This window comes from Orcinus orca, chromosome X (genome assembly GCF_937001465.1).
Source record: "Orcinus orca chromosome X, mOrcOrc1.1, whole genome shotgun sequence".
Classification (NCBI taxonomy): domain Eukaryota; kingdom Metazoa; phylum Chordata; class Mammalia; order Artiodactyla; family Delphinidae; genus Orcinus; species Orcinus orca.
Window position 1 is genome coordinate 72672097 of NC_064580.1, and position 144179 is coordinate 72816275.

Genomic DNA, 144179 nt, shown 5'->3' on the forward strand with positions numbered 1-144179 from the left:
CTTTGCCTCTTGCAGGGAACACAGAAGATGATAGAGATATCATGAGCTCAGAAATACTCACCAGTAGCATGAAGTTTCAGCCACATATTGTTGCTCCCCAATCCTGAGGTCCAACCCCAGGAGGAAGAGTCCCATAAGCTAGTTTGAAAACCAGTGGGATTTACAGGAGGGATGTAAGAAACTGAGACTCCATTCATGAAGAACATGCACACGTGCTTGCTTACTCCTGGGAAAAAGGCACAGGAAGAAGGTAGAAACTTCCCGGGACTTTGGCCAGTTACACATGATCACCCCTGCATAGGACTGTCCCAGCCCCTCTTACTCAGGCACAGCTCCCCACTAAGGAAGAGACTGCAATTGCAGAGGATGGTGTACACACGGTGGGGAAAGAGCTGGCTTGAACCCAGCCCTGCATTTGAATAGGGCAAGAGTGGCCTTTGCTGGTATTCACAAGGGAGGTGGATTGGGAGGTGTCTGAAGCTTTATCTAGCATGTTGGTACTGTCCCAGAATGCACTGCATTCTGCACTGGGTGCCTAATCCAGCACCCCTTGCATCAGTGTTGCTCCCCATAGAGGTAAATGTGCTAATACCAAGAGGGGAGAGAGCATACACTTAAAAGGAATGGAACCAACTCAGACCCAACACTGGTCTTTTGCTCTAGAACTTTGAATACAACTCAAGCCTGCTAGGATGGTGATGGCCACATAGCATAGGAGAAGACACAGCTCACATCTGACTCTGGCTTTAGCCCCTCCATCTGCAGCCTCATCTCCCACCTAGGTAATAGCTGCCAGCACACTCTGGGGGAAGACATGACTCACACTCACTTCAGATCCATCTATCCCACCAAAGTCACTGGGCAAATACAGACTGCATAAGGATGCTCCAACAGAAAGACACCCCTTCAAGACCGGAATAGGTAACTGTTACACCTAATTTCATAGATACAGAGAAAATTAAACAAAAGGAAAAAAACATGGGATTTGTTTCAAACAAAAGAACAAGAAAAATCTCTTGAAAAAACATCTAATGAAACAGAGATAAATAATTTACCAGATAAAGGGTTCCAAGCATTAGTAATAAGAATACTAACTGAACCAGGAAAAACAAAAAAGATGAACACAGTGGAAGTTGTAACAAGAAACTAAAAAATATAAAAAGAACCAGTAAGAGATAAAGAATCAAATAACTGAAATGAAAAACACACTAGAAGGAATTAACAGCAAACTAGGTGATACAGGGGAATGCATAAGTGATCTGGAAGATAGAATAATGGATATCACCCAATAGGAACAGCCAAAAGAAAAACAAAATGACTAAATTAGGACAGTTTGAGGGACCTCTGGGACAAAATCAAGCATACCAACATCTGCATTATAGGGATCCCAGAAGGAGAAGGGAGAGAATGTGGTCAAAAGTGGATGAAATTATGGATGAAAACTTCCCAGAGCTAAAGAAACAAACAAATTTCCAGGTACAGAAAGCACAGAGATTTCCAAAGGAGATGAACCTAAAAAGACATACTCCAAGACAAATCATAATTAAAACAGCAAAGTTAAAGATAAATAGAGAATTTTAAAGTCATCAGGAGAAAAAACATATATTCACATACAAGGTAACCCCATAAAGCTATCAGTTGATTTTTCTGCAAAACCTTTGCATACCAAGAGGGAGTGACATGAAATATTTAAAGTGCTTAAAGGGAAAAAAAAACTTTACAATGTAAAATACTCTACCTAGTAAAGTTATCATGAAGAATTGAAGAAGAGATAAAGAACTTCTCAGAGAAGCAAAAACTAAAAGATTCAACAAAGCTAAACTGACCCTACAAGAAGTGTTACTATGACTTCTCTAAGTGGAAAAGAAAAGGATATAAGAAGAAGGAAGAATGTATGGGAAAGGAAAGAATCTCACTAGTAATGACAAATATATTGTAATGGCTGTAGATCAAGCACTTAAATAAATTATTATGAAGACTAAAAAAAATAAACTGTAAAATCAACTATAACTACAATAAACAGTAAAGAGATAAACATGAAGATGTAAAATATAAGATCAAAAACATAAAACACGCAGGGGATAAAAAAGGTGGATCTTCAGAATGTGTTTGAACATGAATGACTGTCAGTTTAAAAAAGTAGATATAGTTATAGCTCAACATATATGAACTTCATGATAAACACAAATCAAAATTCTGTAATAGATACACAAAAACTAGACAGAAAGGAACACAGCATACTAGTAAAGAAAATCATCAAACCACAAAGGAAGAAACTAAAAGAAAAAGAAAAGAACAAAGAAGAACTACAAAAACAACCAGATAACAATTAACAAAAAGGCAATAAGTATATACCTGTCAATAATTACTTTATATATCAATGGACTAAATACTCCAACCAAATAACATAGGGTGGGTGATTGGATTAAAAAAAAAAGATCTGTCTATATGCTGCTTACAAAATACATATTTCAGACCTAAAGACACACAGAGACTAAATGTGAAATGGAAATGACCAGAGACTGGGGTTAGCAATATTCATATCAGATGAAATAGACTTTAAAACAAAGTCTATAACAAAAGACCAAGAAGGGCATTATATAGTGATAAAATTATCAATACAAAGAGAAGATATTACACTTGTTAACATATGTGCACCCAATACAGGCTTTAAGTATATAAAACCTATATTAACAGGGAGAGGCAGAAATTAACAATATTACAGTAATAGTAGGGGACTTCAACACCCCACCTACATCACTGGACAGATAATCAGACAGAATATTAATAAGGAAACAGTGGCCATAAGTGACACCATAGATCAGTTGGACTTAATAGATATCTACAGGATATTCCATCCAAAAACAGCAGAATACACATTCTTTTCAAGTGCACATGGAACATTCTCCAGGATAGATCACATGCTAGGCCACAAAACAGATCTCAACAAATTTAGGAGAACAGAAATTATATCAAGCATTTTTTTCTGACCACAAGGGTATGAAATTAGGAATCAATTACAGGAAGAAAAATGGGAAAAGCAGAATCATGTGGACACTAAACAACATGCTACTAAAAAACTAATGGTTCAATGAAGAAATCGATGAGGAAATCCGAAAATACCTCCAGACAAATGGAAATGTAAAGCCAACACACCAAAACCTATGTGATAACAACAAAAACAGTTATAAAATAATAGTTTATAGTGATACAGGCCTTCTTCAAGAAACTAAAAAAATCTCAAATAAACAACCTAACCTACCATCAAAAGAAAGTGGAAAAAGAGAAAACAAAGCCCATAGTCAGCAGAAGGAAGGAAATAATAAAATTCATAAAGAAAATAAATAAAATATATAGAGAAAATGGAAACAATTAAACCAAAAACTGATTTTTTGAAAACATAAACAAATTTGATAAACAAATTTATCCAGGCTCATCAAACAGAAGAGAAGACTTAAACAAAATAATAAATAAAGAGGAGAAATAACAACTGTTACCACAGAGAAACAAAAAGTTATAAGAGAATGTTATGAACAGTTATATGACAACAAATTGGACAAACTAGAAGAAATGGACAAATGTCAAGTAACATACAACCTGACAAGATTGAATAAGGAAGAAAGACAATCTGAACAGACTGATCACTAGTAGTGAAATTGATTTTGTAATACAAAAATACTCCCAGGAAACAAAAGTCAAGGACCAGACAGCTTCACAGGGGAATACTAACAAACATATAAAGAACTAATACCTATCTTCTCAAACTATTCCAAATAATTGAAGAGAAAGGAACACTACCAAACTTATTTTATGAAGTCATCACTGGTCTGATACCAAACAAGAAAAAAAAGACATTACAAAAAAGAAAATTACAGGCCAGTATCTCTGATGAATATAGATGCAAAAATCCTCAACAAAACTTTACCAAACCAAATTCAACAATATATCAAAAGGATCATACACAATAATCAAGTAGAATTTACTTCAAGGATACCAGGATGGTTCACTATCCACAAATCAATCAAGATGATATGTCACATTATGAAAAGGAAGGCTAAATATCACATGTTCATCTCAATAGATTCAGAAAATCATTTGATAAAATTCAACACCTGTTCATAATAAAAACTCTAATCAGTGTTGATATCGAGGGACCATATCTCAACATAATAAAGTTCAAATATGACAAATCCACAGCTAACATCATACTCAACTGTGAAGAGCTGAAAGCATTTCCTTTAAGAACAGGAGCAAGACAGGGATGTCCACTCTTGCCACTTCTATTTAACATAGTGTTGGAAATCCTAGCCATAGCAATCAGACAAGAAAAAAAATAATAAAATGTATCCAAATTGGAAGGGAAGAAGTAAAACTGTTACCATTTGCAGATGACATAATACTATATAGAGAGAACCTTGACATCTCCATGAAAAACTATTAGATCTAATAAATGAATTCAGTAAAGTTGAAGGATACAATATTAATATACAGAAATATGTTGCTGTTCTATACAATTATAATTCATTATCAGAGTGAAAGAATGAAAATAATCTCATTTAAAATTGAATCAGAAAGAAAAAAATATCTAGGAATAAGCTTAACTAAGGATGTGAAAGACCTATACTCTGGAAACTATAAAATATTGATGAAAGTAATTGGAAATGATACAGCAAAATGAAAAAATATACTATGTTCATAGATTAGAAGAATTATTATTGTTGAAATATCCATATCACCCAGATAAATCTATAGATTTAATGTAATCCCTACCAAAATGCTCATGATTTTTTTACAAAATTGGAACAAATAATCCTAAAATTTTTTGGAACCACAAAATATCCCAAATAGCCAAAGTAATCTTGAGAAATAAAGAATAAAGCTAGAGGTATCATGCCCACTGACTTCAGACTATACAACAAATTTATAGTAATCTAAACAACATGGTACTGGCACAAAAACAGATACATAGGTCAATGGAACAGAATTGAGAACCCAGAAATAAACCCACGCACTTATGGTCAATGGATCTATGACAAAGTAAATGAGAAGATACAATAGAAAAAAGAGCTTCTTCAATAAGTGGACCTGGGGAAACTGGATAGCTACATATAAGAGAATGAAAGTAGAATATTTTCTCACACCATATACTATATATTTTATATATATATAATTAAAGACCTAAATGTAAGATTGGAAACAATAAAACTCCTAGAGAAAACATAGGCAGACATTCTTTGACATAAATTGCAGCAATATTATTTTGGATCTGTCTCCTAAGGCAAAGGAAAGAAAAGGCAAACATAAATAAATTAGACCTTACTGAACTGAAAAGCTTTTGCACAGCAAGGGAAACCATTGATAGAATGAGACAACAACCTAAAGAATGGGAAAAAATATTACTAAGTGATATGTCCAATATGGTTTTTAATATCCAAAATATACAAGCAACTCATCAACTCAATATAAAAGAAAATACCCAATTAAAAAATGAACAGAAGTCTTGAATAGACTTTTTTCCCAAAAAGGACACACAGATGGCCAACAGGCAAATGAAAAATGCTCAATGTCACTAATCAATAGAGAAATGCATATCAAAACCACAATGAGATATCACATCACACCTGTCAGAATGGTTGTCATCAAAAAGATCACAAATAAAAATTGCTGACAAGAATGTGGAGAAAAGGGAAGCCTTGTACACTATCAGTCATAAAGTAAATTGGTGTAGCCACTGTGGACAATAGTATAGAGGTTCCTCAAAAAACAAAACTACACATGATCCAGCAATTCCACTCCTTGCTATATATTCAAAGAAAACTAATACACTAATTAGAGAAGATAAGTATACCTTGATGTTTATAGCAGCATTATATACAATTGCTAACATATGGATGCAACTTAAGTGTTTTTCAACAGATGAATGCTTAAAGAAGAAGTGATCTACATATACAATGGAATATTATTCAGCCTTAAAAAATGATTTTTTTTTCATGTGTAACAAGATGAGTGGACATGGAGGATACAATGCTTAGTGAAATTACTTAGATATAGAAAGCCAAACACCATATGTTGTAACTTATATGTGAAATCTAAAAAATAAAATAAAAGAATATAACAAAATAGAAACAGGCTCATAAATATAGAGGTCAAATTCTATAGTTTGATAGAGTTTGATATAGATCAAACTCTATATCAAACAGGCTTATAAATATAGAGATCAAACACTCTATATAGTGTTTGATCAAACTAGTGTTTACCATTTGGGGGAAAGAAAGAAGAGGGATAAGATAGAGATAGGGGATTATGAGGTACAAACTATTATGTATAAAATAAATAAGCTAGAAGGATATTTTGTATAGCACGGGGAATGTATCCAATATTTTATAAGAACATTAAATGGAGTACAATTTATAAAAATATTGAATCACTATGTTGTACAGCCAAAATTAATATGATTGTAAATCAACTATACTTCAATAAAAATTAATTACCTAATAATAAAATATCTTTTCAGTAAGTCTGATGTCTGTGCTTCCTCAGCAATTGTTTTTGCCAATTTATTTTCTTCCTTTGAGTGGGTCACGTTTTCCTGTTTCTTTGTTTGCCTTGTGCTTTTTATTGGGCATCTGAAAAATGAACACTTCCAGGATTGTTATATCAGCTTTGTGCAAGGACAGTTCTCTGATTATTAGCTACATATTATTTAAGCTTTGAGATTAATCTGTTGTGAAGACTTAAGTTTATTTTGTGTCTTTTCTGAACATGTGTTGCCTGAATCTGTGTGTGTTTCTGCATGCCTGAGAGTGGCTCTTGCAATTCCCCTATATACATGGCTGTTTTTGTATTTCTTAATTTCCCAGAGTCTCACCCCAGCTTTTCCTCGGGAGCATAGAAGCTCTATTGTTTGTCTCTACTAATAATCTTTTGGCACAGTCCTCTGTAAGTCTTTACACCCCTTAAAGATTGTATTAGCAGTGCCCACTTGCTTTCTGCCACTTTTCACAACCCAAAATCTAAGTTATACCACTTTCATCCCCTGATCTCTTCTTTAGTCAATACAGAGACTAGTTTTTCAAGCAGTCCCCAAGATTAGGGAGAACTTTGAAAAATAAGGTATGCTCTGATCCCTCATGTTTGAGGGAGTGAATGAATTTGGGACTGTGTTGCTACCTTCTCCAGACCAAGACCACGCTACATCAGTGAGGTATGAGGCAAAGGTAAAATAAAATTTCCTCCAATTTCCTACAGTTTTGAATGTGGCTATTTCTTAATTAGACATTCACTTGATTATTCTAGACTTTAACTGTTTTCCAGAACTCCTATTAAATTAGTTTAGCTAGTCTTTAGTATTTTTTTAATGTTTCCATGTGGCAATAAAGGCCTGGGTGTTCCTAGTCTGACATTTCTCTGATGTCCTACATAAAAAAAAAAATTTTCCTTCTACCCTTATGTTAGGAACCATTAAGAATTTTAGGGATTACTTAAAAACTTCATGCCAGTTTTCATCAAAAAATAAGACTAAATTTTTCAAACTAATATTTTCTACAAGAAACTGGTGAATGTCTGTTATAGCTTTTTCCAGAAGAAATTAATTTTTGTACCAGACAGACCAGGGTTTGTGTCTTGGTACTGTCTCTTGCTAGACATATATTTGCTTCTTATCTTACCTGTCTCTCTATGCTTCCCTTTACTTATTAGTAAATTGATATTATTATAATACTGCAATTCTCACTTCATAGGATGTATGGAGGAATTAATTTAGATAATATATTTATAATGCTTAGCACACATCCTGATACATAATACATTCATAAATAATCGCTAATACTTTTTTTTTTTTTTGCAGTACGCAGACCTCTCACTGTTGTGGCCTCTCCCATTGTGGAGCACAAGCTCCAGACACGCAGGCTCAGCGACCATGGCCCATGAGCCCAGCCACTCCGTGGCATGTGGGATCTTCCTGGATCAGGGCACGGTCCCCTCCGTTGGCAGGCAGACTGTCAACCCCTGCACCACCAGGGAAGCTCCACTAATATTTTTTAAAAATTAGTTTATGTTTGACACTGACCCATCTATTACCATCCCTTTTTTCAGAGAAAGAAAATATATGGGTCTAATCAAATTGCACAACTTCAGAATAGATTTTAGACTATAGATTTTTCATTGGAATCATTTTCACAATAACATGACTATAATAAAATTAGGTCAATAGTTCAATCTTCAACAGTGTTAACAACAATTGCATCCTAGCATACTTTCTTTTTAATATTTACCTTAATAACCTTGTACAGATAACAGGTTGTATTTTCTGTACTAGAAGCAGTCTTAGGTATATTTGAAACTGTTGATCAGTTAATAGAAAGATCAACCTATCATAAATGATTATTTTATACTTGGTTTGTGTTCACCCAAAATTTTTGTAATCAATCTTAACTACATTCAACATGTCAAAACATTTAACTACATGGAGGTGTATTTTGAAATTGTTTCATTTCAGTCTGCTCATAGAAACCCTCTCATTTTTTAATGAAATACACTTGCAAGAATCTTCCCTTTAGAGAATATTTGCTCGCCTCTTGAAAATCTAATTGAAAGTATTTTTCACCGTTCTAATATCCTATACATGTGTCTTAACTGGCTATATAATTTAAAATAATGTAATTTAATGTTTCCTTTTTGCTGTGGATTCTTGGAGGCTGACATACTGCCAAATTCAGTTTTGAAATGAATAAATTAGCTCATCTTACGTCAGAGGAAGAGAGTGGAGCCTTGCTAAAGATATATATTATTAGTTTAGTAATAACTAATAACAACAGGCCAGCCACACTATTATGTCTAATATTTTTAAATTAGGACTTACCTTAGAATTTATTTTTATTCACTCATTGGTCTTTTTGTACTACGTGTTCTGCCTTCTATTTTTAAGGATTATTTTTCCTTCTCTCACTAGTTCACTTATGTAAATGAGATTATATCCACAGAAACTTTCAGAAGCAGAGATTTATTGTAGAACTTTGGAATTATGAGAATCTGGCTAAAATCAACATTGCTAAATCCAGTTCTAACTCCCAAAGGGAAAAAGTCTAGTAAAAAGTCAATGATAGGAGAAACAAGGCACTTTTTATAACTAGCTATATTCATTCTGGACCAATAAGATATTATCACTGATGAACTGGGAAGAGTTTTGACCAATGCACATTCTTGAGTATGTAAAACAATCCCATGGGCATCATGAGAGGAAAAATACTAGTGGAAAACTAAGGCAGTAGAAAAGGTTTTATGTTTCTCTTTACTTTTTACGCTGAATAAAAATAAACTCTGAACTATTAGCTACACATTCATGTTTAAAACGGGATTCTTTAGAAATGTGAACCCCATCTCCCATTTTCCCAAAATCTATTAACTACAGTTTTTTCAAATTATGAATGGAAGATACTCATTTCAATTATTTCACTTAAATAGAAGAGAAAACATTTTATTTTTCCATTTTCTCAAGATATGCAAATGTTGTTTGTCTAAATTTATGAATGAGAATCTTCATGAAAAGGACATTTTGAATACTTATTATTTGAAGGTTATGAGTAAGCATAACCCCTTCTTTGTGAACACAAGGCAATGTTTTTTTGAAATTACACATTGGGAATAATCTCTAAGACACAGTTTCACAATATTTTGCATTCATTTAAAAGTGAAGTATATTTTATTTGTCTCCTTGCCAACATTTTGAAGTCTCCTTCCCAGGGTCCTGTCCTCTTTTATGAACCCCTTAGGACTGCTTTTATGCTTCTCAAATGAAAGATTCTACTCCCTTGAACACATGAAATTGTCAGAATTGGACTCTTTCCCAGAATGAAGGAGACTGTTGGAGGGAGAAATTAAATTGAACTGTATCCACTCCATCCTGAGCTGCATTCATTCCTATCATCAGTATATTTTTAAATGCTTAACAAGGACAATATTTTCAGTACTAAAATTGAATTACTAAACCAAATATCATAACTTCCAACAATAAAAATATCATTCTTTCTTTTTAACAATCTTTCTTTCCTAGTGACACACCTTCTTCCAATAATTTGCAGGTGAATGCTAAGTGTTCCATATTATAATTAGGGGACAAAATAAACTAGAACTATAACTAAAATCCTACCTTTATTTATTTACCCCATTGGTCGTATTATTAATAACAACAAAAATATCTATAGCCATTTCCTTATGTATAGTTTTCCTGTAATTTCAGAGAATACTCAGATCAAGGACCAAACATATTAAGGAAAATTTGTATTTATATTTTTCAGAATGTGACTTGATGGTGAGGTTTTGTTGATTTTGCACAAGTATTAGTTGCTTCTGTGATCTGCAGCACAACCCCAGTAATACATACAAAGTGTTGCTATTTAGAATAAACGAATTTGCATTTCAGTTTCTGATCTCCAGCAGCAAGTGTTAGACTGCCCTCTGCAGTTCTCAGAGCCAGGTCACATTTGCTTAGTTTGAAACAAGTGGAAACACTAAACAATTTATTTGAAAAATCAAATGTAAACTGGGTACTGAGAAATTATCTTTTACTACACATTTTTAGCTTTGTTTCTCACCAAAATTCCCCACACACAATTGAAGCTCCTTGGTACCCTGAATGTTCCCAGCACTTTCTGTTGTCTGTTCATTGTACTACTGCCTGAGGTGTTTCCTTGCTGACTGACCCAGACCTTGGCCCAATCCAGCCTCCATGAACACATGGCAAATTTTTCCTGTCTGGGTGTGCATGTGTCCAAATTTCCCTTTTTTCATAAGGACACCAATCATTGTATTAGGGCCCACCATAATCCAGAATGACCTCATCTTAACTTGATTACACCTGTAAAGACACTATTTCCAAATAAGGTCAAGTTCACAAGTACCAAATGGTAGGTCTTGAATATATCCTTATAGGGGACACAAGTCAACTGACAACACTGGGTGCTGGGTTGCCTTCTCTACTTAAGGGATAGCTCCTATAATTAACCCTTCTTCTGTATCCTCATTTTTTCTTTTTATTACCAGTTTTATGGAGACAATTAACATATAACATTGTGTAAGTTTAAGGTGTACAATTTGATGATTTGTTGCACATTTATATTGCAAAATGATTACCACTGTAAGGTTACTTAACACCTACATCACACAGTATAATCACTGTTTCTTTTTTGTGGTGAGAATATTTCAGGTCTACTCTCTTAACAACTTTTAAGTATATGATATGGTACTGTTAACTACTGTCTATTAGACCCTCAGAACTTATTCATCTTATGATTGGAAGTTTGTACCTTATGACTGACACCTCCACATTTCCCCCACACTGCAGCCCCTGGCAACTACCATTCTACTATCTGTTTCTATGATTTCAAATTCTTTTATATGTCACAAATAAGTGAATCATATAGTATTTATCTTTCTCTGTGTAACTTATTCCACTTAGTATAATACCCTTAAATTTCATCAGTCTGGTCACAAATGGCAGGATTTACTTTTTACCATGGCTGAATTACATCCTATGGTATATCACACTTTCAATGTCCATTCATTTGTAGACAGACATTTATGTTGCTTCAATATATTGGCTATTGTAAAAATGCTTCAATTAACATAGGAGTGCAGATGTCTCTCTTTTTAATATATATTTATTTATTTGTTTTTATTTTTGGCTGTGCTTGGTCTTTGTTGCTTTGCACGGGCTTTCTCTAGTTGCAGCAAGCGGGGGATACTCTTCATTGCAGTGCATGGGTTTCTAATTGCAGTGGCTTTTATTGTTGTGGAGCACAGGCTCTAGGCACATGAGCTTCAGATGGTGTGGCACACAGGCTGTAGAGTGCAGGCTCAGTAGCTGTGACGCACAGGTTTATTTGCTCCGTGGCATGTGGGATCTTCCTGGGCCAGGGATTGGACCTGTGTCCCCTGCATTAACAGGCAGATTCTTAACCACTACGCCACCAGGGAAGCCCTCTCTTTTTTAAATATTTTAATTTTATTGGTGTATAGTTGAGTTACAATATTGTGTTAGTCTCAGCTGTACAGCAAAATGATTCAGTTATATATATATATATATATATATATACATACATACATATATTCATTCTTTTTTAGATTATTTTCTCAAATAGGTTACCACAAAATAGAGAGTACAGTTCCCTGTGCTATACAGTAGGTTCCTGTTGGTTGTCTATTTTATAAATAGTAGTGTGTGTATGTTCATCCAAAGTTCCTGATTTTTCCCTCCCTCACAATGTTTCTGTTTTGGTAGCAAGTTGGTTTTAGATTTCTGTAAGTCTGTTTCTGTTTTGTAAATAAGTTCATTTGTATATTTTTTAAAATTCGGTTCCACATTTGAGTGATATTATATGATATTTGTCTTTGTCTAACTTACTTCATTTAGTAAGATAATCGGTCAATTGATGTGGCTGCAAATGGCATTATTTCATTCTTTTTTACATCCAAGTAATGTTCCATTGTACATATCTACCATGTCTTCTTTATCAATTCCTCTGTCGATAGACATTTAGGTTGCTTCCATATCCTGGCTATTGCAAATAGTGCGGCAATGAACATTGGGGTGCATGTATCCTTTCAGACTATGTTTGTTTCTGGATATATGCCCAGGAGTGGGATTGCTGGATGATGTGGTTGTTCTATTTAAGTTTTATAAGGAACCTCCATACTGTTCTCCATAGTGGTTGTACCAATTTATATTCCCACCAACAACAATGTAGGAGTGATCCCTTTTCTCCATACCCTCTCCAGCATTTATTTTTTGTAGACATTTTGTTGATGGCCATTCTGACCAGCGTAAGGGGATATCTCATTGAAGTTTTGGTTTGTATTTCTCTGATACTTAGTGATGTTGAGCATGTTTTCATGTTCCTGATGGTCATCTGTATGGCCTCTTTGAAGAAATGTTTATTTATATCTTCTGCTCATTTTTTGATTGTATTTTTTGTTTTTTTATTATTAAGCCTTATGGGTTGTTTGTATATTTTGGAGATTAATCCCTTGTTGGTTGCTTCATCTTTTTGTTTTGTTGATGGTTTCCTTTGCTGTGCAGAAGATTTTAAGTTTAATTAAGTCCCATTTGTTTATTTTTGGTTTTATTTTAATTGTTCTAATAGGTGGATCAAAAGAGATATTACTATGATTTATGTAAAAGAACGTTCTGATTATGTTTTCCTGTAAGAATGTTTTACTGTCCAGCCTTACATATAGGTCCTTGATCCATTTCAAGATTTTTTTCTTTTTCCGTTTCTTTTTTTTTTCTGGATAGAGTTAGAAAATATTCTGATTTCATTCTTTTATGTATAGCTGTCAGGTTTTCCCAGCACCACTTATTGAAGAGACTGTCTTATCTCCATTGTATATTCTTGTCTCCCTTGTCATAGATTAATTCACAATAGGTTAGTGAGTTTATTTCTGTGTTTTCTATCCTATTCCATTGATCTATATTTCTGTTTTTGTGCCAGTACCATACTGTTTTGATTACTGTAGCTTTAAAACTTCCAACAAATAGAAGTCTAAGACTGATGACTTCTTCGCTGATGAATTCTATCAAACATTTAGAGAAAAGATAACAACTATCCTTCTGAAACTCTTCTGAAAAATTTCAGAGGAAAGAACACTCTCAAGCTCATTCTATGAGTCAACCATCACTTTGATAGCAAAAGGAGACCAAAAAAAAAGGAGGATGGGGACCTTCAAAATGGCAGAGGAGTAAGACATGGAGATCACCTTCCTCCCCACCAACACATCAAAAATACATCTACATGTGGAACAACACCTACAGAATACCTACTGAATGCTGGCAGAAGACCTCAGACTTCCCAAATAGCAAGAAAATCCCCACAAGCCTGGGTAAGGCAAAGCAAAAACAAAAATCAGAGACAAAAGAATAGGGATGGGACCAGCACCTCTGGGAGGGAGTTGGGAAGGAGGAAAAGTTTCCACACACTAGGATGGACCTTCACTGGCAGAGATGGGGGTAGGTGGGAGGGGGAAACTTTGGAGCCATGGAGGAAAGCATAGCAACAGGGGTACAGAGGGCAAAGGGGAGAGATTCCTGCACAGAGGATTGGTGCCCACCAGCATTCACAAACCCTAGAGGCTTGTCTGCTCACCCACCAGGACAGGTGGGGCTGGGAGCTGAAGCTTGGGCTTTGGAAGTCAGATCTCAGGGAGAGGACTGGGGTTGGCTGCATGAACACAGCCTGAAGGGGGCTAGGTCACCACAGCTAGCAGGGAGGGTGTCGGGGAAAAGTCTGGAACTGCCTAAGACGCAAGAGACCATTGTTTTGGGGTGCACAAGGAGCTGGGATTCCTTCCCTGTCTGCCCACAGAAGGCAGAGCATCATAAGTGAACTCCAGAGACAGGCACACAATGTGACTATCAGCTCAGACCCCAGAGACTGGTATGAAATGCTAACGCTGCAGCTGCAGCCACCAAGAATCCTGTGTGCAAGCACAGGTCACTATCCACAAACCCCCTGGGGAGCCTGTGTAGCACACCACTGCCAGGGCCCCATGATCCAGTGACAAGTTCCCCAGGACAACATATGGTGCACCTCAGGCTGTTGCAAGAACACGCCAGCTTCTGCTGCCACAAACTTGCCCTGCATTCCAATTATAACTACAGTACCGCTCCGTCCACAAGGCCTGAATAAGAAAGATCCCCCTAATCAGCCGCTGTTTAACCCCTTCCTATCTGGGAGGGAACAGAGGCCTGAGGGCGACATACACACAGAGGTGGGGCCAAAACCAAAGCTGAACTCCAGGAGATGTTCCAAAAAAGAAGAGAAAGGGAAATTTCTCCATGCAGTCTCAGGGGCAGCAGAATAAATCTCCACAGTCAACTTGAGGTACCCTGCATCTGTGGAATAACTGAATAGAACAATGATCATCCCAAACTGAGGTGGTGGACCTTGGAAGCAACGGTAGACTTGGGGTTTGCTGTCTGAGACTGATTTGTTTCTGATTGATATGTTTAAATTAGTATAGTTTTAGCACTTGCTATCATTGCTGGATTGTTTACTGCTTTTGTTGTTATTTTTTTTATTGTTTGTTTTTAATTAATTTTTTTTCTCCCTTTTCTTCTGAGCCATGTAGCTGACAGGGTCATGGTGCTACAGTCTGGTGTCAGGTCTGAGCTTCTGAGATGAGAGAGGCAAGTTCAGGACATTGGATCACTAGAGAACTCCCACCCCACAAAATATCAAACAGCAAGAGGTCTCCCAGAGATCTCTGTCTGAATGCTAAGACCCAGCTCCACCCAAAGGCCAGAAAGCTCCAGTACTGGATGCCCCATACCAAAAAATGAGCAAGACAGGAACACAACACCACCCATTAGGAGAGGCTGTCTAAAGTAATACTAAGTTCACAGACACAAATAAACACACCAGCAGATGTGGCCATGCCCACCAGAAAGACAGGATACAGCCTCACCCACCAGAACACAGGCACCATTCCCCTCCACTAGGAAGTCTACACAAACCACTGAAACAACATCACCCACAGGGGGCAGACACCAAAAACAACAGGTACTATGAACCTGCAGCCTGTGGAAAGGAGACCACATACACAGTAGGTTAAAATGAGAAGACAGAGATATATGCAGCAGATGAAGGAACAAGGTAAAATCCCACCAGATAAAAAATGAAGAAGAAATAGGTAGTCTACTGGGAAAAAAATTCAGTGTAATGAGAGTAAAGACGATCAAACATCTTGGAAATAGAATGGAGAAAATACAAGACATGTTAACAAGGACCTGGAAGAAATAAAGAGCAGACAAACAATGATGAACAACACAATAAATGAAATTAAAAATTCTTGAGAAGGGATCAATAGCAGAATAACTGAGACAGAAGAATGGATAAGTAACCTGGAAGGTAAAATAGTGGGAATAACTACCACAGACCAGAATAAAGAGAAAAGAATGAAAAAATTTGAGAACAGTCTCAGATAACTCTGGGACAACTTTAAATGCAACAACATTCGAATTATAAGGGTCCCAAAAGAAGAAGAGAAAAGCCCTGAGAAAATATTAGAAGAGATTATAGATGAAAACTTCCCTAACAAGGGAAAGGAAATAGTCAATCCAGTCGAGGAAGCACAGTGAGTTCCATACAGGATAAATCCAAGGAGTAACATGCCAAGACACAAATTAATCAAACTATCAAAAATTAAATTCAAAGAAAAAACATGAAGAGCAGCAAGGGAAAGGCAACGAATAACATACAAGGGAATCCCCATAAGGTTAAGAGCTGATCTTTCAGCAGAAACTCTGCAATCCAGAAGGAAGTGGCAGGACATATTTAAAGTGATGAAAGGGAGAAAACCTACAATCAAGGTTACTCTACCCAGGATGATTTCATTCAGATTTGATGGAGAAATTGAAACCTTTAAAGAAAACAAAAGTTCAAAGAATTCAGCACCACAAAAGGACATTACAACAAATGCAAAGTGAACTTTTCTAGGCAGGAAACAGAAAAGAAGGAAAAGACCTACAAAAAAAAAAAACCCAAAACAAGAAAATGGTAATAGGAACATACATATTGATAATAACCTTAAATGCGAATGGATTAACTGCTCCAACCAAAAGATATAGACTGGCAGAATGGATAAAAAAACAAGAACCACATATATGGTGTCTACAAGAGACACATTTCAGACCTAGGGACACATATAGACTGAAAGTGAGGGGATGGAAAAAGATATTCCATGCAAAGGGAAATCAAAAGAGAGCTGGAGTAGCAATTCTCATATCAGAAAAAATAGACTTAAAAAAGAAGACTATTCCAAGAGACAAAGAAGGACACTACATAATGATCAAGGGATCAATGCAAGAAGAAGATATAACAATTGTAAATATATATGCACCCAATAAAGAGCACCTCCATACATATGACCAATGGTAACAGCCAAAAAGGGGAAATTGACAGTAACACAATAATAGAAGGGGAGGTTAACACCCCACATTCACCAATGGACAGATCATCCAAAATGAAAATAAATAAGGAAACACAAGTTTAAATGATGCATTAAACAAGATGGACTTAACTGATTTTTATAAGACATTCAATCCAAAAACAGCAGAATTCACTTCCTTCTCAAGAGCTCATGGAACATTCTCCAGGATAGATCATCTCTTAGGTCATAAATCAAGCCTGAGTAAATGTAAGAAAATTAAATCATATCAAGTAACTATTCTGAGCACAACGCCATGTGACTAGATATCAATTACAGGAAAAAAATGTAAAAAATACAAACATATTTAGGCGAACAATATGTTACTGAATATCCAAGAGGTCACTGGAGAAATCAAAGAGGAAATTGGAAAACACCTAGAAAAAAAAGACAATCAAAACACGATGACCCAAAACCTGTGGGATGCAGAAAAAGCAGTTCTAAGAGGGAAGTTTATCTGTAAAATCTTCCCGCATGAAACAAGAAAAAACTTCAAACAACCTAAACTTACATGTAAAGCAATTAGAGAAAGAAGAACAAAAAAACCCCAAAGTTAGTGGAAGGAATAAAATCATACATAACAGATCAGAAATAAATCAAAAAGAAACGAAGGAAAGAATTGAAAAAAACACTTAAATCAGGTTCTTTGAGAAGATTAAAAATTTTGATAAATGATTAGCCAGACTCATCAAGATAAAAAAGGAGAAGACTCAAATCAACAGGATTAGAAATGAAAAAGGACAAGTAACAAATGACACTGTAGAAATACAAAGCATCAAGAGAGATTACTACAAACATTTATATGACGTTAACTTGGACAAAATGGAAGCAATGGACAAACTCTTCGAAAAGCACAACCAACTAAGACTGAATCAGGAAGAAATAGAAAATATAAACAGGCCAATCACAAGCACTGAAGTTGAAACTGTGATTAAAAATCTTCCAATAGGGCTTCCCTGGTGGCGCAGTGGTTGAGAGTCCGCCTGCCGATGCAGGGGACAAGGGTTCCTGCCCCGGCCCGGGAAGATCCCACATGCCGCGGAGCGGCTAGGCCCGTGAGCCATGGCCGCTGAGCCTGCGCGTCCGGAACCTGTGCTCCACAACAGGAGAGGCCACAGCAGTGAGAGGCCTGCGTACCACAAAAAAAAAAAAAAAAAAAAAATCTTCCAATAAACAAAAGCCCAGGACTAGACGGCTTCACAGGTGAATTCTATCAAATATTTAGAGAAGACCTAATGCCTATCCTTCTCAAACTCTACCTAAATATAGCAGAGGGAGGAACACTCACAAACTCATTCTACGAGGCCACTATCACCCTGATAGCAAAACCAGACAAATATGAAATAAAGAAAGAAAATTACAGGCCAACACCACTGATGAACATAGATGCAAAATTCCTCAATAAAATATGAGCAAACAGAATCCAACAGCACATTTAAAGGATCATACACCATGATCAAGTGGGATTTATCCCAGGAATGCAAGGATTCTTCAATATAAGCAAATCAATCAATGTGATACACTATATTAAAACATTGACAAATAAAACCATGTGATGATCTCAATAGATGCAGACAAACATTTGCTAAAATTCAACACCTATTTATCATAAAAACCCTCCAGAAAGTAGGCATAGAGGGAACTTATCTCAACATAATAAAGACCATATATGACAAACTCACAGCCAACATTGTCCTCAATGATGAAAAAATGAAACCATTTCCACTAAGAACAGGAACAAGACAAGGTTGCCCACTCTCACAACTATAATTCAACATTGTTTAGGAAGCTTTAGCCACAGCAATCAGAGAAGAAAAAGAAATAAAAGGAATCCAAATATGAAAAGAAGTAAAACTGTCACTGTGTGCAGAAGACATGATATTCTACATTAGCAATCCTAAAGATGCTACCAGAAAATTACTAGAGGTAATCAATGAATTTGGTAAAGTAGCAGGATACAAAATTAAGGCACAGAAATTTCTTGCATTCCTATACACTAATGATGAAAAATCTGAAACAAAATTTAAGGAAACACTACCATGTACCACTGCAACAAAAAGAATAAAATACCTAGGAATAAAACTACCTAAGGAGACAAAAGAACTATATGTAGAAAACTATGAAACACTGAAGAAAGACATTACAGATGATACAAACTGATGGAGAGATATACCATGTTCTTGGATTGCAAGAATCAACATTGTGAAAATGACTATACTATACAAAGTAATTGACAGATTCAATGCAATCCCTATCAAACTACCACTGGCATTTTTCACAGAACTAGAAGAAAAAAGTTCACAATTTGTATGGAAACACAAAAGACCCTGAATTGCCAAAGCAATCTTGAGAAAGAAAAACGGAGCTGGAGGAATCAGACTCCCTGAATTCAGACTATACTACAAAGCTACAGTAATGAAGACACTATGGTACTGACACAAAAAGAGAAATATCATGAATGGAACAGGACAGAAAGCCCAGAGATAAACCCATGCACATATGGTCACCTTACTTTTGATAAAGGAGTCAAGAATAACAATGGAGAAAAGACAGCCTTTTCAATAAGTAGTGCTGGGAAAACTAGACAGCTACATGTAAAAGAATGAAATTAGAGCACTCCCTAACTCCATACACAAAAATAAACTCAAAATGGATTAAAATCTAAATATAAGGACAGACACGAAAAAAATCTTACAAGAAAACAGGCAGAAAACTCTATGACAATAGTGACAGCAAGATCCTTTTTGATCCATCTCCTAGAGAAATGGAAATAAAAACAAAAATAAACAAATTGGACCTAATGAAACTTCAAAGTTTTTACAGCAAAATATACCATAAACAAGACAAAAAGACAACCCTCAGAATGGGCGACAATATTTGCAAACGATGCAACTGACAAAGGATTAATATCCAAAATATACAAACAACACATGCAGCTCAATATCAATAAAACAAACAACCTAATCCAAAACTAGGCAGAAGACCTAAATAGAGATTTCTTCATAGAAGATATACAGATTGCCAACAAACACATGAAAGGATGCTCAACATAACTAATCATTAGAGAAATGCAAATCAAAAATACAATGAAGTATCACCTCACAACTGTTGGAATGGCCATCATCAAAAATCTACAAAAAATAAATGCTTGAGTGGGTGTGGAGAAAAGGGAACCCTCTTGCACTGCTGGTGGGAATGTAAATTGATACAGCCACTATGGAGAACAGTATGGAGGGTCCTTAAGAAACAAAAATGGAACTACCATATGAGCCAGCAACCCCACTACTGGGCATATACCCTGAGAAAACTATAATTCAAAAAGTCATGTCCCACAATGTTCACTGCAGCTCTATTTACAATAGCCAGGACATGGAAGCAACCTAAGTGTCCATCAACAGATGAATGGATAAAGAAGATGTGGCACATACATACAATGGAATATTACTCAGCCATAAACGAAATTGAGTTATTTTTAGTGAGGTGGATGGACCTAGATTCTGTCCTACAGAGTGAAGTAAGTCAGAAAGTGAAAAAAAAGTATTGTATGCTAACACATATATATGGAATCTAAAAAAAAAAGTTCATGAAGAACCTAGGGTTAGGACAGGAATAAAGAAGCAGACTTACTAGAGAATGGACTTGAAGACACAGGGAATGAGAAGCATAAGCTGGGACAAAGTTAGAGACTGACATGGATGTATATACACTACCAAATGTAAAATAAATAGCTAGTGGGCAGGAGTCACATAGCACAGGAGATCTTCTTGGTGTTTGTGCCCACCTAGAGGGGTGGGATAGGGATGGTGGGAGTGATGGAGACTCAAGAGGGAAGATATATGGGGATATATGTATATGTACAACTGAGTCACTTTGTTATAAAGCAGAAGCTAACACACCATTGTAAAGCAATTATACTCCAATAAAGATGTTTAAAAAAATGCCTACAAACAAATGACAATGAAAACAGGATGACACTAAACCTGTTGAATGGAGCAAAAGCAGTTCTAACAGGGATGTTTACAGCAATAAAATCTTACCACAAAAAACAAGCAAACTCTCAAATAAACAGCCTAACCTTTCACCTAAAGCAATGAGAGAAAAAACAAATATTAAATATCCAAAAGGTAGAAGAAGAAAAGTAATCATAAAGGTCATATCAGAAATAAATGAAAAAGAAATGAAGGAAATAATTGCAAAGACCAATAAAACTAAAAGATTTCAGAAGGTAAACAAAGCTCATAAACCATTAGCCAGACTCATCAAGAAAAAAAGGGAGAAGGCTCAAATCAACAGAATTAGAAATGAAAAAGAAGTAATATCTGACACTGCAGAAATACAAAGGATCATAGAAATTACTACAAGCAACTATATGCCAATGAAATGGACAACCTAGAAGGAAAGGACAAAGTCTTAGAAAAGCACAACCTTCTGGGACTGAACCAGGATGAAATAGAAAATATGAACAGACCAATCACAATCACTGAAATTGAAAATGTGATTAAAAATCTGCAACAAACGAAAGCTCAGGACCAGACGGCTTCACAGGCAAATTCTATCAAACATTTAGAGAAGAGCTAACACCTATCCTTCTCAAATTTATCCAAGGTAAAGCAGAGGGAGGAACATTCCCAAACTCATTCTACATGGCCACCATCACCCTGATACTAAAACCACCAAAGATGTCACAAAAAAATAAACCTACAGGACAATATCACTGATGAATGTAGATGCAAAAATCCTTAACAAAATACTAGCAAACAAAATCCAACAGCACATAAAAAGGAACATACACCATGATCAAGTGGGGTTTATCCCAGGAATGCAAGGATCCTTCGGTATATGCAAATCAATCAATGTGATACACGATATTAAAAAATTGAAGGATAAAAACCATAAGATCACCTCAGTAGATGCAGACAAAGCTTTCAACAAAATTAAACAACAATTTATAATAAAAATTCTCAAGAAAGTAGGCACAGAGGGAACCTACCTCAACAAAATAAACGCCATATATGAAAAACACACAGCCTACATCTTGGTCAATGGTGAAAATTTGAAACAATTTCCTCTAACATCAGGAACAAGACAATGTTGCCCACTTTCTCCACTATTATTTAACATAGTTTTGAAGTTTTAGCCAAAGCAATCAGAGAAGAAAAACAAATAAAACAGATCCAAATCCGAGAAGAAGAAATAAAACTTTCACTGTCTGTGGATGACATGATACTATACATAAAGAATCCTAAAGATGCTACCAGAAAACTACAAGAACTAATCAATGAATTTGGTAAAGTAGAAGGATACAAAATTAATGCACAGAAATCTGTTGCATTCCTATACACTAATGATGAAAAATCTGAAAGAGAAATTAAGGAAACACTTCCATTTACCTTTGCAAAAAATAAAATACAAAGGAATAAACCTATCTAAGGAGACAAAAAACTTTATGCAGAAAGTTATGACAATTATGGTGAAAGAAGCTAAAGATAATACAATCAGATGGAGAGATATACCATGTTTTTGAATTAGAAGAATCAACATTGTGAAAATGACTCTACTACCCAAAGCAATCTACAGATTCAATGCAATCCCTAACAAACTACCACTGACATTTTTCACAGAACTAGAACAAAAAATTTCACAATTTATATGGAAACACAAAACACCCTGAATAGCCAAAGCAATCTTGAGAACTAAAAATGGAGCTGCAGGAATCAGGCTCCCTGACTTCAGACTATACTACATAGCTACAGTAATCAAGACAGTGTTGTACTGGTACAAAAACAGAAATACAGATAAATGAAACAGGATAGAAAGCCCAGATATAAACCCACGCACCTATGGTCACCTTATCTTTGATAAAGGAGGCAAGAATATACAATGGAGATAAGACAGCCTCTTCAATAAGTGGTGCTGGGAAAACTGGACAGGTGCATGTAAGAGTATTAAATTAGAACACTCCCTAACACCATACAAAAAAATAAACTCAAAATGGATTAAAGACCTAAATGTAATAACAGACACTATAAAATTCTTAGAGGAAAACGTAGGCAGAACACTCTATGACATAAATCACAGCAAGATTCTTTTTGACCCACCTCCTAGAGAAATGGAAATAAAAACAAAAATAAACAAATGGGACCTAATGAATCTTCAAAGCTTTTGCACTGCAAGGGAAACCATAAACAAGACCAAAAGACAACCCTCAGAATGGGAGAAAAAAATTGCAAAAGAAGCAAGTGACAAAATATTAATATCCGAAATATACAAGCAGATCATGCAGCTCAATATCAAAACAACGAAAAACCCAATCCAGAAATGGGCAGAAGACCTAAAGAGACATTTCTCCAATGAAGATATACAAATTGCCAACAAACACATGAAAGGATGCTCAGCCTCATTAATCATTAGGGAAAAAGTAATCACAATTACAATGAGGTATCACCTCGCACTGGTCAGAATGGCCATCATCATAATATCTACAAATATTAAATGCTGGAGAGGGTGTGGAGAAAAGGGAATCCTTTTGCACTGATGGTGGGAATGTAAATTGATACAGCCACTATCGTGATCAGTATAGAGCTTCCTTAGAAAACTAAAAATAGAAAAACCATATGACCCAGCTATCCCACTACTGGGTGTATACCCTGAGAAAACCATAATTCAGAAAGCCTCATGTACCACAATGTTCATTGCAGCTCTATTTACAATAGCCAGGACGTGGAAGCATCTTAAGTGTCCATTGACAGATGAATGGATAAAGAAAATGTGGCACATATATACAGTGGAATATTACTGAGACATAGAATGAAACAAAATTGAGGTTTTTGTTCTGAGGTGGATGGATCTTGGGTCTGTCAAACAGAGTGAGGTATTTCAGAAAGAGTAAAACAAATAAGTATGCTAACATTATACATATATATATATATATGGAATTTAAAAAATTGTTTCTGATGAACCTAGGGGCAGGACAGGAATAAAGACAGAAGTAGAGAATGGATTTGAGGACATCGGGAGTGGGAAGTGTAAGCTGGGATGAAGTGAGAGTGTAGCATTTACATATATACACTACCAAATGTAAAATAGATAGCTTGTGGGAAGAAGCTACATAGCACAGGGAGATCAGCTTGGTGCTTTGTGACCACCTAGAGGGGTGGGAAAGGGAGGGTAGGAGGGGATGTAAGAGACAGAGGATATGGGGATATATGTATACATATAGCTGATTCACTTTTTTATACAACAGAAACTAACACAACATTGTAAAGCAATTATACTCCATTAAAGATGTTAAAAAAATTTAAGGCTGATTTAGAATATTTCTCGCCATGTTAAAAGAATTTATAGAAATGATAATTCTTAAAATGATGAGCAACTTTTTTCACTTCAGTGGATTATATAATTTTCATTGAGGACAAGATTTTGTTCTATAAATTTAAGTGCTAAGTAAATAGTATACCCTAAACTCCAAAAGAAACAAAAAAAAAAACAAGATGCAAATGTAGAGAATGGACTTGAGGACATGGGGAGGGGGAAGGGTAACCTGGGACGAAGTGAGAGAGTAGCATTGACATATAAACACTACCAAATGTAAAATAGATAGCTAGTTGGAAGTAGCTGCATAGTCCAGGGAGATCAACTTGGTGTTTTGCAACCACATAGAGGGGTGGGACAGGGAGTTTGGGAGGGAGATGTAAGAGGGAGGGTATATGGAGATATATGTATAGATTTTCACTGATTCACTTTGTTATACAGCAGAAACTAACACAACATTGTAAAGCAATTATACTCCAATAAAAATGTTAAAGAAAAAGAAAATCCCATGCCAGTAGCACTGATGAATACAGATGCTAAAATACTCAACAAGATACTAGAAAGCCAAGTCCAGCAATACATTAAAAGTATCATACACCATGATCAATTGGGATTCATCCCAGGGATGCAAGTGTTCTTCAATATCTGCAAATCAATCAGTGTGATATACCACATTAACAAACTGAAGAATAAAATCTATCTAAAATCAGCTCAATAGATGCAGTAATAGTTTTTGACAAAATTCAGCATCCATTTGTGATAAAAAGCTCTTACCAATGCTGGAATAGAGGGAACATATCTCAATATAATAATGGCCATATATGTCAAACCCACAGTTAACATCATTCTCAATGATGAAAAGCTGAAATCATTCCCTCTACGATCAGGAACAAAGCAAGGATGTCCATTGTCACCACTTTTATTCACTGTAGTTTTGGAAGTCCTAACCATGGCAATCAGAGAAGAAAAAGAAATAAAATGAATCCAAATTGGAATAGAAGAAGGAAAACTGTCACTGTTTGCAGATGATATGATACTATATATAGAAAATTCTAAAGATGCTACCAGAAAACAACTAGACTCATCAGTGAATTCAGTAAAGTTGCAGGATAAAAATTTAATGCACAGAAATCTCTTGCATTCCTATACACTAACAACAAACTATCAGAAAGAAAAATGATAGAAACAATCCCATTTCCTGTCTCATCAAAAAGAATAACATACCTAGGAATAAACTGAAGTAAGGAGACAAAAGTCCTCTACCCTGAAAACTGTAAGACATTGATGAAAGTAACTGGAGATGACACAAAGTTATCAGAGATGGCAAAATTAGAGTGGAACAACCAATATTGTCAAAATAACTATATTACCCAAGTCAATTACATATTCAATGCAATTCCTCTCAATTACCAATGGCATTTTTCATAGGACTAGAGCCAATATCTCTTTGATAGAATGATTTCATTTCCTTTGGATATATATCCAGAATTGGGATTGTGGAATCATATCGTAGTTCTGTTTTTAACTTTAGAAAAACCTCCATCCTGTTGTCCATAGTGGATGTACCAATTTATATTTGCACCAAGGGAACACAAGGGTTCCCTTCTTTCATAGTCTTGCTAAAACTTGTTGTATTTTCCCTTTTAGGTAAGAGCCATCCTAACAGGTCTGAGGTGATATCTCATTCTGGTTTTGATATGGATTTCCCTGATGATTATAGATGTCAAGCACTTTTTCTTGTGCCTGTTGACATTTTGTAGGTTGTCTTTGGAAAAGTGTCTATTTTATTCATTTTCACATTTTAACATTAGGTTTTTTTTTTTTTTTTTTTTTTTTTTTGCTATTGAGTTGAATGAGATCCTATTTTATTTGGGATATTAACCCCTTATCAGACAGATGGTTTGCAAATATTTTATCCCATTCCCTAGGCTGCCCTTATATTTTGATGATTGTTTCTTTTCTGTACAGAAGTTTTTCAGTCTGATATAGTTCCCCTTGTTTATTTTTGTTATTGGTGATGGTGGCACGTTTGGTGTAACTTTCATATAACTGTTTGTTACTTGTACCTATCCTTTGAAAATATATCTTAAGGTCTTTACCCATTTTAAATCAGGATTCTACTTTACTATTGAGTTGTATGAGTTCCTTAAATATTTTGGATGTTAGTTCCTAACCAAATAATTGGTTTGCAAATTTTCTCCCATTCCATTTACTGCTTTTTCATTCTATTGAATGTTTCTTTGCTGTGCAGAACTTGTTATGTGAAGTAGTCCCACATGTTTATATTTTCTTTTGTTGCCTCTGCTTTTGATGTCATACCCAAAAATCAATGTAAGAGTATATCAAGGAGCTTTTCCCCTATGTTTTCTTCTAGGAGTTGTACAGTTTCAGTTCTTATGTTCAGGTCTAATCTATTTCAAGTGTTGTGTAAGATAGGGATCCACATTTATACTTTTGTGTGTGGATATCCAGTTTTCTCTTATGGAAGTGATTATCCTTTCCCTATTTTGTGTTCTTGGTGTTCTTGGGATTAGTGAACCAAATATTCATGGGTTTATTTGTGGATTCTTAATTTTATTAATTTGCTCTATGTTTTTGTTTTTATGCTAGTACCATACTGTTTTGAATAGTATAGCTCTGTAGATTAATTTGCAATCAGGAAGTCTGATGTCCCTAGATTTATTCTTCTTTCTCAGGAATAATTTGGCTATTCATAGTCTTTTGTGGTTCCATACAAATTTTAGAATTGTGTTTTCAATTTCTGTGAAAAATGACATTGGTATTTTGCTCAGGATTGCATTTAATCTATATAATTGGCTGTTGGAAGTACAGATATTTTAACAATATTAATTCTTATGATCCATAAACATGGGATATCTTTCCATCTGTTTGTATCATCTTCATATTCTTTCCTCAAAATCTTAGAGTGTACAGGTATTTAACTTCCTTGCTTAAATATATTCATAAGTATTTTATTATTTTTATTCTTTTGTGAATGAGATTTTCTTTCTTTTTTCTTTCTTTGTTTCTTTGTTTGATTGTTTCTTTCTTTCTTTCTTTCTTTCTTTTTCTTTCTTTTCAGACATTTTTTGGTGTGCAGAAACACAATTGATTTTTGTGTGTTGACTTTGTATCTTGCAAGTTTACTGAATTCACTGATTAGTTCTAACAGTTTTTGGTGGAGAGTTTAGGATTTGCTACATATAAGGTTATATCATCTGCAAAAAAAATAATTTTACATCCTCCTTTCTATTTATATGCATTTTTTACTTCCTATCTTACCTAATTGCTCTGGCCAGAGCTTCCAGTACTACGTTTCTAATCATACAGGAAAATCTTTCAACATTTCACCATTGAGTATAATGTAAGCTGTGGGCTTGTCATAGACGGCCTTTACTACTTTGAGATATATTTTTTCTATAGTCAACTTGTCCAGAGTTTTTATCATGAAAGAATATTGTATTTTGACAGAAGATTTTTATGCATCTATTGAGATAATAATTAATTTTTTCCTTCATTCTTCTAATGTGTATCACATTTACTGATTTGCATATGTTGAGGCATTCTTGCATCCCAGGGATGAATCTCACTTGATCATGGTATATAATCCTTTTAGTGTGCAATAATTTAGTTTGCTAATATTTTGTTGAATGTTTTGCCATAACATTCATCAGGGATATTGGCCAGAATTTTCTTTCCTTACAGTGTCCTTTTATGGCTTTGGTATCAGGGTAATGCTGACTTCTTAAAATGAGATTGTTAATGTTATCTCCTCTTTGACTTTTGGGAATTGTTTGAGAAAGATTAACATTAGTTCTCCTTTAAGTGTTTGGTAGAATTCACTAGGGAAGCCAAATGATACTGGATATTTCTTTATTGGGAGATTTTAAATTACTGAAGCAATCTCCTTACATATTATTGGTCAGTTCAGATTTTTTATTTTTTCATGAATCAATCTTGGTCAGTTGTAAGTTTCCAGGAGTTTATCCTATTCTTCTAGGTTTTACAATTTTTTGACATATAATTGTTCATAGTAACCTTTTATGGTCTTGTATTTCTGTAATAATGTTTGTAATGTCTCCTTTTTCATTTATAATTTTATTTATTTGAGTCTTTCCTCTTTTTTCTCAGTTAGTCTAGGTAAAAGTTTGTCAATTAAAAAAAAACAGGTCTTAGTTTTATTGATATTTTCTATTGTTTTTCTGGTCTTTATTTTATTTATTTCTATTCTTTTTCTTATAGTTCCTTCCTTTAAACTTGGGCTTAGTTTGTTTTTATTTTTCTAGTTCCTTGAGATGTAAAGTTAGATTGTTTACTTGAAATATCTCTTTTTCTTAATGTAGTTGTTTATTGTGATAAAACTTCTTTGTCCTGCTTTTGCAGCATCCTATTTTTTGCTATGTTGTTTCCATTTTCATTTTATTAATATATTTTTGGATTTCCCTTTGGACATCTTCTTTGACACATTGGTTGTTCAGGAGTGTGTTTAATTGCCATATATTTTTGAATTTTTCCATATATCTGTGAATTTTTCCCTTTTTTTTCCTGTTTTAGGTTTCTAGTTTCATACCACTATGGTTGGAAAAGATACTTGGTATAACTTCAATCTTGTAAATTTCGCTAGTACCATTTTGTGGCCTAACACATAATCTATCTTGAAGAAGGATCCATGTGAACTTGAGAAGAATGTCTATTATGCTGCTATTGGATGAAATTATTTGTATATGTTTTTCAGGACTGTTTGGTCTAAAGTATAATTCAAATCCAATGTTCTCCTATTGATTTTCTGTCTGGATCATCTTTGCATTGTTGAAAATGGAATATTGATTTTCCCTACTTTTATTATACTTTTCTCTATTTCTCCCTTTGATCTGTTAGTATGTGCCTACTATATATAATTACTCTGATGTTGAGTGTACATATACTTATGATTTTTATATCCTTTTGATTAATTGAATCCTTTATTATTATATAATGATCTTCTATGTTTCTCATTACAGCTATTTTTTTCTGATATAAATATTTTTATCCCTATTTTCTTTTGATGTACATTTGTATGGAATATCTCTTTCCATCCTTTCATTTTCATCCTAAAAGTGTCCTTGAATCTGAAGTGAGTGTCTTACAGGAGTGCATAGTTGGGTCTCATTTTTATCCATTTAGCCAATCTGTGCCTCTCAACTTGAGAATTTAATCAATTTATATTTAAAGTAATTATTAATAGGTATTGCTGTGTTGTTAATTGATTTTTGGCTCTGTTGTAGTTCCTTTTTTCCTTTATTTCTCTCTTGCTATCCTCCTTTGTGAATGATGATTTTCCATAGTTGTATATTTTGATTGTTTTCTCTTTATCTTTTGTGTATCTACTATAAGTTTTTGTTTTGATTTTTGTTTTGGTTTGCTTTTTCTTCCAGTTTTATTGAGATATAATTGATGTACAGCACTGCATAAGTTTAAAGTGTACAACATGATTTGACATACATATGTCATGAAATGATTGCCATTATAAGTTTAGTGAATATCCATCATCTCATGTAGATTTAAACTAAAAAAAATATTTTTTCCTTGTGATAAGGACTCTTAAGATTTACTATCTTAACAACTTATATATATATATAGCGTTCAGCAGTGTTAATTATACTAATCCTGTGTACATTACATCCTTATTTATCTTATAACTGCAAGTTTATTTATAGTACACTGTATAAAGTTATTTATAAATTTGACCACTTTGTTTTGTAATTACCCAGAGGTTTACTTGAAACTTTATAAATACAACATTCTTTTTTAAATGTGTAAGTTAATTTTGATCACATACTAAAACTCTACCCACTTATTCCCTTTTGTATACTTATGATGTTGCAATTTGCCACTTTTTAGTTGTGTATCTGTTAACAAATTACTGTATCTGTAGATATTTTTCATAACTGTTGTCCCTTAACCTTTAAATTAGAGTTAAGTGGTTAACATGTCCTCTTATTATGATATTAAAATATTTTGAATCTGACTATATTCTTACATTTATAAGTGTGTTGTATACTTTCATATATGTCTTCATGTTACTAGTTAGTATCCTTTTGTTTCAGCTTGAATGACTTTTCTCAGCATTTTTAAAATTTATATATTAGGCTTAGGTGTACAACATAATGATTTGACATTTTTATATATTGCAAATGATCATCACAATAAGTCTAGTTAACAACCATCATCATACTTAGTTACAGATTTTTTTCTTGTAATATGAATTTTCAAGATTTACTGTCTTGGTAACTTTCAAATATACAATACGGTATTATTAACAGTGGTCACCATGCTGTATATTACACACCCATGATTTATTTATTTTATAACTGGAAGTTTATATTTTTTTAATCCTTTTACTGATTTAGCCCAGCTGAATGCTCCGTCTATGGCTAACCCAACCTGTTTCTGCATCTATGAGCTTGGTTGTTTTGTTTTGTTTAATTTTACATGTAAGTGAGATCATATGGAATTTGTCTTTCTCTGGCTGACTTATTTAACTTAGCATAATGCCTATAAGGTCCATTCAGATCTAACTATGTTGTTGTGAATGACAAAATTTCGTTTTTATAGATGAATAATATTTCAGTATATATATGCATATGCATACATAATTTTCTTTATCCACCCATCCATCAGTGGACATTCACACTGTTTCCATTATAGTTGCTACTGTCAATGATGCTGCAATGAACATGAGGGCACACATATCTTTTCAAGTTAACTTTTTCATTTCTTTACATAAACACACAGAAATGGAATTGCTGGGTCATATTGTAATTCTGTATTTAATTTTGTGAGGAACTGTTTTCCATAGTGAAAGCACCAATTTACTTTCCTACCAACAGCTCACAAATGTTCCCTTTTCTCCACATCCCTCCAAACCTTTGTATCTCTTGTCTTTTTGATGATAGCCACTCTAACAGATGTAAAGTGATATCTCATTGTGGTTCCAATTTACATTGCCCTATGATTATTGATGCTGAACATCTTTTTATGTACCTGTTGGACATCTATGTTTTCTTTAAAAAAATGTCTATTCTGATCCTCTGCCCATATTTTAATAGAATTGTTTTGTTTTTATCTGTTGAGATTTATGACTGACATATATTTTGGATATTAACCACTTATCAAATATAGGATTTACAAATATTTTCTCCCATTCTGGTTTTTTTTAATCTTAATTGGAGTATAATTGCTTTACAATGGTGTGTTAGTTTCTGTTTATAACAGAATGAATCAGTTATACATATACATATGTTCCCATATCTCTTCCCTCTTGTGTCTCCCTCCCTCCCACACTCCCTATACCACCCACCTAGTTGGTCACAAACCACCGAGCTGATCTCCCTGTGCTATGCAGCTGCTTCCCACTAGCAATTTATTTTACGTTTGGTAGTGTATATAGGTCCATGCCACTCTCTCACTTTGTCACAGCTTACCTTCCCCCTCCCCATATCCTCAAGTCCATTCTCTAGTAGGTCTGTGTCTTTATTCCTGTCTTAACTGTAGGTTCTTCATGACATTTTTTTCCCTTAAATTCCATATATATGTGTTAGCATACGGTATTTGTCTTTCTCTTTCTGACTTACTTCATTCTGTATGACAGACTGTAGGTCCATCCACCTCACTACAAATAACTCAATTTCATTTCTTTTTATGGCTGAGTAATATTCCATTGTATATATGTGCTACGTCTTCTTTATTCATTCATCCAATGATGGACACTTAGGTTGCATCCATCTCCTGGCTATTGTAAATAGAGCTGCAATGAACATTTCGGTATATGACCCTTTTTTTTTTTTTAGTGGTACGTGGGCCTCTCACTGTTGTCACCTCTTCCGTTGCAGAGCACAGGCTCCAGATGCACAGGCTCAGTGACCATGGCCCACCTGCTATGCGGCATGTGGGAACTTCCCGGACCGAGGCACAAACCCATGTCCCCTGCATCAGCAGGTGGACTCAACCACTGTGCCACCAGGGAAGCCCACATGACTCTTTTTGAATTATGGTTTTCTCAGTGTATATGACCAGAAGTGGGATTCCTGGGTTGTATGGTCATTCTACTTGTAGTTTTTTAAGGAAGTTCCATACTGTTCTCCACAGTGGCTGTATCAATTTATATTCCAACCAGCAGTGCAAGAGTGTTCCCTTTTCTACACACCCTCTCCAGCATTTATTGTTTCTAGACTTTTTAAGGATGGCCATTCTGACAGGTGTGAGATAATATCTCATTGTAATTTTGATTTGCATTTCTCTAATGATTAATGATGTTGAGCATGCTTTCATGTGTTTGCTGGCAATCTGTATATCTTCTTTGGAGAAATGTCTATTGAGGTATTCTGCCCATTTTTGGATTGGGTTGTTTGTTTTTTTGTTATTGAGCTGCATGAGCTGCTTGTAAATTTTGGAGGTTAATCCTTTGTCAGTTGCTTCATTTGCACATATTTTATCCCATTCTGAGGGTTGTCTTTTTGTCTTGTTTATGGTTTCCTTTGCTGTGCAAAAGCTTTTAAGTTTCATTAGGTCCCATTTGTTTATTTTGTTTTTATTTCCATTTCTCAAGGAGGTGGGTCAAAAAGGATCTTGCTGTGATTTATGTCATAGTGTGTTCTGCCTATGTATTCTTCTAAGAGTTTGATAGTTTCTGGCCTTACATTTAGGTCTTTAATCCATTTTCAGTTTATTTGTGTGTATGGAGTTAGGAAGTGTTCTAAGCTCATACTTTTACATGTGCTTGTCCAGTTTTCCCAGCACCACTTATTGAAGAGGCTTTCTTTTCTACATCGTATATTCTTGCCTCCCTTATCAAAGATAAGTTGGCCATATGTGCATGGGTTTTTCTCTGGGATTTGTATCCTGTTCTGTTGATCTATATTTCTCATTTTTGCCAGTACCACACTGTCTTCATTACTGTAGCTTTGTAGTATAGTTTGAAGTCAAGAAGCCTAATTACTCTAGCTCTATTTTTCTTTCTCAAGATTGTTTGGCTATTTGGGGTCTTATGTGTTTCATAAAATTTGTGAAATTTTATTTTCTAGTTTTTTGAAAAATGCCAGTGGTAGTTTGCTAGGGATTGCATTGAATCTGTAGATTGCTTTGGGTAGTAGAGTCATTTTCACAATGTTGATTCTTCCAATCCAAGAACATGGTATATCTCTCCATGTATTTGTATCATCTTTATTTTCTTCCATCAGCGTCTCAGAATTTGCTACATACAGGTCTTTTGTGTCCTTAGGTAGGTTTATTCCTAGATATTTTATTCCTTATGTTGCAATGGTAAATGGTAGTGTTTTATTAATTTCAATTTCAGATTTTTCATCATTAGTGTATAGGAATGCCAGAGATTTCTGTGCATTAATTTTGTATCCTGCTACTTTACCAAATTCATTGATTAGCTGTAGTAGTTTTCTGGTAGCATCTTTAGGATTCTCTATGTATAATATCACGTCATCTGCAAACTGTTACAGCATTACTTCTTTTAATTTTGGATGCTTTATTTCTTTTTCTTCTCTGATTACTGTGGCTAAAACTTCCAAAACTATGTTGAATAAGAGTGATGAGAGTGGGCAACCTTGACTTGTTCCTGATCTTAGTGGAAATTCTTTCTGTTTTTCACCATTGAGGACGATATTTGCTGTCGGTTTGTCATATATGGCCTTTATTACGTTGAGGAATGTTCCTTCTATGCTTACTTTCTGCAGGGTTATTATCATAAAAGGGTGTTGAAGTTTTCCAGGTGCTTTCTCTGCATCTATTGAGATGATCATATGGTTTTTCTCCCTCAATTTGTTAATATGGTGTTTCACATTGATTGATTTGCATATATTGAAGAATCCTTACCTTCCTGGAATAAACTCCACTTGATCATGGTGTATGATCCTTTTAATGTGCTGTTGGATTCTGTTTGCTAGTATTTTGTTGAGGATTTTTGCATCTATGTTCATCAGTGGTATTAGCCCATAGTTTTATTTCTTTGTGACATCCTTGTCTGGTTTTGGTATCAGGGTGATGGTGGTCACGTAGAATGAGTTTGGGAGTGTTCCTCCCTCTGCTATATTTTGGAAGAGTTTGAGAAAGATAGGTGTTAGCTGTTCTCTAAACGTTTGATAGATTTGGCCTGTGAAACCGTCGGGTCCTCGGCTTCTGTTTATTAGAAAATTTTTAATCAGAGTCTAAATTTCAGTGCTTGTGATTTTTCTGTTCATATTTTCTGTTTCTTCCAGATTCTGCCTTGGCACATTGTGCATTTCTAAGAATTTGTACATTTCTTCCATATTGTCCATTGTATTGGCATAGAGTTGCTTGCAGTAATCTCTCATGATCCTTTGTATTTCCGCAGTGTCAGTTGTTACTTCTCCTTTTTCTTTTCTAATTCTATTGATTTGAGTCTTCTCCCTTCTTTTCTTGATGCATCTGGTTAAGGGTTTATCAATTTGTTTATCTTCTCAAAAACCAGCTGTTCGTTTTATTGATATTTGCTATCATTTCCTTCATTTCTTTTTCTTTTATATCTGATCTGATCTTTATGATTTCTTTCCGTTTGCTAAACATGTTTTTTTTTGTTATTCTTTTTCTAATTGCTTTATGGTCAAGATTAGGTTCTTTATTTGAGCTGATTCCTGTTTCTTAAGGTAGGATTGTATTGCTATAAACTTCCTTCCTAGAACTGCTTTTGCTATCTCCCATAGGTTTTAGGTCGTCGTGTCTCCATTGTCATTTGATTCTAGGTATTTTTTGATTTCCTCTCTCATTTCTTCAGTGATCACTTCATTATTAAGTAGTGTATTCTTTAGTCTCCATGTGTTTGTATTTTTTACAGATCTTTTCCTGTAATTAATATGTAGTGTCATAGCATTGTGGTCGGAAAAGATACTTGATATGATTTCAATTTTCTTAAATTTACCAAGGCTTGATTTGTGACCCATGATATGATCTATCCTGGAGAATGTTCCATGAGCACTTGAGAAAAATGTGTATTCTGTTGTTTTTGGATGGAATGTCCTATAAGTATCAATTAAGTCCATCTTGTTTAATGTATCATTTAAAGCTTGTGTTTACTTATTTATTTTCATGTTGGATGATCTGTCCATTGGTGAAAGTGGGGTGTTAAAGTCCCCTTCTATGAATGTGTTACTGTCAATTTCCCCTTTTATGGCTGTTAGTATTTGCATTATGCATTGAAGTGCTCCTATGTTGGGTACATAAATATTTACAATTGTTATATCTTCTTCCTGGATTGATCCCTTCATCATTATGTAGTGTCCTTCTTTGTCTCTTATAATAGTCTTTAGTGTAACGTCTATTTTTTCTGACATAAGAATAGCTACTTCATCTTTCCTTTGATTTCTATTTTCATGGAATAACTTTTTCCATCGCTCACTTTCAGTCTGTATGTTTCCCTAGGTATGAAGTGGGTTTCTTGTAGACCACATATATATGGGTACTTTTTTTTTATCCATTCAGCCAGTCTGTGTGTTTTGTTGGGAACATTTAATCCATTTACATTTAAGATAATTATCTATATGTATGTTCCTATTCCCATTTTCTTAATTGTTTTGGGTTTGTTATTGTAAGTCTTTTCCTTCTTTTCTCTTTCTTGCCTAGAGAAGTTCCTTTAGCATTTGTTGTAAAGCTAGCTTGGTGGTGCTGAACTCTCTCAGCTTTTCCTTGTCTTTAAAGTTTTAATTTCTCCATCAAATCTGAATGAGATCCTTGCTGGGTAGAGTAATCTTGGTTGTAGGTTTTTCTCCTTCTTCACTTTAAATATGTCCTGCAACTCCCTTCTGGCTTGCAGAGTTTCTGCTGAAATATCATCTCTTAATGTAATGGGATTTCCTTGTGTATTATTTGTCATTTTTCCCTTGCTGCTTATAATATTTTATATTTAATTTTTGACAGTTTGATTACTATGTGTCTTGTTGTGTTTCTCCTTGGACTTATCCTGTATGGGACTCTCTGTGTTTCCTGAACATGATTAAATATTTCCTTTCCCATATTAGGGAAGTATTCATCTACAATCTCTTCAAATATTTTCTCAGTCCCTTTCATTTTCTCTTCTTCTTCTGGGACTACTATAATTCGAATGTTGGTGTGTTCAGTGTTGTCCCAGAGGTCTCTGAGACAGTCCTCAGTTCTTTTTATTCTTTTTTCTTTATTCTGTTCTGCAGTAGTTATTTCCACTATTATATCTTCCAGGTCATTTATCCATTCTTCTGCCTCAGTTTTTCTGCTATTGATCTCTTCTAGCGTATTTTTAGTTTCATTTATTGTGTTTTTCATTGCTGCTGTTTCCTCTTTAGTTCTTCTAGGTCCTTGTTAAATGTTTCTTGCATTTTCTCTATTCTATTTCCAAGATGTTGTATCATCTTTACTATCATTATTCTGAATTCTTTTTCAGGTAGATGCCTATTTCCTCTTTATTTGTTAGTCCTGGTGTGTTTTTTCCTTGCTCCTTTATCTGCTGTGTGTTTGTCTGCCTTCTCATTTTGCTTATCTAACTGTGTTTGGGGTCTCCTTTTTGCAGTCTGCAGGTTCGTAGTTCCCATTGTTTTGGTGTCTGTCTCCAGTGACTAAAGTTGGTTCAGTCAGTTGTGTAGGCTTCCTGGTGGAGGGGACTAGTGCCTGTTTCCTGATGGATGAGGCTGGATCTTGTCTTTCTTGTTGGTAGTTCCACGTCTGGTTTTGGGGTGTCTGTGGCCTTATTTTGATTTTAGGTATCCTCTTTGCTAATGAGTGGGGTTGTGTTCCTGTCTTGCTAGTTGTTTGGCATAGGGTGTCCAGCACTGTTGCTTGTTGCTTGTTGCGTGAAGCTGGGTCTCGGTGTTGAGATGGAGATCTGTGGGACATTTTCACCATTTGATATTACATGGAGCTGGGTGGTCTCTTGTGGACCAGTGTCCTGAGCTTCACTCCCCCACCTCAAAGGTATAGTATTGACTCCTGGGTGGACCATTAAAAGCCTTTCATCCACATGGCTCAGAATAAAAGGGAGAAAAATTAGAAAGAAAGAAAGAAAGAAAGAAAGAAAGAAAGAAAGAAAGAAAAGAAAGAAAGAAAGAAAGAAAGAGGATAAAATAAAATAAAGATAAAATAAGATAAATTAATAAAATAAAAAAGAATTATTAAGAAAAAAATAATTTTTAAAGTAAAAAAAAAAAATAGTATCGGACCGACCAAACCCCAGGACAAATGGTGAAAGCAAAGCTATACAGACAAAATTTCACACAGAAGCATACACAAGCACAATTCCAAAAAGAAGAAAATGGGAAAAAGTAATATATTTTGCAAAGTCCACCTCCTTAATTTTGCATGATTCTTTGTCTATTCAGGTATTCCGCAGATGCAGGATACATCAAGTTGATTGTGGAGATTTAATCCTCTGCTCCTGAGGTTGCTGGAAGAAATTTTCCTTTGTCTTCTTTTTTCACACAGCTCTCAGTGTTCAGCTTTGGATTTGACCCCACCTCTGCCTGTAGGTCGCCTGAGGGTGTCTGTTCTTCGTTCAGACAGGACGGGGTTAAAGGAGCCACTGATTTGGCGGTCTGGCTCACCCATGCTGGGGGACAGAGGTGTACGGGATGAACCTTCGGTGGCAGAGCCTGGTGTGACATTGCACCAGCCTGAGGCACACTGTACATTCTCCCAGGGAAGTTGTCCCTGGGTCATGGGACTCTGGCAGTGGTGGACTGCACAGACTCCCGGGAGGGAGGTGCGCATAGTGACCTGTGATCGCACACAGGCTTCTTGGTGGCGGCAGCAGCAGCCTTAGTGTCTCATGCCCATCTCTGGGGTCCACTCTGATAGCCGCAGCTAGCGCCCATCTATGGAGCTCCTTTACGCAGTGCTCTTAATCCCCTCTCTTTGAGCACCAAGAAACAAAGAGGGAAGAAAAAGTCTCTTGCCTCTTCAGCAGGTCCAGACTTTTTCCCGGACTCCCTCCCGGCTAGCCATGGTACACTAACCCCTTCAGGCTGTTTTCACGCTGCCATTCCTCTCCCTGCGATCTGACTGAATCCCGAGCCTCAGCTCCCAGCAACCGCCTGCCCTGGTGTTTGAGTACACAAGCCTCTCGTTCTGGTGAGTGACGTTCAGCACGGACCCTCTGTGCAGGACTCTCTCAGCTTTGCCTTCAGCACCCCTGTTGCTGTGGTCTCCTCCACGGCTCCAAAGCTTCCCCCCTCTGCCAACTGCAGTCTTTGCCTACCTCTCCCATTCTGTTGATTTACCTTTTCATTTTGTTGATGCTTTCCTTTTCGGTGCAGATGGATTTTAGTTTGATGTAGTCCCAGTTGCTAATTTTTGTGTTTGGTGTCAAATCCAAAAATCATTGCCAATATGGATGTGAAGGAGCTTACCACTGATGTTTTCTTCTAGGATACTTTTTTAAGGTTTCAGGTCTTATGTTCAAAGCTTCAATCCTTTTTTAGTTAGTTTTTGTGTAAGGTGTAAGATAGTGGTCCAATTTCATTCTTTTGCAGGTGGCTATCCATTTCTCCCATCACCATTTATTGAAGAGACTGCCTTGTCCCCATCATGTACTGTTGGCTCCTTTGTTGTAAATTAATTGATCCAATATGGATGGATTTATTTCCAGGGTCTCTATTATCTTGCATTGACCTATGTGTCTCTTTTTATTCCAATACCATACTATTTTGATTACTCTAATTTGAAATCAAGGATTGTGGTACCTCCAGCTTTGTCCTTCTTTCTCATGAGTGCTCTGACTATGTGAGGTGTTTTAAGGTTTTATAAAATAGCTCCTTTCAGCATTCCTTGTGAGGCAAATATAGTGGTGATGAACTCCCATGGCTTTTCTTTGGGGAAGTCTTTATCTCATATCTGAAGGAAAACTTTGGTGGGCAAAGTGTCCTTGATTGGCAGGGTTTTTTTCTTTCAGCATTTCACTATAACACCCCACTTTCTCCTGACCTGCAACGTTTTTGTTGAGAAATCCACTTATAGACTTATGGTAATTCCCTTGTATAAGACAACTCTTTTTTCTCATGCTGCCTTTGAAATTTTACCTTTGTCTTTGATATTAGACATTTTTATTATAGTGTGTCTTGGAGAATATTGTTTTGGATTGAAATTATATTGTGACCTCTTAGCTTCATGAACTCAGATGTCCAAATTACTCCCCACTTTGAGAAGTTCTCAGTCCCTTTTCCTTAAATAATCTTTTTGTCCCTTTATCCTTTCTTCTTCTTCTGGGATTCCACTAATATGTAGATTTTTCTCTTAAAGTAAGCCATAGGCTTTATTCATTCTTTTTCACTCTTTTGTTGTTGTTGTTTTTCCTTTGTCTCTATAACTTCAAATGGTCTGTCATTGTGCTCACTAATTCTTTCTTCTGATGTTACAGGCTGCTATTTAATCTCTTTGTTAAACTCTTCAGCTCAATCATTATACTCTTCGGTTCTAAGTTTATTTTTTTTGTTTTCTATCTTTCTGTTGGACTTCTACTTGTATTCTTCTACTGTTTTTATAATTTTGTCAAAGTGTTTTTCTGTGTTCTCTTATAGGTGCTTGAACCTCTTTAGAATAATTATTTTGAATTATTTGTTGCACAACACCTGTAGTTCCATTTCTTTGGAGTCAGTTACTGGATGTTTACTTTGGTTCGTGGTGGTGTCATGTTTTTCTTGGATACTTTGTGACCCCAGTGGCTTTGTGTAGGTATCTGCATATTTGAAGCAGCAATCACGTCTTCCAGACTTTATGGACAGACTTCAGTAGGAAAGAAGTTGATGGAGGTATGCTGGAGCACCCTATGACCACATGTCTAGTAGTAAATGGAGCCAAGTGTAGGGACATATGGTGGCTATAGGTCTGGGAGGCAACATAATGTCTCATCTGCAAGGCCACTGGAGTCCATAACATTTCCAACTGTGTGGGTCTTAACAAGTTCTATAGGGTTCTCTAATGGTGCCTAGGGCTGTTGGTGTCCTCAGCGTCACCTCCTGGTCCAATGGCAAGGCACCATGCATGCAGCATTGGTGGCTGAGACCAGTGGTGTTCAGATTCACAGCTGTGTGTGTGTCATGGCTTTGTTAAAATAATATTTGTTCAGTAGAGCACAGAATGTTGAACAGTGAGCCATGGTTCAACAATAGCCTACAAAAAAATGGAAATAGAGAAATTTGTTACTCACAGGTCCTGGTGGAAATACATAGCATACCTTGTTGGACTACATAAGAAGGTCAAGGCAGAATGTAGACAGAGAAATATGGGACCTGGGTCTCATATGTTTATTAAGTTCCATAGGTGGAGTACATTGTGGTTTCCCAGCTAGGCTGAGATGGTCAATAAAAGCCAAAAGAGAGGAGTTTGATAAGCTCCATAGGGGTCCTATTTAAGAAGCGTATAAGGCATACAGGCCCTAGGAAGCAGGGAAGACTGTTGATCACAAGGGCTTTTGGGGAAGTCATATCAGAAACTTAAATTTGCTTGTGATTCTGTGGTTGCTATCTAGGGAATGCATTTGCATGAGGGAGTTATTGTGAGTCTAAAGTGAACAGTTGGGGGCGATCTCTGTTGGTGCACCCAGTGGTATTGGCCAGTGACAGGAGATAGGCCAAATCCAGGCCCAGAAGCCGCTGGTAAGTATCTTGGCTGTCAGCATGCACTTCCATAGTTATAGGGTCTCACCACTGGCATAGCACATGGCAGTAGAGGCTGATGATGAGAGGTAGGACAGCAGCATGTATGTGCACAGCTGGAGGGTTTATCCCCAAGTGAACTCTTATTTGTAGGGGTCAGTCGAGGGTGGACTAGGCTGGTGATTTGCACTCATGCATCTTCAGATGCTGCCTGCATGGATCATGTGCTCCAGAAGGGGTGAAAGGGAAAGGGAGTGGGAAGGGTCTCAGGATGCTGGTGTCTGTGGTAAGGAGTAGTTCTTGAATAAAAACAAACAAACAAACAAAACAATAAAATCTGCAGTGGATCCATGGTGGCTGTGCTGGTCTTTGCTTACTTCAGTGGTGACAATTGCTGGAGTCTTCTGCAGAACAAGCCATCTGGAACCATGCTTGCTCCCACTGCACAGCTACTACTAGTAGTCTCTGCTATTCTTCCTTGTTCATATATGTCCTTGTAAGTCACAGATTTGCCATTCTTCGGGGAGGTGAAACCAAAGTGGGTCCTTCGTGCTGTGCTCTAAAAGGTGAGCAAAGCTAGACACTCACCCCACTCTCCTTTTCTCAGTGAGGGTAATTCTTTCTACCTGAGGAGTTCCCCCTAGCTGCTGAGACATGCTGGCCGGGGAGATGAAATGATGCAGGCAAAATTAAGCCATTCCATCTTCCCCTTTTGTGCATTTATTCTCAGATTTTTTTTGTTCCACTGTGATGCTGAAGTTTCTTAAGTGGACACCTGTGCTCTCACAGAGCTGGTTTTGTTCATGAATAGCTGTCTAATTGTTGATCTTTCAGTGGAGTAGAGGCTGAGGTCTTCTACTTTGCCATCTTGGTGACATCACACTTTTTAATACTGACCTGCACTCATTCTAGTCTGCTTTTTATTCTTTATATGTTAAGTGTCTGTCTCATTCCACTAAACCATAAACCCCTAGATGGAAGAGTTAATGAAACATTCCTTTCTGTAGGTTATATAGTGCCTTACATAATAGGGATTCAATAAATATACATTGAATTCAATTAAGTCAATGATTAGATAGGGAGACTGGGTGGGTTTTCTTATCAATGTTATTTAAACAAGAGTCTCTGTTTCTTTTGTGTAATCTAGTGTGATACATAAATATGTGGTTTCAATTATTTTATTATGGTCTCTATATTATTTTTCCCCAAAACACATTCTTTCCAATTTGAAGCCAACAAAGTGATCAGAGTTGTTATGAAATTCTTCCTGCTAGTGGTTAAATTCATAAGGTTACGTTCCTTACATTCCTTTCTTAATGGAGATTATTTTTAAATTGATATGTTAACAGTATTCTTCAGAGTGTGGTATCAACGTCCCATTACCAAGAATTATTTATAATCATTACTTTTCAGAATGAAAGAAACCACAAAAGATAACTTCATTCTGAATTCTTCCCTCAAGGACACAAGGTTTTATTATCTCAATTTTAAAGAAAAGACAATTAAGGCCTGGAGATGTTAAGTTACTTCAGATCATACTGCTGGTCAGTAGCAGATTCAGTTGCAGAATTCTCAATCAAAATTTCTTTCCCTAATAACACTTTACCTCCCTCTTGGGACAACAGAAAATCACTATTAAAATTTGTTTCAGTGCACTAAATGATAGTGTTGGTCTGATGGAGCAATTGAGGTGCATTAAGTGATACAATGGTTTGCTAGAAGAAAGAGCTACTTAAGGTTAAAGTATACTTGCTAAAAAAAAACTAACATATAATACTCACCAGAGAGTTAAATTCTGAAAAGGAAACCTAGTTTTTAGCTTTATATGATTTTATTATAAAAATATGAAATGTAAAATGTTTTTCAACTCTCATCTTATGGATGGTAAATATGTATAAATTTCAATCATTTATTCAACATTCAACATACAGGTATATATCCTGTACAAGATATAAAATTGTGGAAGGCAGTTTGAGGAGATGTGACCAAGAGGACTCACCATCATATGCACATGAGACTAGACTACTTTAAAGGTCATTTTTAACTCTGACACCCTGTGAACTTATGCATGTATAAACTCCCTTCTGCTTTTGTGCTGTGTTTTTTCTTTCTTTTTTTGATCTCTCCCAATACGGCTTGCTCAAATCAGGTTACTGCATTTGCCAGCTTAACAAGCTCTAGACTTTTCATACACTTTTTAAAAGACCGGAGGTATAGTTGACTTATAATACTGTGTTAGTTTCAAGTATATAGCAAAGTAACTCAGCTATATATTTTTCAGATTGTATTCCATTATAGGTTATTACAAGGTACTTAACGTAATTCCCTGTCCTATACAGTAAATTCTTGTTGTTTATCTATTTTATGTATAGTAGTTTGTATCTGTTAATCCCATACTGCTAATTTGTACCACCTTCCCTCTCCCTCCCCTTTGGTAACCATAAGTTTGTTTTCTATGTCTGTGAGTTTGTTTCTATTTTGTATATAGATTCATTTGTATTATTCTTTAGATTTCACATATAAGTGATATCATATAGTATTTGTCATTGTCTGAATTACATCATTAAATATAATATTCTCTAGGCCCATCCATATTGCTGCAAAGGCAATATTTTATTCGTTTCATGGATGAGTAATATATATATATATATATATATATATATATATATATATATGCCTCACATCTTCTTAAGCCAGTCGTCTGTTGATGGGCACTTGGGTTGTTTCCATGTTTTGGTTATTGTAAGTAGTGCAGCTGTGAACATTGGGATGCACATATATTTTTGAATAAGAGTTTTCCTTCTTCTGAGATATATGCCCAGGAGTGTGATAGCTGGATCATATTGTAGCTCTATTTTTAGTTTCTTAAGGAACCTCCATACTGTTCTCCATAATGGCTGTACCAATTTACATTCCCACCAACAGTGTAGGAGGGAATCTTTTCCTCCACACTCTTTCTAGCATTTATTGTTTGTAGACTTTTTGATGATAGCCATTCTGAATGGTGTGAGGTGATAACTCATTTTGGTTTTGATTTGCATTTCTCTAATAATTAGCAGTGCTGAACATCTTTTTATGTGCCTGTTGGCCATCTGTATATTTTCTTTGGAGAAATGTCTATTTAGGCCTTCTGCCCAATTTTGGTTGGGTGTTTGTTCTTTCAATATTGAGTTGTATGAGCTGTTTGTATATTTGGATATTAACCCCTTGCTGGTCACATCATTTGTAAATATTTTCTCCCATTGTATAGGTATCATTTCATTTTGTTTATAGTTTGCATTGATGTACAAAGGCTTTTAAGATTGATTAAGCCCCATTGATTTATTTTTATCTTTTATTTCTTTTGCCTTGGGAGACTGACATAAGAAAATATTGATATAATTAATGTCAGAGAACGTTTTGCCTATGTTCTCTTCTAGGAGGTTTTTTTTTTTTTTCGGTACGCAGGCCTCTCACTGTTGTGGCCTCTCCCATTGCAGAGCACAGGCTCCAGACATGCAGGCCGCAGGCTCCGTAGCCATGGCTCACAGGCCCAGCCGCTCCGCGACATGTGGGATCTTCCCAGACCGGGGCACGAAGCTGTGTCCCCTGCATCGGCAGGCGGACTCTCAACCACTGTGCCACCAGGGAAGCCTTCTTCTAGGAGTTTTATGGTGTCATGTCTTATATTTAAGTCTTTAAACCATTTTGAGTTTATTTTTGTATATGGTGTGAGAGATTGTTCTAATTTCATTAATTTACATGTAGCTATCCAGCTCTCACAACACCACTTGTTGAAGAGTCTCTCTTTTCTCCATTGTATATTCTTGCCTCCATTGCAGTAGATCAATTGAATGTAGTAGTGTGGGTTTATTTCTTGTCTCTCTATTCTGTTCTATTGATCTATATGTCTGTTTTTCTGTCAATACCACATTGTTTTGATTACTATAGCTTTGTAGTATATTCAGAAGTCTGGAAGAGTTATGACTCCAGCTTTGTTTTTGTTTTGTTTTGCTTCTCCCCCTTCCGGATTGCTTTGGCAATTCTTGGTACTTTGTTGTTCCATATAAATTTTAGGATTATTTGTTCTAGTTCTGTGAAAAATTTCCTGGGCATTTTGATGGGATTGCAATGAACCTGTGTTTGCTTTGGGTAGTATGGCCATTTTAACAACATTAATTCTTCCAACCCAAGAGCATGTGATACCTTTTTCATATTTTTGAGGTGATTTTAACTGTGTTTTTTTTTTTACATTCTGGTATTTCATTATTCGTGTAAAAAAATGCCACAGACATGTATATCATGTGTCCTGCTACCTTACTTAATTCATTTATTCATTCTAATAGTTTTTGTTTGGAGGTTTTAGGGCTCTCTATACAGAGTATCATGTCCTCTACAAACACAACTTTTAACTCTTTCCTTCAAATTTGGATACATTTTATTTCTTTTTCCTTTCTGATTGCTTTGGCTAGGACATCCAATGCTATGTTGAATAGAAGTCGTGAGAGTTGGCCTCCTTGTCTTGTTCCTGAATTTAGTGGGAAGGCTTTGGCTTTTCACCACTATTTATTATTTGTGGGTTTGTTGCAAATGACTTTTATTATGTTGAGATATGTTCCCTCTATACCCACATTGGTGAGACTTTTTATCATGAATGCATGTTTAATTTTGTCAAATGCTTTTTCTGTGTCCATTGAGATGATCATGTGGTTTTTGTTTTTCTTTTCATTAATGTGATGTATCACATTGATTAATTTGCATATATTGAACCATTCTTGCAAATCCAGAATGAATCTGACTTGATCATGGATCATGGAGTATTATCCTTTTTATGTATTGTTGGATTCACTTTGCTAATACTTTGTTGAGGAATTTTGGATCTATAGTCATCAAAGAATGACCTGTACTTTTCTTTTTTTGCAGTCTCTTTGTCTGGTTTTGTTATCAGCATGGTTGTGGCTTCATAAAATGAATATTGAATTTTCTCCTCTTTAATTTTTCAGAATAATTTAAGAAGGATGGGTATAAGTTCTTCTTTGCATGTTTGCTATACTTCTCCAGTGAAGCTCTCTGGTACTGTACTTTTGTTTGCAGGGAGTTATATTATTATTAGTATTATTACAGATTCTGTTTCACTCCTGGTGATTGATCTATTTAAATTATCTCTTTCTTCTTGACTCAGTTTTTGCAAGCTGTGTATTTCTTCAAACTTGTCCATTTCTTCTAGGTTATCCAATTTTTTGGCATATAACTGTTCATGGTATTCTCTTATGATATATTTTTTTACTTACGTAGTATCAGTTTTTATTTCTCCTTTTTCATTTTCTATTTTCTTTATTTGGGTCTTCTCTCTTTTCTTCTTGGTGAGCTTGTTAGAGGTTTGCTGATTTTGTTTATCTTTTCAAAAACCAGCTCTTGGTTTTATTGATAATTTTTATTATCTTTTATCTCTGCTTGATGTATTTTCTCTCTGAGCTTCATTATTTCATTCCTTCTGCTGACTTTTTGTTTTGTTTTTTTTCTGTTTATTTTAGATAGTAGGTCAGGTTGTTTATTTGTTTTTTTGTTTCTTGAGGAAGACCTTATTGCTATGAACTTCCATCTTAGAACCGATTTTGCTTTATCCCATGGATTTTGTTAGGTTGTGTTTTTACTTTCATTTTTCTTTAGGTATTTTCTGATTTCTTGTTTGATCTCAACTTTGACCCATTGATTTTTCAATAGCACATTGTCTAGTCTCCATGTGTTTGTTTTTTTCCCATTTTTTCTATCTGTGCTTGATTTCTAATTTCATTCTGTTGTGGTCAGAAAAGATGATTGGAATAATTTCTATCCTCTTAAATTTGTTGAGGCTTGTTTTGTGACCTAGTGTGTGGTCTATCCTAGAGAACATTCCATGCATGCTTGAAAAGAATGTGTACTCTGTTTTTGGGAGGGGACATAGTGTCCTGTAGACATCAATTAAGTCCAACTGGTCTATTGTTCCATTTAGGACCTCTGTTGCCTTACTGATTTTCTGTCCAGGTGATCTGCCCTTTGATTTCAGTAGGGTTTTAAAGTCTCCTAATTCTATTGTATTATTGTCCATTTCTCCCTTTATATCTGTTAATACTTGTTTTATATACTTAGGAGCGCCTCTATTGAGTGCACATATATTAATGAGGGTAATATCCTCTTCTTATATTGATCCCTTTTTCATTACATAATGTCTTTCTTTGTGTTTCTTTCTAGCCTTTGTTTTCAAGTCTATTTTGTGTGATATGAGTTTTTCTACCTCCACTTTCTGGTCATTTCCATTTGCATGAAATATCTTTCTCCATCCCCTCACTTTCAGTCTGTGTATGTCTTTCACCCTGAAGTGAGTCTAATGTAGGTAGCATATTATAGATTCTTGTTTTTTTTTAATCTAACATGCCATCCTATGTCTTTTGATGAGAACATCTAGTCCATTGAGAATTTGTAATTTTCTTGTCCTATTTTTATCTTCATGTTTATCGTTTTACTGTTAATTGCAGTTGTAATCACTTTTAAAATCTTTTTACTATTTTTAAATCTATATACTTGTTTATTTAGGTGACCTTCAATCCTTTTATAAATTTCTTACTGTGATTTTCCCTTTTCTATAGATTGTTGCTTCTTTTATATTTAGGGAAAACCCTTCAATATTTATTTCTGGGTAGCTTTAGTATTGTTGTATTCTTTTAGTTTTTGCTTGTTTAAGAAATTCTTTATCTCTCCTTTTATTCTAAATTATAATATTGCTGGGTAGAGTATCCTAGGGTGCAGTTTTTCTCTCTCAGGACTTTGAATATATCATGGCATTTCCTTCTGACCTGAGAAGTTACTGCCAGTAAATCAGCTGATATACCTTATGGGGACCCTTGTAAGTGACAGTTTTCTCTTGCTGTCTTTAGAATCTTCTCTTTATAAAGATTTGCCTTTTGTATTATGATGTGTCTTGGTGTGTGTCTGTTTGAATTATTCTTGTTTGGGACCCTCTGTCCTTCCTGTAGGTGGATATCTGTTTCCTTCTTTAGTTTGGGGAAATTTTCAGCCATAATTCATTAAGAGGCATTCTTGATCTCCTTCTCTCTATATTCTACTTCTGGAATCCCTTTTATGAATAAGTTGGCACACTTTATATTACCCCACAGATTTCCAATGTTGCTTTAATTTTTTTTTGTTTTTTTGTCTTTCTGTCTGCTGTTCTGGTTGGGTGATTTCCATTATTCTATCAACTTATCACTTAATTCTTATTCTGTGCTGTTTAGCCTGCTGTTTGTTGTTTCTAGATTGGTTTTTATCTCGGAAATTGAGTGTCTATTTTTGATTGGTCCATCATAATAGTTTCTAGTTTCTTGTTAAAGTGATCTGCATTTCTATTGAGAAATTTTCTTAATTTCTGTGGCATTTTTATTACCTCCTTTTTGAACTCAGGTTTTAGTAGATTGTTGAGGTCTGTTTCATCATTTGTTTTTCAGGGGATTTCTCTTTTTCATTTAATTGTGAATAATTCCTCTGTCTTTTTTCATTTTACTTAACTCTCTGTCTCTATGAATTTAGGTGAAATAGTTACCATTTACAATGGAGAAAACACAGTCTCCTCAGTAAATGAAGAGAATAAATCGTGGTTGGAAAACTGGACAGCTACATTTAAAAGAATGAAATTAGAACAATCACTAACAACATGCACAAAAATAAACTCACAATGAATTAAACACCTAAATGTAAGACAGGATACTATAAAAGTCATAGAGGAAAACTTAGGCAGAACACTCTTTGACATTAGTCACAGCAAGATTTTTGTGATCCACCTCCTTAGAATAATGAAAATAAAAAGAAAAATAAGCAAATGGAATTTAATTAAACTCAAAAGCTTCTGCACAGCAAAGAAAACCATAAACAACATGAGAACCCACAGAATGGGAAAAAATATTTGCAATTGATGTGACTGATAAGGGATTAATTTCCAAATTTACAAACACCTCATGTAGTTCAATATCAAAAAAACAAACAACCCAATCAAAAATGGACAAAAGACCTAAATAGACATTACTACAAAAAGACATACAGGGAGAGAAGATGGCGGAAGTGTAAGATGTGGCGATCACCTTCCTCCACACAGATACATCAGAAATACATATACATGTCGAACTGTTCCTATAGAACAGACACTGAATGCTGGCAGAAGACCTCAGACCTCCCAATAGGCAAGAAACTCCCCACATACCAGGGTGGGGCAAAAGAAAAAAGAAAAAACAGAGACAAAGGAATAGGGGCAGGATCTGCATCAGTGTGAGGGAGCTGTGAAGGAGGAAAGGTTTCCACACACTATGAAGCCACTTCGTGGCGGAGACTGTGGGTGGCAGAAAGGGGAAGCTTTGGAGCCATGAGGAGTGTGCAGCAACAGGGGTGCAGAGGGTACAGCAGAGAGATTCCTGCACAGACGAGTGGTGCCGACCAGCACTCACCAGTCCAAGAGGCTTTTCTGCTCTCCTTCCAGGAATGGTGGGGGCTGGGAGCTAAGGCTCGGGCTTTGGATGGATCACAGGGAGAGGACTCAGGTTGGTGGCATGAACACAGCCTGAACGGGGCCAGTGCACCACGGCTAGCAAGTAGGGAGTCTGGGAAAATATCTGGACCTGCCAAAGAGTCAAGAGACTTTTTCTTCCCTCTTTGTTTCCTGGTGCGTGAAGAGAGGGGATTAAGAGCACTTGCACTGCTGGTGGGAAGGTGAATTCGTTCAGCCACTATGGAGAACAGTATGGAGGTTCCTTAAGAAACTACAAATAGAATGACCATATGACCCAGCAATCCCACTACTGGGCATATACCCTGAGAAAACTATAATTCAAAAAGAGTCATGTACAAAATTGTTCACTGCAGCTCTATTAACAATAGCCAGGAGATGGAAGCAACCTAAGAGTCCATCAACAGATGAATGGATAAAGAAGATGTGGCTCATATATATAATGGAATATTATTCAGCCATATCAAGAAACGAAATTGAATTATTTGTAGTGAGGTGGATGGACCTAGAGTCTATCATACAGAGTGAAGTAAGTCAGAAAGAGAAAAACAAATACTGAATGCTAACACATATATATGGAATCTATGAAAAAAAATTTCATGAAGAACTTATGGGTAACACAGGAATAAAGACACAGACTGACTAGAGAATGGACTTGAGGATATGGGGAGGGGGAATGGTAAGCTGTGACAAAGTGAGAGAGAGGCATGGACATATATACACTACCAAATGTAAAATAGATAGCTAGTGGGAAGGAGCTGCATAGCAAAGGGAGATCACCTCGGTGCTTTGTGACCACTTGGAGAGGTGAGATAGGGAGGGTGGGAGGGAGGGTGACACAAGAGGCTTTGATATGGGAGCGTGTGTGTATGTGTGGCTGATTCACTTTGTTGTAGAGAGGAAACTAACACACCATTGTGGAGCAATTATACTCCAATAAAGATGTACAAAAAAAAGTTCATGATGAAATGAAAATATTATTCTCAATATAATTTGTTTTCTCTTAGGCTAAATTTATAAAATTTTCTGTGTTTACCTTTAAAAAAATAAAAGAGTGCTGCTTAAAGGAGCTCCAGAGAGGGGCGTGAGCTGCGGTTACAAGCGTGGACCCCAGAGACGGGTATGAGACGCTAAGGCTGCTGCTGCAGCCACCAAGAAGCCTGTGTGCGAACACAGGTCACTATCCACACCTCCTCTCCCGGGAGCCTGTGCAGCCTGCCACTGACAGGGTTTCAGGATCCAGGCACAAATTCCCCGGGAGAGTGCACAGTGTGCATCAGGCTGGTGCAACGTCACGCCGGCCTCTGCCGCCACAGGCTCATCCCACATCCGTACCTCTCCCTACCCCCAGTCCTGATAAGCCAGAGCCAGCAAATCAGCTGCTCCTTTAACCCCGTCCTGTCTGAGCAAAGAACAGAAGCCCTCCAGTGACCTACACACAGAGGTGGGGCCAAATCCAAAGCTTAAATGTGGGAGCTGTGTGAACAAAGAATACAAAAGGAAATTTCTCCCAGCAGCCTCAGAAGTAGTGGATTAAAGCTCCACAATCAACTTGATGTACCCTGCATCTATGGAATACTTGAATAGACAAAGAACCACCCCAAATTGAGGAGGTGGACCTTGGTAGCAATATATATTATTTTAACCCCTTTTCCTCTTTTCTTGAGTGTGTATGTGTATGCTTCTGTGTGAGATTTTGTCTGTATAGCTTTGCTTACACCATTTGTCCTAGGGTTTTGTTCAGCCGTTTTTTTTTTCTTTTTTTGTTTCTACTTAAAAAAACTTTTTCTTAATAATAATTTTTTTATTTTAATAACTCTATTTTCTTTTATCTGTTATTTTATTTTATCCTCTGTCATTTTTTCTTTCTACTTTTTCTCCCTTTTATTCTGAGCTGTGTGGATGAAAGCTCTTGGTGCTCCAGACAGGCATCAGGGCTATGCCTCTGAGGTGGGAGATCCATCTTCAGGACACTGGCCCACAAGAGACCTACCAGCTCCAAGTAACACCAAATGGTGAAAATCTCCCAGAGATCTCCATCTCAACACCAAGACCCAGCTTCACTCAACAACCAGCAGGCTACAGTGCTGGACACTCTATGCCAAACAACTAGCTAGGCAGGAACACAGCCCCATAAATTAGCAGAGAGGCTGCCTAAAATTATAATAAGGCAACAGACACCCCAAAACACACCACCAGACATGGACCTGCCCACCAGAAAGACAAGATCCAGCCTCAGCCACTACAAAACAGGCCCCAGTCCCCTCCACCAGGAAGCCTACACAACTCATTGAACCATCCTTAGCCACTGGGAAGAGACACCAAAAACAACGGGTACTGCGAACCTGCAGCCTGCAAAAAGGAGATGCCAAACACAGTAAGATAAACAAAATGAGAAGACAGAAAAACACAGCAGATGAAGGAGCAAGGTAAAACCACACCAGGCCTAAGAAATGAAGAGGAAATAGGCAGTCTACATGAAAAAGAATTCAGAATAATGATAGTAAAGATTATCCAAAATCTTGGAAATAGAATAGAGAAAATGCAAGAAACATTTAACAAAGACCTAGAAGAACTAAAGAGGAAAGAAGCAATGATTAACAACACAATAAATGAAATTAAAAATACTCTAGAAGGGATCAATAGTAGAATAACTGAGGCAGAAGAATGGATAAGTGACGTGGAAGATAAAATATTAGAAATAACTATTGAAGAGCCGAATAAATGAACAGATCATCCAAGATGAAAATAAATAAGGAAACACAAGCTTTAAATGATACATTAAATAAGATGGACTTAATTAATATTTATAGGACAATCCACCCCAAAACAACAAAATACACATTTACCTCAAGAGCTCATGGAATATTCTCCAGGATAGATCATATCTTCAGTCACAAATCAAGCCTTGGTAAATTTAAGAAAATTGAAATCATATCAAGTACCTTTTACGACCACAACGCTATGAGACTAGATATCAATTACAGGAAACAATCTGTAAAAAATACAAACACATGGAGGCTAAACAATTCACCAATTAATAACGAAGTGATCACTTAAGAAATCAAAGGGGAAATCAAAAAATACCTAGAAAGAAATGACAATGGAGACACGATGACTCAAAACCTATGGGATGCAGCAAAAGCAGTTCTAAGAGAGAAGTTATAGCAATACAATCCTACCTTAATAAACAGGAAACAACTCGAATAAACAACCTAAACTTGCAACTAAACCAATTAGAGAAAGAAGAACAAAAAATCCCAAAGTTAGCAGAGGGAAAGAAATAAAGATGAGATCAGAAATAAATGAAAAAGAAATGAAGGAAACGATAGCAAAGATCAATAAAACTAAAAGCTGGTTCTTTGAGAAGATAAACAAAATTGATTAACTATTAGCAAGACTCATCAAGAAAACAAGGGAAAAGACCCAAAACAAGAGAAGTAGAAATGAAAAAGGAGAAGTAACAACTGACACTGGAGAAATGAAAAGGATAATGAGAGATTACTACAAGCAACTATATGCAAATAAAATGGGCAACTTGGAAGGAATGGACAAATTCATAGAAATGAACAACATTCTGAGATTGAAACAGGAAGAAATTATAAAATATGAACAGAACAACCAGAAGCATTGAAACTGAAAATGTGATTAAAAATCTTCCAAACAACAAAAGCCCAGGACCACATGGCTTTACAGGTGAATTATATCAAACATTTAGAGAAGAGCTAACACCTATTCTTCTCAAACTCTTCCAAAGTATAGCAGATGGAAGAACACTCCCCAACTCATTCTACAAGGCCACCATCACCCTGACACCAAAACCAGACAAGGATGTCACAAAGAAAGAAAACTACAGGCCAATATCACTGATGAACATAGATGCAAAATTCTTCAACAAAATACTAGCAACAGAATCCAACAGCACATTAAAAGTATCGTACACCATGATGAAGTGGGGTTTATTCCAGGAATGCAAGGATTCTTCTATATATGCAAATCAATCAATGTGATACACCATATTAACAAATTGAAGGAGAAAAAACATATGAACATCACAATAGATGCAGAGAAAGCTTTCGACAAAATTGAACACCCATTTATGATAAAAACCCTGCAGAAAGTTGGCATAGAGGGAACTTTCCTCAACATAATAAAGGACATATATAACAAACCCACACCAACATCATCCTCAATGGTGAAAAACTGAAACCGTTTCCCCCACGATCAGGAGCAAGACAAGTTTGCCCACTCTCACCACTCATTCAACATAATTTTGGGAGTTTTAGCCACAGCAATCAGAGAAGAAATAGAAATAAAAGGAATCCAAATCGGAAAAGAAGAGGTAAAGCTGTCGCTGTTTACATGACATGATTCTATACATAGAGAATCCTAAAGATGCTACCAGAAAACTGCTAGAGCTCATCAATGAATTTGGTAAAGTAGCAGGATACAAAATTATTGCACAGAAATCTCTGGCATTCCCATACACTAATGATGAAAAATCTGAAAGTGAAATTAAGAAAACACTCCCATTTACCGTTGCAACAAAAACAATAAAATATCTAGGAGTAAACATACCTAAGGAGAATAAAGACCTGTATGCAGACAATTATAAGACATTGATGAAAGAAATTAAAAATGATACAAATAGTTGGAGAGATATACCATGTTCTTGGATTGGAAGAATCAACAGTTTGAAAATGACTGTACTACCCAAAGCAATCTAGAGATTCAATGCAGTTGCTATCAAACTCCCACTGGCATTTTTCACAGAACTAGAACAAAAAAATTCACAATATGTATGGAAATACAGAAGACCCCGAATAGCCAAAGCAATCATGAAAACTAAAAATGGAGCTTGAAAAATCAGGCTTCCTGACTTCAGACTATACTTCAAAGCTACAGTAATCAAGACAGTATGGTACTGGCACAAAAACAGAAATATTGATAATGGGACAGGATAGAAATCCCAGAGATATACTTATGCACATATGGTCACCTTATCTTTGATAAAGTAGTCAAGAATATACAGTGGAGAAAGGACAGCCTTTTCAATAAGTGGTGCTGGGAAAACTGGACAGATCCATGTAAAAGTATGAAATTAGAACACTCCCTAACACCAAACACAAAAATAAGCACAAAATAGATTAAAAACCTGAATGTAAGGCCAGACACTATCAAACTCGTAGAGGAAAACAGGCAGAATACTCTATGAGATAAATCACAGCAAGGTAGTTTTTGACCCACCTCCTTGAGAAATGGAAATAAAAACAAAAATAAACAACTGGGACCTAAAGAAACTGAAAAGCTTTTGTAGAGCTAAGGAAACCATAAACAAGACCAGAAGACAACCTTCAGAATGGGAGAAAACATTTGCAAATGAAGCAACTGACAAAGGATTAATCTCTAAAGTTTACAAGCAGCTCATGCAGCTCAATATCAGAAAAACAAACAACCCAATCAAAAATGGGCAGATGACCTAAATAGACATTTTCTTCAAAGAAGATATACGGATTGCCAGCAAACACATGAAAGAATGTTCAACATCATTAATCATTAGAGAAATGCAAATCAAATCTACAATGAGATATCATCTCACACCAGACAGAATGGCCATCGTCAAAAAATCTAGAAACAATAAATGCTGGACAGGGTGTGGAGAAAAGGGAACCCTCTTGCACTATTCGTGGGAATGTAAATTGATACAGCCACTATGGAGAACAGTATGGAGGTTCCTTAAGAAACTAAAAGTAGAACTACCATACGACCCAGCAATCCCACTACTGGGCATATACCCTGGGAAAACCATAATTTAAAAAGGGTCATGTACCAAAATGTTCATTTCAGCTCTATTTATAATAGCCAGGATATTGAAGAAACCTAAGTGTCCATCATTGGATGAATGGATAAAGAAGATGTGGGACATATATACAATGGAATATTACTCAGCCATAAACGAAATTGAGTTATTTGTAGTGAAGTGGATGGACCTAGAGTCTGTCGTACAGAGTGAAGTAAGTCAGAAAGAGAAAAACAAATACAGTATGCTAACACATATATATGGAATCTAAGGATAAAATATAATTCATGAAGAACCTATGTGTAAGACGGGAATAAAGACACAGACCTACTGGAGAATGGACTTGTGGATATGGGGAGGGGGAAGCGTAAGCTGTGACAATGTGGGAGAATGGCATGGACATATATACACTACCGAACGTAAAATAGGTAGCTAGTGGGAAGCAGCTGCATAGCACAGGGAGATCAGCTCAGTGCTTTGTGACCACCTAGAGCGGTTGGATAGGGAGGGTGGGAGGGAGGGAGATGCAAGAGGGAAGAGATATGGTAACATATGTATATGTATAACTGATTTGCTTTGTTATAAAGCAGAAAATAACACACCATTGTAAAGCAATTATACTCCAATAAAGATGTTAAAAAAATTTAAAAAGACATACAGATGGCCAACAGGCACATGAAAATATGCTGAGAATTGCTTATTATTGGAGAAATGCAAATCAAAACTACAATTAGATATCATCTCACACCAGTCCGAAGGGCCATCAACAAATAGTCTACAAACAGTAAAACCTGGAGAGGGTGTGGATAAAATGGAACCCTTCTACACTGTGGCAGGAATGTAATTGATATAGCCACTATGAAGAACTATATGGAAGTTTCTTGAAAAAACTAAAAATAGAACTACCATATGATCCAGCAATTTTGGGCATATATCTGGAGAAAACCTCAGTTCAAAAGGATACATTCACCCTAATGTTCACTCTTGCAATAGTCAAGACATGGAAGCAAACTAAATGCCCATTGAGAGATGAATGATAAAGAAGATGTCGTACATATATACAATGGAATATTTCTCCACCATTGAAAAGAATGAAATAATGCCATTTGCAGCAACATGGATGGACCTACAGATTATTATACCTAGTGAAGTAAGTCAGACAAACACAAATATCATATGATGTCACTCATAGGTGGAATCTAATTTTTAAAAATTATATAACTGAACTTATTTACAAAACAGAAACAGACTGACAGACATAGAAAACAAACTTATGGTTACAGGGGGGTAAGGGCTGGGGGTAGAAATAAATTGTGAGTTTGGGTTTGACATTTACACACTGTATTATATTTGAAATAGGTAACCAACAAGGACCTACCATATAGCACAAGAAACTCTGTTTAATATTCTGTAATAACCTAAATGGGAAAAGAATTTGAAAAAGAATATATATATATACATATATATATATAAAACTGAATCACTTCACTGTACACCAGAAACTAACACAACACTGTAAATCAACTATAGTCCAATATAAAATAAAAATTAAAACAGGAGATAGTTACCTATTATGGTCTTGAAAGAGTGTTTTTATGTGTGAGCATCCCTATGTAGACTGTGTTTGCCCTATTCTTTTGGTGGGAGGGCTGGTTTTGATATAAACTCCATTCACGTCTTTCCCCAGGATATGCTAGCAGCTTGGTAATAGGTGTAGCTGGTGATGGAGGAGCTGGAGCCTGTACCAGATTGAGTGCAAGGATGTGGTGTGGAGTAGGCTAGGGCTGGGTGTTGGGCATTGTGGCTGCAGGAATTAAGGTGGCTGTGTTGTCTCTTGAGGTCTGGACTGCCTCTGTGACAGACTTCACCCAGGACTTATCTGCCCCAGATCTAGCACTAAGCTGTGAGTGGAGTGGGAAGAGCCTGGGCTCTCTCACTGGGAAACAAAGTGCTGTGTACTCTAGCCCAGTACTTATCTGCCAGAGATTCAGTACTTAGCCACTGTGCATTTTTGTCACACCACCCAGTGTTTGCACTGACAGTTGCCACAGTGGCTTTACTTGTAGCACTGTGCATGCACTGACAATGGGCTCTGCAGCTTCACCCAGATCACACCCTAGGCCCTTCAGGCTGTTTCTGCACAGCTGGATTGAGTCCTCCCCCAGTACCTGTCTACACTAGATTCAGCCCTTAGCCTCTGAGCATTCTTGTTATGCCACTCCGTGGGTGTGCTGACAATGTTCTCCACTGGCTCCACCCAGATCACAACCCAGGCTCCTGGTCTGTCTGTGTAACTAAACAGAATCTTTGCCCTGATCTCACAAAAGCTGTAGTGTGGGCTGAGCAGGACGTGGTGTTCATCTCTTTGGATTGGGAAGTGTAACAAGGCAGCAGCCACCAGTGCAAGGTTCTAGGCCCTTATTGTTAGCAAGCCAGCATGCATGCACTCCTCATGAGTAGAGTCTAGGATTCTCCAGCCATCCTATCTGTCTCAGCAGACTCCCCAGCAGGCAAGGGTTCTTGTCTCCTCCCTGCAGGGTCCCAGGACTGGGATCCCTAGATTGTGCGTCAACCTACTGACTCCCCAGTTTGAGGGGGCCACCTGTGTATATTTTCTTATCCTTACAGATCCCTCCCAGGGGCCCAGGTCCTGACCTGATGTCTTTTTGTCCCATCCTACCCTGTTAAGCGGAGATCATTCTTGCAGCTTTCACAGTATAGGAGTGATTCTTCCAGTTTCCACTTAGTTTTCTGTGAGAATTGTTCCATATGAAGATGTATCTTTTGATGTGTTTGTTTGGGGGAAGTGAGCTCCACATTTTCCTACTCCACCATCTTAAGCCCTCTCCTCCATACACTTCTGATTATTTGGATTTTACATTTATCTAACTTATGCAGTTAAGTCCAGAGTTATGGTATACCAGATCCATGCTGTTTTATAATACTGACTCTAATGTACCACCTGTCAAGAAGTTCAAACTCAATTAAATGGCATAAAATATATAAATACATAATTACAATGTAAGGATACATGTTAAATATCACTTAAAGGATACAAGCTGAATGTTAATGTTGTTCAGAGAATATGGATGATGTTTTAGAAGTAAGGATCACAAAAGTGATACTTTACCTGGTCTTTAAGAAAAAATGAGAAGGAGCATTCTGGCCACAGGTGTGGTGATAGAAAAATGTAATATGTCCTTTAGGAAATTACTAAAGAAAACATGTGGAAGAAAAGAGAGAAGTCTGGGAAAGGTAGATTTAGGCCCTATATGGATTTTTTTTTAATGACAGGGAAGAAATTTAGACTGAATTCAGTAGGAGATGGGAACCAAGTAAAGACTTTTGAAGTCGAGGCTGTATTGTACGAAGAATATTTTGTTGCTGTTAAGGACAGATTGTAGAAGAGGAGACCATTTCATGAAATTTGGAGTCTAATGCAGTGATCCACAGGAGGGGGAATTAATTCCTAATCTAAGATGATGGCATTATAAATGAAAAGTAAGGAATGTACTTAATGGATACAGACTAATTCCACAAGTAATTTACTAATTTTAAGAATGTTGCCTTAGTACTTGTGGGAAGTATGAAAGAAAAATGTATCCTTCCTGAAAAGTAAAAAGGAATTTTGAGCACTTGAATGCCTATAGGGAATTCTTGAATGGTAAGTGGAAGAGAAAGAGTTATTAGAAGTGACCATTACCTGTGGTGTTTCAGAAAGACTCCCAACTAAAAATAGTTCCCCATTTCAACCATAATATTTTTGGTTCTATAATTAGAGATTGATCTCTTGAAGTTAAATCTTGTCATATTCATGTTTCCTTTGAAAATAAATTTGAAAAACATCATACATTTTTTTCTAATGCCTTAGTAAATATGAGTTTATCAGATGCTTTCTCCCTGCTTGAAGAGACAAGTCAGATTGATAAAAGTGACAGCTAACATTTATTGAATATTTTCTATGTTCCATTTACTGTGCTTAATATATTACACACATATTCTTATGTAATTCTCATAACAGCTCTGTGAGAGAGATTCTATTATATCTACATTTTACAGATGAGAAAACTGATGTACATAGGAATGAAGTAGCTTGCCCAAGTTACTTCAGATAGTAAATGGCAAAAAAGTGAGAGAGTGGCATAGACATATATATATACTACCAAATGTAAAACCGATAGCTAGTGGGAAGCAGCCTCATAGCACAGGGAGATCAGCTCTGTGCGTTGTGACCACCTAGAGGGGTTGGATAAGGAGGGTGGGAGGGAGGGAGATGCAAGAGGGAAGAGATACGGGAATATATGTATATGTATAACTGATTCAGTTTGTTATAAAGCAGAAAATAACACACCACTGTAAAGCAATTATGCTCCAATAAAGATGTTAAGAAAATCAATATTTTAAACAAGGGCTTTTGGACACAAAAGGTACACTGCTAAAAACCTCGTTATACTGGGCAATACAGTTCCAGATAGAATGGTTGCTGGAGGGTAATGGAGGGTAGCACAAATGGAGAAAAATGTTGTCGAGTGACTTTGAAAACCAAATTATGAACTTGAAAAGTTGACCAATGGCCCAGAAAGATATTACTGAGAATTGGGAGTACTCACATGTCAGGGGAAAGCTGGAGGTATCTGTTTCCCTATTTACCCTATATTACTGGAATCTTTATTTACTCTAGCATGGATGGGGTTCTAGGTTAGTCCATAGTCAAACAAAATTTCTGCTGATAGGGAGAATAATGCCCTTCCAAAGATGTGTACTTCTTAATTCTTTTTAAAAAATAATTTAATATACAAAAGAGATGAGGTGGATGACAGATGAGTCTGCCATACAGAGTGAAGTAAGTCAGAAAGAGAAAAACAAATACCATATGCTAACACATATATATGGAATCTAAAAAAAAAAGAAAAATGGTTCTGATGAACCTAGGGGCAGGACAGGAATAAAGATGCAGACACAGAGAATGGACTTGAGGACATGGGGAGGGGTAGGGTAAGCTGGGACAAAGTGAGAGAGTAACAGTGACATATATACACTACAAAATGTAAAATAGATAGCTAGTGGGAAGCAGCTGCATAGCACAGGGAGATCAACTCGGTGCTTTATGACCACCTAGAGGGGTGGGATAGGGAGGGTGGGAGGGAGGCAAAAGAGGGAGGGTATATGGGAATATATGTATATGTATAACTGATTCACTTTGTTATAAAGCAGAAACTAACACACCATTGTAAAGCAATTTTACTCCAATAAAGATGTTAAAAATTAAAAATAAAATAAGCAAATATTTGTTGAAAAAATAAATAAATGTACCCTTAGTGTAATGTGACTCAAAATGACACTACCTTTGTGTTCTTTATTTCCCGAACCTGTAACCCAGTCTAATCATGAAGAAAATAAACAAATTCAAATAGAAGGACAATTTTCAATATACCTCAAAATTATCAAGGTCATTAAAAACAAGGGATGTCTGAGAAACTGTTACAGTCAGGAGGCACCTATGAAGACACGACAACTAAATGTTGTTTAGTATATTTTATGGGATCGTGGAACAGAAAAAGGACACTAGTGGAAAAACCAGTGGAATTTGAACAAAGTGTGTGTAGTTCATAGTAATACACTGACATCAGTTCTTTAGTGGTGACAAAGGTATCATAGTTGTATGTAAAGTGTCACCTTTGCTGTACCCTAGCCAGTGGTTGAAAAGTTCCTTCTTAAACCTTCCAAGCCACAAATTGAGGGAGCCTGTTCCAGCTTTGGTCAGCTCTGAAGATTAGATTACTCACTTTTCATTCCCAGTCATTCATTCAATTAGGACTGGTTGCACACCTTAAGACCTCCTGCTAGACATAAAGGTACATCAGTAAAGAAAATAAATGTGGCTTCTGTCCCCCAGGGGTGAATAGGAAGTGCATGCCTTCAATAAGAAGACATCAATTTCCTTGCAGTATTTACCCAGTGATCCTAGTTCTACATGTCTTTGTGCCACAAAGTATATAGAGAATCTCTCTTGCTCAAAAAAATCTTCAAATTTAGGATGGCAAGGACCATGCTTCCTCCGAATTTGCTCCAGACAAAATGCTGTCTCTTCCCTTCAGTATTTTCTCAAATATACAGTCTTGGTTCTCCTCTAAATCCTGTTTGTCTTCCAGGTTTTTCATATTCTTCCTGGGGTATGGAGTTCAGAATAATTTTAACCACTACTATGTACCTAGTCTGCTAGTTGTGTGACATACTTTCACAAACTGTTTATTTTTGATAACCTCCAAAGCTGATATTGTTACCTCATGTTACTGATGAGAAACTGGTACCTAGTTTAAGGACATTAATTCATTTACAAATGAATTTATTGAGGAACTACTTTGTACCAGACCCTCTTCAAAGTGATGGGGATAAAACAGTGAATAAAGCAGATTAAGTCTCAAAATAAAATCTACAAACAATAAATGCTGGAGAGGGTGTGGAGAAAAGGGAACCCTCTTGCACTGTTGGTGGGAATGTAATTTGATCCAGCCACAGTGGAGAACACTATGGAGGGTCCTTAAACAACTAAAATTAGAACTACCTTATGACCCAGCAATCCCACTACTGGGCATATACCCAGAGAAAACCATAATTCAAAAAGAGTCATGTACCACAATGTTCTTTGCAGCTCTATTTACAATAACCAGGACATGGAAGCAACCTAAGTGTCCACTGACAGATGAATAGATAAAGATGTGGCACATATATACAATGGAATATTACTCAGCCATAAAAAGAAACGATATTGAGTTATCTGTAGTGAGGTGGATGGACCTAGAGTCTGTCATAAAGAGTGAAGTTAAGTCAGAAAGAGAAAAACAAATACCATATGCTAACATAAATATACGGAATCTAAAAAAAAATGGTTCTGATGAACCTAGGGGCAGGACAGCAATAAAGACGCAGACATAGTGAATGGACTTGAGGACATGGGGAGCGGGAAGTATAAGCTGGGATGAAGTGAGAGAGTAGCAATGACGTATATACACTACCAAATGTAAAATACATACCTAGTGGGAAGCAGCTGCATAGCACAGGGAGATCAGCTCGATGCTTTGTGACCACCTAGAGGGGTGGAATAGGGAGGGTGGGAGGGAGATGCAAGAGAGAGGGTATATGAGGATATATGTATACATATAGCTGATTCACTTTGTTATACAGCAGAAACTAACACACCATTGTAAAGCAATTTTACTCCAATAAAGGTGTTAAAAAAAGGATAAACAAAAACATAGTGTATGATAGCCAGCCGCTATTTGTGGCCCAGTTGAGCTCCATGACTATAAATTTACAATGGTATCATCCGTCTACTTTTGTACATTCTAATTCTTGAAACCTTTGAATATGTCACCTTACATGTCAAAAGGAAAGGGGGATTTTGAAGATGCAATTAAAGACCCTGAGCTATAAAGAGTTTATTCTGGATTTAATCTAATTACATAAATCCTTAAAAGCTGAAAATCTTCCACAGTTTTAGTCACTCAGAAGGAGATGTGACTATGGAAGAATGTTCAGAGACGTGCAAAATTTCTGGCTCTGAAAATGGAGGAAGGAGGCAGAAGCCGAATAATATGGGCAGCTTCTAAAAGCTGAAAAAGACAAGGAAGCACTCTCTACTACAAACTCTGGAAAATTATTTTAGCCCAGTAAGATTTTGTACTTCTTACCTGCTGAACTGTAGGGTAATAAATTTGTGTTGTTTTAAGCTACTGGGTCTCTGGTAATTTTTTTACAGAAGCAATAGAAAACGAATACATTACTCAAAGAGCTGAGTATTATTATCAGATGAGTAGGTTGGAATAATTTGTGCATTGTTTTAAAAATAATTTATTTAAATTAAATTCATATAACAAAATTATTATCTTAAAGTGAACAATTCAGTAGCACTTATTACATTCACAGTGTTTTACAACCACCCCTCTATCAATTCAGAAGTATTTCCATCACTCCAAAGTAAAACTGCTTATCCATTAAGTATTTTTCCCCTACTCCCCACATCCCCTATGGCTTGGGAATCTCCAATTTGTATTCTGCCTCTGGATATTTTATATAAATGAAATAAAACAGTATGTGATTATCTGTGCCTGGTTTCTTTCACTTAGCATAATGCTTTGAGCTTCGTCCACATTGTAGCATTTATCAGTGTTTAATTTTATGACCGAAAAATATTTCATATATATATATATATATATATATATATATATACATACATATATATATGTGTGTGTGTGTATATATATATATATATATATATATATACCACAATTTGTTATCCATTTATCTATTGATGGATATTTGGGTTATTTCCCCTTGTTGACTCTTCTGGGCTATTCTGAACAGTACTTCTATGAGTATGCATGTATATGCATTTGTTTGAGTACCTGTCGTTAATTCCTTTAGGTATATACCTAGAAATGGAATGTGGAATCATGTGGTAATGCCACGTTGAAATTTTTGAAGAACTGCCACAATGTTTGCAACACTTTTAATTGTTTTGCATTCCTACCTGCAAAGTACAAAGATTCCAATTTCACCACATCATTTCCAACACTTTTTATTTTCTGGGTTTTAACAATTGTTATAGCCATCTTATTGGGTGTGAAGTAGTAATTCATTGTAGTTTTGATTTGCTAATGACTAATGATGTTGAACATTGTTTCATGTTTCAGTGGCCATTTGCATATCTTCTTTGGAGAGATATTATTCAAGTTCTTTGCCCTTTTTTAAGTTGGGTTGCTTGTCTTTTTAATGTTGAGTTGTAACTGTTCTCTATATATTCTGGATACTAGATCCTTATCAGATTTACAAATATTTTCTCCCATTCTGTGGCTTGCCTTTTCACTCCATTGTTACCGTCCTTTGATCCACAACAATTTTTTTTGATGATGTCCAATTTTTTTCCTTCTGGTGCTTCTGCTTTTGATGTCATGAAAAAATAATTGCCAATCAAAAGTCAAGAAGATTTATACCTATTATCTTCTAAGAGTTTTACAGTGATACCTCTCATATTTAGGACATTAGTGTGTTTATGAACTTTTTGGGCAGCTCAATATTTTGGGTCCTTTTTTTAAAACATTTTGTGAGGTAGCAGTCTGACTTTATTCTTTTGCATGCAGATATCCTGTTGTACTAGCAGCATTTGTTAAAGAGGCTATTCATTCATTGAATAGTCTTGGCATCCTTGCCTACAATCAATTGGACATAAATGTATGGGTTTATTTCTGAACTTTAACTTCTATTTCATTGGTATATATGCCTATCCTTTGCCAGTAACATACTGTTTTGATTACTGTAGCTTTGTAGTAAGTTTTGAAGTCAGTAAGTGTGAATCCTCTAACTTTGTTCTTGTTTTTCAAGATGTTTTTGACTATTTGAGTCCCCTAGCAATTCCATATGATTTGATGATCAGCTTTTCTTCCAAAAAATGCCACTGGAATATTAGCGGATTGCATTGAGTCTGTAGGTTTCTTTGGGGAGTATTAACATTGTAACAATATTAAGTTTTCCCATTCATGAACACAGGATGCTTTTTCTATTTATTTAGGTTTTCTATAATACTTTCAGCAATGTTTCAGAGTTTTTGGTGCACAATTTTTCATTTTCTTTGTTAAGTTTATTCCTCAGTATTTTTGAGGCTATTGTAATTGAAATTGTTTTCTTAATTTCCATTTTACCTGTTTCATTGCTGATATGTTGAAGCACAAGTGATTTTTGTGTGTTGAGCCTGTAACATACAACTTGGCTATTTTTTTAAATTAATTCTAGTAGATTTTTGTATATTCTTTGATATTTTCAATACTATGTCATTTATAAATAGTTTTGCTCTTTCTTTCCAATTTGGATGACTTTTATTTCTTTCTTGCCTAATTGCTCTGGCTAGAACTTCAAGCACTATGTTAAACAGAAGTGTCAAAAGTGGTCATGATTGTCTTTTCTTCTGATTATAGAGGTAAGGCTTTAAGGTTTTAAGATATTAGCTTTTAAGAATTTTCATATATGGCTTTTATTATGTAGGTAGTTTCCTTCTATTTCTCCTTTTTGTGTGTTTGTCTCATAAAATGTGTTTAGTTTTCTTAAATACTGTGGCCATCAATTGAGACAACTTGTTTCTTTTTTTTCCAGTTGCTCTGTTAATGTAGTGTATTACAATGATTACTTCTTTATCTTGAAACATCCTTGCATTCCAGAAATAAATCCACTTGGTTATGGTGGATAATCTTTTCCATATACTGTTTTAATTCTGTTTGGGAGTATATTGTTGAGGATATTTGCATCAATATTTATAAGGGATACTGGCCTTTATAGTCTTTTCCTGTAGTGTTTTTGCCTGGCTTTGGTATCACAGCAATGCTGGCCTCATCAGATATGTTTGGAAGTATCCTCTCCTCTGTAATTCTTTGGAATAGTTTGAAAATAATTGGTATTAATTATTCTTTAAATGATAGAATTCACCAGGGAAGGCATTTGCTCTTAACTTTTCTTATAGGGAGATTTCTGAATGCTGATTCAATCTCCTTACTGTTCAGGTTTTCTATTTCTTCATGATTCAGTGTTGGCAGGTTATGTGTTTTTAAGACTTTGTCCATTTCATCTAGGTTATACAACTTGTAGGGTTTAATTGTTCATAGCACTCTCTAATAATCCTTTTTATTTATATAAAATTGGTAGTTATGTCCCCATTTTCACTTCTGATTTTATTTATTTGAGTCTTCTCTTGTTTTCCCTAGTCAATCTAGCTAAAGGTTTGTCAATGTTGTTGACGTTTTTGGAAAACCAACTTTTGATTTTCTTAATTTTCTCAATTGTTTCTCTATTATCTATTTTATTTATCTCTATTGAAATATTTATTAGTTCCCTTCTTCTGCCAGCTGTGAGTTGAGTTTGTTCTTTTTGGTTCCTTAAGTTGGAATATTAGGTTTTTGTTGTGAACTCTTTTTTTATATAATATAAGAATTTACAGCTATACATTTCCCTCTTAGCACTGCTTTTTTTTTTTTTTTTTAACATCTTTATTGGGGTATAATTGCTTTACAATGGTGTGTTAGTTTCTGCTTTATAACAAAGTGAATCAGTCATACATAAACATATGTTCCCATATGTCTTCCCTGTTGCGTCTCCCTCCCTCCCACCCTCCCCATCCCACCCCTCCAGGCTGTCACAAAGCACCGAGCCAATATCCCTGTGCCATGCGGCTGCTTCCCACTAGCTATCTACCTTACTGCGTTTGTTAGTGTGTATATGCCCATGACTCTCTCTCGCCCTGTCACAGCTCACCCTTCCCCCTCCCCATAACCTCAAGTCCGTTCTCTAAGAGGTCTGCGTCTTTATTCCTGCTTTACCCCTAGGCTCTTCATGACATTTTTTTCTTAAATTCCATATATATGTGTTAGCATACGGTATTTGTCTTTTTCTTTCTGACTTACTTCACTCTGTATGACAGACTCTAGGTCTATCCACCTCATTACAAATAGCTCAATTTCGTTTCTTTTTATGGCTGAGTAATATTCCATTGTATATATGTGCCACATCTTCTTTATCCATTCATCCGATGACGGGCACTTAGGTTGTTTCCATCTCTGGGCTATTTTAAATAGAGCTGCAATGAACATTTTGGTACATGACTCTTTTTGAATTTTGGTTTTCTCAGGGTATATGCCCAGTAGTGGGATTGCTGGGTCATATGGTAGTTCTATTTGTAGTTTTTTAAGGAACCTCCATACTGTTCTCCATAGTGGCTGAACCAATTCACATTCCCACCAGCAGTTAGCACTGCTTTTGCAGTGCTAAATTATCTCATAAGTTTTGCTATGTTGATTTTTCATTTTCATTTATTTCAAAATATTTTCTAATTAACCTTATGATTTCTTCCTTGACTCATTGATTATGAGTGTGTTGTTTAATTTCCACATATATATAATTTTTCAGGTTACCTTTTACTATTGATTTCTAGTCTCATTCCATTATAATCAGAAAAGGGTATATATTGTCTTATTCAACTCAGGCCATAGCAGAGTACCATAAATTTGATGGCTCATAAACAACAGAAATTTGTTTCTCACACTTGTGAAGACTGAAATTCTAAGAGTAAGTTGCTTGCAGATTTGGTGTCTGGTGAGATCCCACTTCCTGGCTAAGGACTAACAACTTCTTACTGTGCCCTCACAAAGCAGAAGGGGGTGAGAGAAACTTCTGTGGTCTCTTTTATAAGAGTACTAATCCCATTCATGAGGGCTCAACCCTTATGACTTAATTACCTCCCAAACCACCTCAGTGTTAGTATAATGTGTCTTAGAGAAGGTCTTTTTGCATTGAGATAATAGATTGATCTATGATTTGTGAACTTGAATATCCAAGTCTTTCCACAGGTTTGGGAAGTTCTCACCTGTTTTTTTAAATAGATATTTTTTTTGCTCTTTTCTCCTACCCTTCTCCTTTTGATATTCCAATTATTCTAATATTTGTTCTTTTGATGGAATAGTATATCACACAGGCTTTCTTTGCTCTTTTCATATGGTTTTGCTTTTTGCTGAGTTATTTCAAAATTTCTATCCTCTAACTCAATTATTTAATTTTCTATTTGCTCTACACTACTGCAGATGCTCTCTACTGCATTTTTCACTTTGTTCATTGAGTTCTTCAACTCCAGATTTTCTGTTTGTTTCTTTTTCATTTCAATCTCCTTTACTATTTTATTTCTATTTCATTGGTAAAACTGTCATTTTTATCACATATAATTAGAGATTTTCTTGAATTGTCTTTTGGAATTTTTTTATAACTCATTGAGTTTCTTCAAAACAGCTATCTTTAATTCATTATCAGCTAGATCAAAAAATTCCATGCCTTGGAGCTCAGTTATTGGGAAATGAATATTTTCTTTTTGTGATGGCATGTTTCCTTGATTTCTCATGTTTCCTGTGGTTTTGCATTGCTGCTTTCATATTTGAAGTAGCAGACACTTTCTTAAATATTTGCTAGTTGCCTTCAGATGGCAAACTCTGTCCATTGTTGATATTACCTACAGGATTTTCTTGGTCTTTGTATGGGTACACGACTCCACTCTTCTTTCTCCCTCTTGTGGCAGAATTCTTAAGCTTTTATGTCTTCTCTTGTCCTTACAAATCACCAGACTTCCTACTAAAAGCCTCTTTTTTCTTTCCTAAAAAGTTGCATTATAACTCAATTTCGCATTTTTCTCCCCTGCTCATAGACTGTGCCCTGTTTTCTGAGAACACTCCCTGTCTACCCTAGATCTCTCATGCTGCTGCACATAGAGGCATGAACAAGGAAGCAGCCACAGCATGGGAAGAGGTATGGCTTAACACTCAAGGCATGAGAGGTGTCCACAGATCTGATAAGGAGATCCCTGTTTGTGGTATTCCCCGGGCATGTGGGTAGACTTACTGCTGAGTGCAATCCCTTAATTCCCTTGGAAATTTTTATCTGTTCTTTTCTTAATCTCTTCCCTCACCCCAGTCACAGAGGTCTCAACTTAGTACTCTAGGTGCTGAAGAACAGAGATAGGATTTTTTCAGCCACATCTTGCACAGCTGAGGTAGTGAGACACTCACTCACCAATCTCCTTTTTCCTCATAGGAGAGGGTGCTCTAGCTAGATAGACCATCCTGATGCAATATCCTTGGGAGTGGGGGGCAGTGCTAGAATAGTTTCTCTTATTTTCCTCTCCACTGTGACAAAACTTATATTTGGAGGAAGTCCAATCGTGTGTGGGAATCTCCCCTCAAGAAGTTTAGATGGCTGAAATTTTTCTCTGGTGTGTGGATATATGTTCAGATCAGCAGTCTCCAGATTTTGTTTTCCCCAAATAAGAAGGGTCTGTGCAGGTTTATTGATCTGCTGTTTATGCAGCCTACACCAAGTTATTTCTGCCTATTAACAGATACACAGGTAATTGAGACTCCTCCTGGTTCCCTTGGCATGTGTTACTAGATCCCACAACACCCACAAAAGCACTTTTGTCTGTGGATGAATGTCTAATTTGTTGCTTAAAATATTAGGGATAAAAAAGAGGAATATTTTATGCCAGCATGATGCTGATATCATTTCAGCTACTTTAAAATATCTTAATTTCCCTAATATATTCTACTTCTTCTCTGGTTCTTAGATTTTCTGTGTTATTCCTCTGCCTGTCATCGCTTTCCCCCAGTCATTCATGGGTCTGTTGTCCCCCAGTAGTTTTCACAAACTGCAGTGCCTTACATTGCCTCCTGCAATTTCCAACATAAGATTGAAACTATGCTGTTATTCCTGTTTGAGCTCAAAGTGAGGTAATACAGAAATCAGCTTGCTGCTAACAAGCAAGTCAGGATGCTGCAAACAAGTTCATTCACTTCTTTCATCCTGAGGCAGGGAACAAGGAATTGGGCCACTTCTTCCCAACTGTGCCATGCTTTTCTGGGGAGGAGGTGAAGCAAGAGTGAATAAAAACACCCTGAAATTTCCTACCATTTTGCGTGTGGCTTTTTTCTTGGTTGGATTTTACTTGGTTGCTGCTTATCCATGATTGGTTTCCAGATCATCCCCAAAGCTATTTGAGTCAGTCTGTAGTTGTTTACTTGAGTTTACATGGGGGAAAAGGGGCATGGGTTTTCCTGGTCCACAACCTTGCTGACTGCATACTGATCACTCTTTTTTTCCCAGCTTTGTTGAGGTATTATTGACAAATAAAAATTGTATATATTTAAGGAGCACAGTGTGATTATTTAATATAGGTAATTATGGTGAATGATTACAACCATCAAGTTAACACATCCATCACCTCACATAGTTGCCATACTTTTGAGAATACTTAAGATATTATCTTTCACCAAATATCAAGTCAATAATACAGTATTATTAATTATAGCTACCATGCTGTACATTATATCCCAGAATGTATTCATCTTATAACTGAAAGTTTGTACACTTTCAACAATATCTCCCTATTTTCCCCACCTCCTATCCCCTGACAACCATCGTTCTACTCACTTCCTCTATGAGTTTGACTTTTTAATATTTTATATTAAAATGATATTATACAGTATTTGTCTGACATTTCCCTTATCATAATGTCCATCAGTTTTATCTATGTTATAGCAAAAGGCAATGTTTCTGTCTTTTTTATGGCTGAATAATATTCCATTGTATATATAAACCATATTTTCTTTATCCATTCATCTGTCAGTGGACACTTAAGCTGTTTCCATATCTTGGTTATTGTGAATAATTCTACAATGAATATGGGGATGCAGATATCTCTTTGAGATACTGATTCATTTCCTTTAGGTATATACCCATAATGGGATTTCTGGATCATATGATAGTACTATTTTTAATTTTTGAGGAACCTGTATACTGCTTTTAATAATGTTAATTAATTAATATATCATCTTCTCACATATTTACCTTTTTTTATGAGTACAGCTGAAATCTATTACCTGAGCATATTACCAGTGTTCAATATAGTATTATTAAGTATAGTTATCATATGGGTACATTAGATCCCCAAACTTATTCATCCTACATAATTGAAATTGTGTACCTGTTGACCAACATCTCCCCATTTCCCTCACCTCCTGGCCCCTGATGGCCACCTCTATATTCTCTGTTTCTATGAGCTTGCCTTGTTTTTTTTAAAATTTAGATTTCATATATAGGTATTTGTCTTCCTCTATCTGGTTATTACACTTAGGGTAATATCCTCTATTTCCATCCTTGTTGTCACAAATGTCAGGAATTCCTTCCTTCTCATAGCTGAATAATATATATATATATATATCTCACATCATCATTATCCATTCATCCACTCATTGATGGACACTGAAATTGTTTCCATCTTTCCTCCTGTGAAAATGCTTCAATATACATGGGAGTGCAGATATCATTTTGAGATACTGATCCTGTTTACTTTAGATATATGCCCAGAAGTGGGACTGCTGGATTATGTGGCACTTGTATTTTTCATTTTTTGAGGAAGCTCCATACTGTTTTCCGTAATGACTGCACCAATTTACATTCCCACCAACAGTGTAAAAATGTTCCTTATTTTGCATGTCCTCACCAACACTTGCTATCTTTTTTTTTAATAATAGCCATTTTAACAGGTGTGAGGTGGTCTTTCATTGTGGTTTTGATTGGCATTTTTCTGATAATTAGTGATGTTGAATACTTTTTCATATATCTATTAGCAATTTGTATGCCTTTTTTAAAAAATATTTATTCATGTTCTTTGCCTATTTTTAAATTAGGTTGTTATTTTCTTGCCATTGAGTTGTTTGTGTTTTTAATATGTTTTGAATACTAATCACTTAGATTATGGTTTGCAAAAATTTTCTCCCATTCCATAGGTTGTCTCTTTACTCTGTTGATAGTTTCCTTAGATGTGCCAAAGCTTATTAATGTGAAAAATTGCTTTGAATTTTAATAGGGATTGCATTGAATCTGGAGATCACTTTGGGTAGTATGGATCTTTTAACAATAATAATTCTTCCAGTATATCAACAGGAGATATCTCTCAATTTATTTGTGTCCTGTTCAGTTTCTTTCATTGGGATCTTATGGTTTTCAGTGTACAAATCTTTTACCCTCTTCGTTAAATTCATTTCTAAGTACTTTTCGTTGCTATTGTAAATGGGATTGTTTTCTTAAATTCTTTTTCAGATAGCTCATTGTTAGTGCATAGAAATGCAACTGATTTTTGTATGTTGGTTTTGAATCCTGCATCTTAACTAAATTTCTTCATTAATTCTCAGTTTTATTGTGGAGTCTTTTGGGTTTTCTATATATAATATAATGTCATCTGCAAACAGAAACTGTTTTATTTCCTTCTTCCTGATTTGAATGCCTTTTATTCTTGCCTCATTGCTCTGACTAGGACTTCCAGTACTATGTTGAATAGGAGTGGCAACAGTGTCCTTGTCTTGTTTGTGAAAAATTTTCAGCTTTTCATCCATCGAGTTTGATGTTACCTGTGGTTTTGTCATATATGGCCTTTATTATGTTGAGGTACATATCTGTTGAGAGTTTTTATTATGTAAGTGTGTTGAATTGTTTCAAATGCTTCTTTTGAGATTATCATATGATTTTTCCTTCATTCTCTTAACATAGTGTGTCACATTCTTTGATTTGTGTGTGTTGGATCATCCTTGCATCCCAGGGATAAATACCATTTGATCATGTTGAATATCTTTTTAATATGCTGTTGAATTTGGTTGGTTAACATTTTGTTGAGGATTTTTGTATCTAGATTCGTCAAAGGTATTGTCCTGTAATTTTCTTTATTTTATAGTGTTATTGTCTGGCTTTGGTATCATGGTGATACTGAACCCATAAAAAGGATTAAAAGTGTTTCCTCCACTTTAATTTATTTGAAGAGCTTGTGAAAGCTTGTTATTAATACTTCTTTAAACATTTGGAAGATTTTACCAATGAAGCCATTTGGTTCTGGGTTTATTTGTTGGGAGGTTTTTGATTAGTGACTCAATCTTCTGACATATTGGTCAATACATATCATTTGTTCTTTTTTCCAGTTCAATGAGGTGTGAAGTTATGTTGCTTGTTTGAGGTATTTCTTTTTTCTTTTGTAGGGATTTCTTGCCTCTAAGAACTAATTCTGCTGCATCCTATACGTTTTAGTATGTTGTGTTTCCATTTTCATTCATCTCAATCTATTTTTTTAATTTCCCTTTGCATTTTTTGACCTATTTATTGTTCAGAGTTATATTGTTTTATTTCCACGTATTTAAAATTGTCTAAGTTATTTACTGCTATTGATTTCTAATTTCAGACCATTATGGTCAGAAAACATATATGACATAATTTCAATATTCTTAAATTTTTTATAAATTATTTTGTGAACTTACACGTTATTTATCCTGGAGACAGTTTCACGTCTTTGAGAAGAATGTTTATTCGGGTGCAATTGAATTGAACTGAATTAGGATCATGTTGCCAATAATATTGTTCAAGTCCACTATGTCCTTATTGATTTTCTGTCTGGATGTTGTAAGTGGGGTATTGAAGTTCTCTATTATTATTGTATTGCATGGTTTTTTTCTCCCTTTTGTTCTGTTAGTATTTACTTGATATATTTAGGTGCTCTGATATTGGGTGCATATGTATTTAGAATTGTAATATACTCAATAATTGACTCTTTTATCACTATATAATGACCTTATTTGTCTCATTACTGTTTTTGACTTAAAGTCTGTTCTGTCTGATACAAGCATAGACACCTCTGCTATCATTTGCTTACTATTTGAGTGGAATATCCTTTTCTATTCCTTCACTTTAAGCTTAAGCATGTCCTTAAAGCTAAAGAGAGTCTTATGTAGGCAGCATATTGTTAGATCTTGTTGATTTATCCATTCAGACACTATGTCTTTTGATTGGAGACTTTAATCCATTTACATTTAAATTAGTTATCAATAGGTAAGGATTTGCTCTTGATATTTTGTTCATTGTTTTCTGACTGTTTTGTAGGAGTTTTTTGTTGGTTTCTTCCTCTCTTGCTATCTTCTTTTGTGATTTGATAATGTTTTGTAGTGGTATGCTTTGATTTCCTTTTTTTAATCTTTCATGTGTCTATTCCAGGATTTTAATTTTTGGTTACAAATAGGCTTACATAAAATATGTTATAGATATAATATAATATTTAAGTTGATAACAACATAACTTCTATAGCATACAAAAACTCTGCATGTGAATTACTTTTCCTCTCACATATTACATTACTGATATCACAGTTTACATCTTTTATATATGGTGTATCCATGAACTCATTATTGTAGCTATAATTAAGACAACTTTCACTGAGCTTTTATCTCATTGTGAGAAGTAATTAATGTATCACAATATAGTATTCGAGTATTCTGAAAAGTCTCACCTTGTAGTTATTTTTGTACTTTCACATATTTTAATGTTGGTGTCCTTTCCTTTCAACTTGAAGACCTCTCTTTTTCATTTCTTGAAAGGCAGGTCTAGTTGTGAAAAACTCCAACAGTTTTTCTTTGACTGGGAAAGTGTTTAATTTTCTTTCACTTTTGAAGGACAAGTTAGCTGGGAATTCTTGGTTGGTCCTTTTATTATTTTAGCACTATTGTCATCCTACTCCCTCACACCCTGAAAGTTTCTGCTAAAAGTTCAATGATAGACTTTTGGGGTCACCTTTTATGTAAGATATTTTTTCTCTTGCTACTTTTAAATTTCTTTATTTTTGATTTTTATACACTTTTATTATGATGTGTTTTGGAGAAATTTTGAGGGACAAAATTTGGGGGAGAAGTCTAGGAGCTCATGCACTTGGATATCCAAATCTCTTCCTAGATCTGTGACGTTTTCAGACAATATTTTTGTTTGTTTGTTTGTTTGTTTGCGGTACACGGGCCTCTCACTGTTGCGGCCTCTCCTGCTGCAGAGCACAGGCTCTGGACGCACAGGCTCAGCGGCCATGGCTCACGGGCCCAGCCGCTCGCAGCATGTGGGATCTTCCTGGACCAGGGCACAAACCTGTGTCCCCTGTATCGGCAGGCAGACTCTCAACCACTGCGCCACCAGGGAAGCCCACAGACAATATTTTTATAATTAACGTTTCTGCCCCTTTCTCCCTCTCTTCTCCTTCTGGGATAGCAATAATGTGTAGATTGTATCTCTTAATGGTATCCCATAATTCATGTAGGCTTTTTACTCTTGTATTTTATTTTCTTTTTTCTCCATTGACTAGATTGTTTCAAATGTTTTGTACTCAAGATACTGACTCCTTCTTCTGCTTGGTGGGTCTACAGTTGAAGTGGTGTGTTGAAATCTTCAGTTTTGTCATTTCTTATACTCTAGGATTTCTGTTTGACTTTTGTGTTCTGTTGTATTGAGATATAGCTGATGTAAAATAATATATAAGTTACAGATGTACAAAATAGTGATTCACAATTTTTTAAGTTATTCTCCATTTACAGTTATTAAAATATTAGCTATATTCCCAGCATTGTACAATGTATCCTTGTAGGGTATTTGTTTTATACATAAGAGTTTGTGCCTCTTAATCCCCTTCCCCTGTCTTGCTCCTCCCATTTCACTCCCCACTGTTAACCATTAGATTGTTCTTATATCTCTGAGCTTGTTTTCTTTTTGTTATATTCACTAGTTTGTTTTATTGTTAAGATACCACATATAAGTGATAACATACAGTATTTATATATATCTGACTTATTTCACTTAGCATAATACCCTCCAAGTCTATCTATGTTGTTGGAAATTGCAAATTTTCATTCTTTTTCATGGCTGAGTAGTATTTCACTGTAGATTGCTTAGATTGCTTCCATATCTTGGGAATTGTAAATAATGCTACTATGAACATTGGGGTGCATGAATCTTTTCGAATTAGTGGGTTTTTTTGAGGGGAGTGGTATATACCCAAGGGTGGAAATGCTGGTTCATATGGTAGTTCTATTTTTACCTTATTGAGAAACCACTATGCTCTTTTCCACCAATTTACATTCCTACAAACAGTGTGCGAGGGTTCCCTTTTCTCCACATCCTTGCCAACATTTATTCATTGTCGCCTTTTTGATGATAGCCATTCTGGCAATATTGAAGTGATATGTCACTGTGATTTTAATTTGCATTTCTTGGAAGATTAATGATGATGAGATCATTTCATATTCCAGTTTGCTATCTGTATGTCTTCTTTGGAAAAGTGTCTATTCAAATCTTTGGCTCATTTTCTAATTAGGTTGTTTGCTGTTAAATAGAGTTGTATCAGCTTTTTATATATAATATTTTGGATATTAACCCTTTATTGGTCATATCATAAGGAAATAGTTTCTCCCATTCACTGGTTGTCTTTTCATTTTGTTGATGGTTCCTTTTGCTTTGCAAAAGCTTTTAGTTCTAATTAGGTCCCATTTAATATTTTTTTTTCTTTTATTTCCTTTACTTTAGGAGACAGATCAAAAAAAAATATTGCTACAATTTATGTCAAAAAGTGTTCAGTCTATGTTTTCCTCTAGGAGTTTCATCATTTTCAGTCTTAATTTTAGGCCTTTAATGCATTTTATATTTACTTTTGTATATGGTGTGAGAAAATGTTTTAATTTCATTCTTCTACATGTAGGGGTCCAGACTTCCCAGTACCACTTATAGAAGATAATGTCTTTCCTCCATTGTATATTCTTACCTCATTTGTCATAGATTTTTTTATTGTAATTGATTTATGATGTTGTGTTAGTTTCTGATGTACAGAAAAATGTTTCAGTTATACAAATATGTAATATTCTTCTTCATATTCTTTTCTATTATGATTTATCACAGGATATTGAACATAGTTCCTTGTGCTATACAGTAGGACCTTATTGTTTATCTATTTTATACATAGTAGTTTGTATCTGCTAACCCCAGACTCCTAATTTATCCCTCCCCAACTCCTTATCCTTTGGTAAACATGTTTATTTTCTATATCTGTTAGTCTGTTTCTGTTTTGTAAATGAGTTCATTTGTGTTATATTTTAGATTCCACATATAAATGATATCATATAATATTTGTCTTCCTGTTTCTGACTTACTTCACTTAGTATGATGATCTCTAGGAGGATCTCATCCACGTTACTGTAAATGACAATATTTCATATTTTTATGGCTGAGTAGTATTCCATTGTGCATATATATACCACATCTTCTTTATCCATTCATCTGTTGATGGACATTTCCATTGCTTCCATGTCTTAACTATTGTAAATTGTGCTGCTATGAACATTGGGGCACATATATCTTTTCAAATTATAGTTTTCTCTGGATATATGCCCAGGAGTGAGATTGCAAGATCATATGGCAACTCTATTTTTAGTGTGTTAAGGAACCTCCATAATGTTCTCCATAGTGGCTGTACAAATTTACGTTCCCACCAACAGTGTAGGAGGGAGGCCTTTGCTCCACACTGTCTCCAGCATTTGTTATTTATAGACTTTTTGTGTGTGTGTGTGTGTGTGTTACACGGGCCTCTCACTGTTGTGGCCTCTCCTGCTGCGGAGCACAGGCTCCGGACGTGCAGGCTCAGTGGCCATGGCTCACGGGCCCAGCCGCTCTGTGGCATGTGGGATCTTCCCAGACTGGGGCATGAACCCAGGTCCCCTGCATGGGCAGGCGGACTCTCAACCACGGCGCCACCAGGGAAGCCCTATTTATAGACTTTTTAATGATGGTCATTCTGATTGGTGTGAGGTGGTACCTCACTGTGGTTTTGATTTGCATTTCTCTAATAATTAACAATTTTGAGCATTTTTTCATGTGTCTGTTGGCCATCTGTTTGTCTTCTTTGGAGGAATGTCTAGATAGGTCTTCTGCCCAATTTTTAATTGGATTTTTTTATTATTGTGTTGCATGAGCTTTTTGTGTTTTTTAGAAATTAAGCCCTTGTCAATAGCATCATTTGCAAATATTTTCTTCTAGTCTATATGTTGCCTTTTCATTTTGTTTATGGTTTCCTTTGCTGTGCCAAAGCTTATAAGTTTGATTAGATCTTACTTGTTTATTTTTGCTTTTATTTCTATTGCCTTGGGAGACTGACCTAAGAAAACTTTGGTATGATTTATGTCAGAGAATGTTTTGCCTATGTTCTCTTCTAGGAGTTTTATAGTGTCTTGTGTTATATTTAAGTCTTTAAGCTATATTGAGTTTACTTCTGTGTTTAGTGTGAGGGTGTGTTCTAACTTCATTGATTTACATACAGCTGTTCAGCTTTCCAAACACCAGTTGCTGAAGAGACCATCTTTTCTCCATTGTATATTTTTGCCTACTTTGTCAAAGATTAATTGACCATAGGTGTGTGGGCTTATTTCTGAGTGTTCTATTCTGTTCCATTGATCCATGACAATACCACCTGTTTTTGTGCCACACCACACTGTTTTAATTACTATAGCTTTGTGGTATTGCCTGAACTCTGGGATGGTTATGCCTCCAGCTTTGTTCTTTTTCCTCAGGATTGCTTTGGCAATGTTGGGTCTTCTATCGTTCCATATTAATTTTAAGATTATTTGTTCTAGTTCTGTGATAATTACCATGAGTAATTTGATAGGGATCACATTAAACCTGCAGATTTCTTTGAATAGTGTGGCCATTTAACAATATTAATTCTTCCAATCCAACAGCATGGCATATCTTTTCATTTTGTTGAATTATCTTCAAATTCCTTTATCAATATTTTATAATTCTCAGCATATAAGCCTTTCACCTCCTTGGTCAATTTTATTCTTAAGTATTTTATGTTTTGATGCAGTTTTAAAAGGGATTTAAAAAAAATTTCTTTCTGATATTTCATTGTTAGTGTTAAAAAAAAGTAACATATATCTGTAAATTAATTTTGCATCCTGCTACCTTGCTGAATTCATTTATCAGTTCTAGCAGTTTTATTTCTTTTCCTTGTCTGATAGCTGTTGCTAGGACTTCCAATACTATGTCGAATAGAAGTGGTGAGGGTGGGGAACCTTGTCTTGTTCCATATTTTACTGGGAAGGTTTTCAGCTTTTCACCATTGACTATTATGTTGGCAGTGGGTTTGTCATAAATAGCTTTTATCATGTTGACAAATGTTCCCTCTATACCCACTTTGGCAAAATTTTTATCATGAATGGATGTTGAATTATTATTATTATTTTTTTAGTGGTATGCGGGCCTCTCACTGTTGTGGCCTCTCCTGTTGTGGAGCACAGGCTCCGGACATGCAGGCTCAGTGGCCATAGCTCACAGGCCCAGCAGCTCCACGGCATGTGGGATCCTCCTGTACCAGGGCACGAACCCGCGTCCCCTGCATTGGCAGGTGGACTCTCAACCACTGCCCCACCAGGGAAGCCCTGGAAGTTGAATTTTATCAAATATTTTCTCTGCATCTTTTGAGATAATCATGGGATTTTTGTCTTTTATTGATATGGTGTATATCACATTGATCAATTTGAGCCATCCTTGTGACACTGGGGTGAATCCAACTTGATTGTGGTATATGATCCATTTTATGTGTTGTTGAATTCTGATTGCTAACATTTTCTTGAGAATTTTTTGCATCTTTATTCATCAAAGCTATTGGCCTATGATTTTTTTTTGATGTTGTCTTTGCTTTTGTTATCAAGGTGATAGTGGCTTCAAAGCATGACTTTGGGGGTCTTCCCTCCTCTTCACTCTTTGGAAAAGTTTGAGAAGGATTGGTATAAGTTCTTCTTTGTATGTTTGTTAGAATTCCCCAGTGAAGCCATCTAATCCAGGACTTTTGGTTGCAGGGATGTTTATGTTGTTGTTTTTGTTTGTTTGCTTGTTTTTTTAATACAAATTCCATTTTAATGCTAGTGATTGGTTTGTTCAAATTACCTATTTTTTCTTTATTTAGTTTTGGTGGGCTGTAGAAACTTATTCATTTTTTCTAGGTTGTCCAGCTTATTGGCATATGATTGTTCATAGTATTCTCTTTTTTTTAATTATTGTAGTATCAGTTGTTATTTCTCCACTTTCATTTCTTATTTTGTTTATTTTGGTCCTCTATTTTTCTTGGTGAGCTTTGCCAGAGGTTTATCAGATTTTTTTTTTACCCTTTCAAAGAACCCACTCTTGGTTTTATGGATTTTTCTCTTGTTTTTTAACCTCTATTTTATTTATTTCCCCTCTGATCTTTATAAATTCCTTCCTTGTGCTGAATTTAGGTTTTGTTTGTTCTTATTTTGATAACTCTTTTAAGTGGAAGGTTAGGTTGTTTATTTGAGATTTTTCTAGTTTTTTGAGGAAGGTCTTTATCACTATGAACTTCCCTCTTAGGACTGCTTTTGCTGCATTCCATAGATTTTGTGTGGTTTTGTTTCATTGTCATTTGTCTCAAGATATTTTTTTAATTTCCTCTTTGTTACATCGTTGACTCATTTGATATTTAGTAGCATGTTGTTTTGTCTCCATATATTTTTTTTCTCGTTACTCTTTCTGTGGTTGATTTTTAGTTTCAGACTCTTGTGGTCAGAAAAACTGCTTGAAATAATTTCTATCCTCTTAAATTTGTTGATGCTTGCTTTGTGTCCTAGTATATGGCCAATCCTAGAGCATGTTCCATGTGCACTTGAAAAAAATATGTATTTTGGGTTTTTTAGGATGCAATGCCCTGAAAATATCAATTACATCTAATCATTCTATTGTATCATTTAGGATCTCTTTTGCCTTATAGGTTTTTGGTCAGGAAGATTTATCCATTGACATAAGTGGATAACAGTAATAACTCCTACTGTTATTGTATCACTGTCATTTTCTCAATTTATATTAACATTTGTTATATGTATTTAGGTACTCCTATATTGTGTGCATATATTTTAACAAGTGTAATATCCTCTTCTTGTATTGATCATTTTACACAGTGTCCTTTATCTTTCATTATGGCTTTTGTTTTAAAGTCTTTTGTCTGATATGAGTATTTCTACCACTGTTTTCTTGTCATTTCCACTTGCATGAAATATTTTTCCATCCTTTCACTTTCAATCTATTTGTGCTCTTTGCTCTAAAGTGGGTCTCTTGTAGGCAGCATATTGTAGGCTCTTTTTTTTTAAAATCCAATCTGCCACTCTATGTCTTTTGATTGGACATTTATTCCATTGACATTTAAGGTAATTATTGACAGATATGTATTTATTGCCATTTTAAACATTGTTTTCCAGTTGATTTTGTATTTCTTCTTTGTTTCTTTCTTTTTCCTTTTTTTTTGATTTGATTGTTTTATTTTGTATTATGCTTGTGTCCTCTGGTTTTTGGTTTTTGTTAATCTCCTGTATGTTTTTTATTTGTGGTTACCCTGTTTTTCAAGTATGTTAGCCCATTACTATGTCTACTTTTTTAGACTGTTAGTCATATAAGTTCAAACACATTCTTTAAAAAATTCTACATTTTCTTACTCTCCTCCCCCCCCACATTTTATGATTTTGATGTCCTGTTTTACATTTTCATGTTTATCCTTTTGTTGTTCACTGTAGTTATCATCACCTTCACAAACACAAAAAAGAATGTGCACTGGCCTTTAAAAGAAGGAAATTCTGCAATATGGGACAACATGGCTGAAACTTAAGGATGTTATGCTAAATGAAGTGAGCCAATTACAAAATGATGAATACCACATAATTCCATTTATATAAGGGTCTAAAATAGTCAAATTAATAGAATGAAAGAGTCGAATATCGTTTGTAGGGGCTGGTGGGGAGAGTGAATTGGGGAGTTACTACAATGGGCATAAAGTTTCAGTTGAGCGAAATGAATTAGTTTTAGAAATCTGTTGTACAACATTGTAACCATTGTCAACAGTACTATATTGCACTCTTAAAAAATTATTAAAAGGTTAGATCTCAGGTTAAATATTCTTGCCACAGTAAATAATTTTAAAAATGTGTACTGGCTTATTTAAGTGATTTACTTTCCATGTGTGATTTTCTCTCTCCTATAAATTCTTGCTACTTTTCTGTTTAGAGAATACCTTTAGATATTTATTTTAGGATAAGTTTAATATTGCTATATTCTTTTAGCTTTTTCTTGTCTGAGAAACTCTATCTCTCCTATTCTAAATGATAATCTTGCTGGGTAGAGTAGCCTAAGTTGCAAGCTTTTCCTTTTCAGGACTTCAAATATATCTTGCCACTCCCTTCTGACCTGCACTTTTCTGTAGAGAAATCAGCTGAGAGCCTTAGGGGGTCTTTGTATTTAACTCTTTGTTTTGTTGTTGCTGTTTCTTTTGTTCTTGCTGCCTTTAGAATCCTCTCTTTATCTTTAACTTTTGCCATTTTAATTTTAAAATATCTTCGTGTAAGTCTGTTTTGGTTCATCTTGTTTGGGACTATCTGTGCTTCCTGTACCTAGATATCTGTTTCCTTCCTAGGTTTTGGAAGTTTTCAGCCATAATTCCTTCAAATACATTTTTGATCTCCTTTTCTCTTTCTTCTCCTTCTGGGATCCCTATTATGCATATATTGGGACACTTCATATTATCCCATAGGTCTTGTATATTGCTTTCTTTTGTCTTCTTGTCTGTTGTTCTGATTGGGTGATTTCCATTATTCTAACTTCCAGATCACTTATTCATTCTTCTGCATTTTCCAGTCTGCTATTTATTGCCTTTAGCTCAGCTTTTGTCTCAGCAAATGAGTTTTATAATTTTAATTAGCCCTGCTTTATAGTTTCTAGTTAAATGTTACAGTAATCTGCTTTCTACCTATAGGTCTTTAAAATTCCTTCAGTAATTTTTTTTGGCTCTACCCCATGGCATGTAGGATCCAAGTTCCCCGACCAGGGATTAAACCCATGCCCCTGCAGTGGAAGCACAGAGTCCTAACCACTGGACCGCCAGGGAAGTCCCTCGTTCTGTATTTTTATTACCTCCATTTTGAACTTGGGATCTGGTAGACTGGAGCTGTCTGTTTCATTGTTTGTTCTTTCATGGAAATTCTCTTGAGTTTTAAATTAGGAGTGATTCCTCTGCTTCTTCATTTTACTTATATTTTTATGACTATGAGTTTAGGAGAAACAGTTATCTACTATGGTTTGAAGGGATGTTCTTATGTGAGAGTGTCCCTGTGTAGCCTCCATGAGTCTAGTATTTTTGGTGAGAGGGCTGTTTTTAGAATGGATGCCTGCCACATCTTTTCTCAGTGTGTGCTGGCTGTTATCCCCTTAAAAGGGGTATGATTGTTGTGGTGGTGATGAGAGCTTACACTGGATGTTGAGCAGGGCCTCCTATTTGCTTTGTGGTTGTCACAGCCCTGTCAGAGGCAGAGTTTGCTCCCCCAGTTGCTTCAATAAATGCTCCCAGATCCATTTCTGAATTGCAGTGTGAGGTAGGTGGGATAAGAGTGTTCCCACTGGGAGAGGAGCCACTGAGTATACCTCTGCAGGAGCTGTCCACTGGGAAGTGTGCTCTGTGGTGTCACTTGTCACCCATTGTGAGGGCTCACAAAATACAGTTTTGGGGGACTGCTCTCAGTCCTGCCTCAACCACGGGAATTCAGGAGGTTGGCCCAGGTGTCCCTCAGGCACTGTGCTCACAAAGTGACTAGCAGAGATTCATTGGCATGGAACCACTGAGGTCAGGCACTGGGACTGCCATAGTCATGCATGTAGACATGCCATGGATGATACTGAGTTAGCTCAGACATGGGGCCCTGTCTCTGTGCACATGCCTGGAGAACCTGCAGCAGGGCCTGCCACAGCCACGGAAGCACCAGTAATTCACTCAGATGTCCCGCAGGCTCTTGGTTTACAAAGCAACCTCTGGTGCATAAATCCACGGATCACAAAGTCCCTGAGACACTCAGGTTCCAGCCCTGTTGAAGTCAGGACCTCTGGGGATTTCAGCCCCACCTCCCCGTGTGGGCAATCCTAGGGAGCTTATGAGCTCCCACAACTCATAGAGGTGGAGCCACATCCACAGTGAGCATGCCAAGAGTGGGGCTGCTATGGTGGGCCCCACACTTCACTCCCTGTTAATATTTTAACAATGGGGTTTCAATGGCAGACCTGGGCTCCTTCCTGTGCACACCACTGGTTGTGGCTAGGAGCATGCTCCAGCCCCTTTAGGATGTCTCCACACAGCCAACCCCAGTCCTCTCCATGGGTCTGTCCTCTGAAGACTGAGGACACCCTATTTGCACCAGAATGCAAACATTTCAGGCTGGGAATGCAGTGAGGTGACAGGGACCCTCTTTGCTGGTCTCTCTCTGTTTTGTCTCCCACAAACTGTGTGCTGCACTCTCTTCTGAGCCTGTGAAACTCTTTCTGTCCTGGCTGATCTCCCCACTGGTAAAGGTGCTTCCCAGGGTGACAGAGCAGCTTCCTCCCAGGGGCACAGCTTCCTCCCAGGGGCACAGGTCTTGTCCTGATTACGTTTTTTTCCTACCAAATTACATGGTGATCTTTCTTGTGATTTTGGTTTTATGTGATCATCTGCCAGTGTTCTGCAGGTATTGTGATAATTTTTCCACATGTAGATGTATTTTTGATGTATTTGTGGGAGAAGGTGAGCTACACATCCTTCTATTTCACCATCTTGATCCGGTCTGTCATATATTAATTAACCATAAGTGTGAGTGTTTACTTCTGGGCTCTCTATCCTGTTCCATTGATCTATATGTCTATTTTTTTGTGGCAGTACTGTACTGTTTTGATTACTGTAGCTTTGTAGAATAGTCTGAAGTCAAGAAGCATGATTCCTCCAGATCTGATCTTCTTCCTCAAGATTGTTTTGGCTATTTGGATTCTTTATGTTTCCATGTAAATTTTAAAATTATTTGTTCTAGTTCAGTGAAAAAATGCCTTAGGTATTTTGATGGATATTGCATAGAATCTGTACATTGCCTTGGGTAATATGGTCATTTTAGCAATATTAAGTCTGCCAATCTATGAACATGGTAAATCTTTCCATATGTTTGTGCTGTCTTCAATTTCTTTCATCACTGACTTACAGTTTTCTGAGTACAGGTCTTTAACCTCCTTCAGTAGGTTTATTCTTAGGTATCATTCTTTTTGATATGATGATACATGTGGTTATTTCCTTAATTTCTCCTTCTGACAGTTTGTTTTTAGTGTATAGAAATGCAACAAATTCCTCTATATTAATTTTGTATCCTGCAACTTTACCAAATACATTGGTGAACTCTAGTATTTTTCTGGTGGTGTCTTTTAGCATTTTCTATGTATAGTATTATGTCATTTGTAAGCAGTGACAGTTTTATTCTTCTTTTCCAGTTTGGACTCCTTTTATTGTCTGATTGTTCTGGTTAGGAGTACAAATACTATGTTGAATAAAAGTGGTGAGAGTGGGAGTCCTCATCATGTCCCTGATCTTACAGGAAATGCTTTCAGCTTTTCAACATTGAGTATGATGTTAGCTGTGCGTTTGTCATATATGACTTTTATTATGTTGAAGTATGTTCCCTCTATGCCCACTTTCTGCAGAGTTTTTATCATAAATGATGTTGAATTTGTCAAAAGGTTTTTCTGCCTCTATTGTGATGATCATACGGTTTTTATCCTTCGATTTGGATTTGTTAATGTGTTGTGTCACATTGATTTGTGGATATTAAAAAATCCTTGAATCCCTGGGATAAATCCCACTTGATCGTGGTGTACAATCCTTTTAATGTATTGTTGGATTTGGTTTGTTAGTATTTTGTTGAGGATTTTTGCATCTATGTTCATCAGTGATATTGGCCTGTAATTTTCTTCTTTGGTGGTATGTTTTTCTGGTTTTGGTATCAGGGTGATGCTGGACTCATAGAATGAGTTCAGAAACATTCCTTCCTCTGCAAGTTTTTGGAATATATTGAAAAGGATAGGTGTTAACTCTTCTCCAGTTATTTAGTAGAATTCACCTGTGAAACTATCTGGCCCTAAACTTTTGCTTGTTGAGAGTTTTAAATCACAGATTCATTTTTTTTTTTTTTATTGATAGTTGGTCTGTTCACATTTTCTACTTCTCCCTGGTTCAGTCTTGGGAAATTGTATATTTGTAAGAAGTTGTCCATTTCTTCTAGATTCTCCATTTTGTTCACATATAAGTGTTCATAGTAGTCTCTCATTATATTTTGTATTTCTGTAGTGTTGGTTATAACTTCTTTGTCATTTCTGATTTTATTGATTTGGGCCCTCTCTTTTTCTCTTGATGAGTCTGGCTAAAGTTTTATCAATTCTATTTATCTTTTCAAAGAATCAAGAATCATAGTTTCATTGATATTTTCTATTGCTTTCTTCATCTCTGTTTCACTTACTTCTGCTCTGAGATTTATAATTTCTGTCCTTCTACTAACTTTGGGTTTTGTTTGTTTTATTTCTAACTCTTTTAAGTGTAAAGTTAGGTTGTTTATTTGAGAGTTTTTTCTTTTTCCTGAGGTAAGGGTCTACTGCTCTAAACTTCACTCTTAGAACTGCTTTTGCTGCTTGCCATAGATTTCGGATTATTTTGTTTTTGTTTTCATTTTCATTTGTCTTCAGGTATTTTTTTATTTCTTCTTTGATTTCTCCAGTGATCCATTGATTGTTTACTAGTATATTGTTTAGCCTCCATGTGTCTGTGTATTTTGCAGGTTTTTTTCTTGTGGTTGACTTTTAGTCTCATAGCATTGTGATTGGAAAAAATGCTTGATATGATTTCAATTTTCCTAAATTTACTAAGCCTTGCTTTGTGGCCTACCGTGTGATCTATCATAGTGAATGTTCCATGTGCACTTGAAAAGAGTGTGTGTTCTGAGGATTTTTGATGGAATGTTCTACATATATCAATTAACTTCATCTGCTCTAATTTGTCATAAGACCAGTTTTGCCTTATTTGTTTTCTGTCTGGATGATCTGTCCATTGACATAAGTGGGATGTTAAATTCCACTAAATTTGTCACTGTCAGTTTCTCCCTTTATATCTGTTAATAGTTGCATTATGTACTTAGGGTGGTCTTATGTTTGGTGCATATATACTTACAATTGAGGTATCTTCTTCTTTATTGATCTCTTTATCATTCCAAAATGTTTTTATTTGTCTCTTATTAGAGTCTTTACTTTAAAATTTACTTTGCCTAATGTAAATATTGCTATCTTTCTTTCCTTTGACTTCCATTTGCATGGAATGATTTTCCCCATCCCCTCACCTTCAGTCTGTGTGTGTCCTTAGATGTGAAGTGAGTCTCTTGTAGGCAGCATCTATATGGGTCTTGTTTTTGTACACATTCAGCCATTGTATGTCTTTTGATTTGAGCATTTATTCCATTTACATGTACAGTAAATATTGATATGCATGTTCTTATTGCCATTTTGTTGTGTTGGGGTTGTTTTCATAGGTGTTCTTTGTGTCTTTCTACTTTTGTCCTTTTCTATTGTGATTTGATGACTGTCTTTAGTGTTTTGTTCATATTACATTTTTTTGTTCTGATGTATCTACTATAGCATTTAATTTTTCGTTACCATGAAGTTGTTATATAGCTAACATCTATCTATCTATCTACATGACTGTTTCATTTCAAGTTGCTGATCTCATACTTTCAAATGTATTCTAAAAACTCTGCAGTTGTATTATCATTCCCTCACAATTACACTTTTTAATATCATATTTTACATCTATTTATTTTATTGTATTGTATTTTTATTGTCTTTTTCTAACATCTTTATTGGAGTATAATTGCTTTACAATGGTGTGTTAGTTTCTGGTTTATAACAAAGTGAATCAGTTATACATATACATATGTCCCCATATCTCTTTCCTCCCTCACACCCTCCAAATCCCACCCCTCTAGGTGGTCACAAGCACTGAGCTGATCTCCCTGTGCTATTCTACTGCTTCCCACTAGCTATCTGTTTTATGTTTGGCAGTGTATATATGTCCATGCCACTCTCTCACTTTGTCACAGCTTACACTTCCCCCTCCCAGTATCCTCAAGTCCATTCTCTAGTAGGTCTGTGTCTTTATACCCATCTTGCCCCTAGTTCTTCATGACCATTTTTTTTTTAGATTCCATATATATGTGTTAGCAAACGGTATTTGTTTTTATCTTTCTGACTTACTTCACTCTGTATGACAGACTATATGTCCATCCAACTCACTACAAATAACTCAATTTCACTTCTTTTTATGGCTGAGTAATATTCCGTTGTATATATGTGCCACATTTTCTTTATCCATTAATGTGTTGATGGACACAGAGCATGTTTACATGTCCTGGCTATTGAAACTAGAGCTGCAATGAACATTGTGGTACATGACTTCTTTTGAATTATGGTTATCTCATGGTATATGCTCAGTAGAGGGATTGCTGGGTCGTATGGTAGTTCTATTTTTAGTTTTTTTAAGGAACTTCCATACTTTTCTCCATAGTGGCTGTATCAATTTACATTCCCACCAACAGTGCAAGAGGGTTACCTTTTCTTCACACCCTGTCCAGCATTTGTTTTTTGTAGATATTTTGATGATGGCCATTCTGACTGGTGTGAGATGTTATCTAATTGTAGTTTTGATTTGCATTTCTCTAATGATCAAACTCTTAGAGGACAACATAGGCAGAAAACTCTATGACATAAATCACAGCAAGATTCTTTTTGACCCACCTCCTAGAGAAATGGAAATAAAAATAAACAAATGGGACCTAATGAAACGTAAAAGATTTGCACATCAAAGGAAATCATAAACAAGACGAGGAGAGAGGGGGAAGATGGTGGAAGAGTAAGATGCGGAGATCACCTTCCTCCCCACAGGTAAGTCAGAAATACATCTACACGTGGAACAACTCTTACAGAAGGCAGAAGACCTCAGACATCCCAAAAGGCAAGAAATTCCCCACGTACCTGGGTAAGGCAAAAGAAAAAAAATAAACAGAGACAAAAGAATATGGACAGGACCTGCACCAGTGGGAGGGAGCAGTGAAGGAGGAAAGGTTTCCACACACTAGGAAGCCCCTTTGTGGGCAGAGACTGTGGGTGGCAGTGGGGGAAGTGTCAGAGCCACAGAAGAGAGCACAACAAAAGGGGTGCGGAGGGCAAAGCAGAGAGATTCCCACACAGAGGATTGGTGCCAATCGGCACTCACCAGCCCAAGAGGCTTCTCTCTCACTTGCCAGGCTGGGTGGGGCTGGGAGCTGAGGCTGGGGTTTTGGTCAGAGCACAGGGAGAGGACTAATTTTGGCAGTGTGAACACAGCCTGCAGGGGGTTAGTGCACCACGGCTAGACAGGAGGGAGTCCAGGGAAAAGTCTGAAACTGCCAAAGAAGCAAGAGACTTTTTATTCCCACTTTGTTTTCTGGTGCACGAGATGAGTGGATTAAGAGCTCTGCTTAAAGGAGCTCCAGAGACAGGCGTGAGCCACGACTAACAGCACGGACCCCAGAGACAGGCATGACACTCTAAGACTGCTGCTGCCACCATGAAGAAGTCTGTGTGTGAGCACAGGTCACTATCCACACTGTCCCTCCTGGGTGCCTGTGCAGCCCACTACTGCCAGGGTCCCGTGATCCAGGGACAACTTCCACGGGAGAATACATGGCGTGCCTCAGGCTGGTGCAACATCATGCTGGCCTCTGCCGCTGCAGACTCGCCCTGCACTCGATACCCCTCCTTCCCCCCAGCCTGAGTGAGCCAGAGTCCCCGAAGCAGCAGGTCCATTAATCCCGTTCTGTCTGAGCGAAGAACAGACGCCCTCCAGTGACCTAAATGCAGAGGCGAGGCCAAATCCAAAGCTGAGCCCCTGGAGTTGTGCGGAAAAAAAAATAGAAAGGGAAAACTCTCCAAACAGCCTCAGGAGCAGCGCATTAAATCACCACAGTCAGGTTTCCCTGGTGGCCCAGTGGTTGAGAGTTTGCCTGCCAATGCAGGGGACACAGGTTCATGCCCCGGTCCAGGAGGATACCACATGCCACGGAGCAGCTTGGCCCGTGAGCCATGGCTGCTGAGCCTGCACGTCCGGAGCCTGTGCTCCGCAGTGGAAGAGGCCACAATAGTGAGAGGCCCACGTACCATAAAAAAAAAAAAAATTCCACAATCAACTTGATGTACCTGCATCTGTGGAATACCTGGATAGAGAAAGAATCATCTCAAATTGACGAGGTGGGCTTTGAGAATAATATGTATTATTTTTTCTCCTTTTCCTCTTTTTGTGTGTATGTGTATGCTTCTGTGTGACACATTGTCTGTATAGCTTTGCTTTCACCATTTGTCCTAATGTTCTACTCGTCCATTTTTATTAAAATATTTTTTCTTAATAATTATTTTTATAACTTTATTTCATTTTATCTTACTTTATTTTATTTTCTTTTATCCTATATCTTTGTTTCTTTCTTCTTTTTCTCCCATTTATTCTGAGCCGTGTGGATGAAAGGCTCTTGGTGCTCCAGCCAGGAGTCAGTGTTGTGCCTCTGAGGAGGGAGAGCCAACTTCAGGACACAGGTCCACAATAGACCTCCCAGATCCATGTGACATCAAACAGTGAAAATCTCCCAGAGATCTCCATCTTAACACCACACCAACTTCACTCAACGACCAGCAAGCTACAGTGCTGGACACCCTATGCAAACAACTAGCAAGAAAGGAACACAAACCCACCCATTCGCAGAGAGGCTGCCAAAAATCATAATAAGGCCAAAGACACCCCAAAACACACCACCAGACATGAACCTGCCCACCAGAAAGACAAGGTCCAACCTCATCCACCAGAACACAGGCACTAGCCCCCACCACCAGGGAGCCTACAAAACCCACTGAACCAACTTTAGCCACTGGGAACAGACACCAAAACAACGGGAAGTACGAACCTGCATCCTGCAAAAAGGAGACCCCAAACACTGTAAGATAAGCAAAATGAGAAGACAGAAAAACACACAGCAGATGAAGGAGCAAGGTAAAAACCCACCAGACCTAAAAAATTAAGAGGAAATAGGCAGTCTACCAGAAAAAAATTCAGAATAATGATAGTAAAGATGACCCAAATCTTGGAAATAGAATAAAGAAAATGCAAGAAACATTTAACAATTACCTAGAAGAACTAAAAATGAAACAAGCAATGATGAACAACACAGTAAATGAAATTAAAAATACTCTAGCAAGGATCAATAGCAGAAAAACTGAGGCAGAAGGACGGATAAATGACCTGGAAGATAAAATAGTAGAAATTACTACTGCAGAGCAGAATAAAGAAACAAGAATGAAAAGAAATGAAGACAGTCTCAGAGTCTTCTGAGACAACATTAAATGCACCAACATTCGAATTATAGGGTTCCGAGAAGAAGAAGAGAAAAAGAAAGGGACTGAGAAAATATTTGAAGAGATTGTAGTTGAAAATTTCCCTAATATGGGAAAGGAAATAGTTAATCAACTCCTGGAAGCACAGAGAGTCCCATACAGGATAAATCCAAGGAGAAATATGCCAAGACACATATTAATCAAACAGTCAAAAATTAAATACAAAGAAAACATATTAAAAAGCAGCAAGGGAAAAACAGCAAATAACACACAAGGGAATCCACATAAGATTAACAGCTGATCTTTCAGCATAAACTCTGCAATGGAGAAGGGAGTGGCAGGACATGTTTAAAGTGATGAAGGAGAAAATCCTACAAACAAGATTACTCTACCCAGCAAGGATCTCATGCAGATTTCATGAAGAAATTAAAACCTTTACAGACAAGCAAAAGCTGAGAGAGTTCAGCAGCACAGAATCAGCTTTACGACAAATGCTAAAGGAACTTCCCTAGGCAAGAAAAAGACGAGAAGGAAAAGACCTACAATAACAAACTGAAAACAAGTAAGAACATGGGTATAGGAACATACATATTGATAATTAACTTAAATGTAAATGGATTAAATGCTCCCACCAAAACACACAGACTAGCTGAATGGATACAAAAACAACACCCATATATATGCTGTCTACAAGAAACCCACTTCAGACTTAGGGACACATACAGACTGAAAGTGAGGGAATGGAAAAAGTTATTCCATGCAAATGGAAACCAAAAGAAAGCTGGCATAGTAATTCTCATATTAGACAAAATAGACTTTAAAATAAAGACTATTAGAAGAGACAAAGGAGGACACTACATAATGATCAAGGGATTGATCCAAGAAGAAGATATAATAACTGTAAATGTTTGTGCACCCAACATAGGAGCACCTCAATACATAAGGCAAATACTAACAGTCATAAAAGGGGAAATTGACAGTAACACATTCATAGTAGGGGACTTTAACACCCCCTTTCACCAATGGACAGATCATTCAACATGAAAATAAAGTAGGAAACACAAGCTTTAAATGATACATTAAACAAGATGGGATTAATTGATATTCATAGGACATTGCATCCAAAAACAACAGCATACACATTTTTCCCAAGTGCTCATGGAACATTCTCCAGGATAGATCATATATTGGGTCACAAATCAAGCCTTGGTAAATTTAAGAAAATTGAAATTGTATCAGGTATCTTTTTTGACCACAACACTATGAGACTAGATATCAATTACAGAAAAATATCTGTAGAAAATACAAACAAATGGAGGCTAAACAATACGTTCCTTATTAACGAAGTGATCACTGAGGAAATCAGAGAGGAAATCAAAAAATTACCTAGAAACAAATGACAATGAAGACATGATGACTCAAAACCTATGGGATGCAGCAAAAACAGTTCTAAGAAGGAAGTTTATAGCAATACAATGGTACCTTAAGAAACAGGAAACATTTCGAATAAACAACCTAAGCATACACCCAAAGCATTTAGAGAAAGAAAAAAAAAAACCCAAAGTTAGCAGAAGGAAAGAAATCATAAAGATCAGATCAGAAATAAATGAAAAAGAAATGAAGGAAACGATAGCAAAGAACAATAAAAGTTAAAGCTGGCTCTGAGAAGATATACAAAATTGATAAACCATTAGCCAGACTCAAAAAGAAAAAAGGGTGGAGACTCAAATCAATAGAATTAGGAATGAAAAAGGAGAGGTAGCAGCTCACACTGCAGAAATACAAAAGATCATGAGAGATTCCTACAAGCAACTCTATGCCAAAAAATGGACAACCTGGAAGAAATGGACAAATTCTTAGAAATGCACAACCTGCCAAGACTGAACCAGAAGAAATAGAAAATATGAACAGACCAATCACAAGCACTGAAATTGAAACTGTGATTAAAAATCTTCCAACAAACCAAAGCCCAGGACCAGATGGCCTCACAGGCGAACTCTATCAAACATTTAGAGAAGAGCTAACATCTATCTTTCTCAAACTCTTCCAAAATATAGTATAGGGAGGAACACTCCCAAACTCATTCTATGAGGCCACCATCACCCTGATACCAAAACCAGACAAGGATGTCACAAAGAAAGAAAACTACAGGCCAATATCACTGATGAACATAGATGCAAAATTCTCAACAAAATACTAGCAAACAGAATCCAACAGCACATTAAAAGGATCATACACCATGATCAAGTGGGGTTTATTCCAGGAATGCAAGGATTCTTCAATATACGCAAATCAAACAATGTGATACACAATGTTAACAAATTGAAGGAGAAAAACCATATGGTCATCTCAATAGATGCAGAGAAAGCTTTCGACAAAATTCAACACTGATTTATGATAAAAACCCTCCAGAAAGTAGGCATAGAGGGAACTTTCCTCAACATAATAAAGGCCATATATGATAAACCCACAGCCAACATCGTCCTCAATGGTGAAAAACTGATAGCATTTCCACTAAGGTCAGGAAGAAGACATTGTTGCCCTCTCTCACCACTCTTACTGAACATAGTTTTGGAAGCTTTAGCCACAGCAATCAGAGAAGAAAAGGAAATAAAAGGAATCCAAATCAGAAGAGAAGATGTAAAGCTGTCACTGTTTGCAGATGACATGATTCTATACAAAGAGAATCCTAAACATGCTACCAGAAAACTACTAGAGGTAATCAATGAATTTGTTAAACTAGCAGCATACAAATTAAGGCACAGAAATCTCTGGCATTCATATATTCTAACGGTGAAAAATCTGAAAGTGAAATCAAGAAAACACTCTCCTTTACCATTGCAAAAAAACAATAAAATACCTAGGAACAAACCTACCTAAGGGGACAAAAGACCTGTATGCAGAAAATTGTAAGACACTGATGAACGAAATTAAAGATGATACAAATAGGTGGAGAGATATACCATGTTCTTGGATTGGAAGAATCATCAGTGTGAAAATGACTCTACTATCCACAGCAATCTACAGATTCAATGCAATCCCTATCAAACTACCACTGGCATTTTTCACAGAACTAGAAAAAAATTTTCACAATTTGTATGGAATCACAAAAGACCCCTAATAGCCAAAGCAATCTTGAGAAAGAAAAACGGAGCTGGAGGAATCTAGCGCCCTGACTTCAGACTATACCACAAAGCTGTAGTAATCAAGATAGTATGGTACTGGCAGAAAAACAGAAATATAGATCCATGGAACAGGATACAAAGCCCAGGGATAACACCATACACATATGGTCACCTTATCTTTGATAAAGAAGGCAGGAACTTATGGCAGAGAAAGGACAGCCTTTTCAATAAGTGGTGCTGGGAAAACTGGACAGCTACATGTAAAAGTATTAGATTGGAACACTCCCTAACTCCATACACAAAAATAAGCTCAAAATGGATTAAAGACCTAAAGGTAAGACCTGAAACTATCAAACTCTAGAGGAAAACTTAGGCAGAACACTTTATGACATAAATCACAGCAAGATCCTTTTTGACCCACCTCCTAGAGAAATGGAAATAAAAACAAACATAAACAAATGGGACCTAATGAAACTTCAAAGCCTTTGCACAGTAAAGGAAACCATAATTAAGACCAAAAGACAACCCTCCGAATGGGAGAAAATATTTGCGAATGAAGCAACTGACAAAGGATTAATCTCCAAAATTTACAAGCAGCTCATGCAGCTCAATAACAGAAAAACAATCAACCCAATCCAAAAATGGGCAGAAGACCTAAATAGACATTTCTCCAAAGAAGATATACAGAGTGCCAGCAAACACGTGAAAGAATGCTCAAAATCATTAGAGAATTGCAAATCAACACTACAATGAGATATCATCTCACACCTGTCAGAATGGCCATGATCAAAAAATCTAGAAACAGGAAATGCTGGAGAGGGTGTGGAGAAAAGGGAACACTTTTGCACTGCTGGTGGGAATGTGAGTTGGTACAGCCACTATGGAGAACAGTATGGAGGCTCCTTAAAACACTACAAATAGAACTACCATATGACCCAGATATCCCACTACTGGTTATATACCCTGAGAAAACCATAATTCAAAAAGAGTCATGTACCAAAATGTTCATTGCAGCTCTATTTACAATAGCCAGGAGATGGAATCAACCTAAGTGTCCATAATCAGATGAATGGATAAAGAAGATATGGCACATATATACAATGGGATATTACTCAGCCATAAAAAGAAACGAAATTGAGTTATTTGTAGTGACGTGGATTGACCTAGAGTCTGTCATACACAGTGAAGTAAGTCAGAATGAGAAAGAAAAATACCATATGCTAACAAGTATATATGGAATCTAAGAAAAAAAATGTCATGGAGAAACTGGGGGTCAGGCAGGAATAAATACACAGACCTACTAGAGAATGGACTTGAGGTTATGGGGAGGGGGAAGGGTAAGATGTGAGAAACTGCGAGTGTGGCATGGACATATATACACTACCAAACGTAAAATAGATAGCTAGTTTGAAGCAGCCACATAGCACAGGGAGATCAGCTCGATGCTTTGTGCCCACCTAGAGGGGTGGGATAGGAAGGGTGGGAGGGAGGGAGATGCAAGAGCGAAGAGATATGGGAACATATGTATATGTAAAACTGATTCACTTTGTTATGAAGCAGAAACTAACACACCATTATAAAGCAATTATACTCAAATAAAGATGTAAAAATTTAATAAAAAATAAAAAAAAATAACAAGACAAAAAGACATTCCTCAGTATGGGAAAAAATATTTACCAATGAAGCAACTGACAAAGGATTAATCTCCAAAATTTACAAGCTGCCCATGCAGCTCAATATCAAAAAAACAAACATCCCTATCCAAAAATGGGCAGACCACCTAAATAGGCATTTTTCCAAAGAAGATATACACATTGCCAACAAACACATGAAAGAATGCTTACATCTATTTATTTTGTGTATCTGTTAACTGCTTATTGTACATATAGATGATTTTACTATTTTTTTTTCTTTTAACCTTCCTCCTAGCTTTGTGTGTGGATGATTTCCTACTTTTACTGTATGTTTACCTTCACCAATGAACTTTTTTTAAATTAATTTTCATGTTTCTAATTGTAGCCTTTCATTTTTCACTTAGAGAAATTTCTTTAATATTTTCTTGTAAAGCTGGTTTGGTAGTGCTGACCTCATAGATTTTGCTTGTCTGTAAAGCTTTTGATCTTTCCATCAAATCTGAATGAGAGCGTTTCTGAGTAGAGTGTTCTTGGGTGTATGTTTTTCCCTTTCATCACTTTAAATATATCATGCCATTCCATCTGATCTGTGGAATTTCTGCTGAAATGTCAAATGATCATTTTATGAGGTTTCCGTTGTATGTTATTCGTTGCTTTTCCTTTGTTGTCTCTAAAATTCTCTCTTTATCTTTAATTTTTGCCATTTTAATTACAACATATCTTGTAGTGTTCCTATTTGAGTTAATTCTGTATGGGACTGTGCGTTTCTTTGGCTTTGCTGTCTGTTTCCTCTCCTAGGTTAGGTAAGTTTTCAGGTATTATGTCTTCAAATATTTCCTCAACTCCTTTCTCTCTTTTCCTTCTGGGACCCATATAATATAAGTATTACCGACCTTGTTGTTGTCCCAGAAGTCTCTTAAACTTTCCTTATTTATTTTCATTATTTTTTTCTTTTTCCTGTTCAGCATCAGTGATTTCCACAACTCTGTCTTCCAGATCACTGATTCATTCCTCTGTATCATTTAGTATACTGTTGATTCCTTCTAGTGTATTTTTCTTTTCAGTTATTGTATTGCTCATCTCTGGTTGTTCTTTATGTTTTCTAACTCTTTGTTAAAAAACTTCTAAATTCTCACTCTGTGCATCCATTCTTTATTTTTCGGTACGTGGGCCTCTCATTGTTGTGGCCTCTCCTGCTGCAGAGCACAGGCTCAGGACACGCAGGCTCAGTGGTCATGGCTCACGGGCCCAGCCGTTCCGCGACATGTTGGATCCTCCCGGACCGGGGCACGAACCCGTGACCCCCGCATCAGCAGGCGGACTCTCAACCACTGTGCCACCAGGGAAGCCCGTGCATCCATTCTTTTCCCAGGTTCTTTTGTCCTCTTTATGGTTACTATCTTGAACTTCTCAAGTAGATTGCTTATCTCCACTTCACTTGGTTCTTCTTCTGGGGTTTTATCTTGTTCCTTTGTCGGGAACATGTTCTTCTGTTGCCTCATTTTGCCTAAGTTTCCGTTTGTATTTTTCTTTATCTGGTTAGTTGGTTATGTTTTCTGACCTTGGAGAAGGGTCCTTTTGTAGGAGACATCCAATGTACCCCCAGCTGCACACTCCCGTCTTTTCACTTAAGCTGTATTCTCTAGAAGTTCCCCCATGAGGGCCACATGGGTCCTTTTGTTTTGGTAGGCTAACTATTTGGGTGCTCTGGTAGTATTTTTTGGTCCCTGGTCTGGTTGGTTGCCAGGACTTGTCTTGTGCAGAGGCTGCCATCTGCTGGTTGGTGGGGCTGAATCACAAAGCAGTTGACTGCAGAAACCCAGGACTCCCAGGGCTTATGCTGGCTCCCTGGTGGGTGTAGTCAGGATCCAGAAGATTTTGCAGCTGTCGTCCTCCCACTGGTGGGTGAAGCCAGGTCCTCAGGTTAGTGCCAGCCACCTGGAAGGCAGAGCTGGGTCCTGTAGTCTGGTTACAGGCCCCAGAGACCCCAGAGTTGGGGTGGGATCACTGGGTGTGGGATGGTTTCTGACACAGTTGGGTATGTGTTCTAGGTGTCCTGAAGCTTGTTTTGGTCTGCTAGTGGGTAGGGTTGGGGCTCAACTGGTCCTGGGCAGGTTCTAGCCTGCTGGTGGACAGGCTGGTTCCACAAGCCGTGTTGTGGTTTTCTCAAGTCTGGTGTCTCCCCCCTGCAGGACAAGACTGGTCCAGAGGTTAGAGAATGTTCCCTGAAGGGCAGGGCCAAGGCCAATGGAATTCTGGGACTGGTGCATGCCCACTGTTTGGTGAAGCTAAGTCCTGGACTCTCTGTTGGTTAGTGCTGTGTCCAGAGGAGGTTGTGGGCTCAGGGGTTCTTAAGACAGCCTGTCTGCTGATGGGTGGGAGTGTGTCCCTTCCCAGTTGGTTGTTTGGTCTGAGGTGCCCAAGCATTGGTGCCTACAGGCTTTTGGGTGGGACTAGGTATTGGTATTAATGAGCTACAGGTGGGATTCCACAAAATTGCTGTAAGCACCATTGTCCCAATGGTAGAAGGAGCTCCCCAAAATGTTTGCTGCCAGCATTTTTGTTCCCAGGGTGAGCTGCAGTCACCTCCTGTGTCTCTAGGAGACTATCCAAGATTAACAGGTAAGTCTGAACCAGGCCCCTCTCAGATTACTGTTTCTGCTTCACCTTGTTGTGGTTTCTTCTTTATGTCTTTAGTTGTAGAAGGTCTTTTTTGGCAGGTTCTGGTCTTTTTCATCAATGGTTATTCTGCAGATAGTTGTGATTTTGGTGTGTCTGTGAGAGAAGGTGAACTCACGATCTTTCTACTCCACCATCTTTGCTAAGAACTCTGTTTGACTTTTTAATGGTTTCTATTTCTGTGTTGAACATCTCATTTTGTTCATGCACTGATTTTCTAATTTTGTTTTGTTTTCTATCTGTGTTTTCTTGTCATTCACGGAATTTTTTTAAGAGGATTATTCTGAATTTTTTGTTAGGAAGTTGATAGATCTCCATTTCTTTAGGTTAACTTATTGGAACTTTACTAGTTTCCTCTGTTACGTAATGTTTTCTTGATTATTTTTGACACCTGTGGTCTTTAAATTGGTGTCTACACATTTGAAGAAATAGACCCCTCTTTTAGTCTTTACAAACTTGCTTCAGCAGGTGATTCTTCACCAATCAGCTGATTATAGGTGTGCAGTTGGGTTGTATCCACAGATGATTTTGTTGCTGAAGTCCTTGGATGTGCAGATCTGGTGCCTGGGTTAGCAGGTGGTCTTGCCTAATGCCTCAGTCCATAGCAGTGAGACTGGAGCCTAGTCTACTGGGGCAGGACTCTCATTTGGGTTCACAGAGTGGGCCTATTTCCTGAGTCTGCAGTGATTGGCCTAGGACCTGAGTCCACATGGTAGACCTGGATCCTGGGTCCTCAGCTTATTGGGGACCACTAGGATGGGCCTGATAAGTGGAATTGTGAAAGTAGTCCTGGTGTCTGGGTCCATGGGTTCCACTATGGAGGCTGAGTCTGCAGTAGTTAACCCAACACTGAGACGTGGCTGCACCCTGAGTGTGGGAGATAGCCTACAGCTTAGGTTCATGGAGGTTTTCTTGAAACTGGGGCAAGAATGAAGACTGGGCCACAGGACTCAACCTGGTGTTGAGGTGGGCAGGGAGTGTTGGTCCATGGGAGACAACTTGGAGCCTGTGTCTGTGGGGACAGCTTGGTGCTGGGGTTATCCTAGAGGCTGGGGTTCCAGGTACAGGTTTGGCAGTTGGGTAAAGAGTGGCTGGTCATGTACTTGGGTGGTCTGGAAATTTCGAGTTCACAAGTGATGGTTTGGAGATTGGCCTGCCCAGCCTAGTTTGGAGCTGAGGGGGAAGGGAACTTGGGGCTATGGGAGCTTGCCTGTGGTGCTGAGACTACAGTGCTGGTCTGACACTCGTACTAGACTGGTGATGGGTTTCATGGTTTAAGTTGGGTGCTCACTTAACTCCATTTTCCATGGAGAGGTTGTGTCTCTCCATGCTGGTATACTCAGGTTTGGAGGAGGGGTGATGGGGGTAGAAGGAAACTGTCTTTTCTACTCTCTTCAATCTGTTTTTTCTTAATCTGGGCTCCACCACATGCTATAATTTCTCATTTGGAATATTTAGCTCTTGTAAAAGTACCTGTGTACACTGATAGCTATTCAAACTGCTTTGGATATTTATAATCATTTTATGGTTCCATAAAAATTTTATGATTATTTTTCTATTTCTGTGAAAAATGCCATTGAAATTTTTAAGGAAATTTCATGAAATCTGTAGATTGCCTAAGGTAGTATGCACATTTTACAATTTAAGTTTCCAATCCATAAACGTGGGATATCTTTGCGTTTATTTGTTTCCCCTTAAGTTTCTTTCATGAGTGTATTATAGTTTTCAGTGTACAGATTTTTAACTTCCTTGAGTTAATGTATTCTTAAGTATTTTATTCTTTTTGATACTACTCTATATGGGATTTCTTTCTTAATTTCTCTTTCAGATAGTGTGTTGTTAGTGTGTAAACATGCAACTAAATTTTTATGTTGATTTTGTACCCTGCAGGTTTACTGATTTTTTGTTAGTTTCTACCAGTTTTTTGTGAAGTGTTTAGTTTTCTATATACAATGTCATGTCATATGCAGAGACAATTTTTATAAACATCTTTATTGTAGTATAATTGCTTTACAATGGTGTGTTATTTTCTGCTTTATAACAAAGTGGATAAGTTATATATATACATATGTCCCCATATCTTTTCCCTCTTGTGTCTCCCTCCCTCTCACCTTCCCTATCCCACCCCTCTAGGAGGTCACAAAGCACCAACCTGATCTCCCTGTGCTATGCAGCTGCTTCCCACTTGCTATCTATTTTACATTTGGTAGTGTATATATGTCCATGCTACTCTCTCACTTTGTCACAGCTTACCCTTCTGCCTCCCAGTATCCTCAAGTCCATTCTCTAGTAGGTCTGTGTCTTTATTCCTGTCTTGCCCTTAGGTTCTTCATGACCTGTTTTTTTTTTTTTTTAGATTCCATATATATGTGTTAACATACAGTATTTGTTTTTCTCTTTCTGACTTACCTCACTGTGTATGATAGACTCTAGGTCCATCCACCTCACTACAAATAACTCAATTTCATTTCTTTTTATGGCTGAGTAATACTCCATTGTATATATATGCCACATTTTCTTTATCCATTCATCTGTTGATGGACACTTAGGGAATGTAAATTGATACAGCCACTATGTAGAAAAGTATGGAGGTTCCTCATAAACTAAAAATAGAACTACCATATGACCCAGCAATCTCACTACTGGCATATACCCAGAGAAAACCATAATTCAAAAAGAGTCATGTACCAAAATGTTCATTCCAGCTCTATTTACAATAGCCAAACAGAGACAATTTTATTTCTTACTTTCTGATTTGTTACAATTTCTTTCTTTTTCTTGCCTAATTTCTCTGACTAGGGCTCCTGTACTATTCTGAACAAAAGTGGTGAAAGTGAGCACTAGTGTCTTAATCTTGATCTTAGAGGAAAAGATTTCAGTTTTCATCATTGAGCATGAGGTTAGCTCTAATCTTCTATTATATTGGCCAAGATTATCTTTAAAAACAGGAAATAAAAATCTTTAAGATTTCCATTAGAATCCAGAAACATTTGGACATCCTTTATCAACTCCAAAGAGCAGCTTATAAAATCAATATTTTGGTAAATATTTTCTCTTGTGAAAACACTTTTCATATTTTAAAATGTAATTTTAAATGTACTTTGTAGATAAGGCAGATTCCTACAAGAGCAGAAATTTTTAATAAAACAATAATTCACTAATAATTACAACTGATTCCCTTCATAGGGACTGCACAATGTTTAATATCTTATTATCTAAAGTACAGAACACCTTAATCTGCTGATGCAATTGAAACTGTTGTTATAAACATATCTTTATACAGCCCTCATGTTTTAAAAAAATATTTATTTTATGATATTTTGGGGTTCATACTGACTGTAAATTCACCATGGAAAATCAAAAACTAAACTATGGAAAATTAAACTTTGACAGAATACACAAATAGTGGGATGGATTTCCTAAATCATTCATAGACATGCCAGTTTTGGGAACTATACTTTCATTGCCTTGGTGGACCAAATCCAATCAGAAAAGCAATTAAATAAGTCTATGCCCAGATGATTGACCATATTCACAGTCTTTCTAAATAAGAAGTCTAGTTCAGGGCTCAGTATTTTAAAATAAACTTATACCTCAGTAGTTGAACAAGCAGAATTTTATACCAAAAATAAAGCAAATAATTAAATAAACCTTACACTAAACCTACTTGCTGAACTCCAAATGACATATTATTTAAGAAAAATGCAACCTAAAAAAATTTTGAACTGGTTAAAATTCGTAGTAAGCTTGTGTATTCTGTAAAACAATTGAAATGATACAATGATACAAGTCCACTGGAAATTGGTCCAAACAAAACCTGAATTTAACTGACTCATTTTGATCCAATTCTAATCTGAAATATAATTTTAATTTTTCTTATTGATTTTGATGTTTCTTAGGTAATGGCTGAGTCCTTAGTTAAGGAGGTAGGGGATGAATTCAATTTTAAGTATTTAATGCTTTCAAAGTTTAGAATACTTTCTGAATATTCTAGATAATAATTAAGTCCTTGTTTTGCTGAAATGACTTAGGACACAACTTTTTAAAATGGAGTTTAAAAAATTAATTTTTTATGCATATGCAAAAAAACCCTCAGTATTTGAATAGAATGTGCATAGTAGTATAGGGTGAGATGGATGAGATAAAAGAGAACTAAACACATCCAATATAAGAGTTATGGTTCATAAAGTAATGTAAAAATAAAACAGTAAAAATCTACTTTGCCCTCGAGGTGTTTGTGTTATCACAATTCTTGATGAATAGTTTTCTACATTATAAATTACTATTTTATTTGACTCTGAGCCAGTCAATTAACACCTCTGTGTTTCAGGCTCCTTCTACCACAAAATATAGATCTTCTAATCCTGCACTTTTTATCATCAAAAAACCCTTCAAAGATGAATGAATCATAACTATGTAAAGGTGAGAAAATACTTTTAAGAAGTGTGTATGTTAAGAAAGGAAAAACTGATGGTTAAATAGGCATATTGCAGAGTTCAATTTCGTAGTTAATCCAAATTAATAAATTCCCCAAACCTCTAACAAGTATACTATACTTTGTACTTTATACCTTGTTTGTTCAGATTTTTGAGTGAATGACAGATTAACAAAACTAAAATGTGCATAGATGAAAGTTCTGAGAAGCAGTTGTTGACAAATGTGAAAAGTTTTACTCCTAAGAAGAGTTCATAGATCACTACAATTATAAGGTTAACTCAAAGGTGTACATTTCATATTCTATGATAATCAAGGAGTTATTTGACCTGTAGATTTTTCAGATATAGGATGTTACTGACTGAGGTGAAACCCCAGATTGAAGTCTTAAAGTCTAAAGTAGCCATTTAGTCACCACAAAGACATTTTTTCCATTCTGTACTTAACTCTTCAATTAAGATTCTTCATTTTAAGTTAGGTAAGGGACTTTGAGAAAACACTTTACTTCTTCATACGTATATTTATTTCATCATCAAAAGGGTATCATAGGGCTTCCCTGGTGGCACAGTGGATGAGAGTCCGCCTGCCAATGGAGGGGACACGGGTTCGTGCCCCGGTCCGGGAAGATCGCACGTGCCACGGAGCGGCTGGGCCCGCGAGCCATGGCCGCTGAGCCTGCGCGTCCGGAGCCTGTGCTCCGCAACGGGAGAGAGGCCACTACAGCTAGAGGCCCGCGTACTGCAAAAAAAAAAAAAAAGGGCATCATAATGCCTGTACAACTTACCTTACACAATGTTTGAATAAGAGGATGTGAAGCATTTTGAAAAAAATGTAAGAATACTATTCACATGTAGTTTTGAAGGTCAACCTACCTACATCTTACGAAGTCCTCACATGCTGTGTCAAGTTCCATACACTTCAAAAACTCCCCCCAGAGAGTACCAACTCATCTTATGCTATCATCTATTTATCGTATTGTTTGCTTTTGAGTCAAGTACACATATTTTGTTTTCTTAATCGACTATAACTTGATGATAGGAATGAGCATGTCTTAAAATACTTTGATATTCTCTACTTTACCTAGCACAGGGTTAAGCAGATAATAGACATTCAATTTTCTTTCTGAGTGTGTGGTATATAAAAAAAGAAATCTACCTTATTAAAAAGTTTAAGTGTACAGAAGAGTATTGTTAAGTATAGGCACATTGATTCTTGCACAGAAGATCTATAGAAACTTGCATGACTGAACCACTATATTCATTGCACAGCAACTCTCTATTTATGCATCTCTTCAGCCCCTGGTAACCACCATTCTTCTTTAATAATATTTTTTGACAAACAAAATAAAGTGATTTGCTTAAAATATCTGCAAGGTCCTTAACAAATCTAAAGAGTCTCTGAGTCTATGATTAGTGATACTCTCTGAGACACTGTCAAAGTAGATTATGTAGCCAAAGATAAATACAACCTTTCTTCCATCTTTATATTATATCTTCTGGGGGGCAGAATGGTGTTGCTTTCTTTGTAGCTACATAACTTGTCATGCACCTCTCTTACTCTATAATTTTCTGTCTTCCATTGAAAGAAGTACATAATGTGACATATTCTGGTTTTCAGGGTCAATGCTGGAGATAATACTCTTTATTTTTTGGAGATAATACTCTTGAATGTGAAATGCATTGAATGATTGATGGGCATATGAAACATATCCCTTATTTCTATCCCTTATTCTTTATTCTCTCTGTCATCTATCCCACTCCATCCAATCTTAATTTCTTCTGACCTGATTTTTTATGTCTCCTCAATGGGTCTATGATTCTAATACAACTTATTCATTGTGAGCAGAGTGATCTCCCTAAAACGTTTTCTTTAATAATGTCACCAAATTATTTGAAACTATGCAATATCTCTCCATTGACCACAGAATTAAGTCTAAAGTCCTTCACATAAAAATCAAGGTATCAATGATTGGGCCCAAACATCTTATCCTCTCGGCATTATTACCTACTGCATATTGCATTCTTACCTTGCATTTTAGTCAAATCAAATAATTTGCCATGTTGTGACTACTCTTCTCCAGCTTCCCTGAAGTTGCATTTGTTCATGATATTCTTTTCTCCTGAAATCTTTTCCTCTCAGCTTGTTGAAATCCCACTTATTCTTCTGGATTTGATTTAAACAATAATTTCCTAATTGATACAAAAACACTTTTAGACCACTCTTACATTATTACACTCTGTTTTGTGTTGTAATTATTTGTACATATTTTGTGTACACTTTGCCACTTCTACTTGAGGGCAGAGATTTTTTTTTTGCTCATCTGTGTATCCTTCTACAGTACTTAGTACATAAGAGACACTCAGAAAATGTCCATTAAATTGAATTTAAATTGATGAAATATTTTCTGTCTTGCCAAAAGGAGCTTTTATTAAAATTATTAAGAAACTCAAGCCATAAAATTAAGACAAATTACATTAAGAATGATATTAGTAGCAAAGTTTGTGGTTACATATTAGAAGGGGTAGAGCATATTTCATGGTTTGATAAAGCATGATATTCTAATAACCATTAAACAGTATGCTACAATAAGAAACAGCACATGTAAGAAATGTGTACAGAGTCCAAGTCCTATGTATAACATAAAAGTAAAAGCTCAGGGGAATGTCATGAAAGGAAGAAAATAAACTGTCAAAAATACATCATGGTTCTGGTTCAAGATGATGACACAGGAGGATCCTGAACTTACCTCATCCCATGGACACACCAGATCTGCAACTACATATGTAACAATTTCCTCTGAAAAAAAAAATTAAAACTCTCTGAGTGACTCCTACATTTTGGGCAAATGAGAGAGGGGCCACACTGAAGCTGGTAGGAAAGCTGGGACACAATCTCACTATAATCTCCATCCCCAGAGCAGCAATTCACAATTGAGAGAGAGCTCAAAACCTGTAGCTACTCCTTGAGGAGAAAAGAATTTGACCCCTACATTGGGAACACCAACTTATAAGACCTGATCCTGAGAAATAAGCCCGCTAAACATCTAGCTTTGAAAACATATCAGGTTCATGTCTTTGAGACCCACAAGGTATAACAAACTGAGAAGCAGCTCTTAAAGGGTTCATGCACGGACTCACCCACAGAAACAGATGATTGAGAGGTGCCCAGATTTTATGTGAGAATGGCTCAGTTTCTAATTTTAAAGTGTAGGCCTGAGGAGGAGGCATCTAATTTAATACACATCTAGGGACATGCTGATTGGTGGGCACTATCTTTGCAGTATTCTTCTACCTCCCTCCAGTCAGCAGGTATACTCACCCTCTACCACACTGTAGAGTGTCAATATCTCCTAGAGAGGAGCTTTTACATCTGGTGCTCTGGTATTTACATCTGGTGTCTTAATTTTTGTAACTGGAACTCAGGGGACATTCCTTGATCACCTGGTTCTGGAGGCCAGAGGGGCTTGTGTACCTGGATCCCATGGGACTGTAATAATTATAGAGACCATTCCTGGGAGGCTACCACATCTAGGGCCCTGTACAGACAGCAGACTGAAATACAACCCCAGTCTATCTATGAAAGATCCCCTTTTGTTTGTCTTGGAGCTTCAACCTCTGAGGCAGGTTTCAGGTCTCGCATATATCTAGAGACTACACAGGTTCTCTCTGGAAACATAGACTTATGAATGTTGTCTTTGAACTCTCTCTCTCTGTGCTTTGCTATAGCTCGCTGCTGTCTCCCAGAAAGGAGATTGTATGCTCATCTGGAGCCCCTATTTTCATTACTGCCACCCAGGGAACAACTCCAGATCACCTGGCTCTGGTGGCCAACAGAGCTTACACTTGTGGTCCCATAGGGCTACATATAATTACATATTTTTAAAGCTCTGCCTGCATGGAATAAGACCCCTGACTCTCCTCCCACAGACACACCAAATCTACAGCTACATGTGGAACAACTTGCTATGAAAGAAATCTAAAAACTGGTTCAAAAACCTCCTAGGTGAAGGAACAAAGGCTCACATCAAAGCAGGTGAAAACTGAAGCACTGAGAGATTAAGAACCATGACAAAAAGTAGCATAACTGAAACATTCCAGAACCAGAGTTGTTTCAGGGATGCAGCCTTGAGAGAGTAAGGTGGTGTTGAAAACATCTGAACTAAATACATGACTTAACCCATATAAGAATATTTAAGATTCTGGGGGATGTGTGTGGAAATCTACTCATCTTGCCTCAGCCCAAGACAAGACTCCCTCAAGACTAATTTAGGTGAAAACCAGATGGAAAGTCTGATAGTGAAGTTTGTTGAATTATAATGTATCCATCTCAACACCAAGACCTGGCTCCACCAAACTGCCTGCCAGTGCTGGACACCTCACGCCAAATAACCAGCAAGACAAGAACACAGCCCCACTCTTCAGCAGACAGGCTGCTTAAAGTAATACTAAGCTCACAGACACCCCAAAACACATGACTTGATGCAGCTCTGCCTATCAGAGGGAAAAGACACAGCACCACCCACCAGAGGCCAGACACCAGTCCCTTCAACCAGGAGGCCTGCACAAGAACATGCACTAACCTCACCCACCAAGGGACAGAGAACAGAAACAAGAGGAAGTAAGACCCTGCAGCCTGTGGAAAAGAGACCACAAACACAGTAAGTTAGAAAAAAAATGAGATGACAGAGAAATATGTTGCAGATGAAGGAGCAAGGTAAAACCCACAGGACCAAATAAATGAAGAAGAAATAGGCAATCTACCTGAAAAAAAATTTAGAATAATGATATTAAAGGTGATCCAACACCTTGGAAAAAAAAAGGAGGAACTGATTGAAAAGATACAAAACAATATTTAACAAAGACTTAGAAGAATTAAGAATGAACAAACAGTGATGAAAAACACAATAACTGAAATTAAAAAGACACAAGAAGGAATCAATAGCAGAATAACCAAGGCAAAAGAACAGATAAGTGAGCAGGAAGATAGAATGGAGGAAATAACTGCCATGGAACAGAATAAAGAAAAAGGAATTAAAATAATTCAGGACAGTCTCAGAGACCTCTGGGACAAAATTAAATGCACCAACATTCAAATTAAAGAGGTCCGAGAAGAAGAAAAAGGAAAAGGATATGAAAAAACATTTGAAGAGATTATAGTCGAAAACTTCCCTAACATGGGAAAAGAAATAGTCACTCAAAGCCAGGAAGTGCAGAGTCCCATACAGGATAAACCCAAGGAGAAATATCCCGAGACACATATTAATTAAACAATCAAAAATTAAATACAAAGAAAAAATATTAAGAACAGCAAGGGAAAAGTAACAAATAAAATACAAGGGAATCCTCATAAAGATATCAGCTGATTTTACAGCAGAAACTCTACAGGCCAAAAAGGAGTGTCAGGATATATTTAAAGTGATGAAATGGGGGCTTCCCTGGTGGTGCAGTGGTTGAGAGTCCGCCTGCCAATGGAGGGGACAAGGGTTCGTGCCCTGGTCTGGGAAGATCCCACATGCCATAGAGCGGCTGGGCCAATGAGCCATGACCGCTGAGCCTACACATCCAGAGCCTGTGCTCCGCAATGGGAGAGGCCACAAGAGTGAGAGGCCCGCATACCACACATACACACAAAAAAAACTGATGAAATGGAAAAACCTACATCAAAGATTACCCTACACAACAAGACTCTCATTCAGAATTGATGGAGAAATCAAAAGCTTTACAGACAATCAAAAGATAAGAGAATTCAGCACAAGCAAACCAGCTCTAAAGCAAATGCTAAAGGAACTTCTCTAGGAGGGAAACACAAAAGAAGAAAAAGATCTACAAAAACAAACAGTAAACAATTAAGAAAATGGTAATAGGAACATACATATTGATAATTATCTTAAATGTAAATGGATTTAATGCTCCAACCAAAAGACACAGACTGGCTAAATGGATACAGAAACAACACCCATATATATGCTGTCTACAAGAGACCCACTTCAGACCTGGGGATGCATACAGACTGAAAGTGAGGGGATGGAAAAAGACATTCCATGCAAATGGAAATCAAAAGAAAGCTGGAGTAGCAATACACATATTAGACAAAATAGACTTTAAATTAAAGACTATTACAAGAGACAAGAGCACTACATAATGATCAACGGATCAATTCAAGAAGAAGATATAAAAATTGTAAATATTTATGCACCCAACATAAAAGCACCTCAATACATAAGGCAAAAGCTAACAGCCATAAAAGAGGAAATTGACAGTAACACAATAATTGTGTGGGACTTTAACACTCCACTTACACTAAAAGATAGATCATCCAGACAGAAAATTAATAAGAAAGCAAAAGTCTTAAATGACACATTAGTTAAGACAGACTTAATTGATATTTATAGGACATTCCACCTGAAAGTAGCAGAATAATCTTTCCTCTCAAGTGCACCCAGAACATTCTCTGGGATAGATCATATCTTGAGTCAAAAATTAAGCTTCGGTAAATTTAAGAAAATGGGGATTGTATCAAACATCTCTTTTGACCACAACACTATGAGACTAGAAATCAATTACAGGAAAAATATACTGTAAAAAACAAAAGCACATGGAGGTTACTAAATAACCAGTGGATCACTGAGTAAATCAAAGGGGAAATCAAAAAATACCTAGAAGGAAATCACAACGAAAACACACTGACCCAAAACTTATGGGATGCAACAAAAAGAGTTCTAAGATGGAAATTTATAGCAATAAAATCCTCCCTCAAAACACAAGAAAAATCTCAAATAAACAACCTAACCTTCCATCTAAAGCAACTAGAGAAAGAAGAACAAACAAAACCCAAAGTTAGTAGAAGGAAAGAAATTACAAAAAACAGAGCAGAAATAAATGAACTAGAAACAAAGAAAAAATAGCAAAGATCAATGAAACTAAAAGCTCGTTCTTTGAGAAGGAAAAAATTGATAAAACTCTAGCCAAACTCATAAAGAAAAAAAGGGAGAGGACTCAAATCAATAGAATTAGAAATTAAAAAGGAGAAGTTACAACTGACAGCACAGAAATACAAAGGATCATAAGAGACGACTACAAGAAACTATATGCCAATAAAATGGAAAACCTGGAGGAAATGGACAAATTCTTAGAAAATTACAACCTTCCAAGACTGAACCAGGAATAAATAGAAAATATGAACAGACCAATCACAAGTACTGAAATAAAAACTGTGACTAAAATTCTTGCAACATACAGAAGTCCAAGACCAGATGGCTTAACAGGCGAATTCCATCAAACACTTAGAGAAGAGCTAACACCTATCCTCAAAATCTTCCAAAAAATGGCAGAGAGAGGAGCACTCCCAAATTCATTCTACAAAGCCACCATCACCCTGATACCAAAACCAGAAAAATATATCACAAAAATGAAAATTACAGGCCAATATCACTGATGAACATAGATGCAAAAATTCTTAACAAAATATTAGCAAACTGAATCAAACAACACATTAAAAGGATCATACACCATAATCATGTGGGATTTATCCCAGGGATGCAAGGATTCTTCAACATATGCAAATCAATCAATGTGATACACCATCTTAACAAATTGAAGAATAAAAACCATATGATCATCTCAATAGATATAGAGAAAGCTTTTGATAAAATTCAACACCCATTTATGATAAAAACTCTCCAGAACGTGGGCATAAAGGAAATCTACCTCAACATAATAAAGACCATATCCACAAACACATAGCTACCATCATTCTCAATGGTGAGAAACTGAAAACATTTCCTCTCATATCAGGAAGAAGACAAGGATGTCCACCCTGGCCACTGTTATTCAACATAGTTTTGGATGTCATAACCATGGCAATCAGAGAAGAAAAAGAAATAAAAGGAATACAAATCAGAAAAGAAGTAAAACTGTCACTGTTTGCAGATGACATGATATTATACATAGAAAATCCTAAACATGCCACCAGAAAATTACTAGAAATAATCAATGAGTTTAGTAAATTTTCAGGATATTAATACACAGTAATCTCCTGCATTCCTATACACTAACAATGAAGGATCAGAAAGAGAAATTAAGGAAACAATCTCCTTTACCACTGCAAAAAAATAATAAAATTCCTAGGAATAAACCTACATCGGGAGGTGAAAGACCAGAAAACTATAAGATACTGATGAAAGAAATCAAAGACGACACAAACAGATGGAGAGATATACCTTGTTCTTGGGTTGGAAGAATCAATATTGTGAAAATGACTGCACTATGCTCAGCAATCACAGATTCAATGCAATCCGTATCCAATTACCAATGGCATTTTCCACAGAATTAGGTGAAAAATTTTACAATTTGTATGGTAACACAAAATACCCTGAATAGCAAAAGCAATCTGAGAAACAAAAATGGAAGGGAAAAATCAGGCTCCCTGACTTCAGAATATACTACAAAGCTAAGGTCATCAAGATAGTATGGTACTGGCACACAAACAGAAATATAGATCAATGGAACAGGATAGAAATCTCAGAAATAAACCAACGCACATATGGTCACCTAATCTATTACAAAGGAGGAGGCAAGAATATACAATGGAGAAAAGACAGTCTCTTCAATAAATGGTGCAGGGAAAACTAGACTGCTACATGTAAAAGATGAAATTAGAACACTCCCTAACACCATATACAAAAATAAACTCAAAATGGATTAAAGACCTAAATGTAAGGCCGGATACTATAAAACTCTTACAGGAAAACATAGGCAGAACACTCTGACATAAATTGCAGCAAGATCATTTTTGACCCACCTCCCAGTTTAATGAAAATTAAAAAAAATCAAGAAATGGAACCTGATGAAATGTAAAAGCTTTAGCACAGCAAAGGAAACCATAGATACAAAAACACAACCCTCAGAATGAAAGAAAGTATTTGCAATGAAAGGAACTGACAAGGGACTAATCTCCAAAATATATGAACATCTCATGCAGCTCAATATCAAAAAACAAACAACCCAGTCAAAAAGCATGCAGATGACCAAGAAACAAATGAAAAGATGCTCAACATCACTAATTACTAGAGAAATGCAAATCTAAACTACAATGCAGTATCAACTCACACTGGTCAGAATGGCTGTCATCAAAAAATCTACAAACAATAAATGCTGGAGAGGGTGTGGAGTAAAGGGAACCCTCTTACACTGTTTGTGGGAACGTAATTTGATAGAGCCCACTATGGAGAACACTATGAATCTTCCTTAAAACTGACAGTCTGTCATACAGAGTGAAGTAATTCAGAATGAGAAAAACAAATACCATATGCTAACACATATATATGGAATCTAAGACAAAAAAAAATCGTCATGAAGAACTTAGGGGTAAGACAGTAATAAAGACACAGACCTACTAGAGAATGGACTTGAGGATGTGGGGAGGGGGAAGGGTAGGCTGTGATAAAGTGAGAGAGTGGCATGGACATATATACACTACCAAACGTAGACTAGATAGCTAGTAGGAAGCAGCCGCATAACAAAGGGAGATCAGCTCGGTGCTTTGTGACCACCTAGAGGGGTGGGATAGGGAGGGTGGGAGGGAGGGAGATGCAAGAGGGAAGAGATATGGAAACATGAGTATATGTATAACTGATTCACTTTGTTATAAAGCAGAAACTAACACACCATTGTAAAGCAATTATACTCCAATAAAGATGTTAAAAAATAAATAAATAAAAGAACTTTATGTAACAACAACAAAAAAAACTAAAACTAGAACTACTATATCACCCAGCAATCCCACTCCTGGGCATATACCCAGAGAAACCATAATTCAAAAAGACACATGCATCCCAGTGTTCATTGCAGCACTATTTACAATAACCAGGACATGGAAGCAGCCTAAATGTCCATCAACAGAGGAATGGATAAAGAAGATGTGGTACATATATACGATGGAATATTACTCAGCCATAATAAGGAATGAAAGTGTGTCATTTGCAGAAACTTGAATGGACATAGAGACTGTCATACAGAGTGAAGTAATTCAGATACAGAAAAACAAATATTGTATATTAATGCATATATGTGAAATCTAGAAAAATAGTATAGATGAACGTATTTGCAAAGCAGAAATAGAGACACAGATGTAGAGAACAAACATATATGGATACCAAGAGGGTAATGAGGGTTGGGATAAATTGAAAGATTGGGATTGATACATATATGTACACTACTATGTATAAAATAGATAACTAATGAGAACCTATGTATAGCACAGGAAACTGCTTGGTGCTCTGTGGTGACCTAAATGGGAAGGAAATCCAAAAGAGAGGATATATGTTTATGTATGGCTGATTCACTTTGCTGTACAGCACAAACTAACACAATTGTGTAAAGCAAGTATACTCCAATAAAAAAAAAGAAAGAAAGAAAGAAGAAAGAAAGAAAGAAAGAAAGAAAGAAAGAAAGAAAGAAAGAAAGAAAGAAAGAAAGAAAGAAAGAAAAGGAAGAAAGGAAGGAAGAGAAATGAAAGCTCTGCCTGAAGGTCTAGCTTTCAATAAGCTTGAATGTTTGTGCTGACTGAGATTCCCCCCTTTTGAATACTTCATGTCTTGTCAACCCTGAACTATGGGGAGTCATTGAAACTGCATTTTATATATATATATATATATATATATATATATATATATATATATATATATATATATATATATATATCAATGTTTCTTTAAAGGGAAATGAGGGAAATGTGCCTTGGAAGAGAAGGGCCCAGAAAATTATTAAGTGAACATTAAAGAAGCTAAAACAATAAACGTATAACTGGAGAAAGATATGAGAGCAGACATAATTGAAATAATCCTCACCAGGTTAAATAGGATATGTTAGTTTTTTTTAAGTTAATTACAAATTTCCTGAAATATGATGCTGATCTTTGTGCTGACATTTATTAATATTCCATATAAAAAATAATTGCATTTAAAAGGTAGGGACCCCTCCTCTTCCCGCGTGTTACCCAACCTCCAGCCTAACAATCTTGCTGCCAGACTTTCACTCAAGGAGAGCACCAGCTCATGGGTTTCCTATATATTACTGAAATGTTTCTGTCCCCTCCTGACTCAGCTAACTTAGCAATAATTTCTGTGCCCTTTTGGTGTGGGAAACTCAGGGGTGACAAATGATCCAGCCTTGGGTCATCATGGTATCTCTGGTCTCACCCTCCTTTTCTAGTGCACAAGCTTGTGTTGCTCCATGTCTTGCAGAGTTAGTATGGGTGGCTGGAGTGACACACTATTTAACTTCTTGATGTTGTAATCCCTGTGATCGTCAGTTTGCCCAAAACTGTGGATCATGGAAGCAGGAGTTTTCATTCTGCATTGGTATCAAATTTCTCTTACTCAATAAAAGCTAACTGAGGTGGGTAGGGTGGGATACTGGGGAAGAGCACTGGACTATGAGTGAGAAGTACTAAGTTCTATTTTCTGTAGAGCCTATTTGAGATTTTAGGTAGGGGTGAGCTTGAGTGGTATTGACAGCTTTGATAAAGTGGAAAGAGAATGGCTTTGGAATGAACAGATGTGGGTTTAAGAATTTAAACACAATTTAGCTTAGTGGTTTTCAAGTCTTCACACCTCAGTTTCCTCTAAAGTAAGGTCAATAATTCTAAAAAATTTGGTTAGAGGCAAATGAAATAAAGTGAAAATGTTTTCTAAGCTTAAATAATTATATGAATATTATCATTAGCTCACTGTGTGACCTTGTTAAGTTATTTTGTTGATCTGTAACTTACTTTTTTATCTGTAAAATAAAGAAAATTGCATGAAATTGTGTCTGGGGTAAATATATATATATAATTTATAAACTATATGTGTAAATAATTCAAAAATATATAAATAGCAATAATTTGGGAAGGGGGAAATGACTGTAGGTTCTTTAATTTCTCTTAAAAGCCTGCCCTCTTCAGGTCTCCTAAACCACAACTACTTTTCCACTATCCCTAGAACAATATCCTTCCAAGCATATCATATGAAAGAAAAAATACATTGGGTATGAAAACAAAATACTAAACATTTTATTCATGAGTTATAATGTATCTAATTTATATTTGTGAATAATATCTACAGAGAACATGAGCTCAGTGTTTTAAAAGACTGATATGGGTATGCAGTCAACCTAAGTTATTATTTAGTTTGCCATATTTGTGTGTCCTGTCTGTAAGCTACCTCAGAATAGGGACCATGCTTTAGATCATTGTATTTTCAGGATGTAGTCCACTATATCTTACGTATACTATGTGTCCAATAAATGTTATATGATGCCTCCAGAATCAGCAATCATTCAGAGGCTTCAGTGAATTGAAAGGGAAAGAATACAAATATACTTACATGAATATCACCACAGGAGTTACCTTGGACCCAACTTAATACAACTTTCTTCCCTATCCGTAAAAAGGAATCTGTGGGATCTCTTATTCACTCTCTGTAGCCACGATGGGATGAATTGAGAGAGGTGGAGGAAAGTAGGTAAAGATAGTGACAAACCAAACAATCATATTAAAAGGAGAAGGGGAAAAGGAGTTAAGATTACAATTACATGGTTTTGTACATTGTTTTGTGATATAATAATGCTTTTCATATCCAATAATAATATTTATTTTCAAAACAGGTAATGTAAATCACTGTACTCAAGGAAACTGTTCAAGAAAATGGAACACATGGATAATTCAAAATTAAATGTAAAATCTAAAAGTAAAGACCTTGTGGTTTCTACAATTATACATAGAGTTCCAATATGAAAATTTCCAAAAGGAAGTCTTAAAAAATAACCACACAGGACTCACTTTTAAGAGAAAGATCCTTACAAAGCCTACAGCACTAATGAGTTGGAAGCTTTAGTGAGATTTTGAAAATCTAAACAATTATTTAATGTTCTGCTTTTTCTACATTGGAAGATGACTATTTTAATACAAGATCATATATAAGTACTGAATCTGAGGAAACATAAAACTGAGGAAGATAGTGGTGATGAGGAGGAATTTTTTGATGCATTGGAAACTCTTGAAGAAGAACCAACTCCCAAAATTCATGAAAAAGTAACTGTTCCACAGGAAATAAATGATACAGCATGTATGACATATTCCATATTATAATTCAGTTCCAAGACAAAGATCAGAGAATAAAAACAAAATTCTCAGCATTCCCCAGTATAAGATATTTGAAAAAAATTAATGTTCTAAACTAAAAACTTAAAGACTTAAAAAATTCTTTCCATCTTAGAAAGTAGCAATATTTTTTTCAAAATTTTTAACTATCAAACTTTGAAAGGAGATGACAAAGTCAAGATTTCCTAGTTATTTTCTGGATTTGATGCCAAGTTTATGATAGAATTCTACAGATAGAAAGAACGTAGGTCTCAGGTTGAACTAGATGATCTTAATATAAATTCCCTACAAGCTCTAAAATCCATTTTTAGATAGATTTTGTGATAGATGATGATGATTATGATTATGTTGATGAAGATAGATAAATAGATAGAAAGATGATAGGTTTTGTGAAGTGTCAAGGATTCAATTATTTTGTTTTATGCTCTTATCATTTTTTATTTATTTGAATCTGTGAAAAAAATGTTAAGTGCTTCAAACACATAAATATGTCTTATTTTCTCACCCCAATCCCATTCACATATTGTACATAACTATACTGTAGGAATTTAACCAAACACACAGCCAATTAAAAGGAAGGTGTCTCTAGTACACTCTCCTTCAGTATAAGAGAATATTTCTGTCTGCAATATTTCAGGGAAGCTTTTCTGTGGGTAGGGCTAGTCTGCCTAATTGAACAATTTCCAACAATATTTTTACATTTGTTTTTCTGCCCTTTATATAAACTTTCAATAAAGTTTTTATAGCACCAGACAGGTCAAAATACAAAACAAAACTTCATAACAAAAATAAAAGGCTCACAACCAATTCACTTAATTGTAAATCCCTGAATATATCTCTAAAAATATTGGCAAAAATGTTGTTTTTTAAAACATATGAAAGAATAAGTTTGAAAACAAATGTATAATTTTTTAAAAATCATTACATGTTTTAGTCCCCTGATTCACATGGGACTTATTAATGCTAAAAGGTGGTATGAGCAGAAAATATAAAGCATTAAGAAGGAAAACATCTATATTTATATCTATCTATCTATCTACCATCTATCTATCTATCTATCTATCTATCTATCTATCTATATGGGATTGTGTGTCAGAATTCCTGGCCTAGGACTCTTAGTATTTTTATTATTTTTTTTTTGTGTCCATGAGCAAATCATTTCTTCTCTCTGAGGCTTAAGTTTTATGTTTGTTTGTTTGTCTGTTTCCTGCTAAATGTGAAAGTAATAAATAATATTGAATGAAGTCTACAGTCTATTTAATCACTGGGATTCTATTAAATCCATAGAAAGTTTAAGAAGTTTTAGGAAGAGCTTAGATAAATTAATGGATGATAGATCATAAGGGATTTTCTAAAAGATATTAAAGATTTTTAAGGGACATTCCTATTCTGTGGATCATGGAAAGTGACTACTGTACTTTCTCACAGAATATCTCTGGTGTATCTGACAGAGATAAAGCTGTAGTTGGAAAATCCAATGTCATGACCCAACACAGCCATGCTTAGGTTCTCTTAGAATATTTATTTTTGAGTCTGTCTTAAGAGAAATTCCTTTATGTGGATTAAAATTTGGGAACTTACATTTCCCATTGAGTGAAAATAAACTAACATCAAGTGTTGATTAGACAGGTGAGCTACACTGTGAATTTTTTTTCCTTAGAAGCAGTATGCTTATAAATGTTAAAATTCTAGTGTCATGATCAGAACCACCATAAGAAAGAGAGAAACACACTGACCTAGACACACCTTTTAATGTAATCTCAAGCATAAAGATTTGCTGGATATTACTATTATTGATTTCATTCCCAGTGGTTAATTTTATGCATAATATTGGTCTTGGAAAGAAATGAGTTTTTGGTGACTACATCCATAAAATTAAAAAATAGTAATAAGTTTAGTACCCCTTTCCTAGAGCTAGATTCCATTACTGGTGAATTACCTCCAAAATCAACCATTAAAATCAGTCTCCACTTTCTGAAGCCTGTTGGTTCCCAAAGAAGAGCTAAATCTAAGTATTTTGCCAACAATGCAAAAGCTGTGTATTTAGCATCCAAATTATATTTTACACAACAAAATAAGGTCTATTTATTGTGACTAGTACTATTTATGGCATGAGAAATGACAAAAGCCAACGTGGTTTAGCATCACTATGTCACGTTAGTCATTTCTGAAAAACTCGATATGAAGTAAAACTCATTTATGTTGAATCATGCTTTCCCTTTGCCTTTTCAAAGACCTATTTCAGCACAGGGTAGAAAAATAATCTAAGTATAAAAGAAAACACAATGAAGAATTCTAAATTTCACTTCACATATTTTGCTTTTAAAAATTCCTAATGTGCTTAAATCCCCAACAAAAACTGAAGGGATTAGTTAAATGAACAATCAATCCACATGAAGAACGGTTCACATTTAAAAACACTAAGTTAAAAACAATGAGACAGAAAAAATATGTCACAGACAAAGGAGCAAGGTAAAATCCTACAAGACCAAATAAATGAAGATGAAATAGGAAATCTACCTGAAAAAGAATTCAGAGTAATGACAGTAAACATGATCCAGAATCTCGGAAATATAATGGAGGTACAGATTGAGAAAATACAATAAATGTTTAACAAAGATCTGGAAGAACTAAAGAACAAACAAACAGAAAGGAACAACACAATAACTGAAATGAAAAATACACTAGAAGGAATCAATAACAGAATAACTGAGGCAGAAGAACGAATAAGTGAGCTGGAAGACAAAATGGTGAAAATAAATGCCAAGGAGCAGAATAAAGAAAAAAGAATGAAAAGAAATGAAGACAATCTCCAAGACTTCTGGGGCAACACTAAACTCAACAACATGCGAATTATAGGGGTCCCAGAAGAAGAAGAGAAAAAGAAAGGGTCTGAGAAAATATTTGAAAAGATTAGAGTGGAAAAATTTCCTAATATGGGAACAGAAATACTCACCCAAGTCCAGGAAGCACAGAGAGTCCCATACAGGATAAACCCTAGGAGAAACACAACAAGGCATACATTAATCAAACTAACAAAATTAAATTAAAAAAAAATATTACAAGCAGCAAGGGAAAAAACTAAAAATAACATACAAAGGAATCCCCATAAGGTCATCAGCTGATTTATCAGCAGAACCTCTGCAGACAAGAAGGGAGTGTCAAGATATACTTAAGGTGCTGAAAGAGAAAAACCTACAATGAAGATTACTGTACCCAGCAATGATCTCATTCAGATTTGACAGAGAAATCAAAAGCTTTACAGACAAGCAAAAGCTAAGACAATTCAGCACCACCACACCAGTTTTACAACAAATGCTAAAGAAACTTCTCTAGGTGGGAAACACAAGAGAAGGAAAAGACCCACAAAAACAATTAAGGAAATGGTAATAGGAACATACAAATCAATAATAACCTTTAATGTAAATGGATTAAATGCTCCAAACAAAAGACACAGACTGGCTGAATGGATACAAAAATAAGACCCATATATATGCTGTCTACAAGAGGCACAGGTCAGACCTAGGGACACATACATACTGAAAGGGAAGGGACAGAAAAAGATATTCCATGCAAGAGGAAATCAAAAGCTGGAGTAGCAATACTCATATCAGATAAAATAGATTTTAAAATAAAGTCTGTTACAAGAGATAAGGAAGGACACTACATAATGATCAAGGGATCAATCCAAGAAGAAAATATAGCAATTATAAATGATTATGCACCCAACATAGGAGCAACTTCATACATAAGTCATATATTAATAACCATGAAAGGGGAAATCGACAGTAAAACAATTATAGTAGGGAACTTTGACACCCCATTTACACCAATGGACAGATCATACAAACAGTCAATAAATAAGGAAACACGACTTTAAATGACACAATAAACCAGCTAGATTTAATTGATATTTATAAAACATTCCACCCGAAAGTGGCAGAATACTCTTTCTTCTCAAATGTGCATGGAACTTCTCCAGGATAGATCACATCTTGGGTCACAAATCAAACCTCAAAAATTTAAGAAAATTGAAATCATATCAAGCATCTTTTCTGACCACAGAGCTATGAGATTGGAAATCAATTAGAGTAAAAAAAAAACTGAAAAAACCCACAAATACATGGAAGCTAAACAATGCACTACCAAATAACCAAGAAATCACTGAAGAAATCAAAGAAGAAATTAAAAAATACATAGAAACAAATGACAATGTACGCATGATGACCCAATACGTATGGGATGCAACAAAAGCAGTTCTAAGAGGGAAGTTGATAGCAATTCAATCTCACCTCATGAAACAATAAAACTCTCAAGTAAACAATCTAACCCTGCACCTAAAGCAACTAGAGAAACAACAAAGAAAACCCAAAGTCAGTAGAAGGAAAGAAATCATAAACATCAGAGCAGAAATAAATTAAATAGAAACAAAGAAAACAATAGCAAAGCTCAATAAAACTAAAAGCTGGTTCTTTGAGAAGATAAACAAAATTGATAAGCCTTAGCCAAACTCATGAAGAAAAATTGGGAGGGCACGCAAATCAATAAAGTTAGAAATGATAAAGGAGAAATCACACTGACACTACGGAAATACAAAGGATTATAAGAGACTACTACAAACAACTATATGCCAATAAATTTGACAACAATGAAGAAATGGACAAATTCTTGGAAAAGTACAATTTTCCAATACTGCACCAGGAAGAATTAGAAAATATAAACAGACCTATCACAAGTAATGAAATTGAAACTGGAATTAAAAATTTTCCAACAAAATCCAGGACCAGATGGCTTCACAGATGAATTCTACCAAACATTTAAAGAAGAGCTAGCACCAATCCTTCTCAAACTCTTCCAAAAAATGACAGAGGGAGGAACACCCCCAAATTCATTCTACAAAGCCACCATCACCCTGATACCAAAACCAGAAAAATATCACAAAAAGGAAAATTATAGACCAATATTGCTGATGAACATAGAAGCAAGAATCCTGAACAAAATATTAGCAAACAGAATCCAACAACATATTAAAAGGATCATAGACCATGATCAAGTGGGATTTATCCCAGGGATGCAAGGATTCTTCAATATATGCAAATCAATCAATGTCATACACCATATTAATATATTAAGGAATAAAAACCATATAATCATCTCAATTGATGCAGAAAAAGCTTTTGACAAAATTTAACACCCAGTTATGAGAAAAACTCTGCAGAATATGGGCATAGAGTGAACCTACCTCAACATAATAAAGGGCATATATGACAAACCCACAGCTAACATTGTTCTCAATGGTGAAAAACTAAAATAATTTCCTCTAAGATCAGGAACAAGACAATGTTGCCCACTCTCACCACTCTTATTCAACATAGTTTTGGAAGTCCTACACCAGCAATCAGAGAAGAAAAAGAAATAAAAAGAATCAAAATTGGAAAGGAAGAAGTGAAACTATCACTGTTTGCAGCTGACATGATATTATACATAGAAAATCCTAAAGGGACCACGAGAAAGCTACTAGAACTAATCAATGAATTTGGTAAGGTTGCAGGATACAAAATTAATTCACAGAAATCTCTGGCATTTCTATACACTAACAATGAAAAATCAGAAGGAGAAATTAATGAAACAATTTCATTTACCATCGCAACATAAAGAACAAAATACCTCAGAATAAAACTATCTAAGGAGGTGAAAGACTTGTACTCAGAAAACTGTAAAACACTGATGAAAGAAATCAAAGATGACATAAACAGATGGAGAAATATACCATGTTCTTTCATTGGAAGAATGAATATTGTGAAAATGACTATACTACCCAAAGCAATCTACAGATTCAATGCAATCCCTATCAAATTACCAATGGTAATCTTTATAGAATTAGAACAAAAAATTTTACAGTTCATATAGAAACAAAAAAGACCCCAAATAGCCAAAGCAGTCTTGAGAAAGAAAACTGGAGCTGGAGGAATCAGGCTCCCTGACTTCAAACTATACTACAAAGATACAGTATTCAAGAGAGTATGTTATTGGCCAAAAACAGATATATAGATCAATGGTACAGGATAGAAAGCCCAGAGAGAGACCCATGCACATATATTTGTCATATAATTTATGACAAGAGAGCCAAGAACATACAGAGGATGAAAGACAGCCTCTTCAGTAAGTGGCTCTGTTTCTAGATATTTTGATGATGGCCATTCTGACCGGTGTGAGATGATATCTCATTGTAGTTTTGATTTGCATTTCTCTAATGATTAATGATGTTGAGCATTCTTTCATGTGTTTGTTGGCAATCTGTATATCTTCTTTGAAGAAATATCTATTTAAGTCTTCTGCCCATTTCTGGAGTGGGTTGTTTGTTTTTTTGTTATTGAGCTGCATGAGCTGCTTGTAAATCTTGGAGATCAATCCTTTGTCAGTTGCTTCATTTGCAAATATTTTATCCCATTCTGAGTGTTATCTTTTTTGGTCTTGTTTATGGTTTCCTTTACTGTGCAAAAGCTTTGAAGTTTCATTAGGTCCCATTTGTTTATTTTTGTTTTTATCTCCATTTCTCTAGGAGGTGGGTCAAATAGGATCATTCTGTGGTTTACGTCATAGAGTGTTCTGCCTATGTTTTCCCCTAAGAGTTTGATAATGTCTTTCCTTACATTTAGGTCTTTAATCCATTTTGAGTTTATTTTTTTGTATGGTGTAAGGGAGTGTTCACACTGGTCAGAATGGCCATCATCAAAAAATCTAGAAATAATAAATGCTGGAGATGGTGTGGAGAAAAGGGAACACTTTTGCACTGTTGGTAGGAATGTAAATTGATACAGTCACTTTGGAGAACAGTATGGATGTTCCTTAAAAAACTAAAAATAGAATTACCATACGACCCAGCAATCCCACTACTGGGCATATACCCTGAGATAACCATAATTCAAAAAGAGTCATGTACCAAAATGTTCATTGTAGTGCTATTTACAATAGCCAGGACATGGAAGCAACCTAAGTGTCCATCATTGGATGAATGGATAAAGAAGATGTGGCACATATATACAATGGAATACTACTCAGTCATAAAAAGAAATGAAATTGAGATATTTGTAGTGAGGTTGATGGACCTAGAGTCTGTTGTACAGAGTGAAGTAAGTCAGAAGGAGAAATACAAACACCATATACTAACACATATATATGGAATTTAAGAAAAAAAAAAGGTCATGAAGAACCTAGGGGTAAGATGCGAATAAACACACAGACCTACTAGAGAATGGACTTGAGGATATGGGGAGGGGATAGGGTAAGCTGTGACAAAGTGAGAGAGTGGCATGGACATATATACACTACCAAAGGTAAAATAGATAGTGGGAAGCAGCCACAGAGCACAGGGAGATCAGCTCGGTGCTTTGTGACCACCTGGAGGGGTGGGATAGGGAGGGTAGGAGGGAGGGAGATGCAAGAGGGAAGAGGTATGGGAACATGGGTATATGTATAACTGATTCACTTTGTTATAAAGCAAAACTAACACACCATAGTAAAGCAATTATACTCCAATAAAGATCTTAAAAAAAAAAGAAATCAGATGTTCAAATTTGGAAAAGAAATCGAAAATGTGGACCTGGGAAAACTTGACAGCTACATGTAAAAGAATGAAATTAGAACATTACCTAACACCCTACCCAAAAATAAACTCCAAATAGATTAAAGACCTAAATATAAGGTCTGGCACTATAAATCTCTTAGAGGAAAAGAGGAAAAATACTCTTTGACATAAACCACAGCAAGATATTTTTTTTTACCCTCTTCCTAGAGTAATGAAAATAAAAACAAAAATGAACAAATGGGACCTAACTAAACTTAAAAGCTTTTGCCCAGTAAAGAAAACCATAAGCAAGATGAAAAGACAACACTCAGAATGGGAGAAATTTTTTGCAAATGAAACAACAAAGGATTAAACTCAAAAATATAAAAACAGCTTATAGAGCTCAGTATCAAAAAAACAAACAATCCAGTTAAAATATGGCTGGACGACCTAAATAGACATTTTACCAAAGAAGACATACAGATGGCCAAGAGTCACATGAAAAGTTGCTCAACATTACTAATTATTACAGAAATGCAAATCAAAATTACAATGAGGTATCACCTCACACCAGTCAGAAAGGTCATTATCAAAAAATCTAGATAAAATGAATTCTGGAAAATGTGCAGTGAAAAGGGAACCTTCCTGCACTGTTGATGGGAATGCAAATTGATACAACCACTATGGGGAACAGTATGGTGGTTCCTTAAAAAACTAAAAATAGAACTACCATATGACCCAGCAAACCTACTACTTGGCATATACTCTGAGAAAATCATAATTCAAGAAGAGACATGTACCATAGTGTTCATTGCAGCACTATTTAAAATAGCCAGGACATGGAAGCCACGTAAATGTCCATCAACAGAGGAATGGATAAAGAAGATGTGGCACATATATACAATGGAATATTACTCAGCCATAAAAAGAAACGAAATTGAGTTATTTGTAGTGAGGTGGATGGACCTAGAGTCTGTCATTCAGAGTGAAGTAAGTCAGAAAGAGGAAAACAAATATCATATGCTATGCATATATATGGAATCTAAAAAAAATATGGTACTTATGATCCTAGTGGCAGGGTATAAATAAAGATGTAGACATAGAGAATGGACTTGAGAACACGTGAGGGGAGGGGGAACCTTGGGCGAAGTGAGAGTAGAAATGACATATATACACTACCAAATATAAAATAGTTAGCTGATGGGAAGCTGCCACATAGCACAGGGAGATCATCGCAGTGCTTTGCACTGACCTGGAGGGGTGGAGTAAGGAGGGTGGAAGGGCAGCTTAAAAGGGAGGGGATGTGGGGTATATGTATGCATATGGCTGATTCACTTTGTTGTACAACAGCAACTAACACAGTATTGTGAAGCAATTATACTCCAGTAAAGATCTATAAAAAATATACTATAAAAAATATACTATAGATTAGTAAAGCAACTATACTCCAATAAAGAAAGAATAAGGCAAAAAATATACCATAGATTAGTATCCATTTCACTGAGAATTTTCTTTGCTTCCAACAACTCTTTTGCCAAATTACTGTGGAGTTTCTTTTTGTGGCTTGGTGGTGCCTATAAAACTTTGTACTTAAACATTCAGAAAATCCTAAGATACAGTGTACTTGTGCATTTATGAAAGTTACATAAAAGAGATTACTCATAGGCTTTGCCAATCAGCTAGTCATGGTAGTTTGTGCTATGGGGAGAGAAACATAGTGCAACTAGTCTACTGCCCTGATATTGAATTCTTCACTTTTAGTGGAAAAAAAATGATGGTTGTGGATTTGTGCAAGATAGAATTTAAATATTTCAGGTGTGTTAATGGCCACCATTTAAAAATATATTCATCTAGTTATGATCACAGTATCAATACACATATCACATTAGTCCATTCTCTATTATAGACTGGTGGAAACTAAAGGAATCCAGAGGGATTTTTAACATCTCTTTAGAGATTTGGATAATAGAGAGTTCCCCAGATTTTCTCATTACATATCACCTTTGAAACTAACTTTGTAATGCTCCTTAAGATTATTTGGAGTTTTGTTTTGTTCTGTATGGCTCAGGTTAGAGATCAGAAAAAGAACCTACCTGGGTGACAAATATATATATCAACTAAACTGATGCTTTAATTGTTGGATTTTTAAAAATTGAAAATGCAATGAAGAAACCTGTGAAAGCCCAAGTTAAAATAGCTAATAGTAGTTTTTTTCTTATATTACTTTTTTTAATTTTATGTCATGTTTTCCCATAAAGTGATTGGTCACCTTCTTTGAATTATATTTTAGATTAAAATTTATTAAAGTAACTCTATCTCAAAGAATACATTTCATTGAAATATATTGATAACCTCAATCAAACTACAGAGTCTGTGCCTACAGATGCCAAAATCAGTTGAAAAGAGAAAGCTTCGGTCAATATATTAATTTGGTCTAAACAATAATATATAACTCATTTCATTTATCATTTCATTAATACTTGTTCTGAAAAAACATCAACTAGATATATTTTTGTGTGCTCTGTAGACTGAATCATAATGAGATTCACCATCCTGCCTCTTCAGTTAAGAGGAAGACATCCCTGCAAGAGAACAGAACACGTTCTATTGAATATCTCTTTGCTGCAGTTATATTATTTAATTCAATTAAATGTTTTTTAAAAACACTCATAGTACTATTTCGTCAAGTTCTTGAAACCTGTGTGCAACTGATTCTAGCACTATTTGTGTTCCTAACACCACTCCTGAAACTGTCCTCAAGTTTTGTCATTAAAATATAGGAAACTTATTGAAACTTTGTGCTCTGTACTTATTCTATTACTTATTCTAGATAGTTTTAAAACACTAAGCAATACAGCACAAATACACATGCAATATATCTATTTCTCACCTATGCATCATTTATGGAAAGTCTTTATCTTATTAGTCTCTGAAAACATTGATGAAATCTGCAAAAGCAGACACCTGATGTATTAGTAAATGATGGACAATCGAATAAAAGCAAGATGCCATAATGTATAAATAAAGAGGAAGCAATGTAGTATAAAGACAAGAATATTAGAGTGGAATCAGAATATAAGGTCTGTCAAGAGTTTAATTAAATTACCCCACAGTCTTGCTGCCTTGGCAACCATTTTGTTTGGCCAAGCAGCCTATAAGGACTTTAAACCAACACTAGCCCTCTCATGCAAGTGCATGTCGTATATAGCAGCCCACAGTGTCACAAACAAATGCAAGTTCTTGATATGATTTCCCCAACAGCCACTGTGATTGACAGTCTCCCCTGCCTCCCAGAGCCTGTATGCCTTATGTGAACCTTAGATAACACACCCATGGGGCTTACCAAAACCCTGATCTTTTGGTTAGATTGACGAAACCAGGCCTAGCCCAGGAATCTCAATGAACTCCACTCAAGAACTCTAATAAGGCCCTGCCCTTTTCTCTGTCTGTACTCTGCATTGACCTCCTCGTGTGTTCCCTTCGGGTGTGCCATGTAATTCCTCCAAGACTTGTGAGTAACAAATTTCTCTATTTCAAATTCTCTTGTCTGTTGTTGAACCTCATCTCACCATCTGGCACATTGTGCTCCACTTTAATAAAGTCATAACGAGGTCCTAGTTTCATCTCTGATCCTCATGAAAAAAGTCCCTTATGTTCTCTGAGTTTTTAAATCTCTTTGGAGATTGGGATAATGGCGAGATCCCCAGATTTTCTGATTACAAATCACCTTTGTGTCTCAGTAATTTTTTCATGGTACCCTTAGGCCAAAGAAACACCTGACACCTCTGTTTGTCAAGTACTTATGTCCAAACAACTTAATAAGTATATATGCCCTAACAACCTAGTTAACTGTTTGAAAAAACTATATGCATGAATGGAAAGAAAAACATTTTTATTTTATTCTTATATAACCAGAATTACTTACTAATGGAATGAGTGTGTGTATTGGACGCTGTACAACTTCTCAAATTCAGCAATTAGATTGCACACCACCACTCTCATTACCTGTTCATAGGTAATGAATTTCATACAGTACTTGTTTTTTTATCACACCAACTACCATAAACCCAACTTCTAATATGATATCATCAAAAGGAATGTGTTGATATTGAATGTTGACACTGAACTACCTCAGTGTTGAAGATCACTGTTTTTCCTGAACATTAAAATTATCCCATGGCACCCCTGTGAGTTTGCTGTGTGGCAGTGCCTCAGGGCCTTCAGTGCACTGTGATATATGTTCTACCTATTTCATAGCATCATTGTGAGGATTGGATTAAATTAAATAATGGATTGAAATTGCTTTGAAAATTGTAAAATACGTAAGTATAAAGAATTTTTTTATCACTTGGCAGACATCCACAGCCTATCCCTGAAACAGATAAAATAATTACAAATTTCAGAACCATCTGTGGGATTAGACAGGGCAGAGGTCACTGCCACCTCTAGTTAATTTTATTCAGATAAGGATCTTTGTGCATTAACACCAATTAATATACATATTTTTAAACTAGGTAATATCCTACCCCTTTGTTTCTAAGTTGTGTCACTTTTCTAGGAATTTCTTTTCTAGTTATGTCTAAGAGATGAGTGAATGGATAGATGCAACATATTCTTTACCTTCACTCAATAGGAAGGAAGCTGTTGAGAGGAGGGGCCATAATCTCATACCCCTATCTCTTCATCAGTGCTTCTTATAGTACTAGATACACAGTAGAAAGTCAGTCTTTTTGATTTGATGAAAGATGAACTAATGAATGATGTCTTTCACTATCAGCTACTGCTGGCAATTATTGACACACAGGTAGTTCATGAGTATAAAGTACACTGAATACGTATAAGGTACAATATTATTAGATTCTTTGAATATAGAGTTAGACTTGATCCCTGTCCACATAGGGTTGTTGAATAGGAGAAAGAATGACTAAAAGGAAATAGAATAATTGTAAGCAATATTTGTTCATTGTAATTATTTCCTCCGTTATAAAGCACATCAAAGGAATTTCCTATCAAACCCACACTGAGAGTTTTCTTTTTCTTTCTAACAACAACAAAAATTCCAGATTCTGATTTAGACTATTCTTGACTATGAGAACAACATGTCTTATGACCCTAAACAGCTTGTTATCTTGTATTTCAAGTTCTACATTTGCAAAACGTGCATAATTCTATTTGTACCTCCTCCTTTGTTTCCCATTAATCTCACAGATATTAAATAGGAAATGGCTGCAGGACGCACTGAGTTCTTTGAGAAAAAATATCTAGAAAATGCTATACTCAGACACCATGCTGAGTTAAGAGCAACAGGATCATAAAGTCCCTGTCATCATTTCCATCAGTAAGTAGAAAGTTACTTTTTTCTGAATGAATACTGCATTCAAATTAAAAGCAATAGTGAACCGCTCCTCATCAAGTTATGAATAGTTACACATTGCTCTCTCTCATATTCCACCTCATCCTTATTCCCACATCCTTGAGGCCACTTGAACCAAATTCGGAAATACAGGCATACTTTGTTTCTATTGTGCTTCACAGATATTACGGTTTTTTACAAATTGATGGTTTGTGGTAACCCTGAATTGTCAGATGATAGTTAGCATTTTTTGCAATAAAGTAGCTTTTATTAAGGTATCTACCTTGGTTGTTTTAGACATAATGCTATTGCACACTTAATTGACTACAGTATAGTGTAAATATAACTTTTATATGCACTGGAAAACAAAAAAAAATTGTGTGACTGACTTTATTGCAATATCTTCTTTATCGCAGTGGTCTGGAAATGAACTTGCAGTATCTCTGAGGTATGCTTGTGTCTGCAATACTACACACACACACACGCACACAGAGAGAGACATCAGGCTTTTGCTCAGTCAGTTATTCTATCTCAGGCAAGTTCTAACTATCACATAAGTAGATAGATTTTAAAAATTCTTTTCTGTCTAAAGTTGTCCTTTTTCTTATTTTCATTCTATTTGTGAGACAGTTTAGTGCAGAGGTTGGAACACAGGATTTGGAGTCAGATGATTTAGGTTATAACTCCCAGCTCTACTTTTTAAGATTCAGTACCCTTGGACAAGTTGTTTATCCTTTCTCTGAGCTTCAGTTTCCTCATATGCAAAATTAGTAAACTAACACTCCACTTATTGGATCATCGTCAGGATTAAAGGAGACAATTAATATAAAAGTGCTTAGCACAGTGTTTTGACAAATGTTATATATTTGATAAATGCAACTATTACTATTTATGATTCAAAAAGGACCCTAATTGTGATTACAAATGACAAGGATGGTTAAAATTACACTCCCATCTCTAGGAAAAAGAAAGCATTGAGTTTTGAACTGAAATTAACAATAAAAAACCAGCAACATTAAATTCCAGAAACATAAGTACCCAGAAGATGCTTCAGAATCTGAAAAATATATATATTCCTAGATTCCTTTATTCTTCTGTAATAACCAGCTATTCCTTTTGAAACAACCAGCATTTATATATAAATAAAGTATTAATAAAATACTTTACATTTCTTATATTTTTCTGTTTTATTATTAGCATTGGAACTACATTGTCTTTTTTTTCTATTTTTCATTGCAAATGTACACAATCTCATGTACTCGTGAATCACAAATGTACTTCAGAAAAATATCTGGTTCATAATTTTGGAATTACCCAGCCATTGCTTCCTTCATTCAATTCTAAGGGAGTCAGATTCCTCTAATATGCAGACAACATCTTAGAAGTCACACTAGCTTTCTATCATCATAGGAGTTTTTCATGCCCAGCCAGCAGAATTAATGTATTGGGTTGGCCAAAAAGTGCCTTCGGTTTTTAAGTAAAAATCAAAGACACATTTTTTATTTTCACCAAGAACTTTATTGAACAACATATTCACCTTTTTTTTGAATTTTATTTTATTTATGTTTTATAGAGTAGGTTCTTATTAGTTATCCATTTTATACATATTAGTGTATATATGTCAATCCCAATCTCCCAGTTCATCACACCACTACCCCCCGTATTCACTCTTTTGTTCCACTACCTTCTGCCATTTTCCAGACAACTTCATAATTCAATCTTCCCAAAACTTTTTTATCTGTTTGAGCAAAGAACTGTTCCAGGTGTCTTTTACATTCTTCCAGGGAATTGAAATTGGTTTCATTAAGAGAATTTTGTAAAGACCTAAATAAATGGAAATCCAAAGGTGCAATATCTGGTGAATACAGAAGATGAATCATAACTTCCAAGGCAAGCTGTAACAGTTTTGGCCAGGTCATCAAAGAAACATGCAGTCTTGCATTTCTTAATGGAAGATTATGTATTTTCTGTTGACTAATTCTGGATGTTTTTCATCAAATGCTGCTTTCAGTTGGTCTAATTGGCAGCAGTACTTGTTGGAATTAATTGTTTGGCTTTCTGGAAGGAGCTTATAATAGAGGACTCCCTTCCAATCCCACCATATACACAACATCACGTTCTTTGGATGAAGACCAGCCTTTGGTGTGGTTAGTGGTGGTTCATTTCACTTGCCCCATGATCTCTTCCATTCCACATTATTTTATAGTATCCACTTTTCATCGCCCATCACAATCTGTTTTAAAAACAGAACATTTTCATTACGTTTAAGTAGAGAATTGCATGCAGAAATATGGTTAAGAAAGTTTTTTTTGCTTAACTTGTGTGGAACCCAAAGATCAAAACGATGAACATAACCAAGCTGGTGCAAATTATTTTCAACACTTGATTTGAATATTTTGAGTATGTCGGTTATCTCCCTTGTGGTATAACATTGATCATTCTCAATTAATGTCTCAATTTGATCACTATCAACTTCAACTGGTCTACCCAACCATGAAGTGAGAAATCTCCAGCATGAAACTTCACAAACCACTTTTGACCCATTCAATCAGTCACAGCATCTTCTCCATACACTGCACAAGTCTTTTTTTGTATTTCAGTTGCATTTTTACCTTTCTTGAAATAATAAAGCATGATATGCCAAAAATGTTGCTTTTTTTCTTCCATCTTCAATATTAAAATGGCTACACAAAAATTTACCCATTTTGAAGTCCTTTTTTTAAATGCACACTGATACGACAGAAGTCACATACAATATAACAAAATTGTTTTGAATGAAGTTAAAGACAACTAAGTGGTACTAGAGGCATCTTACAGAAAACAATAAAATAAAATAAAATAAATAAATGAAAGAACAGTTTGGCCAACCAAATAGCTACTACAGAAGGCTGACTTATAATTAGAGACATAATCAGAGACAACATAAATATATGTTTTGTGATCCAAAAGAGTTAACTATCATAAATTCATAGTAGGAATCCTCCTGAAGCTTTATGAACTGTACATACTCTGTGTGATCAAGGCTTAGAACACTGACAAGACAGAAAAGAGATATAAAGGAGTACTGATGGATAGAGAATAAATTCTGACTTATTTGTTTAACTCCTCAGCTTCTATGATAGGGTTTCTCATCAAGAAAATTGATTCCAGAAGAGTGAGGCAAGATGGCAGATTAGAAGGATATGAGTTCACACCTTCTTATGGAAACACCAACATCACAACTAACTACTGAACAACAACTAACAAACTAATGCTGGAACCTATCAAAACAGATACCCTACATCCAAAGACAAAGAAGAAACCACAACAAGATGGTAAGAAGGACGCTAATGTGATAAAATCACATTCCATACACCCTGGGTGGGTAACCCATAGACTGGAAAACAATTATACCAAAGAAGTTCTCCCACAGGAATGAAAATTCTGAGCCCCACATCAGGCTCCTCACCCTGGGGGTGTGGCAAGGGGAGGAGAAACCCCCACAGAAACTGGCTTTGATGGCCAGTGAGGTTTGATTTAGTAATTCCACGGGTCTGGGGGAAACAGAAACTCCACCTTTGGAGGGTGCACACAGGCTCTCATGCACACAAGGACACAGAGATAAAAGCAGTGACCTCATAAGAGACAGTGTCAGACTTACCTGCTAGTATTGGAGGGTTGCCTGTGGAGGAGAGGGACAAATTTGTCTCACTACAGGGACAAGGACACTGGAGGTGGCAGTTCTGGTGAGTACTCATTGGTGTGAGCCCTCTTGGAGGCTGCCATTTTCTCACCAAGACCTGGCCCCACCCAAAAGCCTGTAGGCTCCAGAGCTGGGATGCCTCAGGCAAAGCAACCAACAGGGCAGGAACACAGATACACCCATCAGCAGACAGGCTGCTTCAAGTCTTCCTGAATAAAGAGGTGCCCAATAAACATATCCATGACACAGCCCTGCCCACCAGAGGGACAAGAACAAGCACCACCCACCATTGGACATGTACCACTCCCTCCTACCAGGAAGCCTGTACAAGCCTCTTAGATAGCCTCATCCACCAGTGCACAGACAGCACAAGAAAGAACTACAAGTCTGCAGCCTGTGGAATGGAAACTGCAATAACAGAAAGTTAGACAAAATGAGACAGCTGAGGAATATGTCCCAGAGGAAAGAACAAGATAAAACCCCAGAATAACAACTAAAATAAGTGGAGATAGGCAATCTACCTGAAAAAGATTTCAAAGTAATAATAGTAAAGATGATACAAGATCTAGGAAAAAGAATGGAAGCACAGATCAAGAAGATACAAGAAATATTTAACAAAGACATAGAAGAACTAAAGAGAAAGCAAACAGAGATGAACAATAAAATAACTGAAATGAAAAATACACTAGATGGAATCAATAGCAGAATAAATGAAGCAGAAGAATGGATAAGTGACCTGGAAGACAGAATGGTGGAAATCACTGCCACAGAAAAGAATAAAGAAAAAAGGATGAAAAGAAATAAGGACAGTATAGGAGACCTCTGGGACAACATTAAATGCACTAACATGTGCATTATAGGGTTCCAAGAAGGAGAAGAGAAAGAGAAAGCACATGAGAAAATATTTGAATAAATAATAGCTGAAAACTTCCCTAACATGGACAAGAAAACATTCACCCAAGTCCAGGAAGCACAGAGAGTCCCAGGCAGGATAAACCCATGGAGAAACATGCTGAAACACATAGTAATCAAACTGACAAAAATTAAAGACAAAGGAAATATATTAAAAGTGACAAGGGAAAAGCAACAAATAACATACAAGGGAACTCCCATAAGGTTATCAGCTGATTTGTCAGCAGAAACTGCAGGCCAGAAGGGAGTGGCACAATATATTGAAAGTGATGAAAGGAGATAACCTACAACCAAGAATACTATACCCAGCAAGGTTCTCATTCAGATTCAATGGAGAAATCAAAAGCTTAACAGACAAGAAAAACCTAAGACAATTCAGGACCAACAGACCAACTTTGAAACAAATGCTAAAGGATCTTCCCTAGGCAGAAAAAAAAAACAAAAAAGGCCACAACTAGAAACAAGAAAATTATGAATGGAAAAGCTCACCAGTAAAGGTCAAAATACAGTAAATATAGGAAATCACCTGCACACAAATATGATATCAAAACCAGTGACTGTGAGAAGAGGAGAGCACAAATGCAAGATATTGGAAATGCATTTGAAATGAAAAGGCCAGCAACTTAAAACAATCTTGTTTATATAGAGACTGTTATATCAAAACCTCATGGTAACCACAAAACAAAAATCTACAATAGATACACACACAAAAAAAGAAAAAGGAATCCAAACACAACACTGAAGTTAGTAATCAAATCACAAGAGAAGAGAACAAAAGAGGAAGGGGAGAAAAATGACCTACAAAAAAACAGCCCAAAACAATTAACAAAATGACAATAAGAAAATACATATAGATAACTACCTTAAATATAAATGGATTAAATTCTCCAACCAAAAGATATAGACTGGCTGAAAGGATACTAAAACAAGACCCATATATATGCTGTCTACAAGAGACCCACTTCAGATTGAGGGACGCATATAGACTGAAAGTGAGAGGATGGAAAAAGGATTTTCATGAAAATGGAAATCAAAAGAAAGCTAGAGTATCAATACTCATATTAGAAAAAATACACTTTAAGATAAAGACTGTTACAAGAGACAAAGAAGGACACTACATAATGATCAAGGTATCAATCCAAGAAGATGTAACAATTGTAAATATATATGAACCCAAGTTAACAGCACTTCAAGATACAGTAAGTCCCCTACATACAAACTTTCAAGTTGTGAACTTTCAAAGATGTGAACGTACATTTGCACATCCAGTCATGTAAGTTAGTTCACATGTCTAGTGTACATTGTCACGTCCATGAATCCTCTAAAAGTGGTTGTGCTTCTGTGTAATTTACTGTACAGTACTGTAGAGTACAGTAGTATAGTATCTTTATTTCAAGCCCAGGATGTCCAGAAACAATCATAAAAGCAGCAGTGATGTAGCTGGTACTTCTAAGGAGCATCAAGCTATAATGATGGAAACAAAAGTGAAAATACTTGAGAGAGTGGAGTGAGGCAAAAATATGGTAGACATCACTCATTCTTATAACATGAATCGTTCAACCATTGGCACAATTCTAAAGAACAAGGGCAAGATCATGGAACATGTGAAGTCTGCTGTGCCTATGATGTTGACAATAATATTGAAGAAGTGTGGAAAAGTGATGGAGGAGGTGGAGAATTTCTCAGTGTGTGGATGCAGGATCTGCATCAGTGTCAAGTCCTGCTCTGCTTAATGCTGATTCAAGAGAAAGCTAACCACCTTTATGAAGACTTGAAGAAGAAACATGGCAAGGAATCATATGTCGCATCTTTTAATGCCAGCCATCGCTGGTTTCATCAGTTCAAGACTAGAGCCATCCTTCACAACGTAAAAGTAAATGGTGAGGCAGCGAATGCAGATACAGTAGCTGTCCAGGAATTTCCTGAAACGCTTTGAGAAATTATTGATGAAGGTGTGTACTTACCTGAACAGGTTTTTAATGTGGATGAGACAGGACTGTACTGGAAGAGGATGCCTGACTGAAGTTACTCAGTATGGAGGAAAAGTTGATGACAGGCTATGAAGCAACAAAGGATAGGCTAACTCTGTTGTTTGGGGCAATTCTTCCTGTGATATGAAGCTGAAGCCTCTCTTAGTTTATCATTCAGAGAACCCAAGAGCCCTTAAAAACAGCCAAGGCCTCTCTTCCTGTTGTGTGGAAGAATAACCCCAAAATCTGGGTTACACAGGCCATTTTCCAGGACTGGCTTTCCACCACTTTATCCCAGAGGTAGAGAAATAGTGCTTGGAGAAGGACATTCCATTCAACATTCTTTTGCTGCTCGACAATGCTCTGGACCACCTCCCATTCATGGACGACTTTCATCCCAACATCAAAGTAGTGCATCTGCCACTGAATACTACATTGCTCATCCAATCCATGGACCAGGAAGTTACAGCAACTTCCAAGAAACATTATTTACATTACACTTTTCATCAGGCAGTAAAGGTGAACAACCTTGGGACAATTTTGGAAGGACTATAACATATACAAGGCTGTAAAATCATTGACTTTGCTTGGTGTGAGGTTAAGTCCATCACTGTGATTGGTGTTTGAAAGAATATTTCCCCGCAGTTTGCTCATGATTTCCAAGGATTTGAGAAGGTGGATGAAGAGTCCAAAGAGGTCTTCAGCAACTTAGTGACCTTCAGCGAGAAGCTGGAGCTAGATCTGCAAGAAGACAGCTTCATTGAACTCCTTGCTCTGCAACATGAGGAGCTTACTAATGAAGGCCTGATGGAATTAGAGGCCCAGAGAAAGGACGAAGAGAGACAAGAGGAAGAAGTAACTGAAGGACTGAAGAGATTCACAATGCAGGAAGTGGCAAGGAGATTTTCTTTATTTGAAGAGGCACTGTTAGTTTTTGAGGCACAGGACCTGAATGTTCAACAGTACAGGAAGGTTGTAACAGCCATTCAGAATGCAATCCAGTGCTACAATGTCATCTATGATGAGAAAAAAAGAGCTACTATGCAGACATCACTGGATCATATTTTCAAGAGGGTATATAGAATTGAATCCAGAAAGGAACCAGAACCTGTGCCATCAATGTTAGGCATGAGCGAAATTGCAGCTTGCACTCTGTCTCCTATTACTAATGATCCTTCAGCTCTACCATCTCCCACCTCCTCTCCCTCCTCCAGTCAGTAACTCTTCTTGCCTGTTCATTCGATGCCAGCCCCTGTATATCAGCTGTACTGTACCACTGTAAGATTAAAAACATTTTCTTTATTTTTCGTGTTTGTTTTTTATGTATTTATTATATGTGTGAAAAGTATTATAAACCTATTACAGTGCAGTACTATATAGACAATTGTGTTAGTTGGGTACCCAAGCTAACTTTATTGGACTTATGAATGCACTCTTGGAATGGAACTTGTTCATATGTAGGGAACTTACTGTATGTCTCTTTGACATATTGTTTTAAGTTTTTGTTTTTGTTTTTTTTTCTGAGAAACAGAAGACATAGGAAGGGCTCTGAAAACCAAGAAGTTGCCCTTTTGTAAGAAACATTTACATTTGTAAGGGAAATCTCCATTTGTAAGGGTTTCTCCCTCCCTGTAGCTGGAAGAGGAGGATGACCAAATCTCTAGAAACTCTTCCCAATGGAGAAGGCAATGATTTAAATCTGTACCACAGTCACCTGTTTACTGTGCTTTTCCTGGTAACCTCCCATAACTAACTCTCCTCACGCCCAACATCCTCTTTTGTCTTTAGCAGAGGATGGAATTTGGTGAGTTAGTCAGTTTTCATGCATATATGTTATTAAACTTTTGTTTGATTTTTCTCCTGTTAATCTGTCTCATGTCAATTTAATTCTTAGACCAACTGGAAGAACCTAGAAGGATAGAGGAAAATTTCTTCCTCCCTGACAGTGACATATCAAAAAATTTATTGTCAAGACCATTGTTGAAACTGAGCAGGACTCCTCAGGACCCTCCAGGGGATAAAAGCCCCTCTGTGTCTCCTGTTTCTCATTTGTAAAAAAAAAAACCAAAAAAAACCAAAAAGGGCTTTTGTGTCCTAGGCCTTCCTTTGGTTCCAAAGAGAAAATTCAGTTACTATGTAGGAAAGTGAAAGAATACAGAAATGAAAAGCAGTCAAGAAACTGTAGTTCAATGATAAAACAGAGTTCCTGTTCCTCCTCAGGTATATACATAACAATATGATGCATATTGCTGCCTAAAAATAATGCACAATGTGAGAGTTGTGAGTTAAGTTTTATTTGGGGCAAAATGAGGACTATAGCCCTGGAGACAGCATTTCAGATAGCTCTGAGAAACTGCTCCGAAGAGGTAGGGGGGGAAGGTCAGTTTATATGTGATTTTGGTGAAGGGGGAGTACACACAATCAAACTTTTTTTTTTTTTGGCTATGTTGGGTCTTTGTTGTTGCACGTGGGCTTTCTCTAGTTGCGGTGAGCGTGGGCCACTCTTCATTGTGGTGCACAGGCTTCTCATTGCAGTGGTTTCTCTTGTTGCGGAGCATGGACTCTAGGTGCGTGGACTTCAGTAGTTGCAGTGCACAGGCTCTAGAGCACAGACTCAGTAGTTGAGGTGCACGGGCTTAGTTGCTCCACAGCATGTGGGATCTTCCTGGACCATGGATCAAACCCATGTCCCTTGCATTGGCAGGAGGATTCTTTACCAGTGTGGCACCAGGGAAGTCCCTCAAGTGCACATTTTTTCAGAAGGTTTCTGCTAGTCTCTTGAAGGTTATTGCTAGTCACGAGGTGCAGACATCACAATGAAGGATTTTAGTGCTTTTCTAGATATGAGGAGATGCAAGAATTAGCCTCATAAAATCATCTCCTGAAAATATCTAACTATCTGACGACCTGTCCTGCTAGGTTTTTTTTCCAGAGAACAGAACAGAGTGCCTGATTTCTAATCTCCACCCTGAACTCCTTTCAGGGGGTGTTGAAGGTCAGCAGCTGCAGCAGCTCATAATTTAATGCTTGTAGAGGTAGATGACAAGTGCCAATTTGTAGGTGACAATATATTTGAGTTGTTTTCCAAGAACTAAGGCCCCTATCCAGGTGGGGGAGGGTAACTACATGCTGAGACCCCCAACTGGTTGGAACCAGAAGGTTGATGATTGAGAATCCTGAAACACCATTCTGTTACCTCAGCACCAACCCATCAGAAGACAGTCATGCACCCTGCATTCCTTACCTCAAATGTTGCCTTTAAAAACAATTCCCTGAAAGTTTGCATCATTAGAGCTGAGCCCCCTGTACTCCTTTCTTGGCCCTGCAATAAACATTTTTCTTCTCCAAGCTCTGACATTTCAGTTTGTTTGGCCTCATTGTGAGTCTGGCACACAAAGTTGGATTTGACAACAATACCAAAAAGTTATTCCCTATATTTTCTTTTCTATATAGGCTATTTGTTAGTTACTGCCTTGACCTACTCTGTTCTGGTATGTTGGATATTTTCCTTTCTTTCAGATGTTTCCTTTATCCAAGTTCCCGAATGCAAGTGTAAGCTTTATGAATTTGGAAATATCCGTATGACCTTTAAATTCTTGGCTTATGAGCATTAAAGGTACTAGAAATCTCAAATAGTACTCATTATCAAGTAGATTAAGTTAATTTATAGACAGTGGCCTTGACCTTGGAATTAACACAAGAAATGTAAACCCCAAACTTAAATTCATCTGTCAGAAAAAGTGGTACACTATTATTATGTCTGGGTGGATATAACCCTCTAAATTAAAACTGGTGTTTTGCATGTGTAGCCTAATTTTTATGTGAAAATATCAAACTGGTATTGCAAGGATTTTTGAAAATGACAATTTTTTGCATAAAGTTAATGACACTTGTCATGGGTTAGAAGAGCTAAAAAGGCATAGAGATAAAATGAAGATGAAAAAACCATTAATGTAAAAAAATATTAGTTTTGTAACATACATTTACTATTCTCAGAATAGTAAATGGAATACAAAATTAGTAGCAAGTTAGCTTAGCGATTAGAACTCAACACACATAAAGCCAAAGTCCAAGGCTCTCTTTCCACATTAGTCATCTTATATATCATGATCACAGACAATATGTTTAATACTGGCCAGCTATCTTTCAGACAGTTACAAAGGAACTGGGATGATATTAAATCAAACTGAGGCAGGAAGTAGATGGGCTCCACCAGGGTGAGCAACTGGATTTCGTTCCTTGTAGACAGAAATCCCAAAATGTCAATAGCAGGACAATCAAGAGAGGAGGCTGGGCCCTGCCCAGATAAAAGGATAAGAGACTCCATATTTCTCATTATCGAAGTCAAGGAGACCTTTCTGACTAGAAATTACTTGGAGGTCAAAAGGGGAGTGATGCCAGGCTACCCATAGGCCTCTTCACTGGAATCCATCTTGGCTGAGAGATGTGCACGCACACATGGGAGGACCCTGAGATAAACCAAATACAGACTCAGAACCAGGCAAATCAAAATGATTTGCCAAAGGAAACCCAGAAGAAATGCCCCATATAAGTGATTTAAACTACCACGAGGGCGAGACTCTCTCTCTGAGTCCGCCCGTGTGTCTATCCATATGTACTGTACTCTTTTCCTCCTAATAAACACTTTACTTGTTTCACTACTTTCCATCTTTGTGGGAATACTTTTCAGCAAAGCCAAAGGGCCAGGGCCTTGTCACTGACCAATTGTGTAGTGGCTAGTATTTGGCGTTCTCACTGCTGCGACCTGACCTCAATCTCTGGCTGGGAACCGAAACCCTGCTTCAAGCCACTGCAGGCCGAGGCCACCCGAGATCAAAACTTGCCACTGTTACTGAAAAAAGTACATGCCCTAAAGAAAATGGGTCAGTAGTAAAATCTTTGCTCTAAAAATAATCAGCAAAAAAATGTTTGTGGTCTATTTATGTGTTATTAAGTGGCAACCTAGTTATTCTGAGATTGACAGTTTTTAATTAATAAATCTAAATGGAGAGAGTCAAGACAGTGAAGGAATAGCAGGATGTGGACTTTATCTCTCCCCACAAAGGCATCAAGAATACATCTACAAATGGAACAATTTGCATAGAGAACCTGCTGAATGCTAGCAAGGACTTCAGACATCTAAAAGGACAAGAAAGGTCCCTACATAACTGGGTAGGATGAAAGAAAAAAGAAGGGAAAAGGAAGAGGAGAGGAAGTGGGACAGGACCTGTACCCCTAGGGGGGAGCTGAAGGAAAAGAGAGGTTCCCCTCACCAGCAAGGAGATCTGTTGGGACAGGAGGGGAGCTTCAGGGGGCTATTGGAGGAGAGCACAACATCCAGTCTGTGGCAGGCAGGACAGAATGAGGCCTACACAGATGGTACTTACCACAGCCCTGCACACCCCACCCTGAGAGGTGTGTCCACTGTTGCAGATGGGGGCTGGATGTTGGAACATGGGGTTTGGAGAATAGACTCAGGGAGAGGACTGCTGTTGGCTGCAGGGAGACAGCCTGAGGGGATGGGAGTTAGGAAATCGGCAACTAAGAATGCTTGTGGAGGAAACCCGGAACACCATAGAAGCCAAGTGCCATTGTGGAGTGATGCATAGGGGGCAGGGCCGCCATTGCAGCCTCTTTCCCTGGGCACTGGCCCCTGCCTCAGTGGGCACTTGGGAGGTCTCCTGTCAGAATCGGCACTCCCACAACACTGGCATTTGCTGTCCCCTCCTCCATGTCCTGTCCCCACCATGGCAGGCACTCCCGTGACCCCAGCCTCCACCAACTCCATGTCTCCTCCTCACTGGGGCAGATTCGTGTGCTCCAGGGCAGTATCGGGAAGAGATCCCTGTGGGTGGGCCACAGGGAGAGGTGGGGCTAAAACAACAGCTGAGCCCCAGGGGCCGTGCACCTAAGGAAGAAAAGCTGAAATCTCTCCTCACAGCTGCACAAATCATGGATTGACATCCCTGCAAATGGCTTTGCAAACTCAGCACCTGCAGAACTTCTGAAAGGACAATGACTGCTTCGGCAGCCAAGATGGGTCTAGCTTTAGCAGCTGTAGATTTTGTGGGAATGTACAAATGGGGGTGGGTCCAGAGTCTGAGCTGCTCCCATAGCACCCACAGTGAGTACAGATCCATAATTACTGCAATCCTGGGACCTGACTTCAGTGAATCTGTGCTGGTGGTCTAGTGAAAACAACACCTGAGAGAAACCAGGACCAATTGCAGGCATGGTCTATCAAACATTTAGAGAAGAGTTAACAGCTATCCTACTCAAACTATTCCAAAAAAATTGTGGAGGAAAGAATATTCTACGAGGCCACCATCACCCTGATACAAAAACCATACAAAGATATCACAAGAAAATAAAACTACAGGCCAATATCACTGATGAACATACACACAAAAATCCTCAACATAATACTAGCAAACAGAATCAAGCAACACATTAAAATGATCATACCCAATCAAATGGGATTTATCCCAGGGATGCAAGGATTCTTCAAAATACCTAAGCCAGTCAGTGTGATAACCCACTTTAACAAATTGAAGAATAAAAGCTATATAAAAATCTCAAAAGATACACAAAAACCTTTTGACAAAATTCAAAACCGGTTTATGATAAAAACTCTCCAGAAAGTGGGCATAGACAGAACATACCTCAACAAAAGAAGCCATATATGACAAAAACACAGCAAACATAATTCTCAATAGTGAAAATCTAAACACATTTCCTCTAAGATCAGGAACAAGACAAGGATGTCTATTCTCACCACTTTTTTTCGACATAGTTCTGGAAGTCCTAGCTATGGCAATCAGATAAGAAAAGGAATCCTAATTGGAAAAGAAGAAGTAAAACTGTAACTGTTTGCAGATGACATGATATTATACATAGAAAATTCTAAAGATGCTACCAGAAAACTATTAAAACTTACCAAGGAATTAGGAAAATTGCAGGATACAAAATTAATATGCAGAAATCTCTTACATTCCTGTACACTAAAAACAAAAAATCAGAAACAAAAATTAAAGAAGTAATCTCATTACCAACTCATTAAAATGAATGAAATACCTAGGAATAAAACTACATAAAAAGGCAGAAAACCCATACTCAGAAAACTATAAGCTATACAAACTATAACAAAAAAACTCAAAGACAACACAAAAAGATGGAGAGATATACCATGTTCTTGGATTGGAAGAATTAATATTATCAAAATTACTATACTACCCAAAACAATCTAGATATTCAATGCAATCTCTATCAAATTACCAATGACATTTTCAACAGAATAAAAAGAAAAATCTTACAATGTGTATGGAATCCAGGACCAAAAGACACCGAATAGTCAAAACAATCTTGAGAAACTAAAACAAAGCTTGAGAAATCAGGCTTCCTGACTTAAGAATATACTACAAGCCTACAGTCATCAAAAGAGTATAATACTGGCACAAAAACAGAAATATAGATCAATGGAACAGGATAGAAAGCCCAGAGGTAAACCCATGCACCTATGAAAAAGGAGGCAAGAATATACAATTGAGAAAAGACAGTCTCTTCAAAAAGTGGTGCTGGGGGGCTTTGCTGGTGGCGCAGTGGTTGAGAGTCCGCCTGCCACTGCAGGGGACACGGGTTCGTGCCATGGTCTGGGAAGATCCCACATGCCATAGAGTGGTTAGGCCCATGAGCCATGGCTGCTGAGCCTGCACATCTGGAGCCTGTGCTCCGCAATGGAAGAGGCCACAACAGTGAGAGGACTGTGTACTGCAAAAAAAAAAAAAAAAAAGTGGTCCTGGGAAAACTGGAGAGCTACATATAAAAGAATTAAATTAAAACACTCCTTAACACCACACAGAAAAATTAACTCAAAATGGATGAAAGACCTAAGTGTAAGGCTGGATGCAATAAACCTCCTAGAGGAAGACATAGGCAGAACACTCTCTGACATAAATTGCAGCAAGATCTTTTGTGATCCACCTCCTAGAGAAATGAAAATAAAAACAAAAATAAATAAATGGGACATAATCAAACTTTAGAGCTTTGCACAGAAAAGGAAACCACAAACAAGACAACAAGACAACCCTCAGAATGGGGGAAATTATTTGCAAGTGAAACGACTGACAAGGGGTTAATCTCCAAAATATACAAATAGCCCATGCAGCTCAATAACAACGACAAAAAAAAACCCTATCAAAAAATGGGCAGAAGATCTAAATAGACATTTCTCCAAAGAAGACATATGGATGGACAGCAAACACATGAAAAGATGCTCAACATCACTAATCATTAGAGAAATTCAAATCATAACTACAATGAGGTATCACCTCACACCTGTCAAAATGGCCATCATCAAAAAACCTGCAAACAATAAATGGTTGAGAGGGTGTGGAGTAAAGGGAAACCTACTACACTGCTAGTGGGAATGTAAATTGGTACAGCCACAATAGAGAACGGCATGGAGGTTCCTTAAAAAACTAAAAGCAGAGCTACCATACAACCCAGCAATCCCACTACTGGGCATATACCCTGAGAAAACCATAATTCAGAGTCATGTACCACAATGTTCATTGCAGCTCTATTTACAATAGCCCAGAGATGGAAACAACCTAAGTGCTCATCATTGGATGAATGGATAAAGAAGATGTGGCACATATATATAATGGGATATTACTCAGCCATAAAAAGAAACGAAATTGAGCTATTTGTAATGAGGTGGATAGACCTAGAGTCTGTCATACAG